Source organism: Neopsephotus bourkii, unplaced genomic scaffold, assembly GCF_033783945.1.
Source record: "Neopsephotus bourkii isolate Nb327-2 ecotype Australia unplaced genomic scaffold, CSIRO-AGI_Nbou_v1 NB_1825, whole genome shotgun sequence".
NCBI classification, from domain to species: domain Eukaryota; kingdom Metazoa; phylum Chordata; class Aves; order Psittaciformes; family Psittacidae; genus Neopsephotus; species Neopsephotus bourkii.
In genome coordinates this window covers 9,350,072-9,460,028 of record NW_026902298.1, presented here as the reverse complement: position 1 = coordinate 9,460,028, position 109,957 = coordinate 9,350,072, and the positions used below count along the sequence as shown (strand labels likewise).

At 41.9% G+C, this 109,957-nt stretch overlaps 2 protein-coding genes and 1 long non-coding RNA gene across 5 annotated transcripts; 1 reads left to right on the top strand and 2 right to left on the bottom strand.

Moving 5' to 3' along the window:
- Nucleotides 1-229: 229 nt before the first annotated feature.
- Nucleotides 230-45,639, bottom strand: LOC133207054 (uncharacterized). Of its 2 annotated transcripts, none has more exons than XR_009723937.1 (3): nucleotides 45,557-45,639; nucleotides 18,947-19,025; nucleotides 230-442 (listed from the first exon to the last, which is right to left on the bottom strand). It is a non-coding gene; the product is annotated as an uncharacterized LOC133207054 (long non-coding RNA). The 2 variants fall into 2 exon arrangements; XR_009723938.1 differs by lacking the exon at nucleotides 230-442 and adding an exon at nucleotides 14,223-14,349.
- A 7,598-nt stretch (nucleotides 45,640-53,237) lies between these two features.
- Nucleotides 53,238-64,277, bottom strand: ASTL (astacin like metalloendopeptidase). Its single transcript, XM_061343559.1, has 13 exons — nucleotides 64,209-64,277; nucleotides 63,951-63,975; nucleotides 61,731-61,747; nucleotides 60,937-60,961; nucleotides 60,062-60,133; nucleotides 58,932-59,066; nucleotides 58,196-58,313; nucleotides 57,307-57,485; nucleotides 57,104-57,188; nucleotides 56,564-56,691; nucleotides 55,437-55,552; nucleotides 54,781-55,006; nucleotides 53,238-53,456 (listed from the first exon to the last, which is right to left on the bottom strand). The coding sequence occupies exons 1-13, from the start codon at nucleotides 64,275-64,277 to the stop codon at nucleotides 53,422-53,424; spliced, it is 1,230 nt and encodes a 409-aa protein (XP_061199543.1). The 3' UTR covers nucleotides 53,238-53,421.
- An 18,468-nt stretch (nucleotides 64,278-82,745) lies between these two features.
- SYT13 (synaptotagmin 13) lies at nucleotides 82,746-99,493 on the top strand. 2 transcript variants are annotated; one of them, XM_061343305.1, is made up of 6 exons: nucleotides 82,746-83,305; nucleotides 88,105-88,327; nucleotides 90,187-90,327; nucleotides 91,940-92,253; nucleotides 97,063-97,192; nucleotides 97,458-99,493. In XM_061343305.1, the coding sequence occupies exons 1-6, from the start codon at nucleotides 83,123-83,125 to the stop codon at nucleotides 97,760-97,762; spliced, it is 1,296 nt and encodes a 431-aa protein (XP_061199289.1). In that variant the 5' UTR covers nucleotides 82,746-83,122; the 3' UTR covers nucleotides 97,763-99,493. The 2 variants fall into 2 exon arrangements, with proteins under 2 accessions (XP_061199289.1, XP_061199290.1); XM_061343306.1 differs by having other exon boundaries at nucleotides 82,748-83,305; nucleotides 90,193-90,327.
- The last annotated feature ends 10,464 nt before the right edge of the window (nucleotides 99,494-109,957 follow it).

Sequence of the window (109,957 nt, the reverse complement as noted above, 5' to 3'; positions counted from 1 at the left end):
ATGAGTGTCTACACAATCCATTCAAATCACTCATGCAAGAGCCTCTTTTCATTAAGTTACAATTCCCATGGCTCCTGCTCTGTTTTCTACTAAAAAAAATAGCAGCAAAGAATTACGCCATGAATCTCCCTGCATGTTTACTTTTAATGGGATTTGGATCAATGGAAACTAAAGTTCTTACCTCTATCTTTCACATTCATAATTGCATCTTCCCAAGTGGACCTTTTTATGGGGATGAGTGTTGGTTATATTCCCTGTGCTAGCAGTAAACAGGTCTTGATGAGAATTACTTTCAATCCAACATCTGAGGCCATGGTCATTCCTCACTTTGCAACAGTATATGACAGGCATCTTCCATCTTCAGCTTGCTCTCAATTCTCTTGTTATCAGTTATGATTCAGTAAAAGAAAGTATAGCCCCAAATAAGCAGCATTTTCTGACTCTGTGAAGAGGGTAAATTGTGAATTTTGCCATCTGTGATGGTTTATTGCAACAAAGACTGTTTTTGCTGTTGAAAACAGTTACTTCTCTTGACAATGGTGTTCCTCAACTTTCTGACAAAAAATTCAGAGCAAAGCCATAAATCCTTAACTTTAACCATTAAAAGAGTTTTCTTTCTATGTAAAAAGACAGCAAGGCTATTAGAGTACTGTTTTACCACTGAAAACAGATCAGGAGATCAACCATTACTGCACTCTGCTATCATCATCTCCAGCACATTAATTTCTTTAAACAAAAAGAACTTGGAAAATGTCACTGATGACTGATCCCACCACAACATTCACACCATTGGCTCACAGATTTGTTCCCCTTTTAGCTAGTACCAAAACAGATCAGTCTCCTTTCACAAAATAAGCTGAGCTTGCTTGGAGCACCAGAAAACCTTCCTTCCTTATACGGTTGTTGTGTTAGCACTATTAGTTCAACTTAGCTTGACCCCTGAAAACATTGTACCCGTTTGTTTGTGCTGAGTTGTGCACCAAAAATGCACACATGAGTCAATGTATTTAATCTGCAGGTATCACCTTGATGTTAAACCTGGTCCCATAGAAGTTGCAGGGGTCCAAGTGACTTAGGCAGAGCCAAAGACCCACACTCAGATATCATAGAATGATTTGGGTTGGAAAGGATCTTAAGATCATCTAGTCCCAGTGTCACCTCCCACTGTCAGGGGTGCCTCACACCAGACCATGTTGCCCAAAGCTCTGCCCAACCTGGTCTTGAACAGTGCCAAGGATGGAGCACTTGCTACCTCTTTGCTCAACCTGTTCCAGTGCCTCACCACCCTCACAATAAAGAACTTCTTCCTTATTTCTAACCTGAACTTCCTCTTTTTAGGTTTAAACCCATCACCCCTTGTCCTATCACTACAGCTCCTGATGAAGAGTCCCTCTCCAGCCTCTCTGTCGGCCCTCTTCAGGTCTCTGAGGTCTCCACACAGCTTCTCTTCTCCAGGCTAAACAGCCCCTATTTTCTCAGCCTGTCTTCATACAGGAGGTGCTCCAGCACCTGCTCATCCTCATGGCTCTCTTCTGGACTTGATTAACAATAACAATTCATTTTTTTTACTGAAACCTCCTCATCCTAGGCCTTGCACAGGCAGTGGTCCATAGTAAAGAAATTATAATTGGTCTGCAAATGCATCTTGTATTATCTTCTTGAACCTCAGGTATGCCAGAAAAATGACGAAAATTTGCCATGACTCTTGAAGTTCAGAAATTGGTAAAAGCTTACAAATACAAGAGATTGCCATAGGCAGTCATTATATCAGACCCAGATGTACTTTCATTAGGTTAACATGGAGAAAATTTCTTAGGTGTGTTAGTGAAATTTCAAACCTCATTTCCTGAACACTAACAATGAAAAGCATCCCAAATGTACAGAAAGACAGATTCTCATCCTTGTACAAACACTACGCTCTCATTAGTTTTCATTCACAAAGGTAATGAAGTAGGAAACACCAGGCAGTTGAGGATTTACAACCCTAAGAAGATCAGTAAATAAAAGCAGCAAATTAGCCCAATATTATTGAATCCTGCCATTTAAAGTCTTTTCTGGTGGATTTAATAGGCAATATATATCAGTTTTAGAAGAGGTGCTGGAATGAGCAGCATCTAAATCAGGAGCATTACACACAATGAAGCAGGCTGACAGAAATCTATCTTCTAACTTGACGGCAGTAATTCATGCAGAATGTGGAGAGATTTATGCCAGGACTCAAGGAATATAATATTCCTCTTGAATTAACTAATTTTTGCAATCAATGTACTGTGAGTGGTACACTGCTGCCAGGAAAGATTTGTGGCCTGCCTGAAGTACCAATTACCTTCCATTTTCTACAGTAAAAGTGTCTGGTAATGTAAGTGATAGCAGCAAATTTTACACATCCCTAACAATGGAAATGAATGTGCTTTTCCATCATGTCAAGAAGCAAATTTCATAACATGAAATACAGAATGGGAATCTTTGGGATTGGTGCAGGAAAACATAATTTAGTATTTTTACATTTGTTCTACCGATCACATTTCCCATTACAACTGATTTTTCAACCTCAGGTCACACTAGAAATGAGTATCATTGAGATAGGCTAAGTTTGTTCATGTATGCTATCTAAATGAATACTTCAAAGCTAATCAGAGCCGACTCTTGACATGAAAAGTCTTTTGGATTTCTTAGGATGAGTCTTGTGTTCCAGACATTTGTTAAGTCCCAGTTGTTGACTGTGGGACTCTCAGGAGATCCTGCCTCTTACACTCTGATCACAGTGCTGGAAAATCATGGATTCCCAAAACAGTCAATGGCTTCTCTCCTGCCAGATTCAACTGATAAAACCCTCTGAATAACTCTGTCTAAAGCACTGATTTCATAAGTAATTCAGAAGTATTTTTTCTAAGTAAAAGTTGCAGGTATTTGAGTGAAAAAAAAAAACAGTAAATAAACCTGCATTATTTTTCCCATTAAAAATATAAGTTCTGTGTCTACAAAAAGGAGCCTGAAGCCAAAATGTAGGTCAGAATTGCAAAATGGCATGGAAATAATAATCACCGAAGAACAGAGAATGAGCTCAGATTAGTCTGAGTATTTGAGAAGCTGCAAACATCTGAGAATTGCCTCTGGAACAAACCCAAAACAGAGGTTTAGTAAGGTCTTTAAACACAATCCTGAGAATCGGTGGGCCATAGGAGAATGCATCTGAAGAGCCCATTGGCTCTGAGGAGAAATTTTCAAGGGCTAACACACTTAAACAGCCATTTGGAAGCTTATTTTAGAAAGTGGGTGATTCCACAAGTCCACGTTGTGTGTGTTTATTAGCAGCGAGATGGTTCTAGCTTTGAATGTGACAATCTGAATTTTCATCTACTCAAATATAGAATCTATGTTTGAATTTTAGCCTGAGTAGTGTCCTTAAGCATCAATGATGTTCATATACATCTTGGAATGATACAGTCCACTCCATAGCTCCCTGTACTACATTAATCCTATTTTGTCATTTTGAAATAATCCTATCTTTTATGGCACATTAGCTCAGCTGCTTATAAATTGCCACCTCACCATGTAGGTGAGCAACTGGAGTGAGAAGAGAGAAGAACTACAGCTGTGATATCATAGAATCATAGAATAGTTAGGGTTGGAAACGACCTTAAGATCATCCAGTTCCAACCCCCCTGCCATGAGAAGGGACACCTCGCTCTAAACCATATCACCCAAGGCCTCATCCAACCTGGCCTTGAACACTGCCAGGGATGGAGCATTCACAACCTCCCTGGGCAACCCATTCCAGTGCCTCACCATCCTAACAGGAAAGAATTTCCTCCTTATATCTAATCTAAACTTCCCCTGTTTAAGTTTGAACCCATTACCCCTTGTCCTATCACTACAGTCCCTAAAGAAGAGTCCCTCCCCAGCATCCCTATAGGGCCCCTTCCAATTCTGGAAGGCTGCTCTGAGGTCTCCATGCAGCCTTCTCTTCTCCAGGCTGAACAGTCCCAGCTTTCTCAGCCTGTCTCCATAGAGGAGGTGCTCCAGTCCCCTGATCATTCTCGTGGACCTCCTCTGGACTTGTTCCAACAGATCCATGTCCTTTTTATGTTGAGGACACCAGAACTGCACGCAATACTCCAGGTGAGGTCTCAACAAGAGCAGAATAAAGGGGCAGGATCACCTCCTTCGACCTGCTGGTCACTCTCCTCTTGATGCAGCCCAGGATACAGTTGGCTTTCTGGGCTGCAAGCGCACACTGAAGCAGGCTCATGTTCATTTTCTCATCAACCAGCACCCCCAAGTCCTTCTCCGCAGGGCTGCTCTGAATCACTTTCATAAGCAATATCCTTCTATCTTGACAACTGCCCTTGTGTCTTCCTTACTAGGCTCATGAAAGCAGGTTCCATGCTGCAGCAGGCAAAGGAGTCCTCTGCTCAGAGGACAACTTGGAATAGGCATAAGTCCATAGTGAGAATCATATAGGGATCCAGCCTCGGATCTCACTTCCATGCCACTTCACTCATCCTTAGAGGTTACTGAGACACAGGAGCAGGTTAAGCAGTTTAGAGGGAGAGGTTGCTATCTAACTGATCTGAGTGAGGTGAAAGCTCCTTTCCCTGGACTACATTACTGGAAGCAGTTTAATAAAACAGTTTGACAAAAAAAAAAAAAAAAAAAAAGAGGAAATCCTCACATTAGATCTAGGATATTGTAAAATGAAGTGCAAATACAAGGAAAGCCTGTGCCTGATTTTTACTGGATATGCTGTGCAATTGGCATAAGCCAGGTATGATGGAATGGAACTGATCGCCTTTTCAAAAGGGAAAGATTTGAAGAGCCAGGACTTTATCTAATGAGACCTCAACCTCAGTCTCAGCTAAACTGTCCTTCAAGAAAAAAAGGTATAAATGCCTCAGAGAAGATCTAAGGTGCTTTGCAGACCTAATGGCACTACTTACTGGGCAAAAATCACAGAACCAAATGGTAAGTATAACAAAATGTCTTTCTCAGCTGCTCAGTGGGTGGCTGTGCCTACTGAGATCAGTTAAAAGGACAAGGTGGTGTTAACTGACAGCCTGCAACTATGCTAGAAAACTGTTAATGGTTTGTTAAGCAGTTCTCCTATTGTAGCTGTTACCTGATTTAACCTTCCTCATATGATCAAAAAAAAAGAGGGGGGAAAGGAAAGCAGAGAACACCTCTTTAGTGAGGTGTTACAAAAGCTTTATTTGTTGTGACAAGCTGACATTACCGAGACTGGGAGGAGTGAAAATGTGGCAGAAAGCATGGCCTAACAGGCCATCACATGCTTTAAGCAGTGCAGGAGAAAACCCTGTAATTTACATCAAACATTTACAGAAAGATCATGAAGAATTAAAGTTGATGCAATGGCTGATTCCATCTGGGAGAGAAGGTCAGTAGAAACACTCAGGAAAATCAGTGTCTGGAAGAGATTTAGCATGTTGCGCAGGGGGACAACATTTTCCTCTCTGTTGGTACAATCAAGTTCTTTGTGCTGATTTTGGTAGAAGACAAAAGATTACATCTTTCACTCCACTGAACGTTCTGGAGTCACTTATGACCAAACTGATTCTGTAGCAATTTATACCTACCTTGAAGCAGTGAAAAACTACGAACAGAAGCTATATACACACATTGCACAAGTGGAGACTACAGTGAACTCTGTTCTGACTCACCTTCAAAACCTCTTTGCTGTTTTCTGCATGCATATAGGTACAGATAACATCCAGCCTGAAGAAATGAAGTGAACATATAAGAGCTTTATGGCACAGTACTGAGTCCCAGACAACCACAGTCCTCGAGCCACGGGTAGAGCCAAGATTTCAAACAAGAGAGGAATCACAGAAAAGGAAAATAAAGATGTCATAGGAGCAGACAAAACACAGGGAGAAGACAGGAAAGTGAGAAAACATGGACACTCTGTAGCCCTCAAGCCCTTGTATGTCAGCTTTTGCTCATTCTTGCTTTTCTTATCTTGTGTTAACCTCAACACCTTTTAAAGGGTTTAAGTCAGAAAATGATGACACAGTTGCTTTGGAACAAGGAAGGCTGGAGGCAGTTGCGTACTGTAAAGTTGTGGTGATTTAATGACAAATCTCCTGGGGACTAGGGCTTTCTCACTCCTGTAATAATCAGCAAACCAGTACAAGTGTGTTTTAATTCAATCCTCATTTCACAATCTTGCACTCTTCTGTATTCATATTAGCTACAGTAATCTGGAGATGCTGGTTACTCTGAATACAAATTTCTAGTTGATGGTACAAGTAATGAGCCTGTTCTTGATATAAAATTATTTCTGCCTTGAGAAGTGCTTTCTCATTTCACACAGCATTTGTACAGAAAGCTTCGGGATGCTCCTGAGCAGAAGAGCGTTGTTTACAAGAGCTGATTCCATGCTTCAAGACATTGGTGCTATTCCAAACTGCATTGCAAGACAATGGCCCAGAAACTCATGGATCAGGCATGTAGTAATCTTGTGTAAGTGCCATGTCATTGTTTAGCCTCACTGGGAACCAAAGAGTCTTTTCCAAGGAACTAGTTGATTGATTTTTACTTCTCTATAACTATAAATGGCACTCAGGCACTTCAAGAAACCCACAGCCTACTCTTGGGGAGGAATTAATGGACTGAATGAGCTTCTGGTACAAAACAACTAAATTGTCTCATAATGATTGGCTCTCTGAATTAAATCGGTGAGATTAAAGTCCTTACCACCTTCTATTTGCCCTTTTCATGAAGAAAGAATAAAAGCTTTATCATACAATGTCTATCACTAAACAATATGAAATGAATTTGAAATTCAGACTTGCCAAGAAAATATTCGTATACAGAAAATAAGATAAAGTTACAAGTAATCTCAAACGTTATTCACAGGAACTTCTCCCTATGAATTTTTAAGCGTTTTCCTATCAAAGACAGATTCACTCAAACTGCAGGGAATTATCAACATAAAATACTGAGGACACAGTACTTTAAGACCCCTTTCACTGGAGAGGGAGAACTGTGTTCAGTGTCAGGAGATATGGATTTAGATATTTGAGGTAGTGAACTACTGTGCCTGTTTTTAGATGATGATAATCCATGAACACAGTCTGCCAGGGAAGTGTTAGCTTCATTCCTGCCCTCACTGTCTAGACAACATAATCTGGGTATAGTCTTTTACTTGTTCTGACAGTAGTTGGTAATGAACAGGTCTCTTTCACCTTCACACTTTGAAAAATAGAGCATGCATAGCCAGAGGAAACCACAGATCATGGAGATTCTGCTATATCATCTGGATTTCTTATTCATGTGTAAATACAGTACTTCAGACAGGAACACTGCTCATATGCACAAACCAAGCAGGCTGAGCTGTGAACTCAGCTGCTGGAAGAACAAAATTCATACAATTAATTCAATTTAATTCTCAAAGTTCTGCTACATGTTTTCAGTGCAGTAAACCATTTAGTTGAATCACCCCAGCATTAGTTGAAGCAGGAGGTGTTCCTAACTTTCCTGGGGTTTGAATGAAGGCAGAAGGCATTTGAATGGAGAACCATTCTGTCTATCGCTGTCCATTTTGTAATCCAGAAAGTTTGAGATTAGACTTTATATTTTCTTTCATTCACTTGGAAATAATTTGTTATCGTACTTATTATTTTATACTTTCCTGGGACTGTAATACAAAAAAGACCTTCTAGGTTCTGCATGTTAATTTTCCAATGAATGAATTTAAACAAACCTAATAATTTTCCCACCTACAAAGGAGGGATGCCAGGCTGTCATGGTTTAAGCCCAGCCATGCAGCTCGTTCACTCACTCCCCCCCCTTTCCTCCGCTGTGCTCCCGGGGGGATGGGGAGGAGAATCGAAAGAATGTAACTCCCATGGGTTGAGATAAGAACAGTCCAGTAACTAAGGTATAACACAAATCACTACTGCTGCCACCAATAATAATAATGATAAGGGAAATAACAGGGGAAGAGAATACAGTACTACCCGCTGACTGATACCCAGCCTGACCGAGCAGTGAACTAACCCTTCTGGGTAACTGCCCCCAGTTCTACCTCCTGGAAATGACATGCTGTGATATAGAATACCTCTTTGGTTAGTTTGGGTCAGCTGTCCCGTCTCTGCTTCCTCCCGGCTTCCCCTCCTCCCTGGCAGAGCATGAGACTCAGAAAGTCCTTGCTCAGACTAAACATACTGAGCAGCCACTAAAAACATCGGTGTTATCAGGGCTGCTCCCAAGCCGAAAATCAAAAACACAGCACTGCACCAGCTACTAAGAAGGAGAAAAATGACTGCCACTGCTGAACCCAGGACACAGACTCACAAGGACAGAGTTTTAACAAGAACCCTCATGGTCCATATTCAACTGGGAAACGTAGCATTCCTATGCCGTCGATTTCTCTCATAGATGAAATGTGCAACTTTCAAGTCACTCTTACCTGCTTATTGACCAAGATCTTACCAATGCAACCCATAACCCTTCAGAAAAGAGATACCTTTAGTGCCATAACATCACTTTCACTTTGATTCTCATAGTTATTCTCACCAAAATATCGGTAAAGACTTACCACTGTTTGTGAGAAAAAAACCTAAACTTGCCTGTGGCAGAGAAGTATGCAAATGAGATATGAACTCTCGATCTTTCCCTCCAGTTCTGTTTCTTTTTCAAGCATGCTTCCATCAGAACCATCCTTGCACATTTCTTTAGGTCTAATCTTGCTTTGTCTGTTCTCTTGACAAAGGGGGAAAGAGACAAAAAAGCAAAAATAACACTGTTTCTGAAATATCACTGCCCCTGTTTTGAAGAAAGCATAATTCCAGCTGTTACTTTTGTATAAGAGAGATCAAGTGCATAACTTAGCTCCTTTACAGCTATATTTTGTTATGAAAAGACAACTGTTTAGTTATGTGGCTGCTTTTCTTTTTGAAACAAGGATTCAATAACGGGGAATGTAAGAATTACGTTATTAAAAAGAAAAAAAAAACCCTCACACTAGGATATCTCTTTTCTGGCCTCTGGCCTCTCCCAAATAATGTGCAGATAACAACCAAATCTGTGTTTACACAGACTCATCATCACACAAAATGCTGAAAACTGAATTAGATCTGCATTGAAATGGGGTCATGGTAGCCTGTAGAAAATTTAATCTCTCATGGATTATCACTCTCCCACCTCCAACTTAATTTACAGCCACACATTAAATGCTACAATGCATAAAAGCTTTTGGTATGGATTGTAAGCAAGTGAACTGTTTTATTTTTGACAGTCAGTACCAACAAGTGAGATCTGCTCTAGTACCCGCAATGCACAGCACTCATGTAGGCTGTACTTCTTGTGGGCATTTATGACCTTGGGTGGTTGAAGGCACCTTGCAGCCTCATATCTGACTGTAATTAAAGACTTCAGATCAAGTGAAATGCCAGAACCTTTGCTATTTGCCATCAAAGGAAACCTATGTGGAAAGGAGCAACAAAATTCAGCTTTTCAAGCAGAGCTGAGGATGCCCACCCTCAGTGTCAAACTCAGCCAGTAGAGAAGCCCAAATTTCAAATGTCATTTCCTCCTGGTCTGGTACAAAAATAGGGCAACACACTTCAACAGGCTACCTAAAGGTAGCTGCTTCATGCAGAACTGCGTAATTTCATTTGTTCTAATGTTTAATAGTGAAAGTCCACCTTATTTCTAATGTTTTAAGTGCCTTACTACAGAATTCAGGATCATAGTGAAAATTAGAGCTAGCCTTTAGGATCAGTAACAGTCCTATGCTTCCCCCTTCCCCCCTTTCCCTTCTCCCTGACTTTTTACCCTTTTCATTTTCCTCCCTGCAGCAACTTTCTGTCTGGGTTTCACACACAATATTTTTTCCCATTAATCTCTTTGATAATTAGCCATTAAATGTTCATTTTTTAAATTTTAATTAGCATTACTTCCAAAAGAGACAAATAGAGAAGCAGTGCATTCATATTTCAGAACCGTTTTTTCAGATTGGATGCTTTTTGCATACAACCACCATCATATCAAAAATCTGCCTTCAGTTCCTTTTAGGAAGTGTTCTGTCATTTCACTATTTGTCGTCATCCCCCCCCCCCTTAGAATTCTTATATTTATACCAAAAGAAACACCAATGTCACCAAACAAAAAAAATTCCTTCCCAATTCGTTATTGTGTTAAGTGAGCTAAAGGCCAAACCTGGCCTTTAGCTCACTTAATCGCTCTCCTTTTCTAATGCATCCCCACCTATATAGGAACGGTAAACAATTCTCCTTACAGTCTCAGGTAGGCTAAGCAACCCAAGCTCTTTTAGGATCTGATCTATGCAATAGGGCTAGCCTGAAGCATAGCACTGTGTTCACCTAGCTCAGCTCACCCATACTTGCTTAGTCCTGCATATTTCCATTAGCACAGCAATGTTCTTGTGCTAATTAGTGCTGCCACTCAGCACAGCGAAGTTAGCTGCAAGAAAATGCTGACACCATTGTATTACTTTCAATTTAGAACTAGTTTTACCATAGTTACTCAGGGCTCTGCACAGTGCTGCATTGCACAATGTATACATACCAGTAAAAACCTCTTGTAGAGCATGTTATCTTCCCCTGACTGTCCAACTAGTTCTTCATTGCACTTCTTTCCTCCCTCTGCTGGAAATACTACACCAAATACATCAGAAAAATCAGATCTTCCTCCTCCCCAGCTGCCTTGTAGCCATTTTCCAATGAACTGAAGCTGTCAGTATAGAAGAAAGAAGAGAAAATCCATTGCAATTCTTTCCTCTTTCTCTTTCCTTCCCCTACCATTTCTTACTGAAGCTTTCAGCAGTCACATGAATAGCACAGCCTTCAGACTGAGCCATGGACATAAAAGAGCAACAGACAAGTGGGATTAAAAATGGCATTCCAGCTGTGTGCACAGCAGCAGCAATTGTCTGACTGGTTAGGTGTGTGATTTGTTCCCATTCCTGTTTCTCCTCACCTTGTGGGATGACAAGACAAGGTACAAATGGATAATGTGGCTTATCAGCACTATAACAAGACTAGAATCATCTTCATAAGAAGGAAGACACACTTGATGATGTAAAAGCTGCCATGGGGCCAGAGTGCAGGCAAAGAGGCAACTCCACTGAGGTTATGCTGTTGAGACAGTGAGGTGCAGGACCTGATAGTAGTGAGAAAACAGCCCTGGAAGTGCAAGGAATGCCATGGTGTTGGGGTGCCACAAGTCAGATTCACAAGAAGCTTCATCTGGGGGTGAGGATTTGGGGTAAGATTCAGCTAGGTGAGATCATTGTTGTGTTCACTACATCTTAGGGTGCAAGGAGTTTGGGATATGGAGACCCTGGGCTGTACAAATTCTCACAGAGTACGTAGAAAGTATGTAAAGGCTGAACTAATGCTTTCCTCCTCATCTGTCATCCTCCAAGCCACAGTTAACAACAGTAAATCCTGTCACTGGTCCCTAAACACATGCTGTTGTACTTTGTTCAAGCACATTTGTTCCATTTCTGTTATTCCAGTTTCATACAAATGTTTCAGATGGAAAACCTTCTCTATTCCACTTCTATTCTCCTGGGCACAGAACACCTACCTATTACAATCCAAGGTCAGAATCTGGTGCTGCAATAATAAAGGATAAGGGTTCAGAAGAATTTCCTACTGATGGGAGGAATCTCCGCCAGCAGAATGAGCTAGAAAAACAAATTTTCTCAGAGAAAGCTGGCAGAAAAACAAGGTTAGAGAATCGGGTGGTTACAGCAGCTGCATGGAATAGAAGTTGCATCAATTACTACCAAAGATTTGAACCCGTGGCCCTCATCTTCCATGTAATTAACCCAGCCACTGATTTCTAGTAACAGGCTATTAAATAACCCTGAGCTAACGAATATTTAACCGTGGATGTAAAACACATGAGTTCCAAAAGAAGAACTTGATAAAAGGAAATTAACTTTTTAAATGAAGCGCATTTTCCAGTGAGGAAAGAAAATCACACACATGAAAAATCCCACCTGATAAGCTTTAACTGCCATTTGAACCCCTGACAAAGAAAGGAATCCTAAGACCAAGCTCTAAGTGTTCTTTAGAGACCAGTTACTCACTGCTGATCTCTTCCAAACTAAATATGATCAGTAACAACAGTTCCATTTAGTATTAACAGGAATTATTATGCATGTGTGGCATAAGCAATTTCAGCCTACCATGGCATTTGGCTGAAAGCCTGATGACATTTTTTGTATTTATAGTGCAGTATGTGAACATACTCATTTTTTTTCTATTTTTCACACTGTAAATTATTCAAGCTTTATTTCTTGGCCCTGAGAAACAGTACTATCCTGGGCTGCCATCCAAGAAGGACTTCTTAAAGGACTAACAAATTTGGATTAACTCTGTAAGATATGAAGTCACTTGATTATTCTAGAAAAAGAAATAAAACTGAATTCAAATCACCTTAATTTCTCTATAAACTTTCCTGCTGGTGGAAGTGCTAGGTGGTCAGCCCAGGATAAGTGAACTCTCAGAGCAAGTGCATCAGAGGTACCTATGTCTGCCTTACACTGGCTTCTTTCAGCAGGACTAGGAAGTGCAAGAGGCCCAGAGAACCTCTCCTGGTGCTGCTACTCCGTTCCATTTGATCTATTCTCATACTTTGCTACAGTGATACAAGGATGCCAGAGAAGTACTTTTCGTTAGGGACAGTAGCGATAGGACAAAGGGTGATGGGTTTAAACTGAAACAGGGGAAGTTTAGGTTGAATATAAGGAAGAACTTCTTTACTGTGAGGGTGGTGATGCACTGGCACAAGTTGCCCAAAGAAGCAGTAAATGCTCCATCCCTGGCAGTGTTCAAGGCCAGGATGGCCATGAATGTTGAACAACATGGTCTAGTACGAGTTGTCCCTGTCCCATGGCAGTTCCATCAAGGTTGGAACTTGATCTTAAGGTCCTTCCAACTCAAACCATTCTATGATTCTATGAATATAAAAGTAAGAATAAAATTACAAGTTAAGGGGCATGAGCAAGAGAGATGTTATGGGTAAAAATTATTTGTTAACACTGGAACCTGTAAGAGTTCTTAGAAACTGTGATGATATAAACTTAAAAAAATCAAGGAAATAAACCAGCCACCATGTTTTGGCAGATTTAAGCTTTTTTGAGTACTCTAAGGGACGAGCCCCAGATCCAAATGTTGCCCACAACACTATTTTATTTTGTTAGGCATCTTCTTCATCTGCTTGCTCTAGAGCAGCTCATTTCAACAACAAGTGAAATTATTTCTGCCTGCAGGAACTAGGATCATGTGTTATGACACTTCCGAGTATAACTGATCTCTCCTGATGTGTACCAGCTGGGGTTCTGGGGCTAGCTCCAACTAAGGACTTTAATGCCTCGGGCATTGAACAGAAGTAAGGCTCCTAAATCCAAAGCTACAATCCAAAATACCCACAGAGAGCTGCTGGCCAAGACTAGAGGCATCTGAACTATCCAGCTATCTCCTTGCTTAATCTTAAAGTTCCCTAAACACTTAGATTTCTGCTTCCAGATGTGTCCTGGAGTGCTCCCTCCAGAGCAATTGGTCAAGCCTACGTTATTGCCCCATCCCTGAGTGTTTTCCTGTGGTAGCAGTTCCAGAGCATGCCAACATACTAGAACTCTATATATGTATATATTCTATATATATACTTATTCTATATATATATATACTTATGTATGCATATATAACTATATAATCTTTATATGTTCGTTAAAGTACTCTTCCAGACATTGAGATCTTGTCAAAAAGAGGAGTTCAAGGTTGAGTATTATGATTTATCCTAATGATGCAGATGGGTTTTTTGCAAGACAGTTGTCTTTGATAACATGTCTTTCCCCGGATCAAGCCACAGTCTGGCATCCACTAACGTGAAAAAGGATCCTTTGGGATGAAAAGCACTACGCAAATATAAGTACCCTTTTATTATTGATGTATCTTTTCCACTCTGAAAGTAAAGAGCAGATTAGGCCCCAGATTGGTAAACCATCAGAAATCTCTCTCTGGACCCTGGAAGAGAATTATTCAGAAAGGCAATGACGCTGCTTAAGAAAATAAAGCTTTTTGAATTAAAACCACAGGGTGCAAAATATGGGGCTCCCATGCTGAGAGAAGAGAAAATGGCAGAAAAAACCCTGCACTAGATCACATCCAAAAGAGTGACAGACTGTTTAACAGACCAGACATTACCAGATACATTCAGCAGCAGCCCCAGTGATGTGTTCAATTACTGAGACAAGATTTTCATGCAAAGTGAACAGCTCAGTAAGTAATTAATTGTGGTGCAGATCCTTTGAACACTGAGAGCTGTGTTATGTTCTGGCTGTCACCACTTGTTCTGCAAAAATCAGAAGATTTTACATCCCAATGTTTGTTGAACACAGAATTTCTTTCTATTTTCCAAATGAAACTCCAACAGAAACAAGATGCACTACAAAGAAGGGCTTTACTCAAGACTTTTAGACCAGCTTTACAGGTGCATCAGACAACTCTGTATAAACAAGTTATTAGTCAAGCTATGTTTTGGCGGCAGCTGTATCTACGCTGTTTGTCAGGGATAGAAATCCTGAAGGCTTAGTGGATGTGCAGGGATCACACATAGGAAGAGGCTTTCCAAAGCAAATTGGAATAGCAATGCTTGACAAGAACTTACTGGGAATCAAACTGCAGTCAGACATACTTTTCCGAGTGCAGTTAAACTATGTTTAGAAGAGACAAGTGTCAACTATTCACCACTACCTGATCTGCCAGAGCCTCCTGCTGTCCTTCAGATCTACTGGCAGTCTACACTTGCTGCTCCTGGCACCTAATTTAATATTTAAAAGTGATCACAACTAATACTGAAAATAAACTTTCTTTCATGGCTTTCACATTCCTAAGCTGATACTGACCTCCACCAGGTTCCCAAAGCTTGGCTTGCTCTTTCATCCAGGTGCAGATTGATTAGAACACCTATAGATGCCAGACTTTTAGCTAGTACCAACCAGAGCACCATAGACTCTGTGATCATGTAGGAGCTGCATCGTGTACTATGCTTCTTATTCCTCTAAAGCAGAGATGCTCATGAAACCATCTAAGACCAATGCTGAGGGGCAGCTTAGGAAAATGTATCATTATCTATGGTGGAGACAGCAGTGTAGTCACATCAGCTATATTTTCTATCTGCTTCCTCTGCATCCTCCTGAGTATGAGAAGGATTTTGCATTGTAATTCCAATACTCCTTGTAGTACTGGATTCACTACTTGTCAGGAACTCTTCACTATGTTGGGTTTTTTTTTACATATGTAAGAAATGCATTAATGTAAAGAACACCATAAAAGACTGGTGTTTCTGTAACTTGTTCCCCCCCCCCCCCGAATAGCGATTCCTTACATTTCCTTCTTTCCTTATTTGCTGGTTTTCCAAATCTTTTTACACAGTATAAACCTTTCTTACAATATTCTTTCAGTCTTTAAAATATTTTTAGTCTCTCCTTTGATTTCAGGCCACATTTTCTGTTCACATTGCCTGCATTCCCCCCTTTCATACCCACTTGCCCTCTCAATATGGCCACCTCTACTGGATCTGGCTGTGATGAAGTTAAACTTTCCTCACAGCAGCCCATATGGTGCTGTTCTTTGGATCCGGGGCTTAACCCAGTGTTGATAACACACCAACACTTTAGCTGTTGCTGAAGTGTTTGCACTGTGTCAAGGCTTTCTCTTTCTCCCACTCTGCCCCCTGCAGTGAGTAGGCTTGCACAGGCAAGAAGATGGGAGGGGACACAGCCAGCACAGTTGACCACAACTGATTAAAGAAATATTCCATACCATGTCACATTATGCTCAGCAATAAAAACCAAGGGAAGGGGATTTTGTGTAGGTAGCCACTGCTCAGAAACTGACTGGGCATCTGTCTACTTGTGGAAGGTGCTACATGATTGCCTTGGCATTGGTTGGTTTGTATTACTTCATTTTCCCTTCATTTATTAAACTACCTCTGTCTTGATGCATGAGTTTTATTGCTATTCCTCTTCTTATTCTCTCTCCTGCCCTGCTCTGTGGGGAGAACAAGAGCTATGTGGTGCTTAGCTGTTGGCTTGCGTCAACCCCCTGTAACAACTCCATACATCTTATCTTTCATACCTTACACAGAGCCCCAGTTTCCAAAGGTAAATCATTATTTTAGAATCTTGAGAATTGGTTCTGTTTCTAAGAACTAATGAATGAAGATCTACTTAGGACATTTTAGTGTTTGGAGTTAGCAGTGTTACTCACTTCATCTGAACCTCTTTGCTATTTGCAATCTCCTCTGTTCCATACCTGAAACACACCTATTAAGTCCCACACATGCTGACATATGTTTATAGCACAGTTAAAGAATGAAGCTGTTCTGCCTGCAATGTATGAGTCTACTTCTGAAGATGCCTGGCAACTTCACAAAAGCAGCACTGGAGGTGGCTTCAAGCAGTTTTATCCTTTCCATTACACTTCTGTTGCCAGTGCCTTCTGGCTATTACTGGAAAGAACTGTGCCTCCTTCAGGGGATTCTTCATGATATATGAGTGCTCTGGACTCCTGTGGGAGGGTGGGTAGATCATAAACAGGAATGGACTCCAACCTTTCTACTTACACCACACAGAGGTTCCTGAGGTAGCCTGTATAACTGTTCTGTTCCTTGCCAGTCTGCAACATGTAACGAACAAAGGATCTGCTGGAACTTTAATTTCTGTCACGTGAGAAAAGAAAGAAATCTGAAGCCCCTTTTAGGGATCAATCCATGAGGGAAGTGCATTGCTGTCTGGTCTCTGGCAAGTTAGTTCAAATCACACAGTTTCAGACATATACAGAGAAATGGCAGAAGGTAGGTCTAAACCACATTTGCCTATTGCGTTTTCTTCTTAGTAGCTGTGCTTATTCATTTGGGATTATGCTTTGGGTTTGTGCAGGGACAAGTGTTGATAATAGAGGAATATTTTAGTTGTTGCTGAGCAGTGCTTACATACAGTCAAGACCTTTTCTTCCTCTCATACCACCCCACCAGCAAGTAGCCTAGGGATGCACAAGAAACTGGGAGGAGACATGGTGAGGACTGCTGACCCCAACTGACACAAGAGATATTTCACACCATATAGTGTCATGCTCCGCATATGAAGCTGGGGGAAGAAGGAAGAGCAGGATGTTCGAAGTAATGGCATTTATCTTCCCAGGTAATCATTACACATGGTGGAGCTCTGTTCTCCCAGAGAAGGCTGAATTCCATGGTGAGTGAATCCCTTGGTTTGCTTTGCTTGCACGCACAGCTTTTGCTTTACCTATTAAACTGTTTATCTCAAGACACAAGTTTTGTCGCTTTTACTCTTCCAATTCTCTCCCTCATCCCAATGCTGGGGAAGTGTTCGAGTGGTTGTGTGGTGTTTAGCTGATGACTGGGGTTAAAGTACAACATATTCCTAAATTACATGGTCCACACTGGACAGGTTTGAGATTGCAAAGAGCAAACAGTATTCAAGAAATTACATTTGTCTTTACAGAACCATTATCCCACCATTGTCTTCCAGCAGAAGGACCTCTATTTCTAGCAGAGTGATTCTAACAGAGTAATGCTTCTGGTGGAAGCAGGGTAATTCTCTTCTAGTTGTACTGTTAATGACATGTAAAAAGGCTTCTAACTATTCATAGTAATTAAAAATCAGCAAAGTTATCATGCCAGCTTCAGTATTTTCTAATTCTTCTCTGCAAACCAAGAATACCTTTCTGTAACTCCTATCTACACTACATTTTACCAATAACTGTAATTTAGGGGTATTCTTTTACCAATCTTTTCTAGTTTACTACAAATGCAGTTAATTTTAATAATGGCTACAGAAATATCTGCAAATTCATGCAGTTCCAAAGCTCTGTAGATCCTTTAGGATGAAAATGTAAGGGGTGTAAGTGTTGATGTTAACAGTCACAAATTGCATAGATCCCATAGGGAAAAAAAAGATATGTTGTACAGTATTTTGTCAGCTTACCCTTTCCTGAGTTTTCACCCAATTACAGAATGATGCTCTCATTGATAAAAGCTTTGCACAAATAGTACTGAACAGGGCTGGAGAAAGGTGATTCCAATTACTTACAAACAGTAACTGTCATCTCATCACAGCCACATTAAATTTTAATTTGCTGCTGCCAGCTTGTTAAAGTACCAGTTCCACATCTCCTTTTTCATGGATTAAAAGGATAATCATGCATCTACTGCTTTTATAACTCCTAAGTTAATTCTGCAGCATCTTGAGGTGTCTTCAGTACTCTGCGGTCATGCTGAACTCTTTGAAGTGTCCAGCGAATGGGAAATTAACATACCAGAACAGCTTCACTAGAACCAAAGAAAGTGCTCATTCAGAACACTTTAATCTCAACCATCTAGAAATAGTCAGTGAAAGGAGATATGAAATGACACCACAGCTTCAGAGTGCACACCAGTAATCAACACGATGTGCTGTTTTTGCTATATATCCTCCCTTTGTGAAAGGTTAGAAGAGAGAGACAGCTTTTTACAAGGAGGCTAGTCGTCCTACTTAGTTGTGACATGAAGGCTCCTTTATCATCATGGAGCTAAGGACGACAGTGCCAGCAGAGGGGCATGCAGACAACTGTGTAAGTTTGCATACTGTAACTTCATACTGCAAAACTCCAGCTAGAAGAACTTATCCTGAATACACCATTTGAGATAGGGAATGCTATAAGCACGTATGCGATGTCAGTCCAAGTTCTTATACTTTCACTATAGGATTATGTTCTGTTCTGAAAAGTTTAGACACCCAAGGCTGCTTACTTTAAGACCGTTGCACTATTACCATAATTTGCTGTTGCTGGTACCATAAAGAAGATGGTATTCAGATCACCCAGATCTTACTTTAAGACTTTATGAGCACCTACCAATTTATTCATTAGGTGTGACAATATTCTACCTGGTGCCTTGGACTCATCATGTCGATGCTGATCCCAAGTCCTGCCTTGCTTATTTCCATCATTGCAAGTTTCCCGATTCTATAACAAAAAAGACAGCCAATTATTTCTCTGTTAACAATACTACTCAGTATTTTGCCTGGGATTTCTACTAAGAATAATTTCCCTAGTAACAAAGTTCTCTGTAGTCTACAAAATCCAGTAAGAATCAGTAAAAATCTTTATTACCATGTTGTTCAGAGAATGCACACATCCTCTGTGAGGAGTGTGCCACTGATCCCTACTGTACAAGGCTAATCATCTATGAGTTACTACACAATCATAACTTGCTAAGATCAAATGTTACAAACCTTGAAGAACAGCAGCATAAACAACAGCATTATTCTCAAGTGTACTTGCAATGGAGACTATGCTTCTGAAGTTAAATGAGTTTCATGGTATTGTTTTAAAGTAGAGATGTGTCTTTCTAAGTAGAGCTGTAGCACACCCAGATCATTTCATGTGTTCTCCAAGTTTTTCAAACAGAGTAACTAAAAAAAGCAGCTCAAGTACTAACCAAAGTATAGCAGGAGGAGGCATCACATATCAATGCATCAAAATTTCCTCAAGCAGAAATCGCACCAAATCCCTGCAAATCTCTGTTCTTGGCAGTAATTTTCTAAGGCTTCTGTATGCTCAAGTGCAATGGAGCTGCTGAAGGCGGTCACTAGGTGGCAGGATTTCATCCACTGAAGGAGGCACTAAATCTGCTGGCAAAACCCTTACTCGTAATAGCAGATGGAGTTTTCAGTGTTATCTGATCACTTCTACAACACTCCAAGAAAATATAATATGAAGAGAGACAAAACCAGTTAGAAAACGGATTCTTTTTGTCATGTCCTTCACTTGGGAAAAAGAATATTCTAGTTTGTCATGTTTTATTGTTTTATAATTGACATTCCTGCTTAAATCGCTTTCCTTTGTTCAGACTTATTAGATTAGTCAGTAGCTTTTTTCAACAGAACAAAACACTTCTTGGGTAGCACAAGTAGGGTCCATGACATTATAATATTGACTAGGGGTATAAATGTAAGCACACAAGGATGAACAGAAGAGTAAGATCTTTAAGAACGTTTAACTTCAGTCACTGCTCCAGTAATGATATTCTCTACTTAATCTTAAGTTAGCCGGAGCATTGGTAACAGTCTAGTTCTGATATCATACATCGAAGTGGGACATGGAACTGCTGGAACAAGTCCAGAGGAGGGCCACGAGGGTGATCAGGGGACTGGAACACCTCCTGTATGAAGATAGGCTGAGAAAGTTGGGGCTGTTCAGCCTGGAGAAGAGAAGGCTGCGTGGAGACCTCAGAGCAGCCTTCCAGTATCTGAAAGTTACAGAAAGGTATTCTTGGTTTGCAGAGAAGAATTAGAAAATACTGAAGCTGGCATAGGGAGGGACTCTTCATTGGGGACTGCAGTAACAGGACTAGGGGTAACGGGCTAAAACTTAAACAGGGGAAGTTTAGATTGGATATAAGGAGGAATTTCTTTCCTGTTAAGGTGGTGAGGCACTGGAATGGGTTGCCCAAGGAGGTTGTGAATGCTTCAACCCTGGCAGTGTTCAAGGCCAGATTGGACGAGGCCTTGGGTGATATGGTTTAGTGTGAGGTGTCCCTGCCCATGGCAGGGGGGTTGGAACTTGATGATCTTAAGGTCCTTTCCAACCCTAACTGTTCTATGATTCTATGAACTACAAACCCCACAAAAGATGCTTGGAAAATAGTTGAGCACTTCAAAGTAGTCTGAACACGATCCTGCCATAAGCACTCCAGCACCTGAGCTGCAACTGTTAATACTCCCCAAACTTATATAGCCACTACAGTAGATGTAGCTTTAAAGGTGTGCATGTGCAGTTAAACACACTCAGCACTGCTAACAGGGTTACAGTTGGTCCCTTCAGGTATTTTAGATTATACAGCCCATTCAAAAATTGTTTTTTAAAAAATATATATATTTCCCTATTTCTGAGCTGTAATAAAAATATATTGGGTACAATCCCACCAAGTTTTCAAGCCAGCCTTCAACTAATGCACAACAGGCTTGCCCAATGCAAAATTTGAATGAAATAAACCATTAGGTACATGCTGTAATTGTTGGTTGTTGTGTATTGAGACTCTCTAGCCCACTTTTATAAAACAGTACTTAGGGTTTACTTTTAGTGTCCCATCTCTGATTGGAATACTTATAGGTGGTCTGCTTCTCCTGAGCTTCTAACACATAGTGCTTTTGTACTATTCCTTCTGCCAAGGGCGCTTGCTTGGCTTTATGTAAAGATCTGTTATGACTTTAATAAAAACCACGTTCTATGTAGTCCCCTTGCCACAGTGATACGGAAGGTGGGGGTCTGTGCTTTACTACAAGTACTATTATTGTTGACATCAACAGGACTTACGATTTTGCAAAGAACATCATACACTATAACATGCACAAGTAAAGTTGGAGCAGCTGATCAGTGTGTATTTGTAATCTCATTTAAAATAAGGTTAATGGTAGGCAGAGGGTTTCTCTTCATTCTCCTTGTAGACTGGACACTCTGCATACACAGGGATACTCCTTAGCTCTTAGAGGCTTGAAATCAATTCTGAAGAGAAGTACATTCTTAGTTAACCAAGAATTAACTTGGTTTTGATAGATGTCTGCTGCAATGCTCTCTTCCTCAGAGTAGGTATGCAATCCAGAGGGCAATGTTTGTTCTACCTGATACTAATTAGGGAAGTTGCAATTTGCAGCAGAAAATGTCTATGTTCTTCTATCTCACTGAGAATCTAGGTGAAACAAGAATTAAACTTTCCTATACTAATGAAACTTCCCAGTGATTTTTAACATATTCAGTATTATTCCATAGAAAAACAAATAACTTTTATGATCACTTCTATTTTTCCATTTCTTTTCCATCTGCATATTCCTTTCTGCTCCCCTGCTTTTTAGCTCCCTTATTTTCCATCACCTAAATAAGACAAATTAGACTAAAATCTGTGTTTGTCACTAAAACCCATTTGACAACATGCATAATGACATCTATGTCTTAATGTATAAGCACTCATGCTAAATCAAGCTTTCATGTAGAACATGAGCTCTGAAGTTTCCGAACATTTGAAAGACTTCACTTTGAAGCTGTAAGATTTTCACATTATTTTTTAAAAATTAATAATGAGTCAGAAAGTGATTATATTAAAATAGAGAAATATAACCCATTCCTCAAAATAAAGAACAAGAGATTCACAGTTTTGAGTCACTATTGGAGCCAGTTTATAGGTTTGGAAAGAAAGCATTGTGCCACTCCACAGTGCTTTTACACCCAAAATCTTATCCTTTCAGTGCTGCCAAAGGTAAAAAGCTCCCTCTGAGTGAACAGACACATTCTCAACATGTCATGTGGGCTAATTAAACACTTCAAATACACAATATCCAGGCTATGAATCCAAGCATTTGATATTTTTAGTTGAGAGCATGCATGAATATCTAAGGCAGTGCAATTCTGCTCTTAACTGAGGTTTCTTTGAGCTATTGCTCCATAAATATTTAAAATCAAACAGGAACCTACTGTCTGTGCAGTCTGTTCTACATCCTTCCTTGCATTGTGCTTAGTTCTTTAGGAAAATTCTTGCCAGGAATGCTCACCTGCCTACTAAATCTGAAAAATAGCATTTCAGATTCTATCCCTTCTCTATAACTCTCCTCAAAGGCAGAGCCAAGGCATTGCTGCTCTGGACAATGCTTTCATTGCTACACAAAGGCATTTCAGGCTTCTTAGACAGCATTCTGAATAGTCACTTTGAAAGAAGCCTTTGCTTTGCTACAGTCCAAATCATCCTGCTTAGATGAAAGCAAGCTGTCAAAAGCCAATTCTTTTTCTAAAAGTCAATACCTGAAATAAGGTCAGTGACTTAGAAACACAAGATATTTCTTGTTGCATCCAAGAAGCTAAAGTGTGCCTTCCCTGCCAGTCAGTCTCTTGACAGTTTTAATGCTTAGTCCAGCAGCTTCTTACAACTTTGGTACCTCCTTTGCAAGTAAAATGCCAGAGGAGACAGTTTCAGGCATTAAGATAGTTACACTGCATAGTTTACTCTAAAGAGGCATAGTCCTGAGTATCCAGTTTCATTGCAAAAGGTTACTGATAACAGTGATGCCATCCTAATCCCTACACAAAGTCATTTAAGGTCCATTATAATATTCCCTTATTATCTCAAAGTTAGTGTTAGATCTTTAACTAGAGTAAAAGATACAGTAAGATACAATGCTTTACAAAGGCAGAACAAGAGAAAACCTTTGCCAGTTTTACTTGGCAAAATTAACCACAAAAATAAATCAGTTAGAAGTGCAATATTTCAGCGGAGATTTTCTGTTTGGTTTCAAATGATGTATGACAGGATGTAGTTGCCCAAGGGAGAATTGCCAAAATGGTTCAATACAACATTTGTTTTCAGATACTTGGTAACACAGCAATTATAGTTGCAAGGATTAAAGTTGTAGCAGGAGGTAGAACCTATAAAACCTAGCACCCAACAGACACCCAGCACCCCCATTGCCTGCTCAGCACACAGTTCATATGGAAGGATTAGTAAGACTGGCAGAACATGATAGGATGCGACCTCAGTAGTGTAAACAGCATTAGTTGAAGACAAAAGTGAATAAATCCTCTTTCCCTGAAGTGTAGCCAACAGGGAATGAATCAATTTTAAAAGGAATCAAATTTTCTAAGCTAATTCCTATGCCACAGCATATCCTATTTAACACTACTAAAGAGCAGCTACCTCTAAAGCAGCTGGTGTTCATACCACTATTCCAAACAGTGAGCAAAGACAGTTCTGGCTACAAATGGCAGCAAATTCCACTGTGATTACCAAGGGACACACAGCATGCTTCGAGTGAAGTTTTCAAAGAGCTGCGGTATTTTAGGAAGGAAGAATCCTTGGTTATTAAAATCTTAACAACAAAAATCAATGCAGTACATTGTACAGTATTCTCATTTCTTTCCCAACTATCAGTTTCCTTTGAATCATGAAACTAAGCAGATGAAAGGGGTCACAGCTAAGTCTGATTTTTATATTCCATACCAAATACTTCATCAACAAATAGTTGCTATATAGTGGATGCTGTATATGCACACACATGCCCTTTTTAGAGTACACAAATGGCATTTGAAATATCCAGAAGTTCTGATACGGGCAACGAGCCACTACTACATATCTCACAACTAGGGTGCATGCCTACAAGGAACAGTGTTCTGCTCTGTGCTGTTCTGTTTCTGGGGCAGGCTATAACCTAGGCCAGAGAGAGCTGTACAAGAAAACCACAGTCAATGGTAGAAAAAAAAAATTGCTTAAATATTTCCATCCTTCAAATACTGCATTAATTTCTTAAACTACTCCATTTGTTAAATTTGGCACAACAAAGCCATCCAACAGAAAGTAAGGGGTTTTATACAGATAGTTTGAAAATAGTGTTAAAATGTTAATTTGATGAAAAGGCACAAATTATGAGACCTCAGGCTTATGGCTCCTTGACTTTCTGGATTAGGAATATGCTCCTTTCAGTCCTCCATCCATGATGCAGCCAGGACTGATGCACAGCTCCCGGGGTCCTTACAACACCCAAGGCTATAATGGCTCTGATCAGCCACATCTGAGCCTCTTGTCCATGCAAACTCTCCCCACTGGCCTGGGAACTGAATTTAAGCCCTGGCCTTTACTTGGCTCATGCCTGAGCAGTGTTGCAGGTATGCTATGCCTTGTAGCTTACTGCCTTGACACTATATGCTGGAGATCACTGGACTACTAGCTAACCAGCTGATGTCTGTTGTTCTTCCTTTGGTGGGAATATGCTTTGCCTCCCTTACTGTCATTGTGGGCTTCTGACTTGCCTGTTCCTGCTGCAACCTGACAAGAGAGTCTCACACCATAATGGATATATGCTGCAGCTGTAGTAGAAAGGAAATGTTAGCTTTTTCCCTTTTGGTGCTTGGTCTCTTTGCTGAAAAGATGCCTGTTTCATGCTAATATCTGACTGTAAATGCATGAATTTAACATTGCACAAAGAGTAAAAATGGGCATTTAAGGCTCAGTGATTCTCAAGAGCAGGGGAGGAAGGGAAGTTGCATAGGGTAGAACACAATAACACACTTAGCAGCATTTTCAATTCCAAATGAAGTGGGAAAAGAAGCTGTCTTACATCTGTGCCTGTAGAAGGCAACGATTATTTATTGTGGGAGCAAAGAACATTTAATGGTGTCTGAAAGCCACATATTTTTTCGTCTTATTTATCAATACATGGAAAAAAGTGCATGTCAATACTTTTGCAATTTTACACTTAATGTAATCACTCTTATGTTACAAAAAGTTTTTGTTGTAAACCATCAAAAAAGCAGTATGTAAAGATTTATCTTACCATGTACCAGATACAGGCTGAAGTCATTAACTGGGACTTAAAAACCCCTAAACCTGTTTTAGTTTTTCTGACCCATTCAGTTGCTTTTGGATTATGATGGTACTTGCTCATCTGAATACCAAAGAAAACAATTTCCTTTTCTGAAACCTATTCATTGGAATCTTGCTTTGCTAAGTAGCTTGTATTTTATTTCTTATTCCTCCTCTGATACAGGAAGCCTTTTGCCTTTTTCTAACAATGGTTGGGTAATTCAAGAGTAGAAAACATCACATATTCATCGAAATGAATATACAAAACTAAGTTTCAGGAACAGCTTTGTTGGTTTTCTGATATGAAGCATGAAAACTGACATAAAATTTTCACTCCTAAGAATTCATTTATAACACTGAATACAATACCGTGCCAAACAGATTTCTGCCAGATGCTATTTGAATTCTAGTTCAACAGCCTCTCTGCTTGTCTAAGTACCTTCACTGCACGAAGTTAAATAGCAACGAGATTTCAGATCATTTCAATTTTACTTTATCAAAAGTTTATTCCTGTTTCTTCACTTTTGAGACAGAAGTTGTTTTCTGTTCTATTAAAAAGTATCCTCTCTTTAAAACAGAAAGGATCTGAATCTTTCGCCAAAACTGAATTAATGAAACTATATTAAGAATTAGTTTCCTTAGTAAGTTGCCTTTACTGGTGTAATGCAATAGATATGCCCAAAATATTGCTGAAATATGTGAAAGAGGAAAACAAATAATCACTTATTTTCAGACAACTCTCCAGTGCTAAAATGCCTTCTGTTTTCCCTTGCATATCTTTCCTGTGTAAGCTGTATTAGAGCCAGACTTCAGTGAAGGCAGGTCTTCTCTTGATTGAAAGGTAAAGCAATGTTATGTAAACATCAATTCAAGCAGCACATTTAGTCCTGTTTCAGAGACAAGTGTCACTATGGCTTATGTATATGTATCGCAGAAAACAAAATCCATACAGCTGTGTCATTCAGAATTCTTCACACAAACGTGCATTTTCTGTGGCTCTGTAGTTAAATGCCCCTAAGAAGTGCTGTATCTTTTCAGGCCAGAAGACTTTTGCAATTATCTTACCAGAATTTCCCTACTATAAACCACTAAATTTTATCAGCTGATTCCTTTACAAAGTCTACATCCTCCAGCAGAGCTGGTTGTATCTTCTATGAACAGATCATTATTAAATCTTTATTGAAAGACTTCAAGAGATGAATTTAGCATATTCATAAAGAAGTTGTTCTAGCAGTTAATGAACCTCTTTAGTAATAATTTGAGTCTAATTTCTGTCTTTGGTATAGCTTTGTCTGCTAGATTAAAGAGCCATTTTTCTCCAAGACCATACATATACAACCCAGGCAAGCCACCTCCAATGCATTCATTTTCTTTTGCCACCTTTTGTGATACCAACAACACGCTACTTATGTTAAATATTCCAGCTTAGGTTAGAAGATACCTCTGGGGATTGTCTGGTCCAATCGCCCTGCTCAAGCAGGATGAGCTGGTGCAGGTTTACCAACACTGTATCTAGCTGACTTTTGAGTATCTTCAAGGATGGAGACTGAAATCAGTCTCTCTGGAAAACCTGTTCCAATGTTCAGCTATGATTAAAAAGTATTCTTTTTTCTTGTCTTAAAGTTTGTGCTCCTTGTTTCTTGACACTGGTCACCACTAAGAGTCTGTGTCCAAGCTTTTTACACTATCCCATCAGAAACACATACATTTTAATATGGTGTTCTTGAGCCTTCTCTTCTCCAGACTGAACAATCTCAACCCCCTCCCTCATACACGAGCTGCTCCAGTCCCTTGATCATTCTTGTGTCCCTTGATGGGTACCCCAGAATGACCATTTTCTGGCTGGGTGTATTCAGCTCCTTAAAGCAATGTAAATTTTATCTTTTCCTGAAGCACTGACAATTCTAAACTGGTGTTCCTCCTAGTAGTAGTTTCTCAGATGTTTGATGTGTAGCTCACAGACTTGAAGCTGAGCTTCTCAAACTGACATCTATGATTTTCTCACAGGTCAGGGTGACCAGAAGGCTTTTAGGGGGATCTAGTTTGCAACAAATATTCATATTGAAAGCATCTCTTATACGGATGGGACTGTTCTCTTGCCCTTGAACCAGAAGCTCAGGTTACACAGGAACTGTGAATTTAAATACTTGGCTACTGTGTAGAAACCTGCCTGTCAAATTAAAGCATTTCCATGGAAATAGGAAGTATTACTGTAATTCCTTTAAACTGTTTTAATTTCTGTCTCTAATGATATTTTCTTTTCAACTCAGATTTTCCACTGTTGCTATCAGCAGTTAACCTCAAAGAAGAAAGCATTACTGTAAGCAGTGCTGCAGGCAGTAACTAACGCGCAAAGCAAAGTAGTTAAAGTTGGGCTAAGTGACCCCCTATGTAAAACATCAACAACCGTCAGCACTCTGTTTATTCTACCACTTTTACCTCTGCTGAGCTACTACACTGCCTTGCTGAGGCTTAAAACTATTAACATGTACATTAGTGATTAATTGTTCCAGGGTGAGCCAAGAGATACTGCAAGCCAAACAACCAGGAATTATTCCAGAACGTGCATGTGTCACAATGAAGTTTGTAGGCAAGTTTGTAGCATGGGTAGGAAATGTTTAGTGCTTCCATTTCTTGGAATCTTCTCACTGAAGAAAACAATGCTAAACAAGATGAACACTGTCCATTTACCTCTGAACAGAGCAAATAACCTAAACCAACTAAGAACCATTATGTGTGCATTGACAGCGCATAATACATTTACACAGAAGTGCAATATGCTCCAAAGGTGAGCGTATTTTTTAGCAAAAAAACTTATTCCTGCACTGCTGCAGAAGAGGAATGGACTGAAATAATAAGCTATGGCTGGAGATTAAATACACAGGATCTCAGAAGCTTAATAAAAAGCAGAAACTGGTAATGAGAGGGGAGAAAGAGGTCTCAGTGGCAGCATGGCTCCAAACCTAGTGTTGAGAGGTTGAACTATAAGAAATTGAATCCTACGTGGTTGGTTTTGTGTGTTTGTTCTATTTTTACCTTTTCTTTTAAAGCCTGTAAAGGTGTAACAAAACCCAGCTCCTAAGTAAAGCTCAGTTTTAGAAATGTCCCCTTTAAATTGCATAGCTACTTTGTCTTACTCTTGTCAATTTTCACATGAAATCAGATTCAATTCCTTGGCACCAACAACTCACCATCTGATAGCTGCAGTAAAATACATCAAGTATTTAAGTAAATGAGATGCTGATGGGAAACGGAGAGTTGTATAAACTTGGGCAACTGTTCCTCAAAGTCTGTTTCCTGGAAAGATTTGAAGGTCCAAATGAAATGAAATTTACTGCAGAAAGTAAATAGGCAAGAAGACAGAACTAGGGAAACAACATGAAGGGCTCATCTGGACGGTGAAAAAGCACAGTGAAATCTTTGCCATCTGGTAAGGAAGAAGACACAAAAGGACTGTGGAAAGGAGGAACAGCTTAGTTTTCATCGAGACAGGTGGTCAGGCAGATAAAAACAAATATCAAAGATGCAAAGCTTGGAGGTAAGAAACAGGAATCAGTGGATACTGTCAAAGAATAAAAGATTTACTTATCTTTTCAAGGTTAAAGAAGTCAGATTTAAAGAAAAACAACAGGTAAAAGCAGAAAATGAGGGAAGAGACTGGGATTTCTGGACATTTCACATTATTTTATTACTTATGGAGAATTTCATTGTATAAATGTTAATTTTTGGTGGGAAGAAGAGGAGCTATTGTAATCTGTATTGCACATTGAGTGCAGCAAAACTCCTCTTAGGCCTAGACATTGTGATTAACCTCCGGCAGTGTTTGGGCACAAGCAAGAATGAACGAACCACCTTTTCTGGGCCTCTTGGTTTCTAACAGAGTTGCTAGTGTGACCCCAAATCTGAACTGAACTTGAAGTGATCTGCAATCATATTTTACTTTAGCACTTTTTGAATCCATTAGACAAAACTGAGCCTAACAGAAACTGAAAGGAATCTTTACAGTTTAACACAGTCTAATATGTGATATAAACAAGCTGAAGCAAACCCTAGAAAGGCTGTGAGGAAAAAATAGATATCTATAGCACCTGCATGAAACACTGTTAGGGGCCAGTTTTCCTGAATGCCACATCACAACCTTGACCAAGATTAATTACTAAGGTTCAGTATTAATCTAAATCTGCAAAATCTTTAGAATTCAGCTGTACTGGAAACTTTCCTGGACTGACTAAAATTCAGAACATTTTGTCCCGACTTGTACCACGTCTATTGTAAAGCCTGGAATTAAATCTTTAAGAGCCTACCTACTGCAATTGTTCTAAAGCCTTATTTAACAAAGGAGAAAGAAATGTGCACATTCCCACTGATAGCTAAATCCCTGATAATGAAAGAATAGAAGGAGATGTAGTAAAGGTGGAGGGAAGGCTGGAATTTGCTGTTCTCTGCATTATCCCAAACCTATTGGTCAGAAACAGCATTTTACAGCATCTCATTTATCCTAAGAAGGCACAGATGTGTGTTGTGCTGTTGCACTTATAGCTTGGCCTTCAGGACAGTTCATGCTGTGCGTATCCCTGGGCCACACAAGAAACTCAGCCAACAAATGGTAATAGAGGGGCCCATAGGCAGCTCCCACTTGGTAACAGCAACCTCACCACATCCCTGTCCTTGCCTTTATCTACAAGCGAAGCAACAAGTTCTCATGTGAGCCCTTTGTCTGACAGCAAGAATGATGAATAAAGTTGTTTTCTTAAGAAAAACCTGTAAGAGCTCAAAAGACCAAAATGCTGGATAACCGTTTCATGGATGGGATCTGCACAGTGTGCTGTTCCTTGACTGGAGACCTGCTGATGCCATGTAAATCAGTGTTTCCGCCATCTGAAAAAATGCAAGATTATCTATGTTCTCCTCACTTTCTTTATGGTTTTAATGCAAAAAAAATGGTGTTTTAAGAGATACTTTATGGAGTCTGATAGCCTTTCTTATAGGGATCATAATAAAAACACATCACCTCCTGCAGCAAAACTGTAAGAATATGTCAGTAAGAAGATGATAGGTCAGCAGGGAGAGAGCTTTGTTTGGGGGTTCAACATAGTACCTAACACAATGTAGCTTTTTAATTAAATCATTACCTGCCTCCAGGACAGTCAAACTCACTTCAGGTAAATGACAAGCTGCCAACATCTCTCAGTTCTACACAGAAATAACCTAAATCTCAGGTTTTGCCCTGTGGAAGAAAAACTTTATATGAAGCTCTTCACTAAAATCTCATCCACTAGAAGATCAATATTAACTCCATTGAGGAAGCTACAATACATAGTCTCCAGAAGTGTTTGAGTAAGACCTGCCCTCTTTCACTGCTTAACTTTCTGTCACTGTTCAAGGCCAGGTTGGATGGGGCTTGGAGCACTCTGGTCTAGTGGAAGGTGTCCCTGCCTGCAGCAGGCGGTTGGAACTGGATAAGCTTTTAAGGTCCTTTCCCACCCAAACTATTCTGTGATTGAACAGTGCAGAAGGAAGGAAGTAGACGGCCTGAGAATGATCAGGCATAGCCCAATATACTGGATTCCACCAGTGATGGCATTCTAGGATGAAAAAAAATACCACATGTTACATTTGGTTGCTTATAGGACCTTGTTGTCCTCTTCCCTCTCAGTGGTTCTGTTACTTATGCCTGCACCAGGCCGTATTATCCATTTTTCCCTTTTTGCAAAGTGCTGATGCAATACACAATATTTACTATTTGGACACCTCCTGTACACGGCTGCAGCTGTAAACATGGCACAAGACTGAATTGCATCCGTCCACCAGTTAGAAAGCAGCTTCTTCCTCAGGATGCCCAGTAGCATTTCATTTCTGCATCAGGTTTGGCATTCCAAGCCCTGCAGCAGTTTTCCTTCCACCAGATTTCTTTTAAATAAATTTCAGTTTAACCTGGCATTAACAGTCACCTTGGCATGCTGAATACCTTATTTTTTTCTAATTTTATGTCTGCTCACAGTCATTCTTTTTATTTAAATTGTTCCTCAGCCTGTCCACATTTTCTTATATGCCAGCATTTTTTGTCCTCCAGGAAGTGTGGCACAATATGTGTTTTCCATTAAGTATTCAAGCATCCCAGCAATGCTAATGCAAGTCAAGGAAGACATAGGCAACACAAGTGCTCAGTGCTGTACCAGAGCAGCATTTCAGCTACGTGGCTAAGACAAACCTTGCTCTCTTTGACTTGACAGATAACAGCTTCCAAAATACAAGTTTGGGTCTATGCCAGATTTCTAGGTGTGAACATTACCACATTGGACAGCATTTGGATACAGGTTTTTCTTCGGATCCAGCTTCTTTTGTCTCAGAAATGAATTTATCAAAACTCTGGAAACACAAACTCAAAGTTTGAGAAGATGAAAGTGCACCTCAGGCCAACAGTCCCGTAATTTCTCCACAATTCTGTATTTAGGGAGAAGCCATATGTCCTTTCACAAAGTTTAACTGTTCCCCTGGACACTATTCTATTTAACAATTTTACATTACAGCTTTTGTAGCATTCCATATGGCCCCTCTAAGAGTCACCTGTGTCTCTTGGCTTGGAAATGTACACCAAAAACAAGTTCCTCAATGAATTTTCTTTCTCATTATTAAGACAGGCTATGCCCTGGCTGTGAAATCAGTTCATGGACTCCTTCACCAAATGAGAAAATGATTTACCATACAGTCCCCCAGGAATAACCCACTTGAAGTACTGTGTGCAGCTCTGGTGTCCTCAACATAAGCTGCTCCCCAGCATGGAGCTGCTGGAGCAAGTCCAGAGGAGGCCACGAGGATGATCAGGGACTGGAGCACCTCCCATATGAAGACAGGCTGAGAAAGTTGGGGCTGTTCAGCCTGGAGAAGAGAAGGCTGCGTGGAGACCTCATAGCAGCCTTCCAGTATCTGAAGGGGGCCTATAGGGATGCTGCAGAGGGACTCTTCATTTGGGACTGTAGTGATAGGGGTAACGGGTTAAAACTTAAACAGAGGAAGTTTAGATTGGATATAAGGAAGAAGTTCTTTACTGTGAGGGTGGTGAGGCACTGGAATGGGCTGCCAAAGAAAGTTGTGAATGCTCCATCTCTGGCAGTGTTCAAGGACAAGCTGGACAGAGCCTTGGTTGAGATGGTTTAGTGTGAGGTGTCCCTGACCATGGTAGGGGAGGTTGGAACTGGATGATCATAAGGTCCTTTCCAACCCTAACCATTCTATGATAATAATTCTAAATACTCAGTCATTTAAACAAAGCCCCAAACTACCAAGTTACTAAAAATGTTGCTTCTTTGCCCGAAAATAATTTTCAAAATACGTGTTGCTGTCTGAATACCTGGTGTCCAAGCATCACCACTGCAACCTAGGAGACTCTCCACATTTCTGAATAGTCCAGGTAAAAACCTACACCCCAATATTACTTATATTCTTATTTTGCTTCTTTGTGTTTTCATGTCAGCTTTTTGCAGGATGCCTTTTGCAGCTGCTCCAAGCTATTCTGCAAAATACTCAGCAAGGATAAATCTCTCTCTATATATATATATATTTACGTGCAGGTATATGCACACAAGTACGTATATATAAGCCCACACATCTATATACAAACACCTGGCTACAAAGTTTGACTGTTAGGACATTTCAAAGGCCATTTCAGATCTTTTTGTGTTTAATCATTCCTGCCCACACTGACAGGTATTTTCAAATTAATATCTTCAGATCTTGCATCGCTACTGGGTACACTTCTGAGGTTTTTCATTTCCTCAGAATTAAGTGAAACTGTTCAGAGACACTGGAAGCTAATTGTGTTTTTCCTTGAATGACTGCTGCCTTTGCCTTGATGCACTGTGAATTTCTTATTACTCTTTGTACTGGTCCACTCACTCCACAGCATAGAGGTACCCCATCCAACTTGACTCCTTGCTTGCTATTTCCACCCTTGTCAGTTGAAAATGGTTTTCACCTTTACCGTAAACTGTGAACATTTTTCAGCTCTGGCAGCTGTTGGTTGATTTAATAGAACTATAGGACCATAGATTAGTTAGGATTCATAGAATAGTTAGGGCTGGAAAGGACCTTAAAATCAGTTAGTTCCAACCCCCTTGCCATGGGCAGGCATGGCTCACACTAGACCGGGTTGCTCCAAGCCATATCCAACTTGGTCTTAACACTGCTAGGGATGGAGCATTTACCACTTTGTCAGGCAACCTGTTTCAGTGCCTCAGCACCCTCACAGTAAAGAAGTTCTTGCCCACACCATGTTTTTTGTTTTGCAGGGGTCTCAAATTGTGTGGTTCGTCTAATTTTGTATTAATGTTATTAGTGGAAGAGTTCTCAGATTTGCCCAGACATTAGCTGTTGCTCAGAGGTGTTCGCAATATCTTCTGTTGGGTCATGCTGCTGGGCTTGTGTAGACTTCTAAGCACAGCTACTATTACTCTTGCTTTTGTTTGTTTCTTCCTGGCCATTCTGACTGCTGTCTTTCCAACAAAGTGGCTATGATAAAGGGCAGTGTTATATTTCCTCTCATCAACATGAACAGAAAAACTGGAAAGAAATTATGTGCCTGAATCCCAGGATTCCCGTATTTTAACTCTGTTTTTTTACCATCAATATCCTATTTACTCAACAGTATAGTCACATAATGGCAGATTTCTTTCAACAGCTTCTTCCTTTCCCTTTCTTCTATTCCTTTTATGCTGTTTATGCAGTAAAACACAGAAAATGGGAATACCCAAAAGAATCATGGTAGCAGTCTACCACTGCGTGAGAAGGGGGTTGCTGTGGGGGAAACAGACCTATAGTGGGAATGAAACCACACACTCCAGTGATGGAGGCTGAAGTTACTTTCTGCAGAGTTGTTTCTCGCATTACCTCTCTGCTATTTTGCCATGGGGTAGCCAGCCAGTCAGAGACACAACATCCTCTTTAGGTTGTTATGAAAACAGCAAATTCCACCACTGGTTTTCCACTGGGATTAAATGAAGTGCTCAGTAAACAGAATGGTCGTACCTAAGGCAAGTTTTATATTATATTGAGAAGTAACTGCCATTCCCTTGCTGTCTTTCATCAGTTCACAGTATATGAAACAGCCAAACCGGTAACAATTTACATAACTTTCATCTTGAAGCATCCCAAAGGCTTCACAGGGATCATTTTCCCTACTGTTAAAACACAATAATCTTTAGCACCCAGTAACACTATACAAAATTACAGGACAGGAAATAGAACACTAACAAAAATCCCACACCCAAACTAAGCTTGAAGGTATTTAGCTATATAGTGAGCAGATTTTAGCAGACAGCAAAGGTTTACTGTCTTGGACAAGTAAATCCTCTGGAACAACCCAACAGAGCTCTCCTATCCATGTGCTTCAAAATGGCTTGAGACACCAACACCTTGGAATCAAAACCATGTTCAAGCTTCGCAGACTATGCTTTCTTAGGCTGCCAGTAAACTATTTTATACCATGCCTTTTTGAGGAACCCAGCCAGGAAACTGTGTCAAAATCGACAGTCATTTGCTGACAGTCATTCAATCAAGCATGATACGCAGGCTTTGTACATAATGCACTGTCACTGTCCTGAATAAATTATAAGCACAGAAATAAAGCAATGCTGGCGAAAACAGCAGCTCCTTCCTTAAGACAAAGGAAGAACAGCCAGAATATTTAAGTGCAGCACATGCATAACAGGTACTAAACTCTTCCTTGAGTGCAGAAAAACTATCACAATATAAAGACATTATGAAGGCAGGTTTACCTGCATAAGGTTCTGTTTGATCATTATTCTTCCGGATCGTTTCTATTTTAGTAACTGAATGTTAGTGACTGCAAAGAGATTATGAAAATATAAAGATGGGTAATACAAATAACAAGATGGATTAGCATTAGCGAGAAAAGAAGAAAAAGGAGATAAAGGCATTAGAGCAAGGAATAAGCAGCCTATGCAGCATGACAGCCTCAAGAAATCAGCTTAGGTCAACAGAGCTAGTAAAAGGAAGGGAAATATTTCTTATCTAAGCAGATTAGCAGAGATCTCTTTTTAGGTATTTGGACCCATCTGTTTATTCTGATTGCGACACTGTGTTTAGAACTAGGGATTTGCCACCTTAAGGAATTTTAATAGTCACTTAAAATTTTGCTACAGCTGAGCCGGCTGTTACAGAGGTATGAGCATGCTGCCAGCTAGGTAAAATCCTTGCTGCAAGCCCAAAGGATGCAAAATGGCTTTTTGGGATGGGAACCCTATGGTTGTAATATTTAAACAGAGGAGTAGAAGATGACTCCTACCTGGGAACTTGGAGGTATTTGACAAGAGTCAAAAACATCCTTCTGTTACTTGACAAGTATTGAAACTTTTTCTTTAAGCTGAAGGAGGAAAAAAAGGCATCCGTAACATGCTGACTAGTAGCAAAACAAGTGATAGTCTGTGGAAATCAGTGTCTTGAGTAGCAGGTTCTGGCTCAGACCGCATTAAGCGCTGCGCTATGGTACTGAAGTTTAGAGCACTGCTGCCATCTGCAGGGGTTTCTCCTTGATGACATTCCAAACTTCGTAAACTTGTGGGAATCTAAACGGTCTCTGGAAACTGGCCCACCCAGCACCACACTGTGGTCAGTATGTCAGACTCCATCACGATTGCTCTTTTGTTTATACCACCCTCACTTGGACCCAGAAAGACCAAATACATCCAAGGTTAAACTTCAAACAAGTCAAAGGTAAATTGGGTCTATAGTTAGCAATTTTACTTCACTCACCTTTCTTAGGCTGTGCCCTTCCTGTGAGCTTATTTCTAGTACTGCACAATATGCACCTAGCCTATTACGAAACGTTGCAAAACTGATAAAAAATAAATTTATTTGAACTACTGCTCTATAAAGAGGCATAATTGCTCAACATGGAACAATCCTGCCCTCAGCTCAATGCTAGTCTTGTATGTGCTCAGGTACTTATATCTTACTTGTATAATTTAAAGGCAGCACATTGCATAATGTACAAAAGAAGAATCCAGGTTAGGGAAGGAAAAACATTTCCTGGAATAGACAGCTTAGTATTTGGTGCAGACAGAGGCTAAAGGAGCAAATCAGCCCAAGTGTTACTGGTGGTATATGGGACCACCTGCATTTTAGATTGTCTGCACAAAAGACATGAGGAATGATGGCTAGAAAGAGCTAAGGATGTGATCATGTAAAGACAGAAGCTGTATCCATCTGTGGATGCAGATGGATACAGCTAGAACGACATAAGGGACTGAGTAGTAGGGCAGTAAATGGGAGAAAATGGGATTATTTAGTGCTGGTGTTATGTGTAAATTAATGATGAAGTTACATGTAAACCCTTCGTATACTAGAATGAGATGAAGAATTGCTGTACTGACACACATGCAGGCTACTAGACCTGATTAGGTAATAAACTCAGGAACACAAAATATAGCACTGCGAGCTAAAGACACTGGATGAAGAATCATGATGCCCTTCAGGCCCTGGAATTACAGGGGTCTGTACAGTAGGTCAGAGATGTTAGAATAGACTGGAGTAGAGTGGAATGGACTGGAATGGACTATATCAACTGGAAAGAACCTACAGTGATCACCTAGTCCAACCTCCTGACCACTTCAGGACTGACCAAAAGCTAAAGCATAGATCTGTCCAATGTTTTCTTTAGACCTTCTCTTGTTATTAGTGTACTTAAAAAAAATCTTGTTATCTAACACAACACTGGCCTAATTCAACTGTAATTGAGCTTTGGCCTTTTGTGTCTTCTCCCTGCACATACAAATCACAGCTCTGCCCACGTGTTCAAGGCACTTATTACTGAAAAGAAACAAAATGAACTCAAATATAAGGATGAGTGCGAGTTTCAGACATTATCCCTCTAAATCTCAATTCTAAGCACAAGGTAAATGAGGTACAGCAATCACACTCCTGCTTTTGCAGAGACTAAGAAAACATCTAGACTTCATATGAAAGTACTGGTTGCAGAGCCATTTTTCCTGGCCTCAACAGCACTGAAGACAAATAGATTCACTTCCCATTCCATCAAAGTTCTGACTTATCTCTGGCATTGAACACATTGATTTGTTTCTCACTTGGAGAGTTCAGTTGAGGTCAATTTCTGACTCTTCTTTATTTTTCTTCCTCAGGGCTCTCCATCCTACATTCAGCACAAGATCACTTACACAGCAGAGATAATTAAATATTTAGCATGGACAGAAAAATACTTCTTTGTGTGAACCCCACATAAGGTTAAAAAACAATCCTCACCTTCCAGTGCCTTTTATTTGGTAAATGCTTTGCTTCTCAAAAAGCCTAATGTCATGGACAGCAGCTTGTTACTGACAAACTTCAGTTTTGAAAGTATTTGAGGTTAAAAAACAACTTTAAAAGGAATGTTGAAACTTACTTTCCAGCTTTGCTTTTTGGGATACGATGATTAGACACTGTAGCCTTGAACCTGCTGTCAAAAATCTGAAGTCATAACAAACAACAGAAACTTTCCACTTTACTGGTAATAGAGGCTGTAGAGGTCCTAAGTGACTGAAATAAGCCTGAAAGTGTCATTTTTAGGCTCTGAAGCCTTCATCCCTGAGAATGCATGAGCTCTGTCTGCTCTGGTATGGACTCTTCATGGACTGCAGTGAATATCCTTCTCTGCCATGGAACACCGCTTCCTCCATGGACCTTGGTGTCCCCCCTCATGTTCCTCACTCTTTGTTCCCTTCTTCTCACTCCATTCAGCATTTTATACTCTTTCTTAAATATGCTTTTAGAGATACCACCAGCTTGGCTGTGTCCTGGGGTTGGTCTGTTATGGAGCTGACTGCAGCTCATTGTGCCCAGCACAGGGCAGCCCTTTATGTCCTCCCACAGAGGCCTCCTTTGCCACCTCCCTCTGCCCTGCCACCTACACCCAATATAAAGTGAAATTGTAAATGATATGAAACTAACTTCTGCTCACGTATGTTTTATACTCATGGCCTTGTCTCTTGAGATATAGCAAGGTAATACAGTGAAGGGATGACTATACGTGGGAGACTGTGACACTCATTACAGAAAATGACAGGCAGATAGTCTTGGAAATAGGAGTCTGAAGAAGACCGTAGTCATGATTTGTGCAGTAAAAGTGTACTATGGAGAAATAGATTTAATCCCAGCCTTTGCCATAAAGTGACTGAGCAGTACTTAGCAGTCATTTAAAACAAGGATGACCAAGTTCTCTAAGCTTGGGAGATGTTTTTCCTCCAAGATAGCAACTCACAGCTAAAAGATTAAATGAATGAGTATCCAATCATATCTTCGTAGTAGCAGATCCTTAGAACAAGCTGAGTATTCTAGGTATGGCAGGACACACTAAGAAGTGTGGCATAATCCCGAGAGCATTTACACTGAGTGAGCTCAGACCATTGCTACCTAAGCTCTCTCTGGGCTTTTTAGCTCAGCCCAAAAGGTCCTGCACTGATGAGCTGGCCACTACACAGCTATGTTTGCACCACACTGCATCACAGCTAGAAAGCTCCATAGACCTGAACTGGATTCTCATGGAATCTGCAAGTAGTGTCTCTGAATCCACAGCATGGTTAATCTGCAACTCAGATAAATCATCCATACATAATTAACTGCACTTCTACGCCAAGAATGCTTCCTATATCCCTCTTCCTTTTGCCAGAAGCTTCATTTTTCTATGCTCTCTTTGCTGCACCACCACCCTCACCCCTGATTTGACTTCATATTTTTTATTTCCATATGTAAATTGGTAACCAAGAACTACTTGCTCAACCTTTTACACACGTTCTCTTTGACAAGACTGAGAATTTAAAGCTCAGGGTTAGGCATCTCATTCTCGTTCTAGAGAATTTGCTTCAGGCTTCCATTATATTCTTTAAAACACTGTCCATTTTGAAAGTCAACAGTGAGGAGAACTTCAGAAAGTTAAATGGTTTGTTTAAATAAAACCACTTTTTCCACACTTTCCATTAAAGCTTCATACCAGAATCAGTCTGAGCACAATGCAAGTCAGCTCAGAGAATACAAGCACCTGGACAATTTTAGTCCCGCTTTTCAAGACCTAATACTAGTAATAGTTTTCTTCTTAAAAAAGCAAGAAATATTTTTACTATCCATACAGTTTCAATTAGGCATCCAAGGAAGGAGATAAATCACTCTCCAATCTGCGGAGCTGAAAAACAAAGCCTTATCTGTATTAAACAGGAATAGCTTGCTTGTGGCTGTTAGGCAGATTTCCCAATTTTTCAATTACTGAAATAGCATCACATATTGGCTTGTGTAGTGCAGTGTTATTTGCAACATAATTTTTCAAATGCAAATGTCTCCAGCTGAGACGCAGTTCCAGGTCTGAAATTATTTACCACTTCCAAGTCAACAAGCATGATTTTCAGTAAATCCCATTTTCCATGCAAGTCCTAGGCCTGGATTAATGAGTTTAGGACAGTTTCCAGTATATGATACTAACGTACAGATAACTGTACGTGACACAATACATAGTTTTCCAGTGAAACTCAAGCCAATTCCATCAGCCACATTGACAACAGACCCAAAATGAGCACGCAGCAGCTCTTCGTTAATCTGATGATGCTACCTGATTTTTCCAGGAGGATCAGCCTCAGAGCTACCATTACCAGCCCTGCTTCACTTCATCCTGTGGCTTAACTTGCTGTACAAGTAGGATGTCCATTATTTTCCCTACATGCCATGATTACTTATGCTGCAATAAGTTACCAATAAGAAACTCGATTAGTATCACTTCCTGTGTTTCAGCCATGGTATCTTAACAACAGTCATGCCTGCTTTTCTAGAGAGAAAATGCTTTGCTGACTCACCTGTTCACTGATACAGCAACTTTATTGGGACAGTTAACATTGCATGCAGCATCTTTGCACACCTACACATGGCCTTTGCATCTCCCTTCAGAGCAATGAACTATACAACTCCCAGAGGATGAAATGAGAGTGGTTTTATCCTTCGCTGGATATCTCCTACTATAAGCTTGGGGTTATTAAGATACAGAAAGTGAATGGGTGCAGTTTGTAAAGTCAATAACTTAAAAAGAACTTTTGGGGTTTGTTTCATTGTCAACTGTTGGTGTTCTGTACATTTCTTCTATAATTATGCAAAATTTCCATGAATTCTCCAAAGATCATTCTAAGCAACTGTATAATCTGTCATCTAAAACAGTTACTGGCAGTAAAACAGTGCCAGAGAAGTCTGATCCACATAAAAATGAACTTACAAGAAGAAAATCACAAGTGTGCAGCAACAACAGCAAATGAAATAGTGAAAGCTATTATATCATGGAATTAATTCCTAAAAGTAAAGTTTCTAGAACCATGGAATGCCAAAACAGATTTAAGGCCATACTGGAGAACTCCAACCTGGAACCAATGTTGTATGAACTGTGGTAAAGAGATATTCAGTGCTGAACAGGTGAGTTAGAGATGTAGTGAGCTTTATGGGTTAATCTCTAGTATCATGGTAATCAGTTATTGGATGTCAGTTCTTCTTAGACTATTGCCTTAACTTCCTTATAATACTCTTATAAAGAGCATGAGACTTCATAAGGGATTTCAGCAAACATCTGAGAAGAAGCTGTGTGTAAAATGATTGGAGATAATGGATATGTTGAATAGTGCCACTTCAGCTGTACCCGAGTTGAGCTTGAGATAGCCGCTCTTCCTCACAGAACCGATCCTTTTCAGACTTCGTAGAATCCTTGCACTAAGACTAGGTTTATCTCTGGAAGATGAAGAAATGGATCTTGCCAGTAAAAAGCTGGCAAGTTCCTACATGTCCAGGAGCAAAGTACTCAAACTTCTCTACTTGCAGAACACATTAAAGGGAGAAATTGTTCCCACAGTCATCAAATTAATAATAAGCCAATTGGAAGAAGTCAAATCAAGCATTTGTGTGGAGAGAAAAAAAACTCTTGGCATCATGCCCTGCTCTCCTGTAGATATGTGAGATTCATAAACAGCCCTTTCATCAACATGATATAATCCTCCCAAATGACAAGAAGAGACAGTTAATATGTCAATTGAGACTGTCAGAGAAAGATGAGATTTTGATTAAGGATAAAAAAAACAAACATTATTTCATCTGTTACTCTACAGCAGTGCTGATAATACTCTGATGCTTTTGCTGCCAAGATTTCCAGTTTGAAGTAATCAATAACTCCAAATCATATTATTCAGAGATAGAGTACATTTTCAGTTCCTGGGCATTATTCTGTGTCCTAAGATATTTCAGGTGTTCTTCAGCTCCGAAACTTTCTCCCTCCCAATTATACACTTTTCACTACACCTTCCATTTAAAGTACAACCACCAGATTCTTTATTTCAGCACACTGCTCCCTCCCCTACACCCACAGAATGGTTTGACATTGGAAGAGACCTCTCAGGATTACCTGGTCCAAGCCCCTTGCTCAAGCAGGTTCACCTACAGCTGCTTGTCCAGAACTACATCCAGTCAATTTAAGGTCTCCAAATACAATTACTCCACAACCTGTTTGGCCAACCTGTGCCAGTGCTCAGTCACCCCCACAGAAAATTAAGTCACAGGTACTGAGTAAGGCCTGAGTTACTGAGTAACCCCACATTCCTTCCTTTGCCTTCCCTATTGATCATGACACTGCCATGAGAACCAACACATTGCTAATACCAGATTCCCTGCATGAAAGAAGTGGGTTTCTGAACTTCACAGAAACATTAAATTAGCAATGAGGAATTCTGTCACCCAGGAAGCCACATCTTCAGTGAAAAACCTTCCCTGATATCCTGTATGTCCCACATATAACCACCAAGAACAAATGTGTTTTCAGACACTAACAACCTATAGGTTTAACTGAAGCTTAGAAACCTGTGAACATTTGTAGGTAACACTGCTTCTGCCCCTGCTCAGCGTTTATAGAAACTGCTTTGCACTTGTGTAGCTACTTTTGTCTTGATTATCCCAAAGTAGTTCAGAAACAATCAGTTAAGCTTCACAACACCTTGAAATGAAGGAAATGTTGAATTGACAGCTAGGGGAAAAAGCTAGTCATTCTAGATCTAAATGCATAGATATCACAACTTGACACTGTGTTTATTTTAGTTTGTGTTATGTATGTATGTAGCTGTCACTGACTTTAAAAGACACAGAAGACAATCCAGAGCTGTAAAAAAAATACTCCTATTCAACCATATGAATACATACTTAGATGCTCAATTTTAAGCAATACATTGCTAGGTTAAAGAGGAATCTCCATAGACTTTGGAAACAACACAGGAAAAAAAAACCCCACCTTACATCTGGGGGTGTCTTTCACCAACTTATCCCAAGGGGCTGCACTGGATTAACAGCTTTCACTGGAATGAGGATATCTGGAGTGCACAGTGACAAATCCTTCCCAGCCCATAGGAACTTTAGAAAATAGCCTAGATGAAGTGAAGGGAGAAGGCTGTACTCAACTGAAACTGCAGGGAAGTTCTAGGTCAGCAAAATGCAATTACTAGAGCTGAGTAAGCACTGGAGGAAAAAAGTCCACTAATATTAATTGGACTTTCAAAAAAAACCAAACCTTACTTTAACTTGCAAGAATAAATCTAAATATGAAAGCGTAAATAGTCCCAAACTATATGTTTGAAAGTGATTATTCACACTTTATATTCTAAATGGGAAATGGCTGGTTAAGCAGCACAAATCACAATTACAATGCAGAAACTGTACTCCTTAGGCACCGTACTACTTAAGCACTGAATTAAGACTGTAATTTGAATCATGAATATCCCCAACAAATCGTTCATAAAGTATTCACACAGGGAAAATATTTTCCAAACAAATTTACAAACTCAGGCAGTAAAATTATGTGATAATTTTCCAAGCATTTTGCGAACAGAAGTAGAATAATGTTCTGAATAAATTATCCATGTGAAATAGCCTCTTATTTTGTGATTACGGACTGGATTAGCCACAGTAACAGAAAGTATCAACGTTTCATTATACAATTGATTTCAATGGAAACACGTGTGGATTTTTCCTATATTTTTCCTAAATCTATCTCATTTAACACAGTTGACTGACTCTCTACTACCACATTGGGATAGCCCTGTCCTAAATACTACTCTGTGGAGAAAAGAACTGTATGTCCTGCAAGGAAGGGACTGGTTTCTTCAGTTTTGAAAACCACTTGAACACTATTATCACTCTTGAAATAGATTTTCTTACAGGATAGTTGGGGTAAGACTCATTATTGTGCTCAAGGCCAGGTTGGCCAGAGCCTTGGGTGACATGGTCTAGGATGAGGCATCCCTACCCATGGAAGGGGGCTGGAACTGGATGATAGTAAGGTCCTCTCCACCCCTAATTATTCTACAATTCTATTGTGTGAAATCTAAGTGTAGGCCACCCTAAGAGAAATGGGTAGAAATAGAATCTGATACATACTTCATACCTATGCAAACTAAGAGAATGTTTTGTTTTTCAAAGGTATTTGGTAGTGATGTTTTAATTTATAGAGAGTATAACAAAAAATTTGCGGGTAATAATGGTGAATTCAAATAGAATGGCACTCCTTTTCCATTTACGTGATATTTTAAGCATCTCCCTTCAAACCAATGCTGTGTATCTATTTACTAAGGATATCTAGTTTATCATGCACTTAGCCAACAAACACAGATGCTAGAAAGAAACATTACTGGCAATTACAGTCTTTGGAACTCTTTGAACTAAAGTGATGTTGCCCATCAGTTGAGATCTGTGCACTGTTTAGGTACAAAAAAAAATACAATTCCAGATTTGTGTTAAAAATCTCATATATTTTGGTTAAAAATAATAACAATGTTTTCTAGAATCAAGTCAGAAATGAGCCTGAGTCTTATTGTATCAAACACACTTAGGGTTACATCAGTCAAAATATCTTGCCAGCTACTGTGAAAAGGGGCAGGATTAAAATCAGATCAAATTTACTGGGTTACTTATTTTGTTTTTTAAAATATATTGATGATTTTACTACTGGTGAAAACTAAAATTACATTTCGTTCAGAAAGGAATATTTTGCTCTCTCTTGCAAATCTGCATTCCTACCAAGAGTTATTTTAACTCCAGGAGCTTTCTCACTTTGGGACATTCTACATTGCACTTCCTATGAATGAGTCTCATTTAGGATTCTAGTAATATATCTCAAGCCTAACCTGCAGTATCTTGCATAATTCAAGTTTTGGTGTCTCATGCAGCTTTGCATTTTCATGTAAACAGCTTCTTTTATGCCTCCCACAAAACAGAACCCTGAATTTGCAATCAAAATTCAGTGCTGAATGTGGGTTTCTATGTCTTAAAACTTTTAATCCACAGGCTTACATTCTCATCCCACATTAAGTAGTAACTTACAACTGAGATAAATCCAAATGTGTTAGGAAATCTAATTAGCAACATCCAAATGTAAACTTGTCAAGTGGATCCATATAAACTAGCGAAGCAAAGTATAAGACAATGAAAAACCATTGAGATTTAAAAGATGAAAGGCTTTGAGCCAGATTTGCACTGTTTTCTGCTAGAAAATTATTTCTGAATTTTGATAAAAAGATAATGGTGCATCTTCCTAAAATGTGTAAGATTTGTAACTCCTTTTGGCTAAACCTAATAGAGAAAAGTTTCTCCAAGACTACCATATGAAAGAACAATTAAGTATACCAGAAATGGAAGATTAAAAGTCAAGAGAAAATAATAACAAAAACGAACATCCCTGTGTGCGCATTCTCTCAAATTATATTTCTTTCAATTTAAATGTATTATGCACAAACATAACTAGATTCAATCATTACAATCCCATAAAACAATGATGTGAAAGGAAATAACTAGAAGTTAAAAGTAACAGAAAAGATGCTCTTAAAGACAATTGGATAACAGAAGCTGGATAATAGAAGCAGCCATCATACATATACAGCAAAACAAAGGACTAGAAAGAAAAGCAGAAGTTTCTTCTGTCAAGTAGCTTGACATGTAGAAGTCAAAATAAATAAGATTGATAGGTGTACAAAATGCTAGCAGGACAAAACATTATAGTTAATCAGCTACCTAAGCATTCTCTTAAGTTTCAAAGGCTTTTATTTTACAGATGGCTTACCAGTTCATGAAACTCTGTGATCCTTACCAACTGGTTATACCAGGACCCTGCTACAGAACCATGCCAAGCCTGTTCCAAACCACACTAATACTAAGGAGCACCAATCATCCCAACACCATTTATCTCCTGCTCGCAGGTGGTTGAGTGCACTAATAGGCTTTAATTGCCCTGATCAGTTTAACCTGGGGCTTCCCTACAAACCTTCTGCTTATGGGCTCAAACACCTCATTTAAGCTGAGATCAACACCATTAGTCTCTGGTTAAGCTGAATGGTCTAAACTTCCCCTGTTTAAGTTTGAACCCATTACCCCTTGTCCTATCACTACAGTCCTTAATGAAGAGTCCCTCCCCACCATCCCTGTAGGCCCCCTTCAGATACTGGAAGGCTCCTATGAGGTCTCCACGCAACCTTCTCTTCTCCAGGCTGAACAGCCCCAACTTTCTCAGCCTATCTTCATACGGGAGGTGCTCCAGTCCCCTGATCATCCTCATGGCCTCCTCTGGACTTGTTCCAACAGTTCCATGTCCTTGTTTGTTTGATTTTGGACAAGACAGTTGGAAAATGACAAGAGGGTTTTCCATTAGAGGAGTTGAACATTTCCTGACAGGCAGGAGGAGCACTGTTCCTATGGCACTAACCAGGATAGATATTTGTCAGCTAGGAATTCAAAAGCAGCTTTAAAAACTCTTACCTGGTATTGTTTTTTCTGCCCCTTCAAGCATGAAAACTCTGACATGTGTGTGACTGAAATACACGGAGAGAAGAAAAGACCAAGGCTGCTGGCTGTCGTAACAACCATCACAGTGATGCACATTTGTGTTTCAAAGCCTGAGTCACCTCCCGTACGAAGACAGGCTGAGAAAGTTGGGGCTGTTCAACCTGGAGAAGAGAAGCTGCGTGGAGGCCTCATAGCAGCCTTCCAGTATCTGAAGGGGGGCTTTTAGGGAGGGTTTTTGGTCCTTTGGATCTTGCTGGGAAATATCTGTGGGAATCAAGTCAGGAGCGATGGGTGTGGGAGATGTGAATTAAAACAAGGTAAAAGGAGATCATGAAATAGACTGGAAGATTTTGGGTTAGAATGGGAAGATTTTGGGTTAGGACTGATAGGGGAAGAGCAGCATGAAGGCAACAAGTGAAGGTATGATCAATAACACCAGCAGCACCCGCAATGTCAGGGCAGGAGCTGTGAGAGACAGTCACATAGCTGCTGTGGGGAGCCATGAGAGGCAGAGGTACTACTTGGAAAAGGATTTAAATCTTCCTAAATAATACAGCATTCATATTTTCATAACATTACATATTTTTTATGATACTGGGTTAAAATTGGATGTTCTATGTCTAACATTACAGCAATTATGAACCAGAAACAAGTGCCAGAGGTGAAATGATACTTATCTTGAGATAGGTTTTGCCTTGCTACTGCAACACGTGGTGGGAAAGCAAAGCTGTCAGCTACTCAGACACAGGAGGGTCAGATAGGAAAAACAAACTGCTACAGAGAAAAGTACTGTTTGTAAAGAACAGAAACCTGTGGAGGAACAAGTGGCATCCAGCAGATCATCAGGCTGGTGTGTACATGTTAAGAGGTGAAGAAGATGATGAGTATTCTTAGAGCTATCCTGAAAACCCCTCTAAATGGGATTTGGCTTTTTGCATAAGTGGAAGTCTTGTTTGCTTGTTGATTGGCATATCTATAGTTGGTTAATTTTTACTAACATCTTTTTAGGCAAATAGCTATCTATTTATATAGAAGGCATTTATATATAGTGTTACTCCCTATAAGTAACGCTTTATACGATTTTATTGTTTAAAGTGACATCTTGAATATATATGCATTAGTCCATATTCCTCCTATTATCATCATCACTGCATCCCCCCCTACAAACATAAGAAACGATTTTATGTTTTATCCACTAATATCTTGCTAATCCCAGGAAGGCACATTTTCAGGTTATTAAAAAGTAATAAACACTTCTCCAAAGCAATTTTTTCTATGCAGAATGGCTGTTTCATATTTACAGCTTTTCAAGAACCCATTTGAAGGAAAATTATTCTTATTATTGTCATCGTTTGTTTTACTGGAAATGTCTTTTGGGGATTGAGCCACAGTTTAGTCAAGGCGCTCTATAATTACAGTACTTTGACTAAATAATAAATGTAATATATGACAAATATAATGGAATTATGTCAGTAATTTTAAAATATATGATTTTCCACATGCTTGCTCCAGGAATTTATAAATAAATATGAAGTTTAATATAATACTTTCCATCTGTTATTCATGGTCTCCTTGTGGATTAGAGCACTTGCTGGTCACATAGTTATAGTTGTCAGTGTTTCCAGATCCTAAGCATACAAGCAAAGCTTCCTTTATATAAGAATCCAGGATCAATAGTAAAAAATTGTGACTAATCTCTAATAAGCAATATATTATGTCAAATTAAATGGTTTTATCTCACATTACCAAAGCTGAAATGAACTAAGAATAAGAGGAATAGAATGTTTAGGATTTAAGTATAGTCAAAGAAAACATAATAATTAAAAAGAGAGAGAAAGAGTATTCCTTCTGATACTGTCTTTACCATTTTCCTGGAAAAGATATAAACCAGGTAAATTCAGGCAACATCTATTATGCTAATTAATGCCAAATAAAAATGTTTTCTTTTCATTTCCATTGTCAGGTTTCTCACTCTAATGCCCATCACTTCATTTAAAAGGTCAGGTACTCATTACATATAGAGTGACGTTACTGTTCTATGAACTTCTGAATGTGTTTTGAGCTGTAACTATTTTCCTGGATTTTCCTGGTAAAGGATGATACCAATTCCTCTGAAACTAGAATGAAATACAGAACAGTTTCTATAAATGACTGTATGTGTTGGAATTAGAGGGGAACGAAGAAGGTATGAAGATAGGCTGAGAATGTTGGGGCTGTTCAGCCTGGAGAAGAGAAAGCTGTGTGGAGACCTCAGAGCAGCCTTCCAGTATCTGAAGGGGGCCTATAAGGATGCTGGGGAGAGACTCTTTATTAGGGACTGTAGTGATAGAACAAGGGGTGATGGGTTAAAACTTAAACAGGGGAAGTTTAGATTGGATATACGGAAGAAGTTCTTTACTGTGAGGGTGGTGAGGCACTGGAATGGGTTGCCCAGGGAGGTTGTGAATGCTCCATCCCTGGCAGTGTTCAAGGCCAGGTTGGACAGACCCTTGGGTGACATGGTTTAGTGTGAGGTGTCCCTGCCCATGGCAGGGGGGTTGGAACTGGATGATCTTAAGATCCTTTCCAACCCTAACTATTCTGTGATTCTATGATTCTGAGATTGTGCTTGTTTGCACTTTGTTTTTCTTTTAAGCATTCAAAGCAGTGGGAAAGGCTGACTAAAACTTACCACCTTTCTATAAAGAAAGACAAATATCTTTCATATAAAATAATGATGTGAAAGATATTTGTAAAGCAATATTCCTTCTCAACACAAGGAGCCTGTGAGTCAGAGGAACTTGCCCTTGAGCATCAAGCTAAAATTCTTTCAGATGTATCAGCACATGCATCAGTATGCATCAATGAGAAAAATTCAAGGGAAAGATTACAGAGAAAGTGGAGTACAGTCTTAAATGAAAATACAATCTATATGTGTTGAACTGATTTTAATTTTTGCTATAAAGTCCAGATTGTTCTAGCTCCCTCTTTAGTGCTCCATACCACAGCAGCATACACAACAACTTAATGCCTTGGTCAGTTAGATAGATTTAGAATAGTGGGGCTTTTTTCCCCTAGTTCAGTTTATTGACAGGTTGGCATTTGATCTACAACACAGCACTTCTTTTTCATAGAAATAATCTGCATGTCGATGCTAAGGCACAGAGCACTGCATTGCCTTTCCACAAATCAGTATTTCAGTCTCTCCCTTCAAGCAATGTCTTAACCCAAGTGGCAGCTGGTTAAGAAATATTGGCTTTCAATAAGATAACACTTCCCACGGAAACTAGTTGCCTGAAGGAAAAAGCTTTATCATTTAGCGAAGACATTAACTTAAGCAACTGAATGGAAAGCAAAATTGCAAATGGGTCTGCTTATGTTCACCTGATGCTGTTGCAGAGAGGGCTTGGCCCACCTCTTGCTAGGGACAGGGCAGGGGGGCTCTGGTTGAGACGGATGCCTCTGCTTTGGTGATTTCTGCATGTTCTCAAGGCTTGATCTGAACACAGTTGAAGGGGACCTGCCAGTATGGGCAGTGAAGCAGGATGGGGCACAGCCTCATGTGCCCCATGCATGTGCCTCATGACTGAATACAAACAGCCCAGTGGGGGACCTGGGGTTCAAGGCGAGAGCATAGTTGTCCCATGTCTGCATAGTGCCTAGTGGAGAAGAGTTCAAACCATGAGGGGGAACCACCACTGAAATAAACATGGCAATTATTCGTGCCTCCTCATAGAAGAGCCTCTTGTGTTCAAACAGCTTGTTACTGCAGGAAGAGTAGTTCTCTTTTCCTGCTAGAGTAACAGGAAAATGGAATGACACCAAAAATGTAGCTGCAAACTTGCTGGCGTGTGAGTGCAGGATTTTCCACTGACAAGTCATCTGTGCCGTTGCCTGCATGGAATATAGACCCTGTGGTCATGCCATAAACAATGCATTCCTCCATGATCCTTCTGGGTGCAGAGTCATGGGAGCAGTGTCGTGGGAATGATGTCCCTTGTTATCAATACTGGCTGTTCTTGTAACCCTTGTTTGGCTGCTTCTTCCAGTGCTTTCTCACATGTGCACGTTTCCATCCCTACAGCATTCCTGCCAATCTTCGTATTTCTGTTAAGAATCTCTCCACGAGGACTGGCCTGGCTGGATTGCTATGGATGCAGTCTGGGGGAAGTGCTAGTGTCCTAAAAGTGATGTTCTGTCACATCTGTGGAAGGCTTTGTGTATGTGAAGCTTTCCATATGCCAAAGTGGAGAGGCTTTGTATATATGAAGGTTTCTATATGCCAAAGTGGAGAGGCTTCGTATATATGGTTTCTATATGCCAAAGTGGAGAGGCTTTGTATATATGAAGGTTTCTATATGCCAAAGTGGATTTGCTCCAGGACCAGAAGAAGAAGTCCCAGCTTCACCCCTCTAGGACAGCACCCAAGAAACTGGCAGGGTAGTCTCATAATATGCCTGTGTTCTGTCCTGCTGTAGTACCTTCTAGACTAGGGCTGCTTGAGAGATGCCCACTACTGTCCCAGAGGAGACTGTGCAAACACATGGGTATGGGTTTGGGACAATCCCAGATGTGATTTACAACCCTATGGAAGTACTCCGTTGCCCAGCAAACATTTTTTTCCACCAAGATGGAGTCTCTGGAGATGATTTTGCTGCATTATCTGATGTTTCTTCTGGAGATAACCAAGGATGAGGAAGAGGATGCAGACATGGTTCTGTGTGCGTGTCTGACGATGAGTGTTTGGAACCACATCTTGACCACTCAGTAATATTTAATGAAGCCATTCATAGGCCAAGACACTCACTGGTAGTTCTACTGCCCTGTCTGTAGCCTAATGCATGTCCCTAGAGCGTGAGAGAAATCCCTACATACACAAGGGAAAAGTTATACTTGTGCTATAGGGCAATAGCTGAAAACATGATCCTGCTGAACAGGCTGGCTTCTACACTCAGTTTGAAATTAGGGTGGGGGATGTTTATTATCACAGCAAGAAGGATGCTAAACTCCTTAAGCTGGAAAGCATTTCTAGACATGGACAGGCTGCCTCATACTGTTGTGCCTGATGGTTAGGAACCCAGGCTAGGTGCAATCAGTAACTGCCCTGGGCTGCTCACAACATTATGGTATCTGTGGGGAGTTCCCTGGGGCAAGGGAATGGTCACACGCTCAGGTTGAACCTTGGCTCAGTCTTTTGATCAGCTTCTCCTCTGCCCTATGCAACCAGACCAACCCCATGCAGACATGGATTCTGCTTGCAGCCTCTTGGCAGTGAAATGGATCTTATTCTATCGAGATTAGAAGGGGAAACTGCAGGGTCTTATCATCCACTGGGTTTAGTTTTGCCTAACACACATAACTTTAATTTCCCTTAAAAAGAAAACCCCTCAATTCTTTTAGCAACACACAGATATCACAGCTTTATTAAATTCTCAGTCTTTGTCAACAGTATTTCAGAGCTCTTTTCCACAAAGATCATCTACTGAAATCACCAGCCCTCCTTCGAGCATAAGAATCTAAATCACCTGAAACAGCCTTTTTATCACCCTATGGAACACCTTAATTCCACTTGAAATTCCTCTCCAAACGAAAAAGGCTGGGTCCTCACTGATCCACCAGTAGGTTCTGGCTTTGCATTATTATTTATTCCACTTTGCCTTGTGGGGCTCAAGAATCACAACTGTCAAATATCTTTATCTAGAACTGCATTTTTAACAACATTTCAGAAGGACTAATCCTTTTAAGATGTGTTGATAAGAGACACTTGACTGCTGAGAGTAACTAGAGAAGCGTATCAGACACGGAACCTGTCTTGCAGTGTCTGAAGAACTGAAGAAATGCCTCTTCTAAAGCAGACTCAGAATCACTGTGTTCAGAGGCATTTGCATAGCCACTGTGGATAAAGAAGCAATTTTCAGTGGTATTAAAGTTTCTCTACCACCAAGAAGTGAATGATTCTTCATCAAACAGTATGAATACAGACAGAGCTTTGAGTGAATCCTTGTAAATGAGGTATTTTGGTGCCTCCTTTAACAAAAGAAAATAAATTAATAATTTGTCTTTGGTTGTATGATTTTTACTCTGAGATTCAAATTCATTTTCCACTGCTCTTTCCTAGAAATGTATCTCCATGAGAGGAATTGCAAGCTTCCTAGTGTTACAGAGCAACAGGGAACATATTTGTTTTTTTTCAGACCTAAAAATACAAGTGTTAAGTACTCATGTTAGTCGTGTTTAACTGTCTATGCTATAAGGGGAAAATAGCAGCCTATTTTGTTCTCAGCTCTCTTGCAGGCTTGTCTTAGTCCAGAGGATGTCGTTTTAAAAGTGTGATTGCAGGTAAAGGCTGTGAGATGAACTCTCCAGAAGCTCAGCCATTCTTGCAGATCTCTGTTCTCCTTATGAGATCAGAAGAGGAGAGTTCAGCTTTTTTTTTGCCTGACAAAACTTCTTTAGCTCCTTGCCTGAAGAACTCAAGATGGGCCTGAACTCTGCCAGCATTATCTAGTACCTCTTGTCCTGTCATAGGCTTAATGTATCTGCTGGCTATAAGTGCTTGTGGATAAACAGGTACCCTCAACTGTCCCCTGCCTACCCAAACTGTGCAAGGAAAACTGCAATGGGAAATACCTGTCCTTTAGTGGCAATTATTTTGTCTTGTCCATCTTTCCTGTGATTTAAGGGTATAACATGGTTGTTAAATGTCATTATTGGAAGCTTGAATGTTGGGCTGGGAAAAGGCTCTTTATCTAAGACCTTTTAATGCTCAAGACTGTGAAGATCATAAAATGAATTGGTAAAGCTTGCAGCTTGTCTCTTCAGCCCACTAACTGAACCTATGGTGATGTTGTCACCCCTGTGGCTGAATGAAGGGGGTTAAGAAGTAAGACCACACTAATAGTGTGTACGCCTGGAAGGGACTCTTGAAAAATAGAAATGGAAACTTTTTTTATTATGAAGCTTTTTATTTAATTGTTAAATAGAAAGAGGTAATAACTTAATAGTGCAGACAAAAGGAGGAGCACGCCGGATGTATAGAATTCATACATCTATATGGCTTGGGGAATAAACTTTCTCAGGAAGATGAAAACTTCGATTCATAATAGAATTAAATTTCATACTGATCCAAGCCAGGACAAGAACAAAGGAGGAAATACATAATTTCAATATTCACAGAATAAGTTCTTCATTAAGTCAGTCGCGGATGCTACGTTTTCCTTGGATCCTCACTGTAAATTAAATGAAAAAATATTTAGCTTTCAGAGCTCTCTGAACAAACCATAGTATCTCTGAAATATGTAAATGTTAAATCACATTTTATTTGACAACTAGGATTGGTTTATAGGTGTTGACACATCAAAGTGGCATGGGGAGTTTTCTTATTCTTATTTCCTTCCACAGCTACAATGGACAGGTATAGATACTACACAGAAACAACAAAAAATTGCTGTTTGATTTGGGTATATGGGTAAGTTTCTTTAAGCATTTCAGTGGATTTATGCAAAGTCTGTGTGCTTGTTCTTATCCCATGGCAAAATACAAGGTCATAGAATCATAGAATAGTTAGGGTTGGAAAGAACCTTAAGATCATCAGGTTCCAACCCCCCTGCCATGGCCAGGGACACCTTACTCTAAAACATACAACCCAAGGCCTTGTCCAACCTGGCCTTGAACACTGCCAAGGATGGAGCATTCACAACCTCCTTGTGCAACCCATTCCAGTGCCTCACCACCCTAACAGGAAAGAACTTCTTCCTTATATCCAATCTAAACTTCCCCTGTTTCAGTTTTAACCCATTACCCCTTGTCCTATCACTACAGTCCCTAATGAAGAGTCCATCCCCAGCATCCCCATAGGCCCCCTTCATACAATGGAGCTGAGCTTTCTTCCATACTAATGCAAGCTGCACTACTGTGCAGTTGCTGTAGGCTATAGACATGCACACAGGTATTTCTTTATTCCAGCTGATACATGCTAACTTGAAACCTGTGGTAACTTAATTGTACAGTCATGGTCTTAGTTCTTAATTAAATGGAACTGAAGAAAATGTGTTTCAGGTAGATACATTTGGGGGATCCTGACCATGGAAATACTACCCCTTTTCTTGCCATGGGGCTGGGTGACCTGGCTTTTCATAGATCTGTCTTGCCCTCTGAATTGTGACATTAAAAACTGCATCTTTTTTTCAAAGGAACAATATATTTAAATAATGCATTATGATTTATTCTCTTTCTACTGTGGTACTAACACTAACACTAGCATTAAATTGATGTTATCTTTAATGGCACATGCTTTGGAATGGCAATATATCTGAGAAGCAAAGTGAACAGTACATCACCTAGCTAACACCACTGGACCTGAGCATGGACCCCTTCTGCCTGAATGAGTTAAAAGGCACCAATGTAAGATCAATCCATTATATCAAAGGCAAGGTAGAAAATAATGGCTTTTGTAAAGAGCAGTTCCTCAAACAGTGCTTTTCCTCTGTGAAGAGGAAGGTTCATTAACACAGACTGTTTTTCTTTTTTCACTCTCCTTGTTCTCAGACCTACCAGAAGTAAAGATGGCTTCAAAACCAGAAGCTGTACCAGCACCATCTGTGACGAACTCTACGAGCATGAGATTACCAGAAGCAGTTACATCATTGGGTAACTTTGATCCACAGGTCTTGTCCATTAGAAGTGCAGAAGATTTGCTGGATCCATCATAAACTTTAACATAATCACCCTGACATCCTCTGGTTGTCTGTAGCTCAAAGGCTTGAAAGTGCAATGAAATCTGGAAGGGAAGAGGAAACCATCCTTTATTATACAGGTTTGTAACTTCTTTCATGGAATATCCTATAAAACAGACAGAATCTAAGCTGTAGCCAAGCCCAAATGGGAATTGCTTACCCAGCCTTAACACTCATTCCCTGAAGTTGCAGGGTTCAGATCTAACAGGCCTGTTACTGAATGCTCCCATGCTCAGACTGCTTTCTCTTGATTTTTCAAACCTGAAGCCCAGCATATGGAAGTTTTTCAAAATCACAACTCTGCAGTTGTCTTTGCCCATACCTGGCTTAAGGACAAGAAGTAGAGACTAGGCTGAAAACTCTCTCATGGAAAAGATCTTAATCTGGCAACTGGCATGCAGACAAAGTGCAGAATGCTTAACATAAAGAAGTAAGTTTATGCATATTCCAAGATCACTGTTAACCTGTGATTACCTTTCTGGATCGGGTTCGGATGAGCCAGACACAGTTGGTGTTATCTGAGTAATTTCTTGGGTGGTTGGCAGATCTCAGTGACCCAGATGCTGCATCGAGAATAGTGCTGCAGCGACCTGAGAAAGAAACAGTATTTGCTTCAGCACCAGACTTGCAGAAGCTTCCATTCCTTTGCAATTAAAATCTCTTCAGAATGGATTGGTCTCGATTTTCTGATCTGCCAGTATTCATTTCAGAGTACTGGTATGTCCTGATTAAAATGAAGAATCATATTGTCCTAATTTTCACATAATGCATAAGCATCTGCATCAAAACGGAAAATAAAGTAGTGCTTAGAAAAAGCATCAGCTTTTATTGATTACTCCATAATTTAGCATGGGATCTCTCTGTACCTCTATAAAAAATGTGAGAGATTTCAATTCACTGCAGTTGGTAATGTTATTTCCAACTGAGATGGGAAAGTCAAGTGATGTTAGAAGAGTCAAGTGCGAATATGATTGTCTGTAATGCTTAAACTCTAAGCTTGGGAGGAGGTCTTGAGCTTTCCTCTGTGCAAAGGGTAATACTTCACTAATTGTGTTTTCTCCCTTTGACTAAATAAATTTCTCTGTATGGGAGAATATCTTCTAACAGAGGTTAAAAATAAAGAGTTAAAAATACATGCAAGTATAGAATGACAGCTTTAACATGTGAAAACTGAACAAGGATTCATGAAACTGTTCCAGTTCAGAGAAGCTTATAACTGTTCTGGTTTGGCTCAGGTCTTAAATGCAAACTGCAATGAGGAACAGGGATGTCTGGTTCTTTGTGGGATTTATAGTTGTATCTTGAGCTGTAAGAAAGCAAATTACTCCAGTGAAGCTACAATGTGGTATGCAATTAGGCCACTTATGCCAGTATAGTGAATGTGTCTGATTTAATGTAGAAGCAGAAAGCATTTTCCCACTAATCACAGTGTGCCTCTAGCTTCACCTTTGCATTCTCTCCTGGCACATCCTTGATGGGTACTATGAATTTAAGTGAATAGTCTCATATTCTTTAATGAGAAACTGTGTCTCTGCAGTGTGCCCAAACATGTCTGAGAAAGGTCTGAATAAACAATAGAAGGATGGCTCTGAGACACTTACTGCAATTGTAAAGTTTGTTGATTTTGGCCACGTCCAAGTTGCTTAGTCCCTGCCTTTGTCCAATATGGACTGAGTCATCAGGAATTGGTACAATAGTTGCTTTCCCAGTGGTATTAGTGAATGTATATCTGCAAAAAGCAAAACAAAACCAAACCAAACCATAAAAACAAATGGTTTTCAGGTACAATTACTTCTTCCAGGATTTAATGGAACGTTTTGGAGGCAGAACAAGAATGGTGCTCATGTTGTTGTGACTAGCAGTGCCATTCAAATAGGTTTATTTAACATATTCAGCAGTAAGCAGAGTCAATCTCAAGATGTTCTCCTTTGTTCCCAAGCTCAGCTGTGAATGGCTGTTTAATGGAAAGCTAAAGGGTAGTGAATAAGATAACCTTAAGGAGAGGCTTGTTTGAACTGATTCACAGTGTTTGTGTCAGAAGGAGAAATGGGGAAACTGGTAGTTAGGAAAGAGTTATTGTAGAAACTAATTCTAACGTAAGATTTGAGTTCCAACAAAAGCAATGCCATGCTGCTACTTACGGGCCATAGTGCATTACTGAGGAATAATCATATGGAAGACCCAGGTTATTCGAGTTTTCAAACTTCTTGAAGTCTGGTCTGTCAGCTGGAATATATAATATTGTACTTAGTCTATGCTCCCTATCTACTCCCTTCAAGGAGGAAGGAAGAGCTGGAAATGGTAGGATGTATTACACCACATTGAGGAGTTCAAAAGTACTTGCCTGGACTGATGTACTCCCACATGATCTTTACATGTTTATCCCTGTCACTTCGAGAATGTTCATGCAAAAAGCCCAGAGCATGGTCCAGTTCATGTTGAATTATTCCTTTCCACGTGCAGCCTCCTTTCATTACAGAGACAGTCTGGCCACCTCCTACTCTCCCATAGTTGGACCAGCAGCTGAGAGAACATGGAATACCAACAGAAGACTTTATTGTCAGGCAGAAAAAGGGACAGAACAGAGAACCTTGCTTCACACATGTCTTGTGGGAGTGAAGGGATTCCTTCCTGTCCGCTGTGGTAGTCTACAGAAGCGCAAATCTGACCATGATGTAGGAAACAACAGTGTGATCATTACTAAAGCATCCTGGAAGACCTTCATTAGCATGGAGGCTCCTACATTCTGACTGTCTGTGCACAGTGACTTTAAGACCCTAGAAATAACAGTTGTTTTTCCAAAACACTGAACCCTGTGAAAACTGGAGCAAAGATGAATAGCGCTTTAAAGCTAATGGATGATAAACAGTTCTCTTATAAGCTTTAATTCTAACCTTGACAGCCAACTGTGTGACTCAGAGAACTGTTTATTTCATTAGTTGAAATTGGTTTTGCCTGTCCAAATAAGACCTCCAGTAACGTGCTATATGCGGTGCTAAGTCTGCATTATACCACACAGAAAGCATGAGCTTGTTATTCTTTCCACCTTAATGGTGCTTTCCCATGATCTGCATCACTTCAGTGTCTTTGTTGAGTTCCTGATACAACTGCCAAGTCCTTGCACTAGCAAGGTATGCGAGGAGATCCATTCCTCTTTCCTCTCTAAGGCCACATGGAATAAGTGTGGTGAAGAACTGAAAAACAATGTAGCATAATTTGTTAATTCAACTTACCCATCAGCAGATTTAATGCTGAGGTAGTCACGCTCTGTCTTACGCTTCACAAATTTAATACAAGTCAGTGCTTCAAATTCTGCCATGGCATCATGAATCCCATTTATGTGGCTCTCATCTGGAGAAGAAAGGGTTAATTGGGGGGGATCACACAAGGACCAATAATTAATTAATTCAGTAATTAATTTCATTTAATCTAATAATAGCCCTGCATTATCTTCTTTATCCAGAAATGATGAAATAGATTCAGGTGGGTTTTCTCAACTACTTGTTTCAAATTTTAGTAGTAATTGTGATGTATCTTAAGGTCCTTTCCAACCCTAACTATTCTATGATTCTATTCTATTCTATTCTATGGTCTTCTGATTAGATACTTGGAGACAGTTATACAAAGCTCTTTTGCTGATGAAAAACAGGATATTGAAACCATACTGCAATAGTCATGAAACTTATAAAGGCAGGTATTCTGGCAAGTACCATTAGAAGGAATGATCTTTCTTGTCTCCAAGAGACCAGTCCCAAAACATTATGAAGGCAAACTTCTCAAGGATATTTGATCTCTTTATCTTTTTCCTGTTGAGATCTTTGTAATTCACAATTTATCTGTGCTTGCACAGTACAAGTGAATCCTTAGAACTGATTTAATCAACTATTTGTGAGGCCACTGGAAGTAGATTTCTACCTGAAGCTTGTTGAATAAAATCCATTAAAAATAGTAACAGAAATTTATACCCACCATAAGTAGGATCCAAGACGTAGGGCACACGAACAATCCCATCGCTGGACTGTGGCCAATTGCAATGGCGACAGTTGATGGCACTGCGACTCCTTCGTGGAGCTATGTCACCTTCTTGCAAGTACTGAGAGCTGTCTGTGGTGAGAGAGAATGGGTGGAAATTCCTGAGCCACAGATTGCTGGGCATTTGCTAAGTATACTTGGAAAAGTGTCACTCTACTCATCCTCCTTTTCTATTTTTCCCTAAGCATCTGCTCCTGGCTAGCATGAGAAATGTACTATTGGGCTAGATGGACTTCTAACGTATCCCTACTTTTGCTGCTGTGTCTTCAGCTAAGACAAAAGATGGGAAGCTCCAACTCTCTTGGATGGGGCTAAGGCAAGAAAGGAAATGACCAAAAGCAGTTGCAATAGTGAGAGGGATATTGTTCTCTGGTACTATTTCATCATCTATTTATGTGACACTGAATGAATGGCATCAAACATCTCACCAGGAAGGATCCTGGGGAAAAAAAAAGAGGCGCCAATAAGGAAAACCAAGAAGGGAAGCAAACCGAAAAGAGAAGTGAGTGTTGTCTAGAAAAAAATGTAGGATGGTTTGGTGTCCATTTCTAGACAGTAGTAAAGCTTCTTAAATAACTACTGAAGGAGAAAATGTGAAAAAAATAAGCTAATAGAAAGGGGTATGTTTGGAAGAATCAAGGGAGAGGAAGTCTGGAGCAGGGAGCATGGAACTGACTATAGCTTATCTAGGAATCTGTACTATAAAGCCATATGATGACTGAATGCAAGTGATGCATGCAATCAAGAAAAAAGCAGTTAAATAATAAAGCATCCAAATATCCAAGTTCTCTTCTTATGCCCAAAGAATGACAAAGATGTGGAGAATTAAAGCTGAAGAAGCTGTCTGGATAGTTCAGTTGCCTTCATACCTGATATCATCTAGAGATTCAAGATGCCATGGGACTTCAGCAGACCACACAGTTGTCTGACTCTGGGCATCTCTTACATGATGGTGTGCAAGATGGGAAAAATACTTGCACAGATTGTGGTAAGACTTGTACCTCCCACATCACCCAAAAAAAAAGTAGTAGAAACACCCATTATAAGCAGGGATTTGGTGGTATTACCTTTGTTAATTTTCAGAATTCTGTTAAAAATTACTTCTTCCTCAGTATCAGACTCTGTAGGTGATGGAGATTCTGCACAGAAATACAAGAGGATCACTTTCTCATTCCCATGGAAAATGCAAATCCTGATTTTTAACCTGGTGAATTTGCAGGAACTTTCTTAGACTGGGTCTGGATTACAGTGATGCATGTAAAACTTACAGACCCTATTCAGGGACTGGCATGGGATTCAATTGTGTAGATATTTGCCCAATGACACAGTCTTGTGAACCTCCATCTGTGGCTGTTCTGGCATTAATCCAACCCCAAAACCCATTCTCTTTCAATCTTCCCCTCTCTCCCCAACAGCACAGTTTTCCTTCTGCATGCACAGTTCACACTCAACCCCCCAGCATAAAACACCAAGGGCAAAAAGGATGGAAGGAGTCCTGCTGCTTGCTGCTGGTCCTGATGACCTCTTGAAAAACCCTTGAAACCAATGAAATTAGAACTGTATTGCTGTTCCATGGGGTTGATTGATCAGCTAAGCATCAGGGACAAGTAGAATAAGCCAACGCTGAGCATTATGCAGTAAGTCTTGACATCAATAAAAGCACAAGCACATGGCCTATATGCTTTCTGTAACCTTTGGAAGTAACTTAAGTCAAGTCATTATCTAAGCAGAGCTATTTTCAGTAGAAATTACAGATGAGGTTTTTAGCAAGGCCAAGAGATTGGCCAAAAACAAAAGACCCTGCTTTGCATGAAATACGGTGAGTGAATCTTCTTCCTTAAGATTAATCTGTGCTAAGCACATGTTGTTTTCTGCAGGAATTGGGTAGCTAACAATCAGTATGTCCTATCAAATACTTATATTTAGATAGAGTAATACATACCATATATATCCTCTTGTGTAGTAACCTGCAACAATGATGCATTAGTGTTATTTCTCACTTTACATTATAACAAAAATATTAAGTAAGAGAACATGTATGATCAAAAGTGTGTAGGCAACCACTGAAACTGTCTTCCACCAGTGCAGTATTGAGGTTTTACACACTGCATCATTTGTAAAGAAGTACCATGTTGTGGTAGATATTCTTCTTTGATATCTTGGCAAATATGGATATTATAAAGGGAATAATAGACTCATAAAATCACAGAATGGTTTGGCTTGGAAGGCACCTTGAAGATCATCTAATTCCAACCACCTGCCATGGGCAGGAACATCTCCCACTAGACCAGGTTCCCAAGGAGACTTGGGAAATGCAAGTGCAGTAAGTTTCAGATCCTCCCAGTATCACCTCATCATCACTTTCACCATACAGTGGTGAAAGGCTGGGGTACACACTGCTTCAACGGAACTGTGGGGCTGGTACCCAGTTGTGGGGATCATGTCTGTAGCAAAGCAGATTGCCATCCTTCTCTTGCCTTGTATAAATAAAAAGGAGTTTGAGTTTTCTCTATGACCCTTCTCTAGAAGGCAAAAGCATCGTGGGATGTGGAAAGTATCTGGGCATCGTGGAGCAACAAATGGAATAGGGATGGAAACCTCTCACTCTGTTACAGTGTTGATTGGAAAAGTATTTCCTGTACAGATGGAGGTATGAGTGGAGTACATGAATCTTGACCTCACTTTCCACAATGCTGAACCCCAAAGTAATCAAAAGAGCTCATTAGCTGTCCTTACCTCAGTAGGTTCTGTTGCTGCAAAAAGCAAGGAAGAAAAGAGACAAACAAAAGCAGCAAATTAGATTCTGACTGCAACTTCATGGTGTTCAGTAGCTCAGGCCTCCACAGCCATGGGAATGCCTTTGGCAATTCCCCTTGAATGGAGGGGAATGGGGTGCATTAACTGATACATGGACACAGAAACTGATGTTTAGAAAAAGAGCCATGAAAATTCCTGGTAGATCTTGCTAAGGGACAGAAACCTGGTCATGTTCCATTAAAGAATCAGCAAAGCATTTTATCAGCTTCAGTGCGAAAAGTAACAAAGGAAACCAGGGACCAAAATATGCTCTGCCTTAGATTGTATTGCAAGAGGTGCAGGCTAACCAGCTCAACAATCCTGTCTGGTTCCACAGTGTCAAAGAGGAAAGTTATAACATAGGATGAAGGCTGTTATTTAGCCATGAGGCAAATAATCTCAGCTTCAGTTTGTACCTGACAGCAACTTGGAATCATTCTGAGTCCTATTATTTCTTTCTAGTGTACCATCTTTTATATCAGAAGTCAGTTTTTAGATACAAACATGGAAGTGAAAATCTGATCTGATATTTAAATTTATGAGCAGAAACTTCATTGTTAGAATGTCATAAAACTTTAGAAATTGCAAGGACCTCCAGGGGTCATTCTTTGTCTGCTTTCCCTAAGGCAGAAATGTTATGCCTGTCCACAGTTTGTTTGACCTGTTCTTAAGTATGATGAATGTGCCCCAAACCTGTCTGGCAATCTCCTCCAGTTTGCCAATAATTGTAGTTTTCTTTGACAAAAAATAAAGCCTTCTTTGTTGTTTTTTCCCCCATCCAAAACTGACAAAAAACACTTAGGTGAATAGTTCTTATTTCTAAGCATACCCATGTTCCTTATCTTTCTGAACACACAGTTTCAACAGATGTACCAAGCTCTGTCGCATCTTTCCCTTTTCATAGTTGTTATTGACCAAAAGTGCTGAGTGGACTTCCTCCTACTCAGAATCTATGTAGAACCTGCAACAGAATTGCCTCTATTGAGCCAAAAAGGCTTCAGTCTTTCCACATTGTCACTTCTGTTACATGACTGTGGGAATCCACTGTAATGATGGTGGTTTGTTATAGAGAAGTTCACTCTGTTCCCACCAGGAAGATCCATGGCACATAAAACTTTCTGTAGGAAAGTATGTTTTTGAGTTGGTTGACCAGATTCAGAATCCATGCACTCAAGATGCACTAGATTAATAGACTAGTCAAAGTCAAGAGAAATTAGGCTCCAGATTCCTAGGCACATAAAACCTGCAACCCCTTTTTAAAACTAAGATGAGGTATGACAGAAGGCATCTGCCACATCCTTCATCAAATAAACAACTGGTGTGATACAGCCTTCAGAATGATGCATTTACATTTCCCTGCACTGTAAATACTGAAAGATGCTTCAAAAAGGCACAAAAAGCTGTAACAATGATAAGTTAAAACTTATTATATGCATTTGTCCCAGTCACCTGCAACTCTGAGTCCCAGCAACTGACTACTTTGAACTCAAGCATGTCCCTTAGCCAGCTCCAAATATGCTGAGCAGTAATTTTACAGCACCCCTTTGCTTCCATGCCATAAATGACAGCTCAAAAGAAGAACTGGTCAGTGCTCTATTTTCCCAAGGCCTCTGCCTCTCACAGCTCATCACCCCCTTCCCTGCTGTAGTTGAAGTCTACCTACAGATTTATTTCCATTGATGTTCTATGGAGATCTGCAATTATCCCATTCTATTTTGTGAATTGACAAAAGCTTTCCAGCTAAGCCCGTACTATTTGTTTTCTATCCCAGCACAATGCAAAGATTTCTCTGACACCTGACATCTCTTTCTCTTAACGCTGCACCAGGTAGGCAAGGAGGCAAATGAGTAGCAGTCTTTTTGTAACACTCAACTTAATGGGAAAATATCCAAATATCTTACTAAAACGCTATTTCCAAGCCTGTGAAAGCAGATCTGAATTAACTGAACATGCCATACCCCAAAGTATGTGTAAAGCACTTCCATATGAAAACACATCTGTAATCAGCCCAAAAACAGACTAGGAAACATGGCTTTATTCAAAAGACCTGAGAGTCAGTGCTTCCACATTCTCTAAAGACAAGTCACTCACACACAAAGTGTGTGATACACAGTCACGAATGAACAGTTGTCTTTAAAACACAGTAAAAATCCTACTTACTTGTTGTGCTGTTTTCATAGTTCTCCTGCAAAACCAATAGGAAAAAGGCATTATTCTCCCACAGCTCATAAATGCAGTAACAACAGCATCAAAATCAGGCCAAAGGGAGGAACTAAATTATTACATTTGCTTCATATATCATTATATTACTTATATTTTTCTTGCAGGAAATTTATCAGAATGGGTCTCCACAGCATCACTCCAAGGAAGAACAGCTCAGTTAGAAGATGGAGCAGAGCTGCATGGAGCTGCTCTCACCTGAATAGGGAAGCCCAAGGTAGCATGAAGCAGAAACGCAGTGAAGACTAGGAACATCTTCAGATCCATTCTCCAGTCCTGACAGACCACCAGCGCGTGTCCTTATCTGCCCGTTCGGAGCACTGCCGCTAGATATACCAGCAGAGCCTGCTCTGCCAGGGGGGGGAAACCTGCTCCAGCCAATGGGAATCCTAGCAGGAGGCAAACTTCTTTTGCAGCCTCAGTAGCCGGTTTAGCCTCTGGGCATCTCTGGTGGTGTGCTGTTGCTGTCACTGTGATCTATAGCATCCCTTGTCTTCATGCTGCCATTCATGCTCTCTAGAGATGGATCAGCCTCATGCTTGTGCTTCCATGCACTTCCTCTGTTTCTTGGAGGATCTTTCTGTAAGTGCTCAGTTTGACTGATACCACCTAGGAAGCCCTTATTCCTATATAACTTTCCAGAGTACTGCATTGCTGGGATTTCAGATGGTAGGTGACTTTTTCTGCATGTCACAGAAAGCACAGAAGGCCATTAGAGTGTTGTGTTGCTTTAGAACATGCAATACATCATTACTCCATGAAGTCATGTCTGATTTCCTTGAGAAGTTATCCTTCATCTTCTCAGCTTATGGTTCTATAAGTAGAATCTTTGTTTCCCGTATCCTGATAATTCATAATATCAGGAATATTTCCTGTGTTCCATAATTCCTGACAGTCTAACAGTTGTAGGTGAACAGCAGTCAGAGAAGGAAAAAAGCCGACAACAGCATAAGCAGCACTACTCATTCTGAGAAGGATTAACAGACCTGTTGCTTGTTGAAGTGCTCTTGTCCAGAAGTGGATGTAGGAAGAAATGAGCAGAAGAAATGCTTGTAAAAGGTAAACCAGCAGGCACCAGGCCTCTTGTCACAAATAGCTCTTGTTGCAAGCTCTTCTTCCAGCAAAGCTCTGCTGGGTGAACCATTTGCTGAAGGTGGTGCAGTTGGTGAATTGCCTGGTCTCTGATACACACTTGTTCCATGTCAAAGTTCATTATCCATGCATGGAGAAGGAAACTGAATTATAGAGTATACATATTCTCTCTCTAGACCATGACACTGCTTAGGTACCGTTTGAGTAAGTTTTAAACCCACTCTCACTGTTTCTATTTCCGTATTGAATAAGATGTTCTGTAAATTATCCATTTTGGTGAATGAATCAAGAAGCAGCAGAGGGCTTTTCACCCATTTGTCTCCAAATCATTAAATCATAGAATCACAGAATCGTTTGTATTGGAAAGGACCTTAAGATCATCCAGTTCCAAGCCCCCTGCCATGGGCAGGGACACCTCACACTAAACCATGCCACCCAAGGCTCTGTGCAACCTGGCTTTGAACACTGCCAGGGATGGAGCATTTACCACTTCTTTGGGTAACCTGTGTGAGCGCCTCAGCACCCTCACATCCAGCATCATACTCAGTCAAGGCTAGGAATTACATGGAAATGTAATCTGAATTGCACTGGTGGTTTTTACTCTACTATTAATTCAGTGGGAAAAAGCTTACAGTCTCACATTGCTATTTAAAGAAAGTCTGGACTGACAAAATTCAGGGATAAACTTTCATTGCACCCACAGGGAGGCAGCACACAAGGATACCACTTCTCCCTTTCTGTCCCTGCACTCTCCCTGAAGTAAGGTATGCAGCACCTAGGCACCAGAAAGTGCAAAGCAGGGTAAGATGTTGAGGATGAAAGAACAAAGATCAAGCAGGCATTGTCAGCATGCTGATTCTGCTGACACAGGCAGTCTGTGTGTCCTCTGTGCGCATAAACATCTGCACTAAGCAATACTAAGTGCCTTTCTTCATATTTGCGTATTACAGAGATGAAAATCCTCCTTGTGCTGAAGCAAAGCTATGTAGCTCTGGTCTGCAGTCCTAGAATGGTTTTCCAGGTTTCTCACTCAATACAAGGGCAAAACGTCTGTGATGCCAAAACCATGCCAAACAGACATTGCAGAATGGGGCTTGCATTGAATCTGCTTCCTTTAGAATTAAGTGGGGGGGGAAAGGCAAAAACAGTCCAGGATGAAAAGGATGGATCAGAGGTAGTGAGGGAATAAAACAAAGTTTAAAAGCAAGCTAGGAAGGTTGGTAACCTTGGAATCTTGGTAGCATGTTATTGGGAAAAAGCTACTGCCTCCTAAGTGACAGATTAGCTGTTTGTGCTCAGGAATGAATGAGGGAACCGGGCTGGCTAAAGGATGCTGCACATTTTATGCTGGACATAGAATCATAGAATAGTTAGGGTTTGAAAGGACGTTAAGATCATCAAGTTCCAACCCCCCCTGCCATGGGCTAATATGCTGCCATATGAAGCAGTTCATCAGACAGATTTCTGCATGCCATCTTTTCCTTATGCTAACAAGATCAGGAGATTGCTGTTAGGATCAAGAATGTGGATGTAAATACTACATCTGGCAAAGTACACACAGTAAAGTAATGGGGAGTGCTGACACGTATGCCTGTTGTGCTTCTCAGGATCCCATCAGCTTTGGTTTGTGCTCGATATTTAGATTCAAAATGTGGCTGATTTCCTCAGTGTGGTGTTATGGGGGAGGACGTGTCAGCAGTCCCTTTATCATTAATCAAAATATTACCTAAATTTTGAGATATTGCAAAAAACATTATATGGTTTTACCAGATACAGTAAAGCTGCAAGAAAAAGTGCCATAGAAATTGTCTTGAACCTTTAGGAGCCAAACCAGGGCTGAGCAAAGAGCAACTGTGCATGTACAGAAGAAAAGCATGTGGGAAATTCTATTGTACTTGAGTTCTCCTGTCTGTATATCCCAGTTTTATGGGACAGCAGGGACAGTGATTGCAAGTGTCCAAACCAACAAAACATCAGGAATTACTTGGATAGTGCCACAGTCTACAAGGAGTCTGTTGGCAGAAAGACCACAGCAAAACTTAGAGCTATGCTGGAGAACAGATGCTGATTTCAGAGACCTGTATGCATAAGCAAGAAAAGATGCTATGGATATACATCAGATATATCATACCAATGATAAAATGTATTTTCTGTTGCATATGGGAGCTCACTGTAAAGTATACCTAGCCAAAATCAAAACAGCAGATGTGTAAGAGTTAAAACACTCCCACAGGCATCTTTCAGATTTTACTCAGTTGTGTGTCATTTAGTCATATGTGCTACACAATCCTTATTCTCTTTGGAGTGTTTCAGTGTAAGCAGCTCCCAAAATAGAATGTAAACCATCAAGAGCTAGTCACAAAAGAGAAATGAAGTGTCTATTATGGCAAACTACCAACCTCTGTAACTACTAGCTAGTAATTGCAGCATAGTAAAATGCAGGGGAAAAATAACTCCTGGAAACAAGAAAATAGACATATTTATGCTGAACATCTTATGGCAGTTATGTGGAAGCTACCATACCATAAGACACTAACAAATCTTCAGGGCTTAAAATCTGGCTTTACCAAAACCAACACTGAAGCAGTGGCATGGTCCACAATGCATAACTGAAATTGCTGTGGATTGGCATCACATAAATAAGCATCATACAACTACATTTACAGTCTGGGGTTAATGACAGTCTGACCCAGGATTACAGAAGTGCTCAGTATCATGTCTTAGGAATGTCTGCTTTGTGGGACATTTGGGGATTTTGCCTCATTTTTATTTGGAGGACGAATTCTGCTTTCAGCTCAGCTCTAGGCTCGTTCATTCTGAACCCATCCTTTGGCCAGGAACTCTGGTCCTGTGCACTGCTTTCAGCTCAGTGCTTTTTAGTCTGCCTCTCACTAATTCCAGGTGTCTTAACACTGTCACAGAGTTTACTTCCTTTTCTGTGGTGTCTTTATTATCAGATTCTTTTCAGATATAAATCAGATTCTTTCCAGATATAGATCAGTTCTCACACAAGCTTTTCCAGTCTTGGTTTAGAGGGCTTTCAGCCCTTCAATCCTTCTTAAAATTCAACTCTTGCTGGTTCTAGAATAACATTTTAGTTCCTTCTGAGTTGCCCATGCCTTTTTGGCAATGCAGTAGATTAGGAGTGGGTAATTTCATGTCGTGAATTCATGTCAGGCAGTACTGCATTTTGCTGGTTGAAACTATTATTGAAACCCTGGTAGCTTCTGAAGGTGCTGGGTAAGCAGCATTGACTACAAGTCTCTATATAGAGGACTGACATGTGTCATAAAACACAACTCTAGATAAGGCAAAGTGCAGTTAGAAGCTGCTTTCCCACACCCCGGAGCATACTTGTTGAATTAATAGATTTACTTGTTCTTCATGTTTCTCTCTACACTTTTTCTTTGGATCCTACCTCTCAGAGAAGACCTGGAGTTGTTAATCATGATTCCTATTCTACTTTCTGTTGTGATTCCAGTTTCTGAGGGGCTCCCGAACGATTCCCATGTCCTTTATAAACCATCTGTAGAAATGAATCTGCACGGTCTACAAATTCCCTACCAGAGCACTTACACACCCTACATGACACTAATGACTAGCTCCAGCTGCAGTCCTAGCCCTGGCAATGTTTCTGTGAGAGAACTCAAACCTAAATGATGAACATTGGCTTGCTATACGTTAGGCAGTTTTCTACTCAAAGAGCCAAACCTAGAAACTTTGATCTTCAGTCTGTCGTCAGAAAAAGAGGGACAATGAAAAAAAAAAATTTGTTTCCTGTTGGATTGTATTTTACAAGAGAAAAATACGGAGTTAAGGAATAAACCCAAACTAAACCAATAAAGAAGAAAATCAGAGAAGTCATAATAATACTGTACCTTCTAAAATAAATGTTGAAACAAAGTTGATTTTAATTCCAAAGTCAGCTTTCGACACCAAATTCGGCAAAAAGATGATTTAGCGATTAAACTAGTATTTGTAATGACATATGATCTGATGATTATTTGGGCTGAGGGAGGGGACTGGAGGTGATGAAATTGGAACTTTAATTTAGACAACTCTAGTAATGAACTTCTGATTGTCTTAGAAAAGAACAACAAATTCCTTTCCTTTATCAGGGGAAGCCATCTGATTTGTCTGCTGCCCTTAGGTGAAGAATGGATGGATCAAAGGTTTTACATGATGCTTCCAGCCTGCAGAACAATGTTGCCCTGATTGCAAAGGAATCTGTGGGATGGGGTAAGGTGCGAGCTGTTGGAGCGCTGCCTGGGGTTATCTTTGGTCTCTCTTGCCCTCTGAAGGGAGACATGCCATCAGACGGTGCTGCCCCAGCTGCACACGTATAGCACTGAGGATGTCTGTCTGTGGCTCCTTGTGACAGATTGTGCAATGCCAGCCAGCTCCCCTTCTGTAAGAAAGGGTCTCCTGTTGCCAGTGGGGAGCTTTTGGTCACATTAACTGTGCCATGGAAGAGATAACTTCATGAATGTTTGTTGGATGATTTAACTAAGGGTATTGAAACATGGTCTCATGTCTGCTTCTCACATGAGTGCATGGGAGCTGACTGTGCTGTAAGCAAAGAACACCACATCTCTGCCTTTATGGAACACAGATCTGCCTGATAAAGAGTCTAGTGATAATCCTAGTCATGGTATCATAGAATGAACTAGGTTGGAAAAGACCTTTGAAGGTCATCAAACTGTCTCTTGTTCTGGCCTCCCATATGAACTCATCATCACATTTTATTTCTTTCCCTCTGTACCTTGATCAGAAAGGCTGGCTGTACAGCCTATCTCAATACCCTTGCTTGTCATTCACTGACTGGCTTGCCAATTGTCCTCTCTGCAGGAGTTCTGAATTATTGAATTATTCCAATGGGAGGCTCCAGAAGATGGTTTCAGTCTCACTGGGTTTTTCTGTATGCCAGTTCCCTGCATTGAAAGCCTTGCCATGAGTTATACCCTTTTATCAGGTTAGTGTATGGCTTTGCTTCCTCTTCTGGGAGGAAACCATTTCCTGTTGCCTCTCTCTGTTGAGGTTTAACTTTCACAAGGAAATAATTCACATTTTAAAATCTACATCTACAAGTCAAATTGTGACTATTTCATCTGTCACAGAAACCCCCCTTCACTGTCTTTCAGTTTCTAAGGGCTGCCTGTTCCTCAAGGAGCAGAAGATTTCCTTTTTGTGCCATGTTAGGGCTCCTGCTATCCACACGTACAAATGTACCATAAATCATTAGGGATTTACCATTCCAGCTTTTCCATCTGGAAAGGAAATAAGATTTTTTCCCTGTTTCAGAGCAGGAGGAGCTGAATGTGTATATACATGTGTGCACTGCTCCCTCCCTCCCACTATTGATTTGCTTCAGGTCACCCAGGAATTGATGGATTTTCTACCATGGGGCCTGGAAGAATCTCAGAGGAGGTAGGTGCCAGCCCAATGCCTTCAATATTCCCCTGGGGAAGAGGAGACCTAATAGGAAAAAAGGATGGCTGCTACCCAAACCGTGACCAGTCTATCCGTGATGCTTCCCAGGGGAGCTGTGGCTGCATTAACCTTGGCTTACAGCTGTGATTGCATTAAAGAAAAAGCTTCCAAGGGGACCTCTCTTTTCCACTCATCTGCAGTGACTCTGCCATTAGTTACTGAACACATTAAATGGGCATTGCCACATTACCTATGATTACCATTTCTCAAGCACTTACCAGTGTTCTCTCTGTTGCCCAGTGGACATATCTCTCTCCTTAGAGAAATTGCAGTTGGAATAAATTAGAATGGCTGCCTTGAGATCTGATGGAGAGAAAAGCTTCACTGTGTGCTCATATTTAATTTATTTTAGATTTATGTAATTAGCTGATAGAAGCGTGCATAGCCCAACTTCAATCTAAAGGCTTTCAAGTTTAGTCTTCTGGCTTCAGGTTCATCTTTGCTGTAGTTTCAATCCTCAGTGGACTCAGCTTTGGCTCTCAGTTCACAGGCTTGTATGGAGGAAAACTATTTATCCTGGAAGATTTGAACTGCAGCTCTGGTTTCTTACACGGATGGCTCTGTTGTGGATCTGCAAATGATACAGTGTGAGTTCAGCAACAAATCAAGGTCAAGGCACTCTGAGAAAGATTCTACTTAGAGGTCTGATCCCATCCTTTACATATGTATCTGCCTTCTATCTCTGATAAGGAATGTCATAAAGAGGATCTGTAAAGATATTTGTATTCCTCCTTTAAATAAGCAAATTCTTTTTGTAGGAAATTGAAGAAGTGGGTGATGTGGAATATTCAAAGTGGTTGGTTACTGCAAAGGAGAGAAGGAGTATTTATTGCTTTCTTCATTCTGCTAATCTTTTCTGATCTAGAAGAGAGAAAGGCCCATGTGTTACTCATTTTGGACCATCATAAAAAGGAGCAGAGAATGGAGAGTTCGTCTCTCCAAGAATTTATGAGGGCCATAGAAGCAGTCTCTGAGGTCTGTCATTAGATGAATTACGTCTCTACCCCTGGACCATTGCAATTCTGGTATCTTGAGGTCTGATGAAGAAACAAGCACTAAGGTGCTGGTTTATGTGATGACATAGCTAAAAAAAATAGAAATATATGTAGCAAATGATCAAGTCAACCTTTTGACCCAATTAACCAGGAAAACTTGGTTATTTTTTTGCCTAAGCATGAAACTAACTGGGGAGCAGTCTTGATGACCTACCAGTGCTCACAGGAGCAGGAATGCGTGCATCTCTGCTGATGGGTACATTTGATTAAAGCACTCACAGACTCAAACTAATGGGCAAGTTCTTTGATGTCAGTGAAAGCAGTTGGCCCAGATTATGAGCTGTTATGAGACAATGATATAATTTCCATACTCTGTTGTATGGTTACTGTAGCAGATGGTTTGACTGCTATCCTAGGGTGGTTTAGAGCACTCTTTCACTAAGCAGTATTTTCACTTACATTCCTCACATCTCTGCTGCTTACAGATACATCTTTTCTGTCAGCCGTAAACCAACCCTATGAAATGGGAAGCAGTGGTGTTTCTCCAGAGTGATAGACAGGCACTGTCGCACTTTGAGTGCATTTCCCCTTGGAACACATCAGAATGGGTCATTCCTTCCAGGCAAGTCTCCTGTTCCAGGTCAGGTTCCTGCTGGTGGTTAAGGAACTCCCTCAAATCTCTCCATCTTCCTGCCATACGCTGTTGAAGCTGCCAAGGACGTGGAGCTCTTCTTCCTGGTGGCATCAACCACAGCTGGGAATGAAGGTCTGTGTATGTTTGGAGCCCTTATGTTGTTTGTGTGGTCTTCTATTAAGTAGAACTGGGGAGGAGAGGGAAACACCAGGCTGATCCTTATACTGAATAACATTTGCAGACCTCCACTCATGTCAATATGTGCTCACCTGACCAAGTTTGGAGGGGAACCACAGTGAAAGCTGGAAGAAAATGAGAAACAACCATCTCTTTACCTTCAGCTTGGGAGTAGCTGCTTCTCATCTGCCTTCCTTGCCTCTTACCTTTCCCTTTATGTTGCAGGGCATGGGGAAGGAGTCCTGCTCTTAACTGAGGTGTGGGCTGTGCATCCTGTCCTACACATCAGCAGTGCCACTGGGCAGAGGCAGTGGTGGCAGGCTGTCAAGTGCTGACAGTGAAGCATGAGAAAGGCCTGGCAATATTTGCTGCCTGGTAGCTGTATCCTCATTTAACCTTGTGATCACACTAGTAGCTGAATGTCTGACTTTGCCAGAAACAAAGATCGTTGCTCTGTGTGGAAGTGATCCTATTCTGTAGCAACAGAGATCTAGTTGATGATCAAGCTACAGATCATACAGCTTTAGGTGAAGAGAGTCCATCCGAGCTCCTTCCCATCCAGTAGGCTACTTGAGCATTGCTGCAGAGTCCAGCATTATAAGGTGTGTATGTATGGCACACTTGGCAGTGACTGTTGTCTTTTTGCCTTATCTTTTGTCTGTCTGTGACATAAGAATAAGGAGAGTGTGAACTTCTTCCCAGAGTCCATTAGGCCCAGCAGGCACTGTATATTCCACTGTGCTGGGAGCAGCCTTACTGAGATTTCCTGTGTTTAGACCACCAACATTGTTGTTTTAAATGAAGAAGTAGCCTCTGGATTTAATCATGGCGTGGGTCCTGGACCCAATTGTTTTCGTGTCCCGATCTGTGCAGAGTTAGCCAAACCGGGGAAAAGAAGTTGTAGGCAGGTTCTTTTCTACTCATCTTGCCATGCAACCACTGAGGATTACACAACTGTTCTTGTTCTAGAGACAGGAGCCGACCTTTCCCTCCTCCTGTCTGGTACCAAGTGTGTCTCAACTTTGAACAGAAATCCTGACACAAGATTCATGTATTTTGTCAGCATTTAGGTGAAATGCAAAATCTGAACTTTGTTGGAACAGAAGTCTTTCTCTCCTAGACTGTAGGTTTTGGATGATTTAATCTTAATCACATATCTTTGCCAGACAATGCCATGAAACATCTTCAGCGCAATTGGCACTTCAGCTGCACAGACAGAAGTAAGTCTGAAGTAAGAGTGAAGTAATCAGAGCCTGGCACTGACCAAGAAGATGCCAACTGCTGCTGAAGGGGGCATATAGGGATGCTGGGGATGGACTCTTCATTAGGGAATGTAGTGATAGGACAAGGGGTAATGGGATCAAACTGAAACAGGGGAAGTTTAGATTGGATATAAGGAAGAAGTTCTTTCCTGTTAGGGTGGTGAGGCACTGGAATGGGTTGCACAAGGAGGTTGTGAATGCTCCATCCCTGGCAGTGTTCAAGGCCAGGTTGGATGAGGCCTTGGGTGATATGGTTTAGAGCGAGGTGTCCCTGCCCATGGCAGGGGAGTTGGAACTTGATGATCTTAAGGTCCTTTCCAACCCTAACTATTCTATGATTCTATGATATGATATGTGTATGTCATGCTGGAGACATCCAAGGTGTACGGGCCTCTGTCATGAGGGTGTTTAATGTGTAACTAGTGGTGTAACAGAAGATGTTGCATGGTGAAGGCAACTTGCATAGGAAAATCATGAGTTCTAATATGACTATGTTAGACTTTAGCTCATACGAAGTCTCTCAGGAGAAGACATCAGTGTCAGCCTGAGATTTCACACTGTAAGAAGGCTGATCAGTCAGATGTTGGTATGGGTTCTGTAAACTATAGGGAAATATGATAGTGGCAATGGATCAGGAAAAGATCAGGTGGAGATAAGGTATAGAGGAAAGTCTCCCTTCTCTCAACAGATAACATTCTCATAAATTAGGGCAAGAGCAGACCTACAAAAAAGAACAGATAGAAGAAGAGGAGAAAGAGGAGGAAAAGGTTTATGAAAGTAGAGAGACGTTGATATAACTGAGTTGCAAAAGTCACAAATGTGTCCAGGAAAAAAAGGACAGTGAGCTGTCCAGTGTAAGCACAGCAGTGGAGTCGAGACTGTGGAAAGCAGAGAGGAAACAATTGAGTCAATAAGGGAATTTGCAGTAAGGGTTTTACTCTTCACCATAACTGTGTCAGGTTTTGCAGTTTTGCAGCTGGAAGACAATTTCCTCATGAGTTTTGTGAGAGGAGCTAGGGGAAAACTGAGGACACAGAGCTTCAAGTCAGGGAGCCCAGTGGGGAGAGCACAGTCCTCTCTCAAGTATAATTTGGGCAATTGTGAAAATGAACCATTTCCTAGAGCTACTGAAAGAAGCACACATGGGAGGCCTCCTTTCACATTTGGATGTAACTTTTTCAGCCTCATGATAGGGGTAGGTTCTGCCTGACTACTTTGCAGGCTGAAAGTTGTGTACAGAGCAAATACAGCCCTCTGGGGCAATCAACTACAGGCAATGCCATGTGTCTAAATCCTGAAGGTTGTGGCTATCTCAAGATCATTTAGATTAAGCCTGACTCCAAAACTGTCAATAATGGTGCTGGCTTAAGTGTGAAGTGTGATATTGCTCTATTTCACACCAGCCAGTTGATTCTGAGTAGCAATTATTGTGTCAAACTTGGCCCGGATGAGGTCAGATCTCACTATGATGTGAGTCTGAAAAGGTAGAAAAATGTGTTTCTGCAGACAGCAAAACCTATTCCCAGTCTCAACTATTTCACAGGAAGGCATGGAGGTCAGGCTGACCCACGGCAGTGGAACAGTAAGGATCTCATAAGCATGGACCCATGCCACTCAACTCATTGCCAATAAACTTGATGGAAGACATCTACCCTGATAGCTGGAGGCTGTTTTCTGAGAAGGCTGTTTTTGTAGACGGTGTTTGTCTTTGTCTCTTGCCTGGAATGTCTGGGTACATGATCATAGGTGTCAATGCTTTTGAACAGAGCATTGGCTGAAATTTGTATGATACCGGTGTCAATGTTCCAAACCCAGATGAAATCTTGTGGGTCACAAGCAATTGCTAGAAGTGAGCATGAACTGAAATGTAATTTCTCAGCTCCAGAACTAGGAACTGTGAGTCTCTCTTATCTGTAATGATTTCCTCTGCCCTTTTCTCTCTTGGTGTCCCTTGACACAAGAAATGCTCCTTTCTATGTCAAGGATCAACTTTAGGGAAAACTGTTCTTGTGGTGTTCTTTATATTAATAGCAGTACAAAAATCACTGCAAAAAGTGCTTCACCGTTTGGTAGTAAGAACGAACACTGCTTAGGTACTTGCAGCTTCTGCTGATGGTGGTACCTAGCGAAAGGCCCCAACAAACAGTGAGTGACTAGATGGAGCAGATTGGCTCCTAATCTGTTCGCTATGATTTCCTACCTGTACCTCTTTGACAGAGGGAGGGAATATGTGAAAGTTGTCACCAAGACTCAAAGGAAATATGGAAAGAAGGAAGAAGAAGCCAACAGCTGCTGCCAAACTGCTGCTTTACAGGAGTCAGTGACTCAAAATAGCATTGCCAAACCCCAAACTGATTGTGACACTTTTACCTAAGAGGTGTAGGAAAAAAAATGTGTTTCCTACACATTAATGTCTGCAGCACATGATGCCTGCTAGGAGAACCCCTCAGGATTAGACCACTGGCCTTTCACTCACCCAGCTCTTGCGTAAATCAGACCATGAGGTACAAGGTTTGGTATAGAGAAACTGAGAGAGAAAGATATAATCATGCACACTTCCAGCTTCTAAAACTATAAGATCAGCCAGCAATCTGGAATCTTATAATTTATCTACTCCTTCATAGAGGGGGACACAAATCAAAACCATCTGCTTTCCATATATAACTCTATTTAATTCCCAAAATGCGTACAGTTTATCCACAAACTATTCAGAGTTCATTTGGAAGTGAAGTAGTGCATCATCCTGTCCTTAAAGATTTAAAGACCAGGCTGGCATGGAAGCAGATAGAACTAAGGCTTTATAGGCAACTATAACTCTTGAATTTCCTGGCTTTGCAGCCTTAACATAGCTAGAGATATAATTGTATCTTGAAGTATAGGATCCTAACGCTTTGCTCTGATTCTTTTCAGCGTTGGTGGTGTAAAAAAATGAAACTCAAACATATTAACCAACTCTTGAGAGAAACTATAAGAAAAACACTGTTACCTCTAGGAGGCAGCATTTTATTGCAAATACACAAAGTGTAATTCGGCGTCTGACACTTCAGAAGTTTTTGAGGCTTCTCAAATCTCTTACGATTATATAAAAGAAATATATGGTAGAAAAGAAATAAACACACGCTCGCTGTGGATCTATCCGTGCGAAAACAAGCTCTGCTTCTCCAGCCACCAAGAGCCAATCCTCAGATGAAATGGAGATAGGCAGGCACAAAACAAGCCCTGTTTTCCTGGGATTGCATTAGAAGCTTAGCAGAGTTCGATGGAAAAGCAAAATATCTGGGTTGTTGATCTGCTCTGGGTAAAGCGCCCTCCCCCATTTAGGAAAACATTTGCTCATTTGCTTAGGTTCACCTGCTAATTGGGAACTTACTTAACCTTGTGCCTGCCACTTCCCTGAACAACACTTCCCTTTCAGTTGCATTTGCAGTGATTTATTTTTCTTTCTTTCTCCCAGCCAGGTTTGTCTTGGATGAAAACAAACCCAGGTCTGTCCTGAGCTGACATTTGCCTTCTGAATCTCCATTACTGAGGGGCTCAGAGCTTGCCCTAAAGCAGTTTACCTGACGTGGACATTGTTTTTCTGCTGGGCTAAAGCACAGAATGCCTTTCTCATTGCAGGTGGCCCTTTGGTGCTTTTAGATGAACTGTGACTTTCTGAAAAGCTCCCTCACACAGTAATACTCTCTTTTAACATCCCAAGGTGGTCCTATGCAAACATAAAACAACAGAAAACACCACATTGGTGGTTACATTGGGGGTTAGTATTAGCACAGGTTGCCCAGAGAGGTGGTGGATGCACCATTCCTGGAGACACTCAAGGCCAGGCTGGATGTGGTTCTGGGCAACCTGATGTAGTAGAAGGTGTCCTGGCTTTTTGCAGGTGGTTGGAAATAGATGACCTTTGAAAGTCCCTTCCAACCCAAGTCTATTCTATGATTGTATGATTGTATGATTCTGTGATTCTATGACTCTATGATTGTGTTATTCTATGACTCTATGATTCTATGACTCTATGACTCTATGATTCAATGATCAGTTTAACTTGTAGCTGAATGAAAATAGTTCTGTAAAAGCAAGCTGCACAACAGTAGTCTTAATTTCAAAACTACCCATGATAGAGAACCCTCTGCAGTCCCTTGGAAATTGTTCCCACTGAAACTATGCCCAGTGCTGGAAACCTGCAACATGTTTCTCCGCTGAGTTTGTCTGGCATCAGCTTCTGGCCATTAGCTCCTGGTAATGTGCTGTTTGCTCAACAGAAAAGAACCTCTATTATCAGAGATTTATTTCCCAGCTGGGTACTTCAGGATTTTGACCGAGTCATCCTTTATCCTTTTCATCAATGAACAGACTGACCTTGAGTCACACTCCAGTTCATGCCTTCCAGCCCTTTATTCATTCACGTGGCTCTTTCGTGAGCTTCTAATGTGCCCAGCGAGCTGGTCCTCTGCCCAGCAGAGCAGGGTGCAAATTTGTTCTATAGCAGCCACACCAGTGCCCAATTCAAATGTCACAGACCCTTCCCATTCCTGCCCAGTGTTTTTCTTCTTACCCTTCCTAAGCACTTTTGGGTTTTGGCTCCTTCTCCCTGCTTCCTAGCGTTGAGCTTTCCACTTCATACCACAGAGTATTCATCCAATATTGCCTCAAGGGATGCAAGAGCTGTACCACAGCCAGATTTTTGGTGGTTGCTGGTGATAGGGGGTACATGGCAGCCTCCTTTGTTTGGTACACAGCCAGTTTTTATCCGTAGATCTCCTTAATCCCACAGATCTTGGTCTCAGGACAGTGTAATGTCCTATCAAAGAATCATTTACTATGCATGTAACTAGCTGTACCATTTTGCATGCTAAACCCTTATCATCATCATCCTGAGGAGGATGGCAAAAGGCTACACATGCAGCTGAAAGTATTCCTGTGTGTCCAGAGGTTTCAGGAGCTCTATATCATAGAATTACAGAATAGTTAGGGTTGGAAAGGACCTTAAAATCATCAAGTTCCAACCCCCCTGCCAGGGGCAGGGACACCTCACACTAAACCATATCACCCAAGGCTTCATCCAACCTGGACTTGAACACTGTCAGCGATGGAGCATTCACAACCTCCCTGGGCAACCTATTCCAGTGCCTCAGCACCCTAACAGTGAAGAACTTCTTCCTTATATCCATCCTTTATCCATTTTTTTAGTATATCTATTATCTATTATTATCCATCTTATATCCATTAACACCAGCTGAAGCACCACACCTTGAAGCTCATTTTCATGAGGTTGATCACTGTATTGTAGGTCATTGTATAAATCCCTTTTAGAAAATGATTTTGTTCTCTCTTAATTACTTCATTTGCTTGATCTATATCTACAGGCCTGTTTCAGTGACAGTGATCGAGGGGGCAAGCCCACATTCCTCTCATAAATCTTCCTTCTTTCTTTTCTTCTATTTTGGTATATGAATATGCAGAGACAACTGCTTTGTCTTAATAGCACTGAAGAAGATTATTTCAGTGGTCTGTAATACTTCATCATCTGATGGAAGAATACTTCACCACATGGAGGAAGACAAAATCCCCTTCTTCAAGTGTTTACAACCTGAGGCAACAGCATACAAAAACATAAGGAGGTAGACGTAGTCATTGTAAGTACAAGCCCTTTACCTTCATGTATTTGTTAGAAATGCATGACAGCCATATGTGGTCTTCTGTCATCAACTGGCTATTGCAGTGCACAAAGTTGGGTGGTGTAAACACCTTTCTATGATTTAGCAAGCTATTTTAGAGTATCATCCTGTTCAAACCGTCCCATTTCCGTAGTAAAGAATCTCAGAGTCTCATAACAAGTCAATGCAAGTGAAAACATGAGCTTACACCTTCAGGCTGAATCTGAGTGTTAGAAGGATTTCCCTGCAAAATCCCTCGTTCCCATTTCCGTCTGTTAACTCACACTAGTGCCTGGTGAAATGCCTCAGTAAGAATCAGACGAAGTGGGCTGAGCCAGGGAAAGTAGTCTCCAACCATCTTTCCTTCACATGTATGTCAGCTTCTCCTTGTGAGACTGAGGGATTCCAGATCTTTAATTTATGTCTTCTAATGCTAGAAAAAAAAGAGGTTGCAAATCCCTGACCTGCTTATTCAAGTGGTTGGGAACTGCATGAAAGGGCTTTTTTTTCTGGTAAGGCATGAACTACATCCAGGCAATACAAAATCTCTTGTAATTCTCTGTGTGATCTGTACTCCTAGTTCTTCATTCAGAGTCTCTTTCATCCAATGGACAGTGGTAAAGCTCATAGGAGGAACAAAATATCTGTAAGCACCAAAGGTTATCCAGTGCCTTGTATTTTGCCATCACAGAATACTGATGTCTAAAGTATTAGGAGCTGAAAACTATTTCTATGCTTTTGTCATTCTTATGCATGACTTGTATGAGAATCTGGAGGAAATACGTGAACAGAGACACTGTAAAATATGTTGTCAGGCCTGAACCTGCCCATAAAATTTAGCTTGCAAAAACAATCTTTCATCTTTCTGCCTTGGCAAGTCTCTTTTCAATGGGAGATGTGACAGATAAAAAAAGCTATGTGACTCTGGACAATATCAGTGTGAATGGCTAGTGAGAAAGGTCATCAGCCTGGTCCCATTTTAGCCTACTACTGCTTTAAAGAAGCAATTTTATCATGGGGTGTTAAAATAAACAAGTGTAAAGCTGACTTTGAAATATATTTATGGTTCAAATATATTCATGGTCCAGGTTATTTTAGAACTGCATGTGTTAAAAATAAGCACACATCATGGCGTGATGGTATGTGCCAAAGCTACAGTTAAATTATGTATCTGTACCAGTTGCATGCATCAGTGCACACACAAAATTCCACAGTCTTTGGCCTGTCACTTGTAGCAGCTCACATACTGCTAATATTCCATGCTTAGCAAGAGCTGTTTCATTTTCCAAGCAAAAGACTGCTGCCTGGCTATTACTATTAAAATATGCTATCTGATGATGATTTTGTACACCTTACATTTCACTGCAAATACAATTTCTGGAAAGGAAAACTTAATCTTCATATATAAGCAGCTAGAAAACATATTGGAGGTGTACTATTAAATCGTCTTGCAAAGAGCTTCCTTCCACAGCCTGTTGTAAGCAGCCCATTACAAAATTGACTGCACAGCTTGTAGAAAACACACCAAGATTGGTTCTCATGGATGGACTGAATGCTTTCTCCACTCCAAATCTCTGTCAGTGTGATAACAGCAACTTCTTCCTTTTCATATGATTTCCAAATCTAAGAGACCTCTGATCTAGCTGTGTTAGACTTCACTAGCACCTTGAGGAAGAACCCATCCTGTGGAGGAAACCAGAGGCATCCAAAAAGTGTGTCCATTGCTTTTGTCATCCATCAGACTCTTTTCTACTTCTCAAGTGGTGGTAGAAGTCCATAACAATATGATGCATTCCTCAAATTCAAGATAAGACCTCGAGGCCCTGTGATTACAATATTAATTGTTCAACTATGGGCTGACTGTTGTTGCTAAGTTGTAAGCTAAGTCAGCAAATGGTTTCAACAGTCCTTTGGCAGAGAAAACGCAGATCAGCAGAGGTAAGCACAAGGATGCTGCTCAAGGCTTGGGAAGCTCTTGAGCCACACAGAGCAAGAAGCAAAGGAGCGTTTAGTCAGATTTCTCGTAGAATCATATCATCCCCTCTCTGTGATGTTCTTCCCAGTACAGAGCACAGCGAGAGATGTGCCAGTGGTCCAGCTTGGTGTGGCCACTTTGATGTTCTTGCATAGAGAGAAGACAAAGCTCAGTGTCTGGCTGAAAGGCGTTTCCATGTGGTCATCAGAATGTTGAGGGACTGTCTCTGCTTAAGGAGTCTATTGTGATTCTCTTCCTGATGGGAGGTCAGCATGGGACAAGTTGCATGTTTGACAAGCCTGGTAGAGTGAAGAGAAGGCAAGATGACAGGATGTGCACTGCACCCATAAGGATGCTATAGTGTTGAAGAGGAATCTTTAGCAATTAAAGTGAGAATTGGATGCGTGAGGGAAGCTTTGTGCCAGGGAGGTGAACATGTCATCTATAATGGAACAAAGGCTGAGAGTCATCACCAGTGAGATGTGAAGCATCAAAAAAATGGCAAGAAAAGTCAATGGCACAACCTGAGCTGCATAAAGATAAACCCCCTGAATTTCTCTGTACATAGTCCTTTCTTTTTCCCAGATCTACAGGCACAAACCGTACTCCAAAATAGAAAGACAAAGAAACTCCCAGTAGAGCTGAGTATTTTTTCCAGAGTCTTATAAGGAATATTTTGCTTTTGGCATACTCGTTCCACTCTGGCCCAGGTATATAATGACCCAGAATTATAATCATCTTCTGGCCACTATGTACAACTTGTGAAGTACCTGGAAAATGGCTCTATGTGTCAGAGGAAAAACAGCAAAAGATGACATTTATTCCCCGCTTCCCCAAGGTGGGCACTTGAGAAACAAGGCAAAAATAGATGAGTCAGAGAAAGTTAATCACTCCATCATCTCAACAGAAAGCTGTGATGGACTTTTAGCCCTTCAGGTCTATTCATGTAGGTTCTTCCGGTGTCATCCTCATACCGGTGTAGTAAGCAGTGTGAGTAATACTGAGCATATGTTGTTTGCTCTCTCATCCTCTCCAGAGGAAGCAGCATATGCACCAGTGCATCTTGTCTGATAGGATTTTCCGCTGTCTTTTTAAATAGAAGCACTGCTTTGCATTGATGAAACAGAAAGCAGCTCCAAAAGGTTCAGACCCTGTGCTTCGAGGGGAAGGTGGTGGAACTGGGACAGTGCTTCATTATTGCATGTGTTTATTGCCCAGCTTCTGAAGGATGAGAAAGTTCTGCCTGGGTTACACACAGGCTTTACTCCAACTGTAATGCTACCATGCAGTGTTATCCTAACAGGGTTTCTCCAGCCAGCACATTTTGGCAATCACTGTCTTTGCCATGAGACAGGAAAATTCAACCTCTTCGAGCAAATTAGCAAGCTAGCCCTCAGAAATATTGCTAGGGAGCTGGATGCACTTTCTGTGAGTTAGCTAGCAAGGCCCAGCCCCTTCTGCTGACGTCTTTCCTCTCTATCACACATCAGACTTTTCCCAGTGGAGCTGGAGAACAGGCTTCAATGAAAACTGCCTGTTTGCAGCTATATGGAGATTGCAGGCACCACACTCACTATTTCCTCTACCTGACCTGGAGCAGAAACTCCATCATTAGGATAGAAAGGTAGCCTTGTTGCCTAGCAAAGGTGGGGTGATTTATCTCTGTCTCTAGATTGGTCCCTTTTTCTTTGCTGCACAAGAGAATTGTTTTCAGACTTTCAAGGAGAATGAAGCCAGGATAGAAATCAAAGTGAATGTGAGAGAGCTGCTATCCCAGGGAGGAGAAGCAGTCACAGGGTTTGTGTGCTTTCTGTTCCTGTGCAGCCCAGGACAATGGTTTTATCTGCCCCAGTGATAGCCCTGGGGGCTACCTTAGGGACTGCAACTAGCATCCTTGCCCTCTGCGGTCTCACCTGCCTCTGCAAATGCAAGCAACCTGGGAAAGGACTCTCAGAAAAGGACCAAGAGGAGGACACGGAAAATACTAAGCCCAGTGTGCTTCAGCCAGTCCAGCAAGTAAGATACAGTCTCTGATTTACCTTTAAATGCAGAGGGTGGGGATGCAACTTTTCTGTTCGGCTTCTCAGCATGTGATTTCTGCTGCCTATTTATCTGCTTGCTGTGTTCAGGATGTGGCAGCATGTTAATGGGGGGAGTGAGGGGGTAGCCGAGATGGGCTCAGTGACCCACAGAATTACTGGAGCAGGAGACAGCTGCCACACTGCCAAAGAGAGAGCTGCCAACGGGAAAAATAGGGGAGGAGGACTGGAAATGCTGCTTAGATCACAAAGGAAATGCTTTTCTAAGGAGAGAAGACTGGACTTTACCATGTGCATGCAGCGTTGTAAAAAGGAGATGACTCCTGCTGGGATCTCCTGTAGCAGCTATTTCTCTAACTCTATCCACAGTATCTTATGGGTCCTGCAGGATAGTTCCCTGTCAACAGCTGGTTTCTTGTGAAAACCATCCCTCCTCCTCCCTCTGCCCCTCTGACTGAGGGGATTAATTATGTGTGAAGTTAAAATGAGGCATCGTAATGATAATAAAATGTGACAACCTGTAGTGCGATGACTGGACAACCTCATCACACTGTGAACTGCTTTTTCATTTACTATAAGAGCAATGTGGAGTATGGATGATATCCAGCATGCCTGTTTGGTCTTTGTTTCTTGTTAGAATCCAAAAGACCTGATTTGCCCCTGAGCTCAGTACAGCAGAGAGCAAGGGGAATTATAGGACCCTGCTAATACATTTATTAATGGGAAGTTCTTCAAAAGGAAATGTTTGACTGATTTCCTTTATTAATTATGGTATTTAGCATGAGCTGTTGCACTGGTCAGTCTCTGAAAGTACTACCTGTTGCTCTTGATGTTTGTACGTGCCTACATCCTTTTCACTTTCATCTAGCCATTCAAGCAAATGTTAGCCACTTCCAAAGACCAGTGACCCATTGTGTAACGGTCTTTGTTTGCCTTCTAATTAACTAAGCTGCCTGTTATTTTTGTGTTCTTAAAGAGTGTAGCAGGAGTCCTAATTGAACTCTGTAATGTTTGTAATCACATATTCAGCTCTCTTTGGCTACCCCTCTCAGGCTCTTACTAGAAAAGAGCCCTGGCATCCTCCTGTTTCTGTTGCAGCTTGCTCAGAGAAAAGATGACCAGATCTACTAATTGCACTGTAAGATCTGGTGCAGATACACAGAATCATGTTACCAGAGCTTCTGGTTGCTTGGGGGAGGGAGGATTGCTCCACTGACCATGGATGAACATTGGCACTGAGCTTAGGACTTCTCAAGGGGTTGCTGCTAATTCAGAGCATTCATCCATGAGCACAGTGAATACATCCAAGAACCTGTTTCTATTTTCCTAGGATGAATTTCACCTGCTATTGTGTCTGATAGTTTTGTCATGTCCTTTTCTTCTCTTTTCTGACCCATACAGGGGATTTGCCAAGTCTCGTATATAAAGATGTACAGTAATGCTGAGATTTTCCAAGTTTACTGTTAAAATGAATGAGAAATGTGGAACTCGGACAGCCATATCACTTAGCATAGCATTTTATCTAGCTGTTGTCTGGAACAACATTAACCACAGATAACTTTACCATCAGTCTCTTTCTACAAGAGATCTTTTGTCATTGCAATCTTCTAGCTCAGAAACCACCTAAATCATTACCTTAACTCCATGACCCTTGGACTGGTCATTTTCCTTTTATACAACCTTTTGGATTGTATCTTGGCAAAATGTTAATCCATCCTGGAGTTTGTCCTGCAGGGTGTCATCCTGCTTGCATGTCTGAAATAAGCACTAAGTCACTGTAAAGTTCAACCAAGCTTTCATACCCAGCAGCTACCAGCTTATGGTCCTCACAACTTTTCTGCACTCATCATGTTTCTCCATAACTTAATCCAGTACTTGACCAATAGGGGTCGAATTATTCAACCTGGCCTCAATGTATCACTGTTACCTGAGTGATTGTACTCTTTTAACGCTGTAGGTTTTCTAATTACAAGTATTATTTCTAATAATGTTGCTGGGTTTGATTTTAGGCTTTTTCCTTTTAAAGAAATCTGGCCAAATTCTAGCAGCCGAATGAACATTCTGTCACAGAAAGTGCAAAATGTTCTTAGTTTGCATATTCAGTATGTTTAAACATCATTTTTTTTTCCAGCTAAATAGTTTTCTTGCCAGGAACATGCATCCCCCTGTGTTGTCAGTGATTCAGAATCAGTCTATACCTTGATGGCGTTAATCTCAGATTGAGTTCTGAGCTTGTGAAGTTTTATCATCTCTGTCTATGTTTATAAATTGTTCTGTTGGGACTACTTCCCTTCTGCATTAATATACTGTATGTCCTAGCCAGTGCTTGACATAATTATTGAAGCCTGTCAGGGCCACTGATTCTGATAAACAGGGTTGACAAAAGAGAGACGAAGCAAGACTGCATTTTATTCACTTGGCATGTCTCCCATGACAGCAATGCTTGTATTTGCTATAGACAGAGGCTCCCCAGGGACATGTCCTGCATATGTGAGGAGGAAAAGCTCAAACACAAAGATATACCTACAGAACCATTAAAACTGCTGGAAATATGCAAAGTCTCAGCAAAATGTGCAGCTGAGGATTCCTAAACACATCCAGCAATGGCAATAATTTGGTGCATTGCTTGAGGGACACTGGACAGGGACCCTGAAGGGTCATTTGCAGCCTTCTTGCTACTTTTGGTTCCTTTGCTTTCATGCATTTTATGCAGAACTATCTGAACTCTTCTTCTCATCTCTTTCTTTTAAGATACTGCTGCTGATTTGGAACTTCCATAGGGCATTGCTATGTAACTGGATTAGCAGACAGCACTTGGGAACAGAGCTGGCAGCAAAAATAATAAACAGAGGCAGATGCAATTGGAAGAGGGGGTGGGTTAGTCCCACTGTGCTTGCATATGTCTCTCATCTCTAATTCTGCAGAGCAGACAGACAAGAGGAATACTGAGACCCAGTGGAGCTCTTACTTGCTGTGTGCTGATGGATTTCCTGACTAAATGTCTGGCTTTTAGCAAGTGGAAGAAAAGATTGTACTGACAACACCTCACATTTGTATGGTGTTTCTTCATCCCAAAGGATCCCAAAGTGCCAGGCATAATGCTGAGGTGTGATGGTCAGTGATTCGTCAGTGATTGGCAGGACAGCAGCCCTATACAGCAGCTTCAGGAGAGAAAGAACAGTGGATGCTGAGCACCATGGCAGGCACTATATGTTAGAAGTAATGCCTTTGCAGAGCAAAAGTGACCTGTTTTTTCATGCTAGCATCTAGTGGTTCCTAACCTATTTTGCTTGGTTGGTCTGCTTTAATTGCAGAAGAATGGAGAACTGCATTTAAGGTTTGGATGAGTAACTTCCAGTTGCCTAAGTATTTTATGACTGATGTGGCTCACATGTCTAAAAGAGGGATCTCACTCACAGACCTGCACCATGTGATTTACACAACATCTAAACTCAGCTGAATGCTAGGTGGGGACTGCACACAGTGACGTCTTTCACTCTCATCCCACTTCTCTTTCAGAGCCCTTCAAATTAAACAAGACAAAACGCTGTGTTACACAGCGGACTTCTTAAACACTGATGCACCTTGAGAACATGGAGTCAGTGACCTAAATAGCTCTTTACCACTGCCAAGTGCATGTAACCATGGTGCTATGAGCTCCATAAGCAGAGCATGACTAAAGAGCTAAAATCCAAGACAGCTCCCTTTCTTCAGCTCTGTTTCTTGAGGGATAGGTGTGCTCCCTCAGGACATGTGAACTGGGACCACAGCATCCCGTCACAGGCAAGTGCTTGAGGGCATCATTTATATTCATTATTAATAGGAAACAATGACATTAATGAAAAACTTTAATTACAATTGCAAACATTTTCTGGCTCACCCTCAATCTAAATTTAACACAGAATGGGTTGGCAGGCGGCAGGGTTGGAGGCGATCCCACTGCACAATAATCCAGCAAAATGGCAGGTTTACTTCTGCTTTTTGTCTTTTGTGTTTTGGAAACATTATTAAAATCTGGTGCAAGGGTCATTTGCTTTTGTTCTTTCACAGAGATGAATCCAAATATAAACGAATAAGGAATGATTTCAGTAGTCAGCAGACAGGATCCTTTCTTGGGACATAATGAAAGAGGAACTGCTATATTCCACTAATGTATTTTTCATTGTTTTGGGAGAACAGCCATGCCTTTGTGACAGATTTTGCTTGGGCTGCCTGGGCATGCCACTGCCTGTCAGTTTCTTCCTCTCATTCCATGTTCACAATTCAGCAGGGAATTGAAATGTTAGGAACAAAGTGGAATCCAAATGGAGTCATAAAGGGGAAATGTGTGCCTCTGGGTCAGGCAGAGCTCTGGTCTACAGAGCCAAGAGATAGTCCCAAGAGGCTGAATCGGAAACAAATACCATACATCCATATAGCAAAATTAACTTCATGGCTGGTTTCTCTTCTAAGAGAAAACACAGACTTAGGAGAGAAGGATTTACTGGTACAGGAACAGAGGAATAATCAAACATTAAGAACATACCTTTTTCCTATTGCAACCAAACATCTGTAGAGGGGTAATACTGGCAAGACATACACCAGGTAGAAGTGTACTGGCTTCGTCAAGAAAATCTCTGGGCATACAGACAATGGTTTGTGTAGAAGGAGACAATGATGGTAAGAATGACCAGAGGCATGGCCTTTTCTTCCTTTTTCTTAGCTTGTTTAGCACTCAGGGAATCAGAAGAATTAGTGTAATCAGCACAAAGTAATAAACAAGGTTTTAATTTTCAGTTCAACGTTAAGAAAACGGCAGAGCCAGTCCAGCCTAGAGCACTCCTGAAGTTTCCCAACATTTATGGCCCCAAGCCCATAGTAACTTCACCTGAAATTGTTAACTACACGCAGTACTCCCTGAAGACAACAGAAGAACCAGCTACTGGAAAACACACTGGTTTGGATGAGAACAGGATGAAGATCCAAGTCAATGAAGAGCTGTTTGTTCTCCCTCAAAACGGTAGGAGCATTTGGTCTTCATGCTAACAGTTGCTTTTCTGAGTGTAGATCCATAACGCTTCTGAGCATAATGTGATTGTAGTTAGAGAAATAAATGGGAAAATGAAGACATGGGTGTTTTTTGCTTTCTTATAATGAACATAGTGATTTCTGTCTTCAATGCATGTGTTTAGTACTAGTCATGTAGATCATGACAATCTGTTAACAAAGCTGTAGTTGTGTCTGATTCTAAATTGGTTTTACTTAAACATCTTTTGTTCACTGGAAGCAGACATTTTGTACAAACGCATGTTTTAGTGTACTTTTACTGAGACCATTTGCCAGAATATGGGTGAGGTATCTGGCCAAAACTAGGCAGAGTAGCTCCTCCAGGATAAATGCCAACTGTCCCTATCAAGGACATTGGCAGAAGGGTTTTAAGCTTCTACTTTATTTTTTCTGCTGTTTTTTTTCCCCACTGGTTTGGTGAGATACCCTTGGCTTTAATGTGCACTGAAACCAAAGGCTGACACCTCAGACTCTTTTGCCAAAGAGAATTCCTGTTTCCAGCCATTCCAAAGGGTAACATGCCAAAGCCTTGAACATAAGATTCCTGGAGCCTTAGAGAAAATGCAGTGTTAATTATATACTTCTGGCAGCATGTCTGGGTTGCTTCCATACTGATCTTTACATCCACAACTGTCTTTTAACAGAATAGCTGACTCTTATGGTTACCGCATTAATACAATCTTCCTGATGATTTGCCAGAGACGCGGTGCCATCTGCCATGGCTTTATAAAAGAGTTTAGGGGTTTGGAATTGTTTGAGGTTATATTTCTGTCCTTCTGGGAGGATGATTCCTACATTCTCCCCTCCACCCTGACACTTGTGAGTATGGAAAAGTACGAACCATGGGAAGCAGCTGCATTGGAGGGAGAGGCTGTCTCAGCCACATCCTTAGGTGTCAGGGAGAAGATTATAGGGTGGAGAGGCTGAAGGAGGATGGGTGCATGTGGGCTAAAGCTTTATGTAAGTGTGTTGGTGTAAGAGCCTCTCTGCACTGCTAATGACATAAGCAAGTTTGCTTCCTGCTGCGCCTGATTTCGTAGCTCAAGGGTTTGCTGAAATAAAGCAAGAATTGTTGCGTTCTTATTTTGGTGTCACATTGAGCTGATCTGGGCTGGGGCTGGCTGAGATTTTTAGGAGGAAATGTGCTAGTCCCACTATTATTTTCTGTGTGAATCAGAACTGACCTTGCAGATAACAGCTTTTGATGACAAAAAAGCTGCGGCTTCCCTTTTAGTCTTGCCATTTGATTCGTTTCAATATAAAATATGTACTCGACTTCAGAATCATACACGGAGCAATGGCCTCAGCTTCCCAAGCTCATTAACTTCCACCTGGTCGAGACTTATGGGAATAGATGTCTTCAACATGACAAAGGCTATATTGTTAAAGTGAAAAATAAAAAGATTTAGAGAGATCTGAACTAAAGCACGGCAACTAAAAAGCAGGTTCATGTTCTCATTCCAAGGAACACAATATTCAATTCCCCAGTGCAAGTTAAAACCAATATAAACCAATATAACAAGTAATGGGTGTAGTTTTGACACCTTGGCTTAGGCACAAGGTAAAAGAGCAAGTGTGTGAACCAACCATCTTAGAGCACAAAGTGGTGGAGAGCAGAAGGCTTGTCCAAGTGAGCTGAAAGGGTGAGAAAACAGTGCAAAAAGTAGGTATGATGGAGGAAGAAGGAACAGAAATGACATTCCTGCACACAAGGATCAGGGATAGTAAGACACTTAGAAAAGGCAAGTCAAGACAGGGTGGATTTGTGCTCCTTGGAAGGTAAAGACCTGCTTGCTAAAGGGGTTATTTCAGTTGCAGGTGTTGTAAAGGACGTGTGTGTCACGGAGCACTTGAACCCCGAGAGGGCAGCCGGCTGTAACCAGGCCCCCGAGCTGCGCTACTCCCTGGTGTATGATCAAGAAAGAGCTGAGCTGCGTGTGGCCCTTCTGGAAGGTAAGGGGCAGAGGTCTTCCACCGGTCATTCTCCAGCTGGAGGGTACAAGACACCTTGTACCATTGATTTTATAGAGAGTTCCCCTCCTACCTTAAAACCAGTAAGTGTCCCCAGGACCACTGGCTATCTCACTGGTTCTGTTGTTGCAGAATAGAAATACCTGCGGATGGCAGTGAGCATGGAAACATAGAATAGCTTGGGTTGGAAGAGACCTTCAAAGGTCATCCAGTCCAACCCTGTTGCAATGAGCAGGGACATCTTCAACTAGATCAGGTTGCCCAGAACTACATCCAGCCTGGAGTTGAATATCTCCAGGGATGGAGAACAATTGTTTGCACAGCTCAGAAGCAGAAGTCAGGCACCAAGATGGGCCTCTCCTTTCTCAGGGTACAAAGCAACCTCTTCTATTTTTTTCTTTTGGGGCAATGGGAACGGGGTTGCAATCTCCTTCCTCTCTATAACTTGCATTCTTCAGTTGACCCACTCCTTACTGCCTCTTCCTCCAGTCAAGGTCTGAGCTGGAGATACCAAACTTATCTTGTAGTCCACTGAGGAAGGTCCCTCTGCTGCGCCTGGCCAGGCAGCCAGGCTCTGTGTCACTCTCTGAAGTGGGAACTGACAACTGTAACAGCTTCACTGCTCAGGGTTGGAGCATTATCAGTTCCTCTGGGAAAGCAAAATAAGCTGAGTGAATAATTCATGCACTGTGCAGATCTCTGTGGAAACCTCATCAAATCACACCCTCTGAGCCGAGAATCGAAAGGGTGCTAAACAGCAGCCACTGCTGTGGGTTGGCTGCCAGCAGCAAGCCCTCAGCTCCCTTCCAGGGAGGACATCACAACTACTGACTGCCACCATGGTTCTCCTGCATGTGTGGAGCAGGAGAACTTGCATCTCCTCTTCCTCTTCATCCCTTAGTGCCCCTTGTCACCCAGCAGGATCCAGTTCTGCTTCCCAAGAAACCAGTAGACCCCCACAGACTATGGGACGTGGGCGCTCATGGGGAGCTGTCCATTCTCACTCCAGGCTTTTCAGCATAAAATGGGTATAAAACTAGAGATAAACGTCTCTTGACAAAGATCTCTGGGGCTGTGGAATGGTTTCTGAAGGATTCATTTACCAGAGGTTGTACAAGCAAACTATAACAACCCTTAGATGTATCCCCCACTGGCCTGCAGGGTTGGATGTGTGCCACGAGGGAGGTGTCTCTTGTCTCTGATGTCTGTGACTGACCATAATGCATTTGAAGCCTTCGTAAGAGGCTTTCTTTGTGTAAAAGTAGGTAAGAGCTGCCAGTCCCTGTGCCTTGCTGAGGCTCAGCTCATTGCTGCTCTGCATCTTTCAACAGAGCATGTTTCCTTGAACTTAGCTGTTATCCTCCCAGATGCTAACAGCATCCTTTTGTAGCAGCAGAAGGACAAGGACATTGTGCTGCATGAGCAAAACACCACAGCATGGGCTCACGGCTTAGTCTGCCCTGTACAAGAGAACAAGGGTCAATGTCTATGAAGCTGTTTTATTTTATGGCTCTCATAAAGTGAGCAGTTTAGTCACAGATATTTCAGGGCTGTCTGTTGTGAGAGGTCCTTAAAATTCATCATTCTCTCTCAGCTATGCATGGCAGAATGAGTGGAGACCAAGATGCTGGCTGCCACTGCTACATACTGGGCACGCTGGTGAGCAAGTCTGGCACTGCTGAAGCCCAAACAGAGCTGAAGAAGAAGGTGCTTCACACCCTCTGGGAGGAGGTCCTGCGATTCCCATTAACAGAGGAGGAGATGTCGGAGGGGACATTGACTCTCACCCTGAGAAACTGCGACAAGTTCTCCAGACACAGCATTGTGGGGGAACTCAAACTGAGCCTTGCTAGCATGGAGGAGTCCTTTGGGACAGCCCAATGGGAAAGGCTAAAGATCCCAGAGAAGGTAAGGACCCAGGGACTCTAATGATTAACTGTTTGGGCAAGAGAAGCCCTCTTCCATGTCAGTGGGTGGCTGTATTTGTTTGGAGCAAGGTTTAGAGGGGTGATGTGTGACTGCAGAGATCACTCTGCACTGCTCTGTGTTGGTCTCTAGTTAAAACCATTCCAGAAAGCAACCAAAGGCCCATCAACCAGCCCTTCCATCTACAGCTTCTGGCAGTTGTGTCAGAACTCCCTCACCTCCTCCTTCAATTACATGGCCCTTGACATTGGTATCTCTAATTCAAAGCCTGTGTCTAGAAGTTATGTGGGCTTCTGTGATTTAGTGATGCAGGACCATAGTAGCAAGAGCTGGAACACCAGAATGAGTGCTTACAGAGCAGGACGGAGGGACTCTGCAGAGCTGGATGTGGGTAAGGCATATAGGGACACCCCAGGGAGCCTTAAGCTAGGAATGAAGTACATCGTTGGGACCAAAATGCTGGCCTGAAGACAACTTATCCTTCTGGAATCAATCCAGTGCTATATGTTCTCGTAGATGTCAAAACATCACTCATTGCATTGTGTTGGTCTTAAACATTAAACCCTCCTTTTCCTTCCTTGTCCATACCTTCCAGCTGCACAGGCAGGGAAAAGGGAGAGAAGATTTTAGAGCGAGGTGTCCCTGCCCATGGCAGGGGGGTTGGAACTCGATGATCTTAAGGTCCTTTCCAACCCTAACTATTCTATGATTCTATTCTATGATTCTAAGATTCCAACAGTACTTGAAGTAGGTACAGGGGATGCTTCACATGCACTAACTTCTTGCACGTCTCCTCAGGAGCCTTTTCCTTGCCATGAGCCAGGTTCTTCTTTTAGCAGCAGCAATACACTTAACAACATGGCAGCAGGATTCTGCTATTGTTGCTACTAGTACATTGCTACAAGTGGGTACCTCTTGTACTCTGGTATATGGGGAGAGCAATGCAAAACAACAGCATCCTTGTCGCTACTCATGCCGAAATAAATGATTGCCTCTCACCATCGGGGGTGAGGGCTCCCCGCTGGGATGGCCACAGGCACCGAGTACAGAGTTAGAATGTCTGATTTCCTATAATGCTCATTTACCTGATCACCACTTGAATGCTAATAGTGCTGGCCTTTAAAAATCCTCTGGCAGAGAGAGAGGCAGAAGAAACAAATGGGAGGTTTAATAAGCTTCAAGAACCAGGCTAAATAGCTGCATATTAATAATGAGCAGCCTAACATCTGTAAATTGAACTCAGTTCCCAATCCGCTGCTGCAAAATGAGGTGTCCGAAAGAAATTATTCCAATGATTTAAATCCCTAACCTGAGATAGATGGAGCCTCCCCCTCATGTACTGCAGTCTCTGCTTTGTAAGCAATACCCAGGGAGCAGCCTGTGCACAGCAATGGTCAGTTGTCACTCAAGGGTACCCGATGCAGTCCTGACACGCTGGGTCAGGCTATTCTGCCTTGGTCCAGCTCCACAACTCTGCACAGAAACAGGGCAGCATTCATTTCTTCTCCAGGCTGACAGCACAAGGTTAACACTCACAGCATTGCTGAGCAGTGCCCCAGTTTGAGCTGAGGATGTGCAGTGAAAGCTGAATTTGCGTCATCTGGGACCTGAGAGAGCCAACCATTGCACAGAGAGCTTATATACAGATCCTGAATCATTCATTGAGGACCAGAGCGGGAGGGAGTGAGGAGGAGCTGATAAAAAAGAGGAGCTATTTTTGACAGCATCCATCCAGGAACAAAGTTTCTGAGCTTTAAACAAAGTCTGACATTTCCTTGAGATGCCATGAGAGGCAGGAATCTCATCCCTGCCTTCCCAGTGATTCTCCCACACACAAGGGAAGGAGCTCAGAGGGGAGCTTGCAGCTAACCAGGTACAGCAATTCGTATTCAGGAATTCAGTGAGTTCTGTGAGCAATGCAAACACAGATCCTGCAGGCTGATATCCTTATCTTGTCTTCCTTCCCTCCCGCTGCCTTGCTAATGACAGTGATGATAGCGGCTCCTCGCATAACACCTTCCCTTTTGTGATGCACACCTAATTCATTGATAACTCCCTGATGCTTTTTGTCCTATTGTGCAGAAAGGAAGACTGAAAGGCTCTGGTGGTTGTGTGAATTGTAGCACAAAAGGCAGGTTATGGATTTAATAGGAAAAAGAAAAATACAGAAAATAAATCCCAGAAGGAGTGGGAAGGAAAAATACCTTTGTCTTGGCCTCTTCACACAAAACTCCAGCAGACACCAACCACTGTAGGGTTTGTGTTACTGTGGATACAGACTGGTCAAAAACTGGATCAAGAATATTAGGAGCTTGCAAGCCATAAGCACAAGGTGTGGTATGTGTGTACAATGTGTGTTTGTGTGTACGTGCACGAGTGTGTGTGCACGTTTACAGAGCCCTGCCAACCCCTATCTCCAATCTCCACCTTATCTATGTGTGCCTGGAGCTACAGGAACCATATTCTAGCCAAGAGCTATAGTGAGACCTGGTGAGATGTAGAGGGAGTAAATAAACAAAAGCAGCTTATGACCTGGTTTAACTATGGTTTTGTACTGAAGTGGTATTTGTATTTGTCCACCCATGTACAGACACCCATTCTTTCATAGTGAATACACATCTATTTGAATCTGCCTCTGTTCTGGTTCTGCGTTGTGGGGTTTTTTAGCATCTACTTAGATGTAAGGCAGGATTTCTGCGAGTGAAATGCACACGAGCCCTTTGTTTCTACCTGAGCGCTTGAGAAGGAGATTTACTGGGGCTGATTTAGGATTGGATTTCAGGCTTCCTTGCTAATGGCCTCCCCCCTGATTTGTGCATGTCAAACCAGTCATCCAAACCCGACAGCGATGACAACCGTGTTTGCTGGAGAGTCAATCAGCTCCTGGGGAGCACACAGGGGCCTGCCCCTGCCTGTTGGGAGTAACCGGGTGAAAACTCAATCTGAAATATTTATGGCTCACTTAGAAGCATAGCGCAGAGTACAGAAATGGCCTGGAGAAGGGCTGCCCATCCTAAAGCGCGTAGATCATGCTAAGGAGTCCAAAGGGAGTCTATTGAATTGACATCGGCTTTCTGGGACTCTTCTGGGTCATTAACCTCACACTAAAGCAGATTTCTTTCACAAGATCCTATTCACTGACAGAATTAACTGCTCCCCTTTTGCTCCTTGCCACAGGCTGGCAGCTCTGCATGTACCAGCATGGGCTTTCCTGGCTTCCTTTGCTTCCCAGCCAGCTCCCGGGGAGGAAATGGCACTGTTCTCCCAGGGAAGAGTGATGGGTGATGTGGTCCCTCTGCTTCCCCCTCCGGGGGCTGTTTGCCCAAGGCAAGGGGGAAGGAAAGGTCAGGAGGCTAAGAGGCCAATCACTAATGGGAAGAAAGGAATAAAAGAGAAGAAAAGGTAAGAAAACCAAAAGTGTGCCCTGCTGAATCGAGGACTGATGGTTCCAAGCCTTTGTCCTGGAGGAAATGCTGCAAGGCAGCAGGGAGAGATGCCCTCAAGCTGGAGGGAAGACTGTTGGGAAGGAAGAGTAAATAAATCACTGTGTGGAGCTCATGGAGGATTTCAGGATGGGTGGGCTTTTTACTATAGCAAGTGAGGGTGTCAGAGAAGATTCAGCTCCAGCTCCAGGGTCTGGCTGTGGCACAGCCCCGGGTATTTCCTACTCTTTCCTAGGGAGACCTACACTCCTGCTAAGCAGTGTAGACCATGGACCATGTGAGGTCAGGGCCTTCTGAGAAAAAGAATCATAGAATCATAGAATGGTTTGGATTAGAAAGGACCTTAAATCTCATTCAGTTCCAAATCCCTGCCATGGGCAGGGACACCTTCCACTAGAGCAGGTTGCTCCAAGCCCCTGTGTCCAACCTGGCCTTGAACACTGCCAGGGATGGGGCAGCACAGCTTCTCTGGACAGCAAGCTTCTCATGTCTAACCACCCCCATAGTAAGGATATTTTCCTAGTATCTAATATAAATACACAGAAGCAGCTGAAATGGAGAGTGGATGATGAAAAGCAGTAACGGAAGTAGGGGACGTAAATAAAGAGCAGCTAGATAACCTCAAAAAATGAGTATCTGACTACTTGCATGTAGTTCAGCCCCAAATCCTCTTCTTCTAACTAAGTATTCCACTAAAAGTAGACATAAGGAAGCAGTTACTTTCCAATGACAAAAGAAAGCATAACTCAAAAGAAAGCAATAACTTAAGTGTGGAGGACAGACATCTTTGTCAAGTTTATTCTCATCCAATGTAACTGGAAAGATATTCCCTGTACAAAGACAGGGAGGAAACTTGGCCAGTTCATCACCTCATATTATTTAGCAGAGAGAAAGTTGGGGCTGTTCAGGCTGGAGAAGAGAAGGCTGCGTGGAGACGTCATAGCAGCCTTCCAGTATCTGAAGGGGGCCTATAGGGATGCTGGGAAGGGACTCTTCATTAGGGACTGTAGTGATAGGACAAGGGGGAACGGGTTCAAACTTAAACAGGGGAAGTTTAGATTGGATATAAGGAAGAAGTTCTTTATTGTGAGGGTGGTGAGGCACTGGAATGGGTTGCCCAGGGAAGTTGTGAATGCTCCATCCCTGGCAGTGTTTAAGGCCAGGTTGGGCAGAGCCTTGGGTGCCATGGTGTCCCTGCGCATGGCAGGGGGTTGGAACTGGATGATCTTAAGGTCCCTTCCAAACCTAACTATGTTATGATTCTATGATTCCTAAATAGTACTCTAGTATTCCATGTTATGGCCATGATTGTATATAAAATGAACACTTCCTGCATCTCCGTTTCCAGGAGCCATCTACGGGCCATGGGGAGGTCCTGCTCTCCATCAGCTACCTGCCAGCAGCGAACCGCCTGCTGGTGGTGATCATCAAGGCTAAAAACCTCCATTCCAAGCAGCTGAAAGATCTACTTGGCAATGGTGAGTAGAGTAGCAAGAAAACAGAGACTGCTGTTTCTGCTGTTATGTAAATCTAGAAGGAATGTGGGAAGTGTGGTTGTTTGGCAGAAAAAAAAGTAAATGTTTGTCTTAGAAAGCCAAATAGATTTGAATAATTGCTAAAATGTGAAAACCAAAACCAAGATCAATGTTTCTCATGTTCTCTCTCAGTCACCAGTTAGAATTCTCTTGCATTCATTTTGTCACATGCTCATTGACGTGGTTCCTTTTTCCACTCCCTGTACAGATGTTTCTGTCAAGGTGACACTGAGGCATCAGTCCTTGAAGCTGAAGAAGAAGCAGACCAAACGTGCAAAGCACAAGATCAACCCTGTGTGGAACGAGATGATCATGTTCGAGGTGCCTCAAGAGCTCCTGCGTGCCTCCAGCGTGGAGCTGGAAATGCTGAGCCAGGTTGGTGCTGGGCAGAGCCACGTGCTTGGCAAGTGCAGCCTGGGCTTACATGTCACGGGCACGGAGAGGAGCCACTGGGAAGAAATGCTGAGGAACCCCAGGAGACAGATCGCCATGTGGCACCAGCTCCACATGTAGGCTCCTTGTGGTTCCTGCCTCTGAGCCTGGGTGAATAAGCTGCATTTCACCTTCCACCTTCCCCTCCACAAAGCTGACCAGCACAGCATCCTTCTTATACCCCCTTATATGATTTTCCTGCCTCATCCTAACCTGGGAAACTTCCTGGAAAATGTATTTAAAGGACAATGTCTCATCTGCTCAAGTGGTTCTCTCAAACAAGGGGTTTGGCTGCCTGGATGATTTGAATTAATTCACACTGTCATCTGTGTGAGGTCCTTGTTTCTACTGAGGAGCAAAGGTATCATGGAAAGGTGAGATCCTCCTTGGCATCTGGCTCTGTCAGTCAAGTCTTTGATGAGTGCTGGCTCCATAATCATAAATATGTGGCAGATGTTTTACCAGTCATTGTTTTCCATAATACTTTATAAGACTGTGAGAAATGCAGATCACAGAAGTGACTTTCACTGCAGACATAAAGTATCAGTATGAAAAAGAGTGAAGCCGATGTGTAATAAATGAGTATCTAGAATCAAGAGAGAAAACAGAGGAAGAAGAGGGTGAGACAGTCAACACTATCATCCTATGTAGCCTTTGAAGCAAACACTGCCAAACGAGAAGTCAAATACCTTCATGTACTTTTGTTACCTGGAGTGTTTGATATTTAGGATTCATGAAAACCCCTGAAAATGTGAATGTTTCAGGATCCTTCAGCACAATACCTACATCTTCTATCTTTCCACACTGTCATCCAGGAAGACCCTATACACGGACAAGAAGTTACCTCCAAAAACCTGGACCAAATCTTTCTGCTGACTGCCATATTTTCTGTTTGGGTTTTTTTCTGAGCTAGGAAGTTTCAAATACTTTTATTCCAGGCAACATTTAAGACTGGGCAAGAGAAATGAGATCATTTCATACCTTAGCAACTGATTGATGGTTTTGGTTTGACAGTTAACTACAGCACCCGAATCCTCATACCAGCCTTACTCGAAACCAACCCTTAAGAACTGCCATGTATTTCATCACTTCCAGACAAAAGGAATTCACTGACCAGACAGACTCCCCAGGGCTTGTTTTTTTTGTGTGTGCACTTTCAAGACTTGATGTAGATCAAATGTTACTGTTTACTGTCCTTTTGTGTCTCAATGGGCTGAAAGCCTGGCGTTGGCAGTGATGATGTTGTGACCCCATAAGCACACTGCTTGTCCTATCACTTCATTTAAAGGAGTAGACAACAGCTTTAAAGGACTTCAACTGGGACAAGGCACTCAACAGTCTGAAAACAGAACCATGTAGTTTGTAGCACTGAAAAACTCAGAGAACTTCATATTTGCAGGGTCAGCTTGATCCTCTGTTCAATTAGGAATATAAGCTAGGTTTTATCTAATATCCATCCCATTTTGATGGCTTAGTCAGACAAGTCTAGCAGATGCTGCCATCCTGTTGGCAAACACCAAAACCAGTGTTTGAAAACTGACTGAAGTGACAGCACAGTTACAAACAGGGCAATGAATCTCAGCTGGAAGCCAGACACTGAGTCGTGACTGGAGCTGGTAGTGGGGATGGCACTGCTTAGCATCTTCTTAAATGACCTGGACAATAGGGCAGAGCATGCCCTCAGCAAGTTTGCAGATGATGCAACACTGACAGTAGTGGCTGATACACCAGGCAGTTGTGCTGCCATTCAGAGGGATGTGGAGAGGCTGGAGAAATGGGTTGACAGGGTCTTCCTGAAGTTCAACAAGAAGTGTTAAGCACCTGCAGAAGAACAACCCCATGCACCAGTGCGGGTTTGGGGCTGACCATCTGGAAAGCAGCATCCTGTTGAACATGACCCAGCAATGTGCTCTTGCAGCGAAGAAGGTCAATAGTGTCTTGGTCTGTAATAGGAAAAGCATTGTGAGCAGGCCAAAGGGGTGATCCTCTCTACTCAGCTCTGGTGAGGGCACATCTGGAGTGCTGTGTCTATTTCAGAGCTCCCCAGTGCAAGAAAGATATGGACTTACTGGAAAGAGTGCAGCAAATGGCCATGAAGATGATTAAGGAACTGGAGCATCTTCTGCAAAAGGAGAGCCTGAGAGAGCTGTGTCTATTCAGCCTGGTCAAGAGAAACATCAGGGGGGAACTTAGCAATATGTATAAATACGTGATCTAGGGGAAGACTCTTCAGTGCTGTCCAGTAACAGGACAAGAGGCAAGGGCACAAATTGCAATAAAGGAAATTCCATTTGAACACATGATAAAAACAAAGAAAAATTATTCTGAGGATGGTAAAACACTGGAACAAGTTGTCAAGAGAGGTTGTTGTGAGTTTCCATCCTCGGAAACAAAACTTGATGGGATACAACACTGAACAACCAGATCTAGTTTACCCTGCTGGGTTTGGACAAGATGATCTCCAGAGGTGTTTTCCATCCTCAGTGATGCTGTGGTTCTGTGAAGAGACTGACAAGGTTGATGCACACTGAAAAGTCTGTTACCCTTTATAGGTAAAACTGCTCTTCCCTTTAAAGCTGGAGGTCATTTTATAGAGAGTGATAGAAACAGCTTTGATCAACCAACCAAACAGAAAAGCTAAGTATGCCAATGGACCTTAGAGCTAATGTTTCAATCTCTGATATTGCTCCACTGGCTGGAGGGGATTTAAACAAGAAACAACTGACTTTTTGTTTTGCTCTGTGGGGCTTTGTTTGTTAACTGAAAGCTATAGGATGCTGCAAACAAAGTAGACACAGGGTTTCAGGTTGATAGTGAATTCTTAACAGTTGCTCTGTTCATAGGTGCCTGTTGATACAGATTTGGAATTGTTATTTCCCTTGAAGTGCAAAAGTCATTGTAATGTTGGCCTACTCTACAAAGAGGCTCCTGGCAGCCCTATGATTCTCCCTTCTATTTAGGATAATGATAAGGATAATCCCCCAGTATGAACCTATTTGGTTGGCACCGGAAAGCCTAAAGGGCAAAATACTTGCCTTGCTGCCAAGAGATTTCTTTAGTTCTGCCTCCTGCTTATTTTAATGAACCTTTTATAACATCTTGGTGACTGATGGTAAACGGCATTATCTGCCCCTGGAGATTTTGGCACACCCTGTAATTAGACAGCAATCCTATGGCATTCTAAAGGCACAGCCCCTCACATAATCTCATAATGTCCCTTTTACGTGTCTACACACTGCTTAACTACAAATCTGTCTTAGGAGCAAAGTGGTGCCATCAGTGTTAACAAATGGTGTTGTTCCCTCACTTTGCTGCAATGGGATTTAAATAGGAAAAAAGGAAGAGGGAAAGTGCATGCATCTTTCCCAGATGGATCATTTCTGCTGTCTGGCATTTTATCCTGGAAGGAATGTTTCTCACATTCAGCTCAACCTGAACAAAGACTGATGGGTGCTTGTTTAATGAGGCAGCATTTGATGTGCTGGGGCTGGAAGTGGGAGCAGGGAAAGGCGCTGGTTTTCCTGGACAGGAGGAATGCTGCGTACGTGTGGTACTGGAAGGGCAGGGACCCTCAGATCAGGCCCTTTTGAACTCTGTTAATAGGAGGTGTTTGTCACCGCATTCCATTGCCTGCCATGGCCCTGCCTCATCCCTGTTTAGCAATGCCGTATGCCCCTAAGCCTCAGCACCCCAAGGGCTGGAGATGCTAAACTGGTCCAAGCAGACAAACTGCAGGGAGCTGTTGTGGTGGATGCCAACGTCATGAATACAAATGCAACGTGCTTGGAAATGCATCATGCCATCCTATCCAGCAGCTTCAGCAACACAAGCTGGTGAAGCATCACTCAAGTGCAGAAGGGACAGGGAACTGAGCCAGGCAACACTTTGGTTTTCAGCTCCTAAATACAGGAACATCACGAATGTCTTAAATCAAAGGATGCTGCTTATAAACTGCATCATAAGAGAAGCAGCAAAAAAAAAAAAACAAACCCACAGGCAATTAATGTTCTTTAGCTGTGTGACCAAAAATACGCATTAGAATCCCCGGTGGCTATTTGGTGGTTGCACTGATTATTCTTCATGTTGTTCTTCGCATTATTCTTCTTCCTGTTAATGGGTTATAGCAAAAACCCATTAACATGAAGAAGCTGTAAGCCAAGAGACTGCAGGGAAGAAGGAAACGAAAACAGAGGGTGGGGGGAAATCTACCTGGTCAGAATGAACAGTCCTTTCACCAGGGGACAGAGAGTTATGAATTTAAGGACAGGGATTCACAGTCCCTTGTCCAGTGACAAAACCCAAACAACACAACTACTGTAAAACAGAATGAGAAATGCAGCTCCCATATTGCATCCAGCATGCCCTGGGAGAGGTGGTCTCATGCTGAGGCCTCTGGACAGGACTGAGAGGCCAGAGGAGATAGTTGAGGCTAGTTACCTGGTTAAAATATAGATTATAACCATATGTTGCTTTGCCTTGACCTGCCCTCAGAGCTAGATCTTCCTAGAGAAGTGATTTAGTCTGATTTTAGGCAATTTGTGCTGCAGTAGACAAGATTTAATAGCACAATCATTGATAGTCATTAAAACATCTCTGGGATGCTTTAGACATCTCTGGGATGATTTAGACTCATTACTACCCTCACCCCTTCCCCAGCTGTAAGGGGGAGCAGTTGCAGCTGGTCTCCTGTGAGGGTAACACTATTTCAGTGCACAGTTTTCCCCTCACTTCATGTCCCAAATATCCTCGCATGGTGATAGGAACCATGTTTGCTTTGCAAAGAGGGAATACACCAAAATCAATGGAAAATTCCCTTTAACTGAGCTGGGAAAAGATTCAGGCTTAACTATTCTCCCAGGCACCACTGTGCTTTCAACACCTTGAGCAAAAGTACTTTGCATTTTGCTAGCATCTGCTGTCAGTATTATCTGGCAGTGGTGCCCAAAGACACCCGGCCTGGTTTTCTTCCAGAATGGAGGAGGTTGCAATTTGGGCTCTAGAAATACAGCCCGAGGATTTCCCACGTTTTCCTCATGTCTAAGATGAGTTGGGCATGGTGATGTTTAGGAAGAGTTGGGAGCTAATGTGGCTTGGACCACGCTCCCTGCACTCTTTTGAAGGTCAGTTTGAAGTTGGATTGAATTGAAGGGCAGAGCTTTGGCAGCATTTTTTATGTGTTTCTGGTTTTCACTAAGTCTCTAGTGTATTTGATTCCTTTGTTGAAAGAGAAGCATGACGAGTAAATACCAATACTTGACACCTTATATTGTTTGTTCTATCGGTAATAATCAAACTGCACAAGAACAGTAGCAAAGTGGAATAGTGTTTTGTAGCCTTCCAGCATGAGAAGGCTTTTCTGCTTACTTGGTCCTTTGGTGTCCGAGTGTGCTTATTGTACAGAGCCACATATTGTTTGTCAAGACTCTATATCGTTCACACAGTCCAAAGCACAAACCAGAGCATGAGGCTCAGCTGTTGCGTCCCGTGTTAGAGCACAACATGTAAATCACCGCAAGTAAATGATTTTGAACTGTTCCAACAGTGTGTCTGTGTTGTTTCCCCTTTGCTTGCAGCTCATGTCAGGGGTACAAAGGACAGGGATGAGTCAACAGAAGGTCCTCAGGATGGTGTCACTAAGGATGGGTGTTTGATGAGAAGGGGAGAAGTCGATTATGGAGTCCTACCATGGCCAAGCACAGGAAATCTATTGGCCTTTTCAGCAAGGTGGCAATTAAAGTGTTGGAAAGGCTTTCTGCCACTGTAAGGAGGTTAGGGAATAGAATCTGGGAATCAGGTTCCTCCCAGATATTGGCTCCATCTCTGAAACAAAACTAAGAAGTGAATTTGGATTCAGCCTTTTTGCCACTCAATACTTCAAGTAACTGCCTCAGTAAGGAGGAACACCTACTTAGCTGACCTAATACCATCACTGCAACAAGCTCATTCCTAACAAGACATAGAGATCAAAAACTGTACATAAAAGAGAAAGCAGATTTTGGGGGAAGGAGTGGGAAGCATTTACCTCACTGACAGTTTGGGGGCACCCTCTTACCCATCACAGTCTGCACTAAAGCACAAGGAGAAACAACAAAGCAAACCTGCCAGAGCCCTTTCAAATGGATGTCACCAGCCTGTCTGCTGCACAGTGAGGCTGATGCTACTGAAGCATTACCCATAGAGATGAGGGCAAAGGAGCTGTGGTTTTGCTGCACAGAGAGTGCATTTGCCAGGGACAAGCCTTCCCAAAGGGGGGATTAGCATGGGGTTACTCAGTAATTCCCAGCCCAGTGCATTGAGAAGCAGCAATAGCTGCCGCAGAACTATTCTTCTCTTAACGCTGCTGCTCATCATCACTTTGGAGTTATCAGAAGCTTTTTCTCCTCCCACAGTATTTAAAGGTTAAAATGGGACTGGCCCAGGAGAGTGGCACCCGATCTACTAGCTGCGTGCAGCCATTCCCAGTGCTGGCCATAGAGGTTTGCAGCCTGTTCCTCTGCTACACTGAATTTAGCACCTGCTGAACTTGGGATCATAGAATCACAGAATGGTTTGGGTTGGAAGGGACCTTAAAGCTCATCCAGTTCCAACCCCCTGCCATGGGCAGGGACACCTTCCACTAGAGCAGCTTGCTCCAAGCCCCTGTGTCCAACCTGGCCTTGAACACTGCCAGGGATGGGGCAGCCACAGCTTCTCTGGGCACCCTGTGCCAGCGCCTCAGCACCCTCACAGTAAAGAACTTCTTATAACCAACCTGAACTTCCCCTGTTCAAGCCTGAACCCACCACTCCTTGTCCTACCACTACAGTCCTGGATGATGAGTCCCTTTCCAGCATCCTTGTAGGCCTCCTTCAGATGTACTGAGAATAAACCCAGTGAGGAAGGGGCTCCAAGATGCCCCTGAGAAGACAGCTCAGACCTGAAGCCTACAAGCATCACGATGTGAGGCAGCTCTGCAAATCCCATCCCAGTGCCACACAAGGCTCCCCATCCCCATCCCATCCCCAGCACCTCCACGCTGCTTTCCCACCCCTCTGTGCCTCTGGAGGGACCATCAGTGTCCCCATAAGTGGGGCAGCTGCAGCAGCGCAGACAGCACACTTGTTTTCCCCCTTGGATCAAAACAACATCAAACGGGGCACTTCAGAGAGCTCAGAAGCCTAGCTGGCACATATGCTGTTCTGCAGGAGACTTTGATTATCCTGCAGATATTTTTAGAGCCCCTTGTAAATGAGCTGTGGCTCCATCCGTGCGGAACAGCTCTGCACGAAGCAGCCTCTGGTCCCCTGTGCCCACTGCTCTGTCACCACAGAGCCTGCCCCATCCCTCTGATTCAAACACCTTGGGGGTATCCACTTAAACCCACTCGTGTCACTGATGTGCCCAGCTGCCCATATTCCCCTCCTTCCTCAAGAGATGTAGATAGGGAAGACAGACCCAGGAAGCACTGCAAACTTCTCTGTTATGCCTGCAAGCATCACATGGCAAGTCTTGTTTGCAGGAAGAAACAACACATTGGGGTTATTTTGCTAAATCAAGTTGTAAATGCCAGCTGCTGATCAACAGCCATCTCCATGGACCATGTCCAGGACACCAGTGGAGCTGAGGAGGAGCATACCAGGCTTTAGTGCTATAACAACCATCACAGAGGAGTGTTTCAATTTCCTTTTCACTCCTATTAACATGACAGTCAGTGGCCCTAAACACAAAGGGCACCTTTAGCCCTACATCAGATTTACTTGTGCAAGCTTCCCTTCCCGACACCAGCTCATGCACTTTGCTTAAAGGCATCTTGCTTTAAGACCTTGGTTTGAAGTTATCATCAGGAAGCTGATCACTGCCAACCCAGCTGGTCAAGTGTCCACAGCACAAAACCACTTTAGCAATGCACTTCACACTCTGCCCTGACTTCTTACACATGGTTGAGCTGCTGAAAGTGAAGCATTGCCCTGCTTTGCGTGCTGCCAATTGACTAGCAAAGGCAAAACCCCCGAGATGAGGTTTCCACCAGCCTGAAGCCTGTGAAGTTGGAGCCCTGACAAGCACCAGGATTTTGCTTACTGCTCAGAAAGAAATGATTTTAAACCACTACAGTGAAAGCTGCCAGGTAATGGGAAGTTGTTTGTAATACTTGGCCTGCTTGATGACTTTGAGAAAGTCACTAAAAGCAAGTTTTTCTATTGGATCACTGATTTTGGGTTATTTCCACTTCTGAGTCTGGAAATAACCTCTCGCTTCCAGTCCCTTAGTTAAAACTGAGGGCATTCACTCTGAAATCAAAGCTTCTGCACAGTCCATCACCCATGGGATCTGATGCATCTATACACACACTTTCCCTTGGACCAGAGACATCTAAACCCAAACCCCTGTGAAAGCCAGAATTTCCACCGAGATTTCCTTTCATTTGGGAGCACCAGCAAGCTGCAAAGCATTAGCACCTTGCAACAGTGGGATACAGCTGGGCATCTGATCTATGGATGCTCAAGTGGGATACAGCTGGGTACCTAACCTATGGATGCTCAAGTCCAACACTGTGAGCATCCATATGGCAGTAGAACCTCAAAGGGGGAGCAAAACCCTTTTCATGCATTAAACATTTGCTATGGGGCTAAGCTGCTTGCCCACTTCATGTAACACTGACTTCCCCACTGGCACCCATCTATTCCCAGGTATCCATGCCCAGGATCAATTGGAAAACTGGGATCCCTCCTGACGCAGTTAAACTAAAGAGCCAGTCCTGTTTATGAGAGCTTTCACCTGTATGTACTGAAGCTCATCAGTACCATCAGCATCAACACTTACAGCACACAGTGCATATACAGGATCCATGCAGTCGGCTGCACTGCTTTGCTCCTGTATGTCCTAATTTTACCCCCAGACACATTTACAGCTGAGTGAGCAAATGAATGACCTGGAAGGTGTTTTTCCTGCCTATGTTCCTCTCTAGCTGTGGCTGACACCCTATAGTGGGGTTGGCCTGAACCTTTGCTATGTCCTCCCTGCCTGCACTGCCCTGCAAACCCAAAGTGAATCCAAAAGGAGCCAATGTTCTCAGCTTTGACAGTGTTTGGTCAGGAAACACAACTCACAGCCCAGTGCTAACCCATGGGTACTTCAGCTGAAGATGTTGCCTCTCACACCCATGCAGATTTAGGAGGTACAAGAACCTCCATGTCCAAAATGGCTCTTAGCTCCTTGAACTGTGTTAAATGTCGCACCTTTAGTTCATCCCTCGTGGACTCAGCCTCAACCACAACCTTAATGTCAAAGAATAAGAATACAAAGTTAAACTTGCCCTTTATTTTAAGGGCAGAAAAAGTCCAACTTCCCCAGGCTTTGGAGCACGTAGAGCTCAGGAGAAGAGTCTCCATCCTTCAAGTGTCAATGTGTGTTACAAGCACAGCCCACTACAGCAAACAATACCACCACTGCACCCAGCTAGAAAGGGAACTGCAAGGGCATCCATATCTATAACCATAACCCTTATCCTTATCCTCATCCATAACCCTTGCTCTGGGAAAACAACATTAACCCCCAAGCACAATGTAAAGAACGAGGAACCCAACGTGATAAATTTAAATGTTTTTTTATTAACAAACATTTTACATTACAAGGATAATATGACAAAAGGAAGGTTCTCGTGTACATACTATGATATATCAACATAGCTCTATTCGTATCCAGTGTCCTAGGTCCTTTCACACAGGTACTATAAAGCATAGTCTGTAAAGTAATAACCATTTTTAATGTTCTCCAAAAGAGTGATATTAACATATTAATACATATGTAATAATAGACGTCTAGATATTTTCCTCTCATTTCATGTGTTTGTGTGTGTGCGGTGGGTGGGTGAGAGATCGTTTGAAACAGTTCAGCAGGGCTGTGCTTGTGGATATGGGGAGGTTCGAGACGAAACCTCCTGTTTTCTGCAAGTAGAAAATGCCTTTTTTTTGCCAACAGTCGGGTGAGTTTATGAGGATGCCATTGACTGGCAGAAAAACTCCGTGGCCCTCCCATAGCATTCGGGACATTACAGCATATGAGACATGGTTCCCTCACGAGGCCCAGCGAGCTTATTCGACATGAGGTGCAGTGCAGGGGGAGCCCCTCGCCGGGCTGAGCCTCCGTGAGTGTCAGTGGCATCCGAAGGAGAGGGCTGGGAGCGAGGAAAACCATCGCTGAGGTTCACGAGGAGCCGGGGGGGCTCCCCATTGGCGCTGCATGGCCGGGATGGGGAGCTGCCGGCAGGCGGGTTGTGGTGAGGTGGATTACCAGTTGTGTGGAGGAGAGAGGCCGGGGAGAGGGCACTGAGGTGTGTGGTAGGGCTTGGGGGGAGCTTGCGGAGCTCAATGCGATACCAGTGTAATGAGTCGTTCCATTCGGCAAGGTGGAATTACAACCCATCCTCTTCCCAGCAGTTAGAACCAATGGAGAGGAGAGCATGGTTGGGTGGACCTGCAAAGCCAAACCTCCATGCCTTCCCTTCAATGCTTATGGGGAAGCAGCATGGTGATGCCAGCCCGGCCAGAGGAACCTCTTGGGTTACCTCAGGCACCAGCCAAGGACTGCACCCCACAGTAGGGTCAGTGTCCTAACAGTGGCTGTGTGAAGGGAGGGATGGAGGGATGAGGCTGCTGGCCATCCCGCAGACATGGGCACACAGGGGAGGCTGATCCAGTGCCTGGATCCATCCCCAGTCCCGCACAGAAACGCCTGTCATGCAAAACCAGCTTGGGCAAGAGGGGTGCACCCTCTGGTGCTTCAGCCTGGTGAGATCAGCACACAGTGTGTTGGGGCCCAAAGGCCACATGTGCCACTGATCACATCTTCTGCTCAACCACATCATTCTCTTCCCTCCAGAAAAGCCACCAGGTCCCCCACACAGGCAGGATGCTCACCAATGAGGAGCATCCATGAAGCCTGAGAGAGTGGAGAAGCTCCTGCAGCACAGCAGCAGCCAGCCTGGCCCAACAGAGCGGCACCATTTGGCTTACACACTCCCATCCTTACTGCTCCAAGCTCGCGGTCCTTTCTCATCCGTGCTACTCCAGCTCCAAACACCACCCCTGTCACCTCCGACCGCGCAGCAGCAACCCTCCCTCTACTCAGGAATGCCTTGGCTTTCCTGCTGCCTTTATCCCAGTGCATGGCTGTGTCACTGACTGATGCCCACGAGCAAAGCCATGCTCTCACGGAGCCTGCCAGCACCAAGGAGCACTGGGAACAACAGCAGAAAGGCCCATTCTCACGGCACCAGTTGCCAGCCGCATCCGTGCAGAGAGAGCAAAGTGCATATGAAGGCGGGATATGTATCTGTGTGAACACACAGGACCTCAGCCAGAGGCTCACTCAGGAGAAGACAGGGACACTCAAGCAATTTCCCCCCACCAAGACGTTCCCCTATGCCACAAGCCTTATTTAGCACTTGGTTAACATGCCAGCAAGGACACCCCTTGCCCTAACCACAGCAAAGCCCCTCTCCATAGAGTGCTATACACCTAAATGCAGGCCTCAGTGTATGGCTAAAACTATCCCAAAGTCCAAAGTCTTCAGTGTTACGTGCCTTGTGCCAGAACACAGGGCCAGCCTTACACAAGGGTGGTTGAGACTATCTCTATATTATATCTTTATATCTATTGAAAACATAGAAATATATAAATATATAGGATTTTATTTATAGATATATAAGCATGTGATTTTAATCTTTTTTTTGTACTGTGTGTATATGTACTGGGATGTGCGTATATACAATATATAGACCATATGCATATGTACTGTATACATACACTAGCTTACATGCACACACATCATACGTGTCTCCAAGGGAGACAGGAATTGCATAGGCATTACTGCATTGAATACAATGGCTGGGGGAGCAACGTACCATTTCTCTGCTTTTAAGACCTCTTTCGACAGGGCTCAGAGGGCAATCTGCAAAAGCAGAAGCTGTTGATGCTTATTTGCAAGCCGGCTGTCTAGGTTGTCTTACCCACTGGTCAAACAAACAGCAATCCTCATGAGATAAGAAAGAAAAGGGACCCCGAAGGACCCCGAGGGCGACCTGGTTGAGTTTGTGCTGTGAGAAAGAGATGGGACTGAGCCTGAATCACGTCTGAGGAGTTGTACCAGCAAAAGCACAACAGCACAGGGGGGACATCGCCGCGGTCAGATGAGACCCAAGGCAGGAAACACATCAGGCCCCTGCCCATCACGTCCCCTCTGAACCCCCTGTGGCTCCCACGTGCTTTTGCTGGTATGGGAAGAGCTTTGGTCTCTTGT

Coding starts and splice junctions, on each gene's coding strand:
- ASTL (XM_061343559.1), bottom strand. CDS start 64,277: ATGGATCTGAAGATGTTCCTAGTCTTCACTGCGTTTCTGCTTCATGCT. Junction 57,189..57,306: donor GTGGGAGTACATCAGTCCAG/GCAAGTACTTTT, acceptor TATATATTCCAG/CTGACAGACCAGACTTCAAG. Junction 56,692..57,103: donor TCAGTAATGCACTATGGCCC/GTAAGTAGCAGC, acceptor TGCTTTTTGCAG/ATATACATTCACTAATACCA.
- SYT13 (XM_061343305.1), top strand. CDS start 83,123: ATGGTTTTATCTGCCCCAGTGATAGCCCTGGGGGCTACCTTAGGGACT. Junction 83,306..88,104: donor TGCTTCAGCCAGTCCAGCAA/GTAAGATACAGT, acceptor TTTAATTTTCAG/TTCAACGTTAAGAAAACGGC. Junction 90,328..91,939: donor GCGTGTGGCCCTTCTGGAAG/GTAAGGGGCAGA, acceptor ATTCTCTCTCAG/CTATGCATGGCAGAATGAGT.